At 38.7% G+C, this 144,179-nt stretch overlaps 2 protein-coding genes across 2 annotated transcripts; one reads left to right on the top strand and one right to left on the bottom strand.

The window, feature by feature from the left end:
- Nucleotides 1-47,722: 47,722 nt before the first annotated feature.
- Nucleotides 47,723-64,531, bottom strand: LOC140232664 (mRNA cap guanine-N(7) methyltransferase-like). The gene is made up of 11 exons (XM_072312770.1): nt 64,423-64,531; nt 57,757-57,914; nt 56,482-56,592; nt 55,022-55,154; nt 54,251-54,369; nt 53,250-53,431; nt 52,701-52,865; nt 51,379-51,496; nt 50,331-50,456; nt 48,986-49,276; nt 47,723-48,625 (listed from the first exon to the last, which is right to left on the bottom strand). The coding sequence occupies exons 1-10, from the start codon at nt 64,427-64,429 to the stop codon at nt 49,028-49,030; spliced, it is 1,368 nt and encodes a 455-aa protein (XP_072168871.1). The 5' UTR covers nt 64,430-64,531; the 3' UTR covers nt 47,723-48,625; nt 48,986-49,027.
- A 17,012-nt stretch (nt 64,532-81,543) lies between these two features.
- Nucleotides 81,544-143,956, top strand: LOC140233035 (coiled-coil domain-containing protein 102A-like). Its single transcript, XM_072313143.1, has 8 exons — nt 81,544-81,616; nt 111,669-113,173; nt 117,039-117,147; nt 123,558-123,674; nt 125,682-125,891; nt 136,566-136,736; nt 140,636-140,739; nt 143,191-143,956. Exons 2-8 carry the CDS (start codon nt 111,966-111,968, stop codon nt 143,294-143,296), a joined length of 2,025 nt encoding a protein of 674 aa, XP_072169244.1. The 5' UTR covers nt 81,544-81,616; nt 111,669-111,965; the 3' UTR covers nt 143,297-143,956.
- Nucleotides 143,957-144,179: the final 223 nt, after the last annotated feature.

Below are 144,179 nucleotides of genomic sequence, written 5' to 3'. Positions count from 1 at the left end.
TCCGAGAATTCCGTCTTCGCGCGTCCCTCTCGCAAGTAAAACGCAGCGAATTTGGTGCAAAATATGTCGGAGGCTCATGAACCGCGCGGAATGATGGCGGAGAGAGGAGAATTCGCGGCCGAGGGCGATGAGAAAGCGCTGGCGGGCATCACGCACTACGCGGGTCTCGCGAGAACCGGCATAATTACAAATCTTGCCCGCGGCCATGCCTTGGCTTGCAGTGTTCTCTTTCTTACGGCAAACAACAATACACAGGGCTGCCGTCGATGCTTATATTAAAAGTGTATAGGCTTACAGAGCGGGGTTACAGGGGATTTGTAACCCCAGGATCTTTCTTCTCTCTTTTCAGTATTCTGGCCTGACTTAAGAGGAGGGAAAAAGTTTTTTTTTTTTTTTTAGTCGATTCTAAGTGGGCGATATATGTTTGAAACAGGTATGAGGCAAGTGAATTAGTTCTCCACCACAAAGGTGGTGTTACGTACAGGGGGCGCAAGTTTGTTAAGAGTTGGCTTTAGTCAACAACAGGTCACCAGGGCATATCAATTACTTTGGTTGGGCAGCGGGAAAAAAACACCAACAACACAAATCAGAACTTGGAACACCTTCGATGCATACATTTTGGAAACATCATGATGAGTCAATTATTGTCATAACTTCCTCCGTGTTTCATTCTTTCTTTCTTCTTTCCTTCCATCAACGGGATGTCCTACTCTGAACCTACCCGCGCCTTTCTCCTTCTATCCCCCTTCCCTCCCTTTTCGCCAGTCCGATGCTGATTGCTGCCGCCTGCGGGCCAATGCGGGTCAGTCGAAATGAAAAAAAAAGGAAGAAGAAAAAGAAGAAAGAAGAAGAAGATGACGAAGAAAAAGAAGAGAGGAAGAGAAAAAAATAGCCGCGACAGGAAAAAGAAGTAAAGGGTTGAATTTTTCAGAACGGATTAATCCTTGAGGCGAGAGTCGGTGAATGGGGGGAAAAAAGCGAGCCGAACAAACTGTGATCTAAAGTTTAGAAAGGACTTCTGCGCAGAACATTGCCGTTAGGCGCCACCATCTTCCCAGCTGTCTTTCTAGTCTTGCCATTTTCTTATTCTTCCTGATTTTTTCCCCTCCCTCTCTCCCTCTCTCTTTCTTTCGCCTCCTCCTCCTCCCTCTTCTTGCTTTCTTGCCATGTAAATTTAGTTTCAGGCTGATTTCCTAATGTCGATACAAGTGCCCTATTCTGTTTTTCCCTTTCTTTTGATTTCGCCATTAATGTAAGTTTGTCCTTCCCCATCCACCCGCCATTACCGCCTTGTTATCGATAGCCTTACCAGCGTCCTCACGGCCTCCTTCAGGGGAACTGTATCATGTGACGGGGCTCGCCGAGTCGCCATGTGACTTTCATGCCAAGAAAAGACACCAACAAGAACGAAAGAGAAAGTGAAAAAATATATACATAAAAGGAAAGATAGATAAAAGGGAAGAAAGACACTAGGGTTAGCTCGATAATGAACCCGAAGGATTGATGCAAAAACGATGAGAGAGGGAGAGAAAAACATAGACTTATTACAGTTTTATATGCAAGAAACAGAGTCTGCTGAAAAGGTGTTTATTTCGTTTCATGCGTTGTGATAGCAGTAGGGCGCCACCGCTTGACAATCTTGTGTATAACCGCGACGTAAAGCTCCAGCAATTTAAACAGGGCCATCTTCAAACATGTTGCATTATTCTTTTTCCATCTTTACGCCCTCCTCCCCCCCCCCCCACTTTCCCTGCGTTATCTTATTGAAGATAGTATTATAGGAATAATAACCTCCTCAGATTATGAAGAGTGTGAAATGTTCATGAGTCAAATGAGTGTTGTGTTGTAAGAAAAAAATGAAGAACCATAACTTTTTCAACGGACCCCTTACATATTATTACGTAGACCTACCATGCGTGCTCTAAAGAAAGCAATACGATTACAGATATCAACTACCGTTCACAATATCTAAAGCTTAGTATCATATTCTAAACAATGCGCTTCGCTTAGTCTTATTTAGCCAAATCAAACAGAATTAAAGATGTTTACATACCAAGGCGGGTTTTTTTTTTTTCTGTTTCTTCTTCTTCGACACAAACTTCTTCAGTCGGTTATCATATCTATTTTGATTTGTTTCTGCAGTTCGTCTTTTGCTGTTGATGTTAAATCAGCATTGTTGTATATCCATCGACATTCTTCACACCTGAACATTGACAAGTTTTTGTGTTTGTTTGTGTGTTGACGATCATCACATACCTGCATAGACAAACAATATTTAGTTTCTTATCATTTTTTATCATCGGAATGAACCCCTTCAGTTTTTAACGATAACAAAAATCATATAAAACAGGTCTGAATTCATCTGTAGAGCGATCAGTTCTATGAGTGAAAGATGAATATCATATGAAATGTAATCAAACCGCAAAATGACACACAATATTGTTATGGAGTTCTTTTGCCTTAAAAAAAATAAAAGCGACAATACGCTATACCATAAATAGAATACACAGCGCGGGAAAAAAATACGTGCATGATATCATGATTCATACTCGCTCCTTCGACATCTTACGAAGCTTGCTCATTTTACAATTTGCGTATCACACTCCAACTGACGCATTCAAGAGCGAAATGAATATCCAGCGAGGAAAAAAAATATATATATATGTCGCGAAAATTGAAACATAAATCCCTTTCCCAGTTTTTTTTTTTTCTCTTTCTTTTTCACTCTTCCCCCGCTCACGCCTTTTGCTTTTTCCCCCCTACTTCAGCCCCGCGTCGGGTAAAATTTCGCTACCACGGAAAAGAAAAAAGACGCGCTCCTTCTCGAGCGGAAGAAATAGAATAAGAGTAACGAGTGAAGCTAAGTAAAATTCATGTAAATTTATTCATTAACTTACTCGCGTGGCTATTAACGTCAGTGATGGTTATTTAGTGAGTTCTCCGCTTAGCACTTCGCAGAGCTCCTTGAAAAATCACCGACTTCACCTCGCCTGTCTATTCCCTTCTCTCTTTAGTCACTCTCCCTAAGTCAATTCCTTTAAAGTCAAGGTATCCCATGTCTTCTCTACTCCCGTCTATATACAGTGTACTAGATGTATTCTAAAATCCTTGTGAACTTTGTTATAATCTAGGCCCTACCTATTGAATGTAGCAAAAAAAAACCAAAAAAAAAAAACAAAACCCGCCTTTACTGATCTCTTCATTTCACATTTTTCTCTCTATATAAATCTTTCTTCCTGCAAAAAAAAGAAATAAAGAGAAAACAAAACTCACAATAGCATCAATGAAAACGTATGCATTTCTACACTCATGAAACAACATTGTACGAGCGTCAAATCTGTATTATCATCTTTATGATTATATGTGCACTTGCTGGGGAATAATCCATTGTCTTTACGCCCTTGAACAGTAATAAGTAATAATGTATTGATACTGTGGGTGATTTGAAGATTCCATAATCTCTCACTGTGTAATATTCTTTTAGGGATCCCCTCTAAGTATAGTATTTCATATTTTATAGAACAATTCATATATTTCACTTTGTCTCGTCATGAATATTTATGGGTAGAATGATTTTTGGAGCTATTTCGATTTTTTTTAATTATTCATTTGATATAAAACTGTCAAAATTCGGCCCTTGGCTGCTACGACGTATTATCAATAAACCGTTTCAATCAATAACGATGGAGATGTGTCTGGGAAATTGTATTTCCATAACGGTATATTGCTGTATATGTCATTATGCCACACTGAACTTTTACAAAAGGCTCTGAAAAAAGAAGAAAAAGAAAGATGGAATGACCGGTACAGAGCCCATAACTAGACAAAAAAAAAAACAACAACAACAAACAAACAAACAAGGAACAAAGAAAAAATAGGAGGAGAGGAAGAGGAAGAGGAGAAGCAAAAGAAGTCAGAGAAGGAGTGGTAGAAGAAGGGACAGATATGAATTTGGCCCTAAATGTTAATGCGATAAAGATAAGGAGAGAGATATCTAATAAACAAGACGAAAAAGTAGAAAAGTGTGATGATGAAAGAGACATGAAGATGCTATGATGAATCGATAATAGAAATGAAGAGAATAACGGCAAAAGAAGATTACGACAAAGGAGAACAGAAGACAGAAAAGAAGAGTGGATGTGAAAGAAGTTCAGACAAAAGGAAATGAGAGAGAAACAAGCGAAACGAGAAAGAGAGGATAAGAAACAAAGGGATTAAATGGAAAGGGTTGAAAGAGTGAAAAAAGGGCAAACGGAAAGAAAAGGGAAAGACGGTAAAGACGAAAAATTGGGGAGAAAAAAGGAAACAAACATAAGAAGATAAGAGGAAGAAAAAAATAGAAATGGGAAGATAGATGTAAGAGAAGAAACAGGCGAAGATGATGAAAGAGAATCAGAAGGAGAGATAGTGACAAAGACTGAACAACATTGATAAGGAGGGAAAGGGGGCTAAGAGAGCAAATTAAAGGACAAGTCCACCTTCATATACATGTGGATTAAGTGAATGCAGCAATATTAGTAGAACACATCAATGAAAGTTTGGGGAAAATCGGACAATCCGTTCAAAAGTTATGAATTTTTAAAGTATCTGCGTAGTCACTGCTGGATGAGAAGACAACTAAAGTGTATGATGTCATATGCGTACAACCATATAAAGAAAATAAAAAGAGAATTTCACAAAACTTTACTTTTTGAATAAAGTGCACATTTCTTCGACTTGTTACTGGCATAAATGTTAAGGGTAATATTATTCCCCCTGCCTTCTGAAAGAGAGAAGTCATGTGTTCTTTTGTTATGCGAGAAAAGTGAAAATATGTTGAATTTTCTTTATTCTTTCTTTATATCGTTGTATTCATGTGACATCACAAGTTATAGTAGTCTTCTCATCCAGCCTTGAGTGAGCAGAAACTTCAAAAATTCATAACTTTTGAACAGATTGTCGGATTTTCCTCAAACTCTCAATGATGTGTTCTACTAATATTGCTGCATTCACTCAACCCACATGTCTATGAGGGTGAACTTGTCCTTTAAACTATACTTTGTTGCATTGTTTTCAAGGAGATAAATAAGAGAGTCTCTGACATTATTATTCTATATACATGTACGTACATTGCTCCCTACGACCATATTGAAGAATCCTTCATGGAATGAGTTGGAAGAGGGTGTATCTAAGTTGTGCTCAAATATCATACAACAGCTTAACTTTATCCCGCTTTCTCACGTCGTAAGTAGTAAGGCTAGTTTTGGTTCCAAGAGTACATCATGAGAAAGCGCTTTAACTTGACTGGATGATTCTAGATGCACACAATGAAAGTGCATTAATGCCATCATCACGGTCTATATCTTGACTGCTTTTCTTCTTTTTTGGCATCTTCAGCATCTTTATGCCTATTGCATTTTACTCTGTGTGCCCCTCCATCTTTTATCGATTTTATTATCGATTTTATTTCTTTATCGTGGTCTTCTCTTTTCTTCTTCATAATCGGTTCCTTATCATCTATATATATTTCATTTCTTTTTCTATTCTTTCACCTTTTCACATTATTGATTACATGTCGCATCCACAGAACATAAGTTCTGTGTTCGCATCTCTGCTCTTCTTTGTTGGTGAATGTTGGTATCCCCTAATCTTCCCATCACTCACATTTTGAGACAGGGAATCTATCTATATATCTATCAATCAATCAATCAATCAATCAATCAATCAATCAATCAATCAATCAATCTATCTGTCTATCTATCTATCTATCTGTCTGTCTATCTATCTATCTATCTATCTATCTATCTATCTATCTATCTGTCCATCTGTCTCTATCTATCTATCAATCATTCAGTCTGTCAAATTCTCCCTTTCGCTGTGCACTTCAAATTCACGCCTCTGTGTTTGTCAACGTCAAAGAGAAGTCAACTCTCAAAGTGGCCTCGCCGTACACATTTCATCTTTTCCTCCGCATTGGGCATCTCGATTCCCTCCTCTTCTCGGGGTCTGGAACAGCATTTTGAATGAATATTGAGTTTCGGTCGATCCCGAGCTGTGAATGTCGTTTAGTCAATAATTCATCCCGAGTGGAGTGGGTGTTTTGTGTAGGAGCGGTGTAAATCACATCCGAAAAGTGTTCCCTTTCGAGCTGCAGCAGAACCGACTCCATTGTGAGAGGAAGGGATAGCTGACAACCTACCACGTCCATAAGAAAGGGTCATTGACACTTTTCCCCCGTTTAGTCGCATTTCTCAAAAGGATTATAAAAGTGTAACAGGAACAATCAACTCACGCTTTCTATCGTTTTAGACTTTCTTAAACTCAATTTTGCTGTTCTATCTTCTCTCATTAAAGTCCGCGTCTCTAGTGATGACTTCGATGTTTCCTTGATTCTTCTGTTTTTGCTTACCTTTATTATCGTTGTAAAATCAAATTAATCATAGAGCGATGTAATTGCAATCGACATTAGATAGTTTGAAAACAAAAAACACCACTCAAATTAACATCTCGAAAAGAAAGGGGTTGAGATGCTTTAGAAACGTGAACCTATAGATGTAGGCCTATATACACTGTTGGGAAGGCTAGATCTACCTTCATGACGGACATGCATCGTGAAAAGAGAAAAAAAAAATGACTGACAGAAATATTATTGACTGACCTCTCTCTCCGACCGACGTGGATGACGCCTGCGTGAGTTAATTACTTTTCTTCATTACATGAATCATGGCTTCCATGCTATTCTATACCTTACTCACTATATACATGCTTACTTACTTAATATATGTATTTATCTATTGTTTCTGCAATGTGAAATCAATTAATTTCAATATACATGTATCATCAACCACTGTTACACACATGACTACACGTCATCACCTGGTAAAGAGTGATAAACATTGTTACAGGGAAAACAGTCTTTTAAAGACAAAGTATAGCATGTCATAGGGTGATTTCCAGTATGCTAATTTGATATAATAATGATGGGTCTTGCTAGTGAAGTAATTTTAAAAGGTAAAATTTACTTGATTATGTAAAGAAAAATGTAAATGTCCATGATATGCTGAAGAAGGAAAGGAAAAGATAAATCAGACAATTGGGAGAAGATGGAAAAGACCAGAAGAAGACAACAAGAGAGAATAAGAGAGAAGATAAAGGTAAGTGGTCACGTGATGAGCAATTAACCAACCATAGAGCTCGAATCTTTTTAACTATAGTACAATAGAAAATGCCAAACAATGTAGATAGGGATAAAAAAAAAAATGTAGAAGAGGGATGAGATACATTTATGCCTTTAGTCAATGTTCTGTTGTTAGTATGATTATGTTTCATAGTTAAAACGTTAACGATCGAGAGGACTAATCTATAAAACACTTTGAAGACTTACCTGTTCAATTCATATTGTAACCTGTTGTTCTATGTTTCTTTTCCGTTTTCTTTTCCTTTTTGATTATTTGGTCTTGTCAAAACTATAATCGATGAAGTATACAGACAGTTGTATGGTCGTTTATTGATAACGACAAAGTTTGTAAGCATGTACGTTTACGTTTACTTTCAATCAAGATACAGAATTGCTCTCAGAAGAATGGTTTGGAAAATGAGCAGACGCATCTTCTCATTTGAACTTGACAGATGTGACATAACTGAATAACATTTCAGCATCATTCGTCATGTTCATGTAATGAGTAAGTGACAAAGACCACAAGCATCTAGAAAAAAAAATAATGTTATATATATATATATATATATATATATATATATATGTATATTTATATATATATAGATAATGTATATTTATATATCATGTAACATAAAATCGCGTTCACTCTAATGGAAAAAAAAAAAACATGGGCAGGAACAACAGTTTCAATTAAGGGATATGCCAACAATTTAAGATTGTTTCAGTTTAAAATAATAATATTTAAAATTAGAATAACAGCATTACTTGAACATTTTTAAAATATAAACATTAACACGACTATGATTTATCAAAAGTTGTTTTTTATGTATAAACAGATTTGAAATAATGTTTCCAGCTGCCAGAGGTTTGAATATGCTAATTGAGATATGTAAACATTTAAAAACGCTCTTACAAGAATATGGACTTTTTGACAGTAAACTTCAAAAAGTGGTACCACATTTCAATCTCTTTGAGGATACCCAACAAACAACATCGAAATACATTCATCAATTCATTGCAAGAAATGGCATGTTGCACGAAAGCATTGGACAAATTTACCAGGGAGTTAATCAGTTTCTTAAACTTTATTTGTAGCGGACAAACAGTCGTAGTATATAGTTTGACAATGTACCTAGGAAGTGCAGTTCAACTACATAATGTAGGTTGACTGTGATAGGTAGACTCAAACCAAACAATTGGAATGATAGATTCATTATATATGTATATGCATATGCATATGTATATATATATATATATATATATATATATATATATATATATATATATATATATATATATATATATATATATATATACATATATATATATACGAATATTACAGTTGTATAATATATACGAATATTACAGTTGTATATATTATAGACACAGACCCATAACGGCTAAGTGATTTATCTATTCCGAATTGCATCACCTAATCGAGCGATTAATCAAAGGGAAATTAGATAAACTTGCAAACAAGCAATACCTTGAAGATGCTGACATCCAGGGGAAAAACAAACAAAGTAAGAAAAAATGTCCGTCCACGAATTATGTCAGTTAAGAGAACCCCTCAATGACGACATCGAAAGTGCGCATGCTCAAATGCTTCTATCGAGGCCACGTCAACCTTGGCATACTTCCCCCATCCGTCGCTGGGTTCCTGACTTGCAAATGTTAATTGCTCCTTGATTGCAACGAGCAGTGCGCTATAATAAGCGTGATATGAATCGGCAAACTATGTAACGGCTTGATGATGACACACGGCTAGAAGCTCTGCTCGGGGAGTCGCGAAGGTCTTCTATACTACTCCCACGGAATTTCCGTACTCCGGTTACTTTGCTATGAGATGCATCGTGCTTCCAAAGTGTGTGTTACTTGCTTTATGTGCTCCGAAGGAAGGAAGAGGCTTGCTAGAGTCAGTGCTTTTTGGCCGCATTAGACATGAAATGAGACGAAGGAAAAGATGGAAAGTTTCATCGCGGCCTGCATGATATAATGTTCCTGTCTGACTTCAGGCCAGCGATGCGGCCACGCCAGGGGAGGTCACGAAAAATATGCTTTTAAGGTTTAGAATTTCACTGTCAGCTCCGTCAGTAATTTTCTTGACGCAATTACGAAGGCAGAGGAAAGAAGACTGCCATGGAGCCTTCGGGGCAGCCCGTGAGACGGAAGCATGGGAGCCGGCCTGGTCTCCTACCGCGCCTGGCCCGCCGGCGTAGCGCTAGGCGAGGTCCCGGACGCTGATTAGATGTGTAGCCTCCCGTTGCATTGAGAGGGACTGAACAGAAGTTGAGATGAAACTTGTGTGAAAGTCGTGCAATCCACCGTGTTCCCAAGTTCCATATCACTATAGAGGAGGACTTCATTACCTTAAAAACATAGAAAGGAGAGAAAGAGAGAGAGAGAGAGGGAGAGAGGGAGAAGGGGGGGGGGGAGGTAATATGTGTGATTTTTTTTTCTTTTCACAAAGATGAAAAGTCGTAAACACATGTAGGCCTATAGCATAGTGTGCCTATGTATTGTTGATGAGACAATAACATTCTACGCATTAGATGAAGAAGTGAATGATCGATGAATTGATCTGATGATCTGAATAAACGAATTACAGTACTTTTAATACTATGTAATATTAATGCTTGTAATGGGCCATCACCATAACAATAGTCTTTCCAGGGATTGTGAGAATACCTGATGTTTTGTATAGGCCTATATATCTGTCTGGTTTCCATTGACATTAGAAAATGAAGCTATTCAGGCCAGGAAGAGAAAGAAGAGAAACCGATCTAAAACAAACACAAATATGCACACACACACACACACACACACACACACACACACACACACATTGTTACATTTCCAAATATGATATTTAAATAGTGGGTCTACAACGTCCTGGAATCTCAACGGTTTTATTGTTTTACAGCTTAACCATTACCAGTCAATTATTCTGTTTAATAACAGGTCTATAAAACAATGAGTTGTGGACTATGGACTAATTATTGTTTGACCGCGTAAAAAGGTACTAAGTATGTAAGCTTTAAGACAAAGAGTGAAGGGAATATGACAATAAAAGAATGGCACTCATTGGCGAAACGTCGTATGTATCTCAGATATTATAGGGAGTTTCAGATTTCTGCCACAAGGACGTTCGGAGAAAAAAACAAAAACAACAAACCTCTTCTGAGCATGCGCAAAATCGCTTATCAAAATTGATCTACTAGTATTTTTATAGCTCGATTCGTCTATGTTGTCACTACGCGTTCTGGGCTACTTTTACGTCCGCTCCATTCAAGAGTCAGAGAGCTACTATTTTATGACGCACAGATAATTTGGGGGCGCCATTTTTTTTTTTTTTTTTATAGGTTGTGTCCTCGCGTCGTCTGAAGCTACTTTGCGACAGGACGCAGGAAGAGGAGAACGTCCAACCCAATCGTCGTCTCAAACTTCCACGTCGCAAATCTAAAGCTCCCTTTCAATGGTGGCGGCATGCACAATGACCACTATGGGTAGCTGCTTTTGAAGATATGCTCAGGACAGTTTAACCCATGGAGTCCAGTTTAAACCACGTTTCGCCTTGGAGCTATACCATTTCTACATAGTTGGTGTTTTGTAAGGTACGGTTAACAAAATAAAATCATATCTCTTTCATTTGTTGTTTGTTTGAAGTTTAAGAAACTTTAAAAGCTATTTGATTGCTAAAAGTTAACACATGATTCGTAAATTGGCCAAACAGTCATGTCAGAACACTACAGCTTCTGCGTTTCTCTGTAGCATTCTTATGATAAACTTTTGTTCGGCAAATGTCCTTAGTTGTAGCTGAATGACAACAACAACAACAACAGCAACAATGACCATGACCACGACCACGACCACGACCACGACCACGACCACGACGACAACAACGACAATAAATCAGTGACTGACCTGTGATGGAGGAAATTTTGCTTTCGATAGGTGAATGATTAGGGGAAAAATCACTTGTGTAAATACACTAGAGGAAGCCTTTGACAGGGTCGAGGAATATTTCCTTTTGAAGTGAATAACAAATAATATATTTCAAAGAATCCACATGGGGATGGGATCGTGAGTGGCGTCCGTTGTGGAGTAACACGCATTAATGTTGCAGTATCCAATCTAAGCTGTCTCTATATCTTAACGTAACTATGAAACGAAAACTATTCTATTATTCATAAAGAAGTAACAATAGTGAAAGAGAAATTGTACAAATTTGGAATATTAGGTATTTCGTTATCATTAAGGTGAGGGGAAAATCCCTTATTAGCTTCATTAATTTGTCATCAGATGGTATGTTCAGATTTTTTTTGTCGTTAAAGAGGGAGCTACGACGCATTTTGAATTTCAATTGGTCAACCTGACGAAGAAAAAGGAGGAGGAGGAGAAGAAGAAGACGAAGAAGAAGAAGAAGAAGAGAAAAAGAGAAAAAGATAAAGAAGAAGAAGAGATCGTCACCAATATCATAATCTCAGTTTATATTATTGCTGACTAATATTATGCTAAGGAAAGCTACAGTATATATGAGGGGGTAGATGGAGGACTGGGGCAAAAAAAAAAAAAAAAATGGTGGGGAGCCAAGGAATGAAATATAGAGTACTATAGGATTTGAAGATAGAGGACTGAAGTTAAAGAAGTGGGGGACTGGGAAAAGAAATACAGAACACTTAGGGGAAGAGGTGGAAATCTGGGATAAAACAAAAGTTGGAGGACTGGGTAAAGAAGTTTGAGAACTGAGGTAAACTCCAGCAAAGGGGGAAAAGAGGGAATGGGGAAGGAGAGCTAGAGTATTGGGGGAAAAACATGGAAGACTGGGGTAAAAAAAAAGGGGGGCTGTGGAAATGGGGAAAGAAAGGTACTAGTGGAATAGTTGGAAGACTGGAGTAAAAACATAATGGGGGCTAGAGAAAGGTACAGAGTACAGGTGAAGAACTGGGGGTTAAAAAAAGGTGCCGGTGACGGGGGGGGGGGGGGGGGGAGGTAGAGTAGTATGTAAGGAAATATTAGGATTACTTGGGTAAAAAGAATGTGAGGAAGCAGAGGAAGAAAGGTATAGTGTACTAGGGGGAAATATGTAGGACTATAAGAGAGTAAAATAAAAAAAATGGGGTGGGGAACTGGGAAAAGAAAGGTAAAGTACCAGGAAAGAAATTGAAAGGTCGCAGCATAAAAAGTTAGGATACTTTGGGAAGATGGAAGACAGGGATATAAAAGAGGGGGGGGGGGGGCTTGGAAAAGAATCCAGGGAGAAAGGTGTGGGACTGATGGTAGAAAAGTAAAGGACTGGGGGAAGGATGCTTCGGAACTATTAATATAGGCAAAAGATGGGAACGGGGCAAAAAGATGGGGTACTCAGGGAAGAAATGGCGAATTGGCAAAGGCAGGTCACGTGTGAGGTCGAAAAAAGAAATACACACCCTCATCATGATGTACAACTCTCCTTATATTATACAGAGAGCCCTTGCGGGTTCTCCGTATAAAACAATGAAGAAGAAAATTTGGACAATGCCCCTTGTGTCATAACCAAGGGACTGCTATACACCCCGAAGGAAGTGAAAATCACAGTATTAGAAATTGAAATGAAGCACTTGACCATGAAAACGGCGATCTCCAACATGAAATCCAGTCCTGCGACATGAGAGGAATTGGCCCGAGAATCAGTCATGGGAGTTTTGCCTTTGACTTTTAAAGATGGTATCGCTCGTTTGCCGAGGTATTTGGATGTGTTAAGGAGCGCCTCGAGCGCAAAATTTGCACACTTGAATCACGGACCTGGTCGTACCAATGGAATATACCAAGTACCGAATTGAAAGAAAAAAGAAATCAAAGGGATTGATTTCAAAAAGTTTTGAATTTCCCCCGAAGAGTCAGAATTTTGCTTAAATTCTCCTAAACACTCATTTTTTTCAGATCTCCTGCTTGATTAACTGAAAGGACGATTAATTTAGAGCCCTTATGGGACTCCCCCAATCTTCACCCCCTTTTCCCTCTCCACCCCCCCCCCCCCCCCCCCCTCCTCTCCTCTCTTCCCTTAGTCCTCTGTTCTTCACGGGAAAAGAAAATTGTTTAGAATTATTGTTAAATTATCATCAGTTGTCAGTTAAAATGAACAATTCGGGTTATTCATCCCCCCTGTGGAATGAGAAACTTATTGGATGATGAAAATGGCATTCAACATGAAAACAATAAAACAAGGTGGATGACGTACAGTCACGTGACCGAGATTATAAACGTTAAACGTCACACCGGACGACTTCGCAATAATACTTTTCCATTAAATAAATATTCAAAGACTTTCAATAGTAATATTAAAGATTTAGAATATGCATAGTGGCTGTGGGCATAAGAAATAAGAGAAAATTAAATAGCATAAGAGCAAGGATCATAATTTTCAAGTCAACCTAAGTAGTATTGTGGCAATCTTTAAATAGTTTAATCTAAGAGATTGTTCACTGTGATGCTGTAGCGAGTGTTGGTCAGATTGGTTACGTATGCTTCGTAAGGTATCTATTAATCGTTTTGTGTTCCAAATATGTATTAATGGTACTCATGAAAAATAATGAATAGTTTGATATCTGAGTGAAACAAAGACTTACGATTATCATCATTACAACGATTTTTTTTTCTTCGTTGTAATGATGATAACCAAGGGAAGATGTGCGACGGAGGTTTATTTAGAATGTCAGAAGAAAAGAAATCAGAAATAGAAACTAAAATCACCCTTCAAAATAGGTTTAAACTTTTACAAATTTGACAATGGGAATGAGTGTGTGATATAATGAATAGCAAACAAGAGTGAATACATTTTGGATATCATCTCAACCTGCAAACTGAACACAAAATTATTAATTGGTTATAGCGTATAAGGTTATTTGAGTTTACACAGATGGTTGTACCTGGAGGCATTGTCAGCTGTTTATATAGTTATCTTCGATTCCGAAAGAAATAATTTATCCCTTGCCGTTAACCTTTATTTTTAGAGATCAAAGTTGTCTTACTCAATTTAATAATGTAAATAAAAAGAATACAAACATTTTTATTTTGTTTCTTGCAGAAAGTTGCCTTGTTTTGGAATAAACATTGGCAAAAGTTGGCTCGCTGAGACAGCCATCGGGTGTTGAATACTTCTGCAATTAATGAAGATGTTCTTTGTCTTTTGGTTGTTTTTTTGGTATTGTGTAAATTTCTCATTTTGATTGCTTTTGTTTTGTTTGTAGTCGGTTTTAGGGCAGGGATAAGGGGGTTGTATTTATGATGGGTCATCTCTTTACCAAAAATAAAATATCGGGGTTCGTATTGTATTTTGCGGCGATTATTCATAGCGTGAAAATGTGACACATGATGTGTAAAGTGAAGGAGTTGAGGAAACATTTCTAAAAAGGGATTTCATGATTTTGAATATTGCTAGTCATATTTGATTTGTATAGCTGCCTCATTCAGTTGATGTAGTCTAAGCGTATGTCAGTCACAAACAGCTATGTGCAAGATTAACTCGGTTATTGACTACTGTGATAGTCGCACCATTATGATGTTTATCATACTCTTGTTATTTTTGTTATCATTATTGCTATTTTGTTATCATGAGTATCACTCTTGTTGTTATATTATTGTTACAGTTATTTTTCATCTCATTTGAATCTTAAATAAAATACAAAGTATTAAAATGACTTGTAAGGGCATTTTGACAGAGAGATAGAGAGAGGGGGAGGAAGAGAGTAACCTAAATTGATCAACTTTCAAGCAACTAGTATAGAATATCGTGTGTTTCTTTTTTATCTTGTTTGTACACAGTGCCTCCTGACTCGAGTCTGATTCCAGCAGCTGATGTGGTTGGCGGTTGGTGAAACGCATTTCCTGTTCGGTTTTGGCAGAGAAACGCCAACGTCTTGTCCTTCAGGCTCCTTTTTTTTTTCTTTCTTTTTTCTTCTTTTTTTGAATTAACAGAAATGACATGACGGCTTGAGGCAAGACAAACAGGGATAGTCACTCCCGTAAATATTCCTCGAGGAATGATAAACGCCAAATAAATTCAAATAACAACAAGAACAACAACATCCCATGTAGGGGAAACCACGCGGGAGACGTGATAAAGATGGCATGGCTGCGGAAGACAAGAACATAGGCGTGTCTTCTTTCCACACACATGTCAACTCTAGTCAGATTCGCCCTTTTCCGAATGTAGCGCCCTTTTGGAAGAAGTACACATCCCCCCCCCCCCTTCGTTTCAGTCGACAATACAAACTCAAGCGTCTAATCTGATGGAAGGAAAAGTGCTATCGCTTCGAGCAAAACATTTTAAAAGTATTATCTCGGTGACTAGGAGCAGAGGACGCCCCCAAACAAATCTATCCTTTCCTCTTCAAACTGCTTGTATCTGTTTTATGATAAGCACGAGGCGACAAAGCAGGGGCTTATCGCATTATTCTGTCAGGTGCAGAATCTAGAATCGCCTCTATCATCCGACCTTAAACTCATCATATTCAATGCGCCGGTAACTCTTCGTGGTAATTCTTGGTAACATAGGGCCTATAATTTGCAATTTTACTTTTTCGAACCTTCCCCACGTGCTCGTCACACTGTTTTTAAGCCGATATTATTGGTGTTTTGTTGTCTATTACATTGCATTATTGCCACCTTGCTATTCATTTTCCCCATTCTTCGTTGTAAAATCAAGCTTAGCATCCTTCATGACTAGTAGAATGTTAGGAATATAAGTGTCTTCATGCTCTTGCCTTTGTGTGTGTGTATGGGGGTGGGGGTGTTTGGAGTTTCAAGACATATACTGCTTGTCATATCGTTGATGATGAATATCGTTCGAGCAATTCTCATCATAACTTTAACGTCGTCTTTCTGTTTTCTCCACCTTTTTCAATTGCGTCATAATCCTTTATTCTATATATCTTAAAAATACCTCTTGATACAAGGGTGATATTCCAATGGTTCGTTGATCCGAAAATGACACAATGTTTGTTATTCCGAATGTTCGTTATTCCGAAACAAATAAAATCCCTATACCTAGAAGTTCGTTAATCCGAGGATGAAAAGCTGAGGTGCGTTCTAGCGAACCTTCGGAATTATACGAATCTCATTTACAAATTTATTGTGTGTATGGGACGTATGATTTTGAACGATTATGTGTCACCATGCACTATACACATGTATTTTCCAACAATCTTCTTGCAAGTAAAATGCAAGCCCAAGATCAATCTACGTATAGTTCAATGCAGCTAAACCAATTCAGTTGGGTCACTACATCGAACCAGCTTATTCTATGTGTGTTCTATGTTAAACCTGAATGATGGCGTACAGCGCTTATGTCTTAATCCAAGCATATTTTGGTAATTTAGCTTACGTTCCTAATAAAGGAACAATTCCGAGTCAAATTAACTAATAATGGGGTACATAACATTAATCAAAAAATTCGTTAAACTTATACAAAATCATCTTAAACTGACAGAACCTTTGATGCCTTTGCGAGGAATTCTATTATTTAGGACTACTAGGAATAAACGTGTTTTTTTTTTTTCAGTGAAGAGAGTTAGTGTAAGGAGCAAAAGGTACTCCTTTGTTTGACGAGTTGAGTATTTGTAAATACTTTTATTTTTGGTAACTTTCAAAAACTAAATGAAGTGATACATAAATTGACCCAAATAAAAATAATGCAAACCCTAACTTTCAAAATACAAAATAACTCACCAGTACGAGTATATTTGAAAATATTACATACCAAACTAAGTGCCTTCTTTGAAGGAGAAATGTTTTATTCAAGTAAGTTAAATGTGCATAATCCTATAATATAACTCGATAAGTTTAGTAAGGTAAAAAAAAGTAAGGTAAAAAAAGTTGAATATAACTTTAATAAGGTTTTAACTCAGGGAAACAAATCTTTATTGATTACGTCTATATTCTAGAAATTATACGGCATATACAAGCTATCTGTGGTTTTTCAATAGAGCTTGTTATCTACTGTTGAACCAAGAAATTTAGCAGAATAAATCTATTTCTTAATTTCATATTCAAGAATAATCATTATATCATCATAAAATCACATTTGTTTACTGTAGTACTACTTCTTTGCGACATCCAAATTTGATTCTTTGAGAGAAAAAAAAAATCATTGTTATTCAAATATTCTACAACTCTGGCGGATATATCCTTTTTTTCTAATACTTTAGATATAGTAGGCAAAAGTAAAATGGTTTGTAACTATTTAGATCTTTCTTATTGTCTTTCTTAAATGTGAATTATTTTTGAAATTTTTATAGTTTCTGGTACCATGCCCTTATGTGATTGACAGGTTGAAAAGATGAAATAGGTGTTCAACTATGCAAAATATTATATTCTTTAGAAGTATATCATCGATATAATCATAACCAGAACTTCTTTTAGAAGAAGTATGAACAATATCAAGGATCTCATGTATTGATACAGGGGAGAAAAAAAATGAGTGCTGATTACGTTCATCTAAGTATTCATAGAATTTATGAGACCAGGAATGCTTTAGAATGGTTCTGACCAGTAGTAATTATATTATATATATTGCTTCCATAAGTATTTATTTTATTTCAGATCCGTTATACTTAATTTCAGAAATAAAATGTCATTAATTATACTTATATATAGTAATTAATCTATCTCCAGGCATTACGCATATTACCTTTAAACAAAATCATTTTCTAATATAATTCATTCATTCATGTTTGTTTTTATTTTCATTTCCAATCAATATACATTGGTAATACAAACGTCAAGTGATTACATATATTGTTTCACAAAGGACTTAGTGGAAATGAAAATTGAGGGGCTGCTGATTCTATTTCTCCTCAAGCAATATTTTTAGTGAGGGTATTTTACATGTTGTTAATCAATTCATCTGTCATACATGCTGTATGCTTATTATGTGATTGTTGTTATCTGTTTACCCTCATGAACATAGTTTAATTATTTTTGCGATTAAAAATTGAACGCAACAACGACTTGGAAACACACTCAACTCTTTATGCGACTTTACTCTGACTAATGGAATATGAATATCTTTAAAAATACGATTTTATTTATAAAGATATAATGAGGCACATTTATATCTTGCAAAATGTATATTTCAGATCAGTCAGTTTCCATCAAAGACTCAAAGACTCTTGAACCAGACTATGTCTTCAGATGTGAACTTACGCCTTTTTTTTTCATAATTTCTTGTATTTTTCTGGTCTTCAATTAAAAGATGATTACATACAAATTGCATGATGGTCATATATAATTTAAGTACATGCCAGGATCAGGAAGAGGGTTTACATTACAATATATATATATATATAAATATGCATATACTATATACTCTGGTGGCAGAGTTGGTTTTGAAATTAATGGTGATAATGAGTAGAGAGCACCATGTTTTATAAAGAAATTCGCGGGGATTATGTAATTCATCTCATTTACTTAAATCAATATCACAATCTCCTAATTTGAAGCATTCCTTTTGTTTAAAATTGAAGGTTCTTGTAATCCATCATTAAGATGCTAATATATATATATATATATATATATATATATATATATATATTATAATCATTTATATAGATTAGCGTTACTTTGAGGACCTGCATATAACATCTTAATATAACATATTTTCCGATTAGGCTTGCTGATTACTACGAATAAAGCTTCTACAAAATTTTCAATTCGTCTACATCATTTAGAATGTCAAAAGTTCGAAATATTGATTTATTGTAAAAAGTAACGACTCCACCTCATATCTCAATTTATCATAACCATAGCTTGCCCTTGGGAAATTCTTCCATTTTATAGGTTCTCTTAGGTAAAGCTTTTGTACTTGATTGTAATATAGCTCCAAATTAATAAACACTGTTACTATTCCCTCTTTTTTCTCAACTTATTCCTATTCAGATATCCTCTTCTATGTCCTCTTGTATTCGTCTCTTATCATTCCCGTTGTATTATCCTCCTCGACTTAATGCTTTTGAATATATTCTAGGTTTACGCTATCTAGTCTGTGTATGTGTGTGTTTGTTTTGTGTGTGTGTGTGTGTGTGTGTGTGTGTGTGTGTGTCTGTGTCTGTGTGTCTGTGTGTCTGTCTTCTTCCTTCGGTTAAAAAAAAGAGAGAATCACAAGATACCACACCCCGAGAGCCCGTTACCCAAGTCAGGCAAAACTGCCTATTGATGATTGTCTCCGTCACCTGCACATTAAAAGGATAGTATAGTATTGGTTGAGGTGGGGATTTAGCTTTTAACAATTTGCGAGATACTTAGAAACCACCTTATGAAATGTTAAAGAGCATACAAAAATTCTAAAAGGAATTCAAAGTTTATTTGATCAAAGTCGGTTTTGAAATGGCTGAGATATCTAAAAACAAACTAAAGCAAAGCGATCCTAATAAAAGGCAGTGGGTCCAACCTTTTATTAGGATCGCTTTGTTTTGGATATTTCAGCCATTTCAAACCCAATTTTCATCAGATAAACTTTGAATTCCTCTCAGAATTATGTTCTTTTTTGTGTGTTTTATAAGAGGCTTCTCATTATCTCAAAAACATATCATAAAGAAAGTTGGAACCGAAACTGTACTACCCATTTAACATACAATGTATTTCATTTGCATCTATTTGTTTATCAATTCATTTCATTTATTCATTTATTCATTCTAATTTTCAACAAGAAATGTAAGTGTACAAAACATGCCATGCTAGAAAAACCAATTTACATATTCTGAACATATCAAATAATATAGTATATTCATCGACACAATAAGTTGTGAAGTCAGGATACTTAATAACTACATAATGTTGAAAACGGAAATGCAGCTAAGAAGCAGGTTTGTAATAAAAGCGCATTCCTTTACAGAAGTACTCTGGAAGTGCTGTTATTTGTAAATATTTGTAATACACTTTATCTAGCTAATAGACATTCAAATGTTATTTTTCTTTCCGCCAAGTTACCACGCCATATTGAACGTCTTGTATACCTTCATATTGTATCTACATGCTTATTGTAAATGGTATACCTATGTATAGGTCCGAGTTGTGTACAGGTTGGTGTTTTTTCATTACCCGCATTATTTAATTTTATTTCGTTTTTCTCTTTTTTTTTTCGTTTTTTTCTTTTCATTCATGATTGTACTCTCATACACTATTGATTATCTTTTATACATTTAAGTCATTATGTACAATATCCAAGAATTGTAGTCACAAGTCTGTTATACTGTTATTCATATTTCTTGTTTGTTTGTACTCTTATACCCGGAGAAGGGGTACAAAGAGTCAATAAAGTTATACAAATTCTACAAAATAAAGGTTGCTTATTTACTTACTTTGAAACTGGTAATTTCGATTTGAATTGCCTTGTTTGCGTTTTATAATATTCGGTGCTATTCATTAAAGGTTATGTTCCAAACCTCAATGTGTTTCAGTTGGTGTCATGTTTAAACCAGAAAGTAGAAATCGATGTGAACATACGAACGTACTGTATCCATCTATCAAGTTATCTCTGTATCCATCCATATGCATTAATCTGTCTGTTCATCTACCTTGTGAATTATCTTTCTTCCAGTATCTATTCATCTAGTAATCTGCCTCTTCATCTATCTATGTGTGGCTACCCTGCATTCTATACATCTCTATATACTTCAGTCCATCTTCTGATTATCTGTCTACCCATCCGTCTGTCTATAATAGTTTGCTATCTATCTATCATCCATCTACTAAGCTCTATCTGTCTAGCTGTCCATCCATCTATCTCTCTCTCTCTCTCCCTCTCTTTCTGGCTGGACTGATCGATGACTGATGATGTCATATTACACAGGTTATTATCTCGTCCTGTTAACCAAAATATCGTCATCTAAATCTCTCTGAACACTGAACGTGGAATATTGTCATGTCCGTTGAGAAATGATCTCACGTGTGAGGGAGTATAGCATGAACATTGTGGTGAAGACTCGTCAGCGCTGTACGCCTGAAAAAGCCAAATGAACGTGATTTCGCCCCGCACCCCAAACAATCACTTAGCCATTCTCACCACATTAGACGGTACACAAAATACATGATGGGGTAACATGATGGCAAAACTGGTGTAGAGGGGAGTGTGTTTTTTTCCTCCTCCTCTTTCCTTTTTCGTTTCTTTTCTTCTCTCGTTCAGTCTCCGCAAGTTTATTAGCTAATGATATGAAAATTTGCGAGCCATCTGTTGCCAGCGAGATGCTACACCGCACTTCGCCCGCATCCAGCCCAGCGGTATCATCACCGTCTGAAACGCCGATATTTCCCGGGACTGTGGGTGTCCCGTTTCAGCTGCGATAACACGGACGAGCGGTGAGAGGCGCACCGAAATGAAATTAAAAGAGTTTAAAAAGAGAAGAGTGGGGTGGGTGGTTTCCGGGCAAGTAGATCAACTGACATCACTTAAGGGCTATTTGGGGGGAGGTGTGTTTTTTTCGGCTCGGCAACGTGGCGAGGGGTTTAAGAGCCGGGAAAGTGAGCTTTTAAACAGATCTGGTTGATTGGTCCGAGGTGCGATGGTTTGGGCGTGAGTAGGCATGTAGGTCGGGGAGATGCGGGGATCTATTGACTGACTTTCCTCCGACTGAAGACATTCCCTTTTATCAGTCCACCGTGCCTCCCTTTTATCTTGCCAGACGACGACATCACACGGTCTCCATGGTGATGAGACTACATAGTCATTGTTGCACGAGCATCAACAGCGTACTCACGCACACACGCTCAAAATAAAACACACACATGAACACACACACGCACACATACACACACACACACGCGCGCACACACACACACACACACACACAACAATAATGATGATGATGATCCCAGTGTTCCTTTCATTCATGACTGAGCACTACAAGATGAAGACGGGGGTAAACCTTGACCTAATTTGCGATCCTCTTGGGGGAAAGGGAACGCAGAAATCCACGTCCTTAATAAACAAACAAACAAACAGACAGACAGACAAACAAAAAGAGGTAGAGAAGCTCCACCGCACTGAGATTCCTATAAGACTAAACCATCTACTCCTGATTAATCCCATTAGGGTTAAAGGCCAAACTATCATGCATATTAGCAAGGACATTTTGGGACAGCGGTTCTGAAAGGGATAGTGACGAACGTCAAGAGGTCACAGAGCAAGAACGAGAACAACAACAGCAGCAGTAGCAACATAACCAGACACAAACAGGCAAACAAAAGAAACAATAAAGACAAACAACAACATCTTTCTCAGGTGTAAGAACGGCAAGCTAGTTTACAGCCAATTTGGAATCTAAGACTATTGTAGACGATGGATTCCATTTTTTGTTCTAGTCCGGATGTGAGTGTACAAGCTCTTTGTCAACATCACAAGTATTTTTTTTTCTAATTCAAATGGTTTTTGAAACCATTTTCTTTTTAATGTTGATTTTTTCTCCTTTGACTTACAAACACACAATGCAAGCAAATTCTTGAGCATATTTACATAATTAATGAACACACATACACAGACAAACGGAGACCGACATTTTGGTTCAGTTTTGTGTTTTACCTTATCGTTTCATGAGGTCAAACAAACAGCATTGCTTTCTTTGCATATCTATCCATGTGGAAATTATCTTTATTATTTCTACAATTTCTAATGTGATGTCCATATTATTTGTAGATATACTACCGTCCAAATATGCCATTTCGTGTAAACATGTAACACAAAAGTAGTAAGCGAGCATTATTGATACCTGGTCAAAAGAGTGATATTTGCAAACTGACGTCACTGCATTGACAACTCATCTGCATATCTTGTTAATTTATGTTCTATTTTATAAATGAAATATAAAATAAAAATACAAATTTCATATTTGTGTGTATTCGTGTATACGAGTATAAGTTTCTTTTCTACTTTTTTTAAAGAGAATTTGGATAAAAGCATGAAATACGTTTCAGTGCAAAGTGAAAGCCGTTGCTATACCAAAAAAAAAAAAATGTATAGAAGTATACGACGGTAGCATATAAAGTATATGAGTTAGCATACCAATTACAAGACGCGAATTCTTAAAATTCGCCTATTTTTGTCTGTTTGATGAGTTTGTTTACTGTTTTACAAATTTATTACAGTATGTCCGCTTCGCACTTATTAACACGCAAATTAAATGCACTCCGGATAGATTGCTAAAATTTTAGAGTACGTTATCTTTAATCTATAACCAAGTGTATTAAGTATCAAAGGTGAATTTGCTATCATCTTGAAATTATTTTCATAACTTGTCATATTTATCTCTTTTTTTATCTTATGCGTAATACATATCATCATGTGTAGTCCTACCTATGTTCATATTGTGTATGTGTGTGTGTGTGTGTGTGTGTGTGTGTGTGTGTGTGTGTATGTTTGTTTTGTGGTAACATCATCTCGAAAAGCCGATGAAAAAATATGTATACGCAATGAATATATATATATTCCCTCGTCGTTGGCCAGAATTTGAACCTGAATCTGAAGTTGAATGAATGTTGGAGGAGGCTCATCATTCGCAACTGTCTTCATTTCGAAGGAGAGTTCAAAAGACCTATGAACGTAAAAAAAAAAAAAAAAAAAAAAAAAAAAAAAAAAAAAGTTTCGAAAACAGTTTATCCCGTTTTGTTTGTGTATTTTTTATTGAGGGGTTTTAAGCGAAAACAACAACTCACCATACACTTTAAAACTAATGGCGTCAACATCATTGTCAGTTATGTTTAACACGTGAAATGAGAACGCACTTTCGCATTTTCGAAATATGAAAATATTACAAAAAGCGTATATGTTAAAATAGATTTGCTTATCTTCAAATACACTATTACGGGGAACATCACAGTTTGAAAGTTTGCTGGAAGTTAAACACACACGCACATACACACACACACACACACACACACACACACACACACACATATATATAATCAGATTCAGATCGCAATCAGTTATGACACACACATGCGCCCAAAGTCATGTGTGTAGACACGAGCTTGCACACACACTTACACACACATGATATAGTGTCACCGTTTAAGGACGTTCCTCAGTTAAAGTGAAGTCGATGTCATTTTCTTCAAACTTTCCATACAGTACCTTTGACCCATCCGAAGCCCAAATATGTAAATAAAACCATAGGTTCATGTGCTTGTTTTTCTTCTACGGGACTTTGAAGAATATGAGTAATCTGCCGTCCTCCAAAATGATAGCGTTACAGGATCAAGACCATGATTGGCAACAAAATCAAAGAAATAAAGTATAAGATCTCACAAAAATAGTGTGTGTTTGCGTGTGCATGTTTGTGTTTGTGCATGAGATGCATTATGGTACAATGAAGGAGAGATCCCTTAAATTGTCCAACTTGAATGTTTGTTGTTTTTTCTTTTGAAAATGAAAAATCTATCGTACTAGCCATGTGAATCAAAATATCGTGCTGATCGTTTTATTAATACTGTGGTCGGTGGAAAAGAACATTCCTTATTTTACTCTCATGTCCAGCCCAAGCTCAAGGTTGCCTCGAAACTTGCACAATGCACAACTTTGCAGTGCACAAACTCAAAGGATTTGCTTTCATAACAAAGTTATTATCATTTCCAAAGTAATTGAAACTGGAGTCTTCATGACTGTTGAATTCTCACACTGAAGTATACGATGTTCGTCTTTGGATAACACAGAGTTTGTCAACGCGATCAATCTTGCAGATTGATACTTTTTAAATGTGTGGTTTGTTTGTTTATTTGTTTGTTAGTTTGTATATATGCATGTTGAACTGAAGATATCAATTTTGTTGTCTTTTTTTTTTCATTCAGGTACTTTTTACCTTTGCAGCAATATAATTTTGTTTACTTCCGTTCATTCCCTTATTATTCATTTCCAAACAATATACAATCAATAACCATTACAAACGTCAAAATGATATCCCAGTGATATAGTCAAATATATGATATCGAACCAACTGTTCAATTTTGTCTAAAAGCACCCAATATTTAACACATACAGACCGATATATTCTAAGTACATTTAGATTTTGAGCCCTTCAGAAATCTGGCATCTTCTCCCGGTGCCATGACAACGAGTTACTTTTTTGGAAAAAATGATCATATTCTAGATCGTACTAATATGTAATAAACGGGACCAAATTCATAAATTCATTTGAATGCAATTAAAGTCCTAGTCATTCTCTAAAAATCTTTTCCCGTTGTAATGGTAACGAATTATTCTTTGAAAAATACACATATTTTCAATTATACAATACGAAAATGAAATAAAAGTGATTTCATTTTTGGACTTAGAATTACTTGTTCGATTGCTCGTTCAATTAACATCCTAATCATTCTCTGACGTCATCTCCGTTGTCATGGTAAGAAATTACTTTTTGGAAAAATATACACAATATTTCCATTATACAATACTAAAATGTAATAAAAGTGACTAGCCTATAGATTTAAAGTCACTCGTTCAATTCTAATCAAAGTCGTAGTCATTCTCTGATGTTTTCTCCCGTTGTCATTGTTGAAAAATACATATATTTCCAATTACACCATAATGAAATGTAATAAGAATGACTAAATCTATAGATTTCGAAATTACTCATTCAATTACAATCAAAGCCCAAGTCATTCTTTCAATTACTTTCCTCTACTGCCATGGTAACGACTTACTTTTAGAAATATACGGGTATTCAGAATAATACCATTTATACAATATTCTATATTATTGACAGATATATTTAGAATCACCCGCTCAATTTCATTTAAAGTCATGGAAATGTTCAAAAATGGTTCTTGCTATATGGTAACAATTGAATTTCCAGAAACTATGTTTACAACAAAACCGTGTAAAAACACAATGTCGGAGAAAGTCTACTTCAAGTCAAAACTTTGTTTGTCATCAAAATCTTGTTTTCTCTAAAACATGGCAGTTGATATGGCAACGACTTTGTAGAAATTGCTGTATGAAGAAATAAGAGCATCTCTATATATCAAACATAGCACAAATTGCTAGGTACACATTAACGACTATGTACACAAAGTTCTGGAATACTGACTCTTTACAATCTATAGATGTGTGTTTTTAAGGTTGAGGTTTTGCCTGATGGACAGTTGCTGTGACACAATAATGGTGGAAAAAGATTTAGTAGTTATGCTTAGCTGGTAAATCAATAGAAGTTGCCCGTGTTAATGTTTGTTGTTGTTGTTTTTGTTGTTGTTGTTGTTGTTGTTATCGTATTTAATACAACCCCTTCTCTCCGACGCATCATCCTATTATATTCTTTTACATTCACATTGTTGACTTGATATCCGAATCTGTCTGTTTGCTGGTAAACTGGTGGTAGGAAAATATATATGTGCGTGTGTGTGTGTGTGTGTGTGTGTGTGTGTGTGTGTGTGTGTGTGTCTGTCTGTCTGTCTGTCTGTCTGTCTGTCTGTCTGTCTATGTCATGTGGTGTAAGAAGGCATAATGTGCTTTTTTACATTCTGTACAGAGGCAGGGCGCACATGGACACGCGGACAAACAGTATGTCAAAGAGGAGCGTTCAAATTATCTATATACTTTTTTATTCAGATTTTTTACGCGATCACAATTGAGGACTATATTGATAACATCTAGGAATTCGAAAAAGGCAATCAACAACATGTCATTAGCCTAGTATTTAAAGTCCTCCACTCTCTGATTGAGTTCGAAGTGGTGACGATAGTATAAAGATTCGAAACTTTTGAGGGAATGTATGGCGTGTATCAGGACGACAAACGTATATTCACAAGGAAAATTGATGGTTTATGCATATCTAGCCCGAGGTCATTGCCAGTCCAGCCCTCGACATTAAGTCAGTGGCAGCTATAAAGCTGAGTGGAGTCATCTCGCTCGGGATGCCGTGTCACGTTACACTTCGCGTCTGCAGACGTAGACTAGATGGAGGCTGTGAGGCGGCTGCGCGAGATTCGTCACCTGACAGATGCGGGAGAAAGCAAATCGATACTAACGCGATCATATCGGGCGCATGATCGTTTCCTGCGCGCATCTTTTTTCGTCTGGCTATATGGATGAAGATGTGTGTTCGTAGATGGCAGGAATGCTGTCTTTGACGACCTCGACTTGCAGAGCTTTAGTATAAGCCTCAAACAGATTTCGTCATGCCTCGGTAGTATGGAACTTTGACAGAACCATTTTGGTCACATGACCACGACGTCACAAGAGTATAGATATTCCCCCCCCCCCTTTTTTTCTCTCTCTCTACTCAAAAAGAGCGCCCGTACTTTTTTTTCCTTTTGTTAATGATATTAGTAACATGGAAACATGCAAATTATGCTCAGTCTAGGGCAACGTGCATCCCAATGCATTTTGTTAATTAATTAGCACTTTAACAAAATTGACAGATGATGTCACTGGCGGAATATTGGTTTGGAAGTTGCTTTTTTGTGGGCGTATTTAAATACTCAGAAGAAAAACAGTAGAAACTATTATAAAATATATGACAAGTATTTAGATATTCATTTGGCCACACAAGGGATGTTGAAGGTATCTTGAATCAAAACAAGTCAAGGTGCTTTCGTATTATATATATTACTGAAAGCAACGAGTGTGTCTAACATCATTCTGATACAAGGAAGCACCGATTCTAAGCATTTTCACATGATTATAGTTCTGGTTGCATTCCATTCCGTTAATCAAACTCTCAGGTGAGAAGATATCAAAGGATTGCCCAGTTTAGAGGAACTCCCGGCTGTACGATATTGACCCTGTTGTGTTACCGCTGAGAGTTTGATGCGTTTACCCCCTCCCCCTCTCTAACCTGGTTACAGCTACAAGTACACCTCAACAAGATCTCAAGTAGATCTAAAGTAGATACTAAACAGTTTCACAACCTTAATGAATAGACTAATGAAATTTTTGATAATGAAACAGATGAATAAATAAACGATTGTATGTATAAATTTATACATACATGGGCTACATACATACACGCCCTACACACATACTTACGTTTCTACACACATACATACACATTACGAATAAATAAATGATTAAATATTTCTGATGTATTATTGATAGATAACTAAACAACAAATGGAAAGATGCGATAATTGTTTTTGTGAGGGAGATTATAGTATGACGTAAAGTTGAGGGAAAAACGCCAAATATCACAGTCTATGACTACCAAAGACAGACGATCAAGGGACCTTACACTCTCACGGAACTCTGTCGAGAGTGAACGGCTAGCCAAGGTTGTGAACTGGTCCCCTGAAAAGAAAGAAAGAAAGATAAGAAAGAAAAAGAACTCTCGACGGGAGTGGCTCTGTTTTAGTCGTGTTCAAGTCTCTAATGAGAGGTTTTTCCAAGTGAAATGTATCGCTGAACAGCCAGGAGAGGTGTAGCAGCGTTGTGTTACGAAACCGCCTCGTCGAATGAGAGACTGTAAAATCATGTGACTGTTATCGCTGAGAGAAGAGAGAGAGACAGACCGACCGACAGACAGACAGACAGACAGAAAGAGAGAGAGAGAGAGAGAGAGAGAGAGGGGGGAGGGAGATGTGAAAACAGAGAAAAAAGAGAAAAACAATGACAATCAGAAATGGACGGTTCTTCTTCTGACTTTGAGGGTATACTTCTCTCACAACGGATGGTATAGACTTCAAGGCGCAGTGCGCGAATACCTGATTGATTGCATTCTTTTAAAGTTGGCGGAGTCTTTGTCTCGCCGCCTAATTGTTAATTCCCCTTGCAGCCACACTAACTGTCGTAGCCACCGAGGTGGCAGTGAAATACAATGGGGCCCCGTCTATCCTTGGAGGGGCTAAACTTATACGGATCCTCCCCAATGAATTAGCATCTGATAATCCCCCATATGGCTTGATATCACGGCCCTAAAAAGTTCCTGCAGACGGATACAGAGGTAGGACTAAGAGGGCAGAGTAATTATTCCTCGCTTCGACAAAATTATATATCCGATATACCCGCTCGAGCAAGAAGATGGAACGGCCCAAAATCGCAATGACTGGATTATCGCCCAGAGGGCGCCCTGGGTGCACGAAACTCGAGCAGTTTCCTGGTGCTGCAAAAAATCTTCGCGCTGCTTTGTGCAAAATGTCGCCTGCTTGCCTAGCCGCCTCGCGGAAACGGCTCCAATTTTTCTACCCCCGCTGCTCTTCCCTCGCTCCTCTCCCTTGATACCCTAATCCCCGTGGGTTCTGAGGGGCGTAGCTTAGGTCCGCATACAGCCCTGAGCCAAACTCATTTTTTCGGTCAAATTAGAGTTGCCCGAAAACTGGAGAAACGGAGGGGGGGGGGGGGGTGGTTGAAAGGAGGGAGAATGGATAGAAATGAACTAAAGAAAGAAATAGAGAAGATAATGCATAATAGAAAATGCTTGAGGTCGTTTTTCAAGAAAGCATAGTCAGAATTGTGTGCGTCTACCCACGTTGTCTGCAAGTGTCGGTTTTTCAGCGTCCAATGGCCTTGAGCACAGAGAGTGTTATTACAGGATACAACTCCTGAAAAACAAAAACCCAAACTAATACAACTAAGAATTATCCTAGAAAGAGGGATTTGGTTTCGTGCATCTCGCAATAAACAGCAGCAGCTGTCGATGTGATGTGTAAAATATGAATATAATTGTAAGTGATGTGTGAGTGGAGGGTGGGGTTGTGTGTGTGTGTGTCTTTTGACATTATGACTATGCTTTCGTGAGTGTGCGTGTTAGCTTGGGTGTCGTCCGCTTAGCTCATTGTGTAATATGACTGGCCGTGGTTACATTTGCGAACTTAATGAACTCAGCCAACTCGAGCTGTGATTGTAACAAGTCGTCTGTGCGAGCTGAATAAACGCCAAGAAATGGCAACGTCTGACCCTCTCTTTTAAGGGGCCTCAGAGCGCTTGCACGAATCAATATTTTCACTATGAAAAACGGGAGTGACCAGATCAGAGGTTAATCATTTTGATGAACACACTTAACGATCTACTGACTATTCACGCAGTCAAGCCTGAAGAGGTCGGAATGACAGTACGAGAGATCTTTCCCTTCCTTCACGATTTCGCTCAACATTGCAGCAAATTTCAAATGCATTCATTGACATAAATAGATTATGTTGTGTGACGAAGAAAATACTTCAACGTATCAAAATTATGTACTCAAACTAGGACGGGATTCGTCCCGAATAAGAAAGCAATCTATAGTTACTGAAGCGACACCAAAAGCATTAATCTAAAGAAAGAGAGAGATGGAAAAAATGGAGATAAACAGATACGAAGAAATTTGTAATCACTTTTAGCGACAGACGGATTAAACAATAATGACGTTTCAGGTGTTTCGGGCAATATTCGGCTCCTTGGTGTAACCATTCTGACGTCGCTCTCAAGAATATTCGTTCATAATATGTGTCATACAGGATGTGTTACTAATATACTTTCATTCTTTCTCAAACATTCTCAAATGCTATTCAGTGTATAGATATTCTTTATACTGCCCAACACAGTCATGATTACAAGATTTCCTAAGCTTTGTTGAAATGCGACCCCTATTCAGTGTTAAGGTACTTCTGATATTATATTTTTCAACATGATTACACGATTTCTCGAGTAATGCTGCAATGTGAACGCTACTCAGTGTCTATAGATATTATTTCTTATGCATTTCCCAACTTCTAATTACCCCATGAAACCCCTCGATGGGAATCTTTCACAATGGGAATGAGTTATAATATATCAAAATCAATTTGATACAAAAAAACAGCAACAAACAAACCATGATTTGATAGGGTAACCTCGAACAAACCGAGTGGCACCAAGAATCACCAATATCGGACATTTAGGTTATGAGCCCAACCAATTTCATACTTTAGGAAAACAAACCTGCGATACTATTTCCATTATGGTTATGCAAATTAGATGAGATGATGTAATCTCCTCGCAGGACACCCTTTGACCTGCACACTAATTGGTATTCACCAAACTTCATGTTCTATCGAAATGAAATGCATGTGCTCTTTGCATGCATCAAATCATTGGTTTGGTGCGATAGCCTGGTAATTTCGGAACGAACGAAGGGTTGTCTTTACTGAATCACAACCAATTTTTTATTTATTTATTTATTTATTTATTTATTATTATTATTTTTTTTTTTTTGGGGGGGGGGGGAAGTATTATTTTTGCGTACCAACAAACTGAAGAGTTGTTAGGTGGTGACATCATCATCTGTAATTTGCATGTATATGAGTGCGGCCCTATAAAGTTTTTCAGTGCAAACAAGTGAAACCTTAACATTCCATCACTGTGTAACGTAATAGATGATTGATTTTAATAAAGCATCTATATTTCTGCTTATCGTCTTGCATTACGTACCATTCAATTCAATTCAATTCAATTCAATTCAATTCATCATCTGAGGAAATGCACTTTCAAGTCCTTACAGGGCGTAGTCGGCATGGGCGTAGTCGGTATGATGGAAGACTGACAAATATAATATTTTGTGAGAGAACTCAAAGTGGCGGATGTAATGGTGAAAAGCTGTCTTGAGGATAGAAACTGCCTACACACAGTACTATTGAAGGATACGAGTAAAGTGAAGTCAAACCGTCGCACAGTTTACAGGGTGATACAGCGCTGTGGATCGATTCACAGGCGGCCGGTGTTTAATGCCACAGTTATCAAGAGTTTTGACCAAACAGGTGCTCCATTGGCGCCAATTCGCCCCAGGCTTGTGTGCCGTGCGTGCGGACGTTTTTGGAGAAAAACGGGCGTCCACGCTGCGGGTGCGGGCGGCGACGGGAGCACCCCCGTTCCAAAAATCAGCGGATTTAACTAACCAAATATTGTCTCAAAAGCAGAGCTGAGCAATCGCATACTGTTCTACTTATAAAGATTACAAACAGCGTGTCAGTGAGTTTGAAAATTCCTTCATATATTTACAGAGAAAAAATGGGCATGAATGCATTAATCAAACTGGACGAACCGCAAGATTGAAAATAATAATGGATTACTATACATGACATCGCTATACATTGCCGTTAATACACAAAGGACCAATTTCGTCTACAATTTCAAGGACGCACTGAAAAGCCGATCAGAGCTCAGTATCACATTTCAAGCATGTGTTGTAAAAGTCGTGGTCCAGAGACGCTTACCACATCTCAGACAACAATCCGTATAAGCTTGCTGTTTGCGGATTTAGCATCACACGACGTTAGTCTAGTTTATAATATAAGTCGCTCTTATTGGGGTGTGATTAACTCTGTTAACTGTGTTGATTTCATGCGCATAATGACGTGCAGCTCAGCAATGGCATTTTGAAGCAATGAAACACTAAAAACAATGAAAAAATGCAATAAACAAAAACAATGAAGATTATTCCTACATTTCCTCTACCAGAGAGTAATGTGTTGGTCTCTGGATGCCATGATTAAGGGCGGAGATTTATGTCAGCAAAATAAGAGAATATTACACAGCAAGAAAGTCGAAGAGAATGATATGTAGGTTAGTGACTCTAAAATCTGTTTAAGGACTTTAGAGTGTGTTCACGACAACTGGAACAAAACACAAGAATGGTGGTGTTCAGCAGTGGAGAATGAGATATATGATCAACCAAAATATGTGAGAAACAAACCATTATGAATGATAACTAAGCAATACGAAGCATACTAAACAGCATCACTGTAATTCGTGCTACGTGATTGTGGTGATAGTACTTTCCTCCGAAAGTGTGCGAAACACTGCAAAGTTTGTCGGGATATTCCAGACTTAACACAAGCCTGTTTAATGACAAATACAGTCAGAATGGTTTTTGATAGCGACTGAGTGATGGCACGGACTAAAGAGATCCAGAACAAAAAGCCACAAGAAATTCATGCGCGTCTTTTTTCGATAAGAGTTCTGAAAAAGGTTTTTCACGAAGTTTCACTAAAATTCGCTGATTTTAAGTAAACATTTCTCAGTGCTTTCAAAAAAAATATGTATATGAGCATATAGTGCATGGGAGACTATTGTGAAGGAATGGCATCTTCGCCTCATCTTCTTTGTATATTCAACTGAAACTAATGCAGATGACTCACTGAAACACACCTGAACTACTGAAATTCTTCTGCTTTCTAACTCATGTCTGGTGTTAATAAATGTTCTATCATTGCCGTTTGAACAAAAAGGAGTGACATAATTTTGCTTTTATCAGGTAGTGTGTGGTAAATGGTAAGATGTAGTAATCAATATTGGAAGAAAGTAAGAAGGAAGAAAGATTAAAAGCTGTTGTGTCGCGATGGACAATCAATTATGAAGTTTGTGGTTCGAGTCTCAACGTTGTGCCCCTTTTATGGAAGGCACTTTATCTTCATTCCCTGAATATGTCCTTCGCAGAAGTCGCGAAGCTGTTGGTCCCATGCATAGTAATAGCTGCTGCTTACAGGCATTTATTGCCACGCAAAGGAACAAAAAAAAAAAAAGATGCTGTGAGGAGGAATATGATCTATATGGGCAGAAAAAGAAATAGACAGGAGAGGATGACGAGAAGAAAAAAATCGTAGAAACAGAAGAAAAGAGTTATTTTAAAAATGCATATAATGACGATTCTGATACTAGTTTAAGATTGATGACATATGAAAATCATACATGTATAAGTTTGTTAGGAACTTTTGTTTGTCCCGTTTCACTGCCCGTGGATATCAGAATTTTCCTCTCACTTAGAATTCTATGTCCCCTTAGCTTATTTCTGTAACACGGTCGACATGGACATTTGGCCTAATTCTCGGCCTGCTGATATATTTATCGTTCAATCAAAGCTCAGCCAACCTAATACCGATTATGTTTTGTGAGTCCGATATACCCCCGACGACCCGTCCTGTTTGTTTGGACATCAATATACTTCAGAACCATATTTATACCCGGCAAGGAATATTTACGCGAATTTCTTCCCACGCGTTTTCCCTGCCTCGACCACAGAAAATCGGGGGAAAAACCACTGAAATGCATCATTTGGTAGGCAGATCGAATTCTTAATTCACCTCTAACTCCCCAGAGCGCAGAAGGGGTACGGCTGGTAATAGGGGAGAGAGGATTCGACGAGGCGCGCTACTCTCATCGGCGCTATAATTCCCCCTCAGTCCGTATGTGACTTCACAATACTGTTTGTGGCGCGAAAACTTGGTCTGTGTTTGTTTCTTTGTAACATGTTTGCAACGAGTAGTCTGGAAACATTCAGGTGGGACACTTACACATCATACAGTTTGTAATGAGAAAGAGACAGATACACACACACTTTGAGAAAGAGAGGGAAAAGGAGTAGCTGATAATCCTTTAATTCACCACGGAATTAGATGTAAAACTCAAACCCGGTCTCCACAGTCAACACCTTGGCATTGCTAATGAGAAGGCAAAAGCTTTTACTGCGGCAGTCCGCTGCTATGGGGGAATAGAACAGAGAGGAGCGGACAAAGAAGTTAAAAACACAAGAAACAACAGGAGACACGAAATTGCAAACAAAAACTGACGGCAGATGTTGAGGCCAACTTGGGTATAAAGCGCCCCCAGGGTTGACTCGCGGACATGGCTATAGTGCTGTCTAAACAAGACAAAAGCATTTCGCCGTCTACTTGCTGTATTACAGCGCACCCGGCATGATGATGGAGTGCACAGGAGGAACGAAGGAACGCCACTAGCAAAACTCTAAAAAGCTTGGCAATCGCTTGAAGTGCCGACGGCCTAGCTTTATGGTGTTTACCAGAACCTGGCTCAGCCTACCCATATTTCTTCTTTTCTCCTTTACTCTAGTCAGTGCATCTTTTCTCTTATTTCTCTTGCCCCTGTTAGGCATTAATTTTGCAGAGGAAAACCGAATAGTGATGTAAATAACTTTTCATTGCCCTCTGGCTAAGGCAGCAGCGAAAAATGACACCGTATTCTTTCTCTCAGGCTTTTCTTTGCTGATGTTCGATGGCAAAGCGGTGACGGAGGTGCAATATGAATAAACACTATTGAAAAATCATGAAGCGGGCCAGGCAGGCATCGCCCACGCGTTCTTCGCGTCGAAAAACCAGCCGCAGATTCAATTTATTCGCATTCCTGCCTATTAACGAACATTTATTTTCTTTTCTTTCTCATTTGGTGGAAACAAACACAATGTGAGACAGAAGCAAATGTCTCATACGTCTGCCCCCCCCCCCCCCATCTTTCCATTACCCCTTAATCCCTAACACCCACAACGAATCTGTATAACGTATCATAGTTGCTAAGGAACCAATCTTTGCATTTTTGCAACAGTTCATACACAAAATGAGTAACTGTACAAGAATTGACGATCATGAATTACTTTCTTCAGTCAACTCGTAGTAAACCAAGCCTGCCATTTTACAGTTGATAGAGCGCACAATGCGGCTAGAGACACCTCTAAATACACTAATATTGAAAAAAAAATACAAATCGATGCAAAAGCTATTTGAAACGGGTTTGTCCTCACCACCGAAGATCATTATAAGCGTACGGAATAGCGCTTTTATGATCTTTGTTACCACAGAGATTTAATGTGCACATTAGTAATAGTGTTTCTATGACTGTGACGAACAGGTTTCCTATCGGAAACGTTAGTGAGGGACAGGGTATATACCAGTTATGTCTAACATCGACACATTGCATTCGCACAGAAAGATGGTCCACACACAATAAATGCAACAGTTTTCCTTCTAACGGAGTGATTATAGGCTTGCGTCAGTCTGGGAATGGTGGCGAGAAAATGGCTAGTCGATAGATGGCGCGCTATTTTTACTGGGTGATCTATCTATCTATGAAGTGGAAACAGTTTTTTGAATATGTATTTAAGAAAGTAGGAGGGAGATTAATTTTTCATTGCAATTATGATCCCCGGTTATTAAATATTATAGCGCCGAATTTGTATTTTGAATTTTTAGATATTTGGAATTATTTGAAAGGAAAGAATGTTATTGTTAAAGAAACGCACAATGAAAATCAAATAATTTTTGATAACACTTTTATTCCAGGTAGGAATTTTTCTTTTAATGAAAAATTATTTAACGCTAATGTTTTTCAAGTTAAACAGGTTATTGACGCTGGTGGAAAAATTAGATCAGGGGCGCATTTTATAAGAAAGGGTTTAAATGTAGACGATTTAATTTCTCTTTATGAATTGTATAATAAATTTCCAGCAGAGTGGAAGGTGGCGAGAATAGGTAATATGAGGGATTATATTTTGAATGATAACCCTGCTGATGTTTTTTAAATTAGTTTTAATATTAACAAAAAAGTGTACCCCTTTAGTGTCAGTATCTTCAAAAATGATTTACAATATTTCTATTGGTACAATTGAAGATTCTTTCCTTTCTAAACACCCAGAAGTATTAGCTTTAAACATGGATAGATCGGCAACTGCAGTTTGTTTCTCTATTCCTAGAATTTCAACACTAGACTGGAAGCTGAGAGAATTCCAGTATAAGCTTCTGCATAATGTTATTTTTTGTAATGATAAACTTGTACCAGTTTGGAATAATACATTCAAATCTGTGCTCCTTTTGTAGGGAAGAGGTCGAAACATGTTATCATATATTTCATGACTGTCCTCTAGTTTATCGAATATGGAACGAGGTAGGAAATAAACTAAAATTTCCTCAGTTTATTAATATAAATTGGCTGGATGTTTTTCTTGGATTCAGGGAAAATATCAAACTTAATGCCTTGTTGAATCATGTATTAATTTTGATTAAGCATATTATGATTTATACTAATCGTAAAATTGGAAGAGCTCCAACTTGTGAAGAAATATGTAGGGCAATTGCCACCTCAAAATAGTTTGAATACGAAAAAGCAACATCAAAGGATAACGAAATGGAAAAACTATACTTCATGAAATACCGGGTTTAACTATTGCATCTTGTTAAGATATATCTTTTGTATTTACCTCAGCGAATCTATCTAGAATGATTCGAATCTCCTGTGTTTTCAGCTTTGCCCGCTCCACTTGTTTATTTTCTCTGATCCTCATATCATTAAAACTTAATCAAATATTATTTGGTTATGAATCTCCACTTGCATAAGACCCTGCGAGATATTAGTCATTATGATGTTCATAACTGGTGAATAGGATACATCTTAAAGATTTTGAAAGTCCATCACCTCTCACGTTTTTTGCATTTGTTTTAGATAAAATCTTTATTCAGACTGGTGACTCCTTTCCTCGAGTAGGAAGGCTGAGTGTCTTAGAGTTATGTATATTCCATTTCTGTATGAGGTGTTTACTGTACATTCATGAATCATGTCAAATGTGTACAATTTAAGTATGTTTTATCTATACCACTTTGCACACAACCCTTTGTTTTCCGTTAAACATTGTATTATAGTTATATTTTGTGTCATTACAATGTAACAATTTCATTTGATTTGTCTGAATAAAGGCTATAAAAAGCGTTAAAAAAATCTAGCAGAGGCTTTACAAAATCATTTTGTTTATTGTTTTTTACTGAATTTTCAGTTATTTGATTCGTTTGTCTCTCAATTTTTGCATAGAGTTTGTCTCATAAGATGTGAAGTAATAATTTTGGGGCATACTGTTGTGGAAACAGGTCGGCATAACAAACAAACAAGCCAAAACAAAGCAAAACAACAGCAACATAACTCTCGGGTCAGAGTAAAAATTTCCTCATCCCAGCGAGATGATGGCGGCCCAGGTTTTTGGAAGGAAACATTTCCCACTCTCCAGTACGCAAGATGGCTAAATGACTGTGAATTTGACAAATTCGTCTCACATGCATGCGCACGCCAGTAATCTATGAAACTCTTCGATGGGCGCGACTACCATGCCGCCCCTTGAGGTGAAAAATCTACCGCACCTAAGTAAACCTACATGTACTTGGTTTTCGTCAAACTTGAAGATTTGCAGGGGGATGTTTCTGCTAACACTACGCTCAGACTATGCTTTTACAGCTCAAAATGGTAATTGGCCATCATATTTTGTGGATTTATGCACACAAAAAAATCCTGAAAAGTCAAATTAACAGATAGCATGAAAGGAATTCGAAAAGAGTAAATGTCACCAGCATCAACAACAGCCGAAATATACTTATCAAGCTGGCAGTAAATTCCTCAAATTTGTTGCATTTTGTACGGTGAAACATCGTTAGAATAAGCAGCTTGGGACGATGAAAATCACCTTGCAATATGAGGGTAAAAAGAACCTTACGGAAATTAGATATGAACGGCTGCCAGCAAAGTGACTTTGTTACAACAGGGTTTCAATGTATCCCTAACCTCTTCCAAAAGGGTTCCATTGTATTTATAATTAGATTTTCTTTTACAGAGGACTCTTGTTATAACGAGGTCCTAAAAATCATGACAATCACTTTGTTTTATTATGTTTCTCACTATATTATAAGCTTACAAGAACAAAGATACTATTCATATTACATATGCATTATATGACACTGTGTTGTTTACAGTAATATCATACTATATTACATTATATTATACTATACTATATTATATTTTATTACATTATATTATATTATATTATATTATATTATATTATATTATATTATATTATATCATATTATATTATATTATATTATATTATATTATATTATATTATATTATATTATATTATATTATATCATATCATATTATATTATATATTACATAATGTAATATGACATAATATAACATAATATAATCTCAAATCATATTACATTATACAAGTGTATTGTGATAAAAATATAAAGTATTATATGCATTGTGATTGGTTAGATTGCATCACATAATCGTGAGAAAATTTTGGTGTAGGGCACGGCCGTGGCCTATACCATTGAATTTGGCAAGGGGAACAAAATCAGTGGTAGATCTAGTACAGTAGTTGGACCTAGACATACGGAAAATGCATGAAGATCAAGGGGTCGATTTACTGCAACAATGTTATTACTGCATGTTCTATTGATGTACCTGTACTGGACCAGACAACTCCAAATACTAAATTATCCCGTATGCAGTTCTATTTCACCTCGGCCAGCATCCTCGAAGAAACAAAATGGAACTCGGGATAATTTAGTATTTGTCATTCTGTAATTCAGCACAGTGCATGATAGAGCCATGGGCGTAAATCCCGGGGGGGGGGGGGGGGATGGGGGGGGGGGGATATATCCCCCCCTGAAATGGAGGAGGGGGGGATGGCCTGTACAATCACCCCCCCCCCCCCCTGAATTTTGAGGGGAAAAAATGGAGGAAGCAGAAATGTGATTGTATCAATTTTGGCATATTGCATGACGTTTGTACGCCGGCCTTCAGACAGGTAACAGAGCTGAACAGTATTCCATCTTGTAGGAAAAATGTATAATTTTCTCAAGCGCTCGCTCGCTTCGCTCGCTCGCGAAGAAAGTAACATCGACATACACTGTAAGGTATGGCTCAGGCGTTGACAACGTCAAATAGGTCTATATGTAAACATGCTATGACGCGAGTAACTGGGGACCATCTGCAAAATATGTACCAAAACATACAAACAAACAATAACAACAACTTTATCGCCATAATTGAATCCCCTCCATTTCCAGAATCATTCCTGAAAAACGACAGTGACTGATGACTCAGTCAGGATACATCTATGGGCATATCAAGGGAAGATCAGGGACGTCGAATCTATGGGGGGGGGGGGGGGGCAAAGGGGCATTTGCCCCGCCCCAAAGGAAGTGTTTAGACAGACAAATCATTTATCCCCCAAGCAATTCCCGAGATGAGGACAAATCTCGAACTTTCTTAATGGAAAATTGTCCAAATATCGCCAGAACTATGCACCAGATCGTTGTATTGCAATCATGAACATGCAAAAGGTCCGCTATACAGGATAAGGGATAAACTTTGTACAATATTTTGACATAGACGTATATTCCCTAATTTATCAAAGAGTGTGCAGCAGATCTTTCACTTAACAAAAGCAACCTAACATTTATAGAGGCGTCGATGGGGGGGGGGGGGGGATGGTTCTCAAATAAAAGTGGGACAAACAAAAGCGAAAAATATAGCTACAAACGGCAGTTTTTGGAGTGTAAAATGTTAAAATTTTAAAGCTCGCTCGCTCCGCTCGCTCGCATTTAACCGCTATGCCATTCTCCTGATGTTGCTGCCAGTAGTGATTGACAGCAGGTGCACCCGGTGCGCCCCCCTTAATTTCCAAAGCGAAAATATAGCTACAAACGACAGTTTTAGGACTGGAAAATGTCAAAATTTTCAAGCTCACTCGCTTCGCTCGCTAGCATTTAATCAGTATGCCATTCTCCTGATGTTGCTGCCAGTAATTGCCGGCAGTTGCGCCCGGTGTGCTCCCTTAATTTCCAAAGCGCAAAAATACAGCCACAAACGGCAGTCAAAATGTAAAAATAATGTCAAAATTTTCAAGCTCGCTAGCTCCGCTCGCTCGCATTTAACCGCTATGTCATTCTCCTGATGTTGCTGCCAGTAATTGCCGGCAGTTGCACTCGGTGTGCCCCTAAATTTCCAAAGCGAAAAAGTATAGCTACAAACGGCAGTTTTTAGACTGTAAAATGTCAAAATTTTCAAGCTCGTCGCTCCGCTCGCTCGCATTTAATCGCTATGCCATTCTCCTGATGTTGCTGCCAGTGATTGTGACAGGTGCGCCCCCTTAATTTCCAAAGCGAAAAATATAGCTACAAACGGCAGTTTGGGGACTGTAAAATGTCAAATTTTTGAAGCGCGCTCGCTTCACTCGCTCGCATTTAATTATAATTCCATTCTCCTGATGTTGCTGCCAGTAATTGCCAGCAGTTTTTTGCCCGGTGCGCCCCCTTAATTTCCAATGCGAAAAATATAGCTACAAACGGCAGTTTTTAGACTGTAAAATGTCAAAATTTTCAAGCTCGCTCGCTCCGCTCGCTCGCATTTAATCGCTATGCCATTCTCCTGATGTTGCTGCCAGTGATTGTGAGCAGGTGCGCCCCCTTAATTTCCAAAGCGCAAAATATAGCTACAAACGGCAGTTTGGGGACTGTAAAATGTCAAATTTTGAAGCTCGCTCGCTTCACTCGCTCGCATTTAATTATTATTCCATTCCCCTGATGTTGCTGCCAGTAATTGCCAGCAGGTTTCGCCCGGTGCACCCCCTTAATTTCCAAAGCGAAAAATATAGCTACAAACGGCAGTTTTTAGACTGTAAAATGTCAAAAATTTCAAGCTCGCTCGCTCCGCTTGCTCGCATTTAACCACTATGCCATTCTGCTGATGTTGCTGCCAGTGATTGTGAGCAGGTGCGCCCCCTTAATTTCCAAAGCGAAAAATATTGCTACAAACAGCAGTTTGGGGACTGTAAAATGTCAAATTTTTGAAAGCTCGCTCGCTTCACTCGCTCGCATTTAATTATTATTCCATTCTCCTGATGTTGCTGCCAGTAATTGCCAGCAGTTTTCGCCGTGCGCCCCCCCCCCCCTTAATTTCCAAAGCGAAAAAAAAAATACTAGTACAGCCACAAAGGACATGTGGGGCTGTAAAATATCAAAATTTTCAAGCTCACTCGCTTCGCTCGCTCTCATTTAATCGTATACCATTCTGATGTTGCTGCCCGATTGCCGGCAGTTGCTCCCAGTGTGCCCCCATAATTACCAAAGCGAAAAATACAGCCACAAACGGCAGTCTTTGGACTGTAAAATGTCAAAATTTTCAAGCTCGCTCGCCCCGCTCGCTCGCATTTAACTGCTATGCCATTCTCCTGATGTTGCTGCCAGTAATTGCCAGCAGTTGCGCCTGATGCGGCCCCCTTAATTTCCAAAGCGAAAAAGTATAGCTACAAACGGCAGTTTTAGACTGTAAAATGTTAAAATTTTCATGCTCGCTCGCTCCGCTCCCTCGCATTTAATCGCTATGCCATTCTCCTGATGTTGCTGCCAGTGATTGACAGTAGTTGCGCCTGGTGTGCCCCCTTAATTTCCAAAGCGAAGAATACAGCTACAAACGGCAGTTTTTGGACTGAAAAATGTCAAAATTTTCAACGCAAAGAGATTTCACCGTAGGAGGGGGGAAACCCCCCTACCATACCCTCCCCCCTCGCTTGATTCGTTCCCTCACATAACCGCTCCTCCTAAGATCAAATCCTGTCTACGCCCATGATAGGCCCCATTATTTAGTAGGCCTTCACAGTGATGTCGCACAGCAAGAGCTGAAATACCACGATTTTGTCATTCAATAATATATTGTGAATATTTCATTTTCTTATTGTTTTTTTTAAAGAAAAGAAAACAAATTTTTCACCACAAGTGAGCACCAAAGCGGCAAAACAAAGCTTCTCCCCCACCCCCTCCCCCCCCCCCAAAAAAAAAAAAAGGCTGCGCCGGTCCGGTTATGGGCTTGTAATCGTGGTGATGGTGACCATCCCCCCCCCCCCCCCCCCCACTCCTCAGTATGGATTTACGCCGTTGGATAGAGCATGCGCTAATTGTGTAACACTATAATTACAAGATTATGTTTTACTTCTTCCGTCAGGTGCTACATGGCTTCATGTTTTAAGTGCACTGTTTTTGTGTGGGTAGGTATGATGGTGTCCACTTCAGTGGGTACGCCACCCTGCTTTTTGCGATGAATGATATGTCGCGGGATCTTTTTACATGCACGAGTTATGACTCTCACAGTTGGGACCTCCATTTTATGTCCTATCCGAGGGACAGAGTGTTTTTGTCTCTCACAAGAGGGGACAGCACAATTACAAACAACATTGCTAAGTGAGACTCCGGAATCGAACCAGGGTACTTTGAGTCTGAAGGCAGACATGCTAAAAACTTAGCCAAATCTTTTTATATTACATTATAATGATAGGATATGATGTGATATGATATGATATGATATGATATGAGTATGATATGATATGATATGATATGGTATGGTATGATATGATATGATATATGATATATGATATATGATATATGATATATGATATGATATGATACATATGATATAATATAATATAATATAATATAATATAATATAATATAAAGTAATATAATATATTACATCATATATATATCATTATATATATATACATTATATTATACTATATTATATTATATTATATTATATCATATTATATTATATTATATCATATTATATTATATTATATTATATTATATTATATTATATTGTTTATATTTGGGTGCTGCAAAATTACCTTGTTAAAAGAGGGTTTTGTTATATATGACCTCTTAATGAGGTTCCACTGTACTGTAAAGTGACAATGCTCAGGGAGGTGCATAGCAGCACATGCACAGAAAAAAACAAAAAAAAACAAAAAACTGATATCATCACTTCAGACAGGGGTGCGGCAGTATGCCATGGATCACAATTTTACACACACACACACACACACACACACACACACACACACACACACACACACACACACACTCATAGCACAAACGCTTCAGACTGACACGTTGGTGATACACATGCTACCCATGTCACCTGGTTCCAACTCTGTTCATGTGTGTGGTAGGTTGCTGTTACAGTGAAATTGTGTCTCAATGAGCCACCAGTAGTCATAATGCATTTGTAAACAAATAAACACACAGAAATATGCACACGAGCACACACATTTGTGGGGCCCTGCATTGTTTGCTGTTTGAAATGCTACTTCAGGCAAGCCCCGTCACAATGGACACTGATACAAGATTTTGCTAGTACAGACATATGAGGGGATTTTAGGGGTAAGACTGTCATTATTTCCCTTTTTCATCTGTTTTAATGAGATTTCGTCACAATGAAAAAACTCTTGCTGCCCTTCCCATATCATTATAACGGGTTCCCCTGTAATTCATATGTACTTGTACACAGCACACAAAACAGGACACATATGAAACATCATCGGTAGAATACAATCCATTTTACTTTTTTTTTTTAAATGAGCTATTGTTACAATCCTACAACATTCAGTATTTTTGTTTGTTTTTTGTCTTTTTCTTCTCGATACAGATTCAATTTTTACTTCCTCATTACTTCAAAAGAGAGGGATGAAAAGCAACAAAGTAAAGAAATGATTGTGACAAAGAAATAATAAAAAAAAGCACTATGGGCTTACCTGTTGTTATCATGATCACATATTTCACAACTATTGTACAAAAATACCAAAAATATCCCCCCTAAAGTTGCTGCAACTCCAAGGAAACGTAATTCCACATCAAAATGCGCGGGTACTCAGCCCCCTGTACAAGACCTACCAGGTAATTCTTACGACTGAAGCCCATGGCCCTTACCCCCACTAGAAACTCCATATCTCTCCTCCGCAGAACCACCAGATGAAAATAATTGTATTACATGCAAAACACAACAGTACAGCGTTACATTTCATACACACGTAAAAATAGATGTGAAAGTTGCAGGAACACAAAACTTTCAATCATTTCTTTCAACAAAAAAAAAGGAAAATAAGTGTTTCCCTGATTTACATGACAGTGTATTTTATATTTTCATTAGTGATAGTGGAGGAATGCATTTTTTTTCTAACATTTTTTTTTCATTTCTTTCTAGTAACAAAAGCATCCAAGTATGTTTCACACACATTTCTATGCTAACATGTTTCATTTTTTTTTTTTTGTCTTTTATAAAGTCATAAACGTACAACCAGAGCTCCTAACTTACAATTCTACTCTGAACACTTACAACTCCTGATCCACTCTCCTATCCCAGCCCCCATAAATTTACAGATACGCAATTGATGTTTTCTTCTTTTCTTTTTTCATCTTTTTTTTTTTTTTTTTTGGGGGGGGGGGGGGGGTGAGAAAGGGGGAGGGGGTCCAGAATCCAAGCCTAGCACATTCAAATCGGAACCACAGAAGCAACACACACACTTGCCTGGTACATGAGCGTGTATGTCGATTCACAATTAGCAAAGCCTAAGCTGGGTTTTCTGAGGAAGCAATCGTTCCGTTTGCAAGGCCTCATGGGATACATCTAGCGTTAATCCCATTCATAATATCACATCGGCACACTCACCATTGTGTCACAGTTACACGGTGACCTTTAACACACGTTCCTGCTTGATCTGTCTGGAAGACGCCCTCTATGCATTTCACCTTACCATTTTAGTGTAATTCTTTTTTTTTTGGGGGGGGGGGATAGGGATGGGGGATCATTAACTTTGTCAATTTTCACCACAAATATTTCTTTTAGCGACACTTGCCAAGTTTCAGGCTCCATGCATCGTGCCTGAGTGCACCAAATCCCACGCAAACTGGAGACACACGCAAACGGCGGCCACTGCCTCAGAATCCCCAAGACGTCTGGAGCAAAAAACTAGTTTTCCTTCCCTTTCACTCCGTAATGGCATACTGACCTTTATACTTGGGTCAGCAGCAGACTACAAACTTAAAACATCTTGCATTACTTTCATTCAACACATAAGCTCTCAGACTAACAGTCCTCCTAGTTACCATGGTAATTGAGACAGCAAGAGGAGGAAAAGATTAGGGATCGACAACTTGGACAAGTACAACGAACATTCACAACAACATAAACACACCTCCAGAGGAGTCTGAAGGTGACGTATCTACAAATCATTGCAATTCAAAATTGGATTTGGCACAAATAGACGCCAAAGTTTGCCTAAGTAAATAGCCATAGCACTAGAGATTAACACATTTGAGTGAAGTTCATACAACCATCACACTGTATTTATACCTAAAACAACTATGCGGACATCTTTAATGGACACAACTCTAACTTCTAGGCTAAACTTATATCTACATGACTCGCTCCCAGATGCTGGAATCGATCAACTTTTTCTTTAGCTGAATCCTCTTGACAAGGAATTTGTTCGGTTTCACACAATCTTTGCAAGATACATTCTAATGTGATTCATCAGGTTTGCGACAACTGTTCACATCATCTTCGCAGCTAGTGAGTAGTAATTATCAGTAGTTTTTTTTTTTCCTATCATACATCATTCCATGAAATGCATGTATTACCTGCTCAATATTTCTTACAGCTATACACACACTCAAGTCCATGAATATTCTAAACTATGGTCTGCTACGCCTACACCGACCTCATTGCATTCCTCTTCAAGTAACACATCTTGTTGTAGTATATGTCAGAGGGTGTCAACTCTAAGGGGTATCATAAAATGATTCATTTCACTTACAGCTACAGACATAAGGGGAGAATGAAAAATAACAGCAATATTTCAATTTTGGCTAAACAATGATGCAAAAACCATGGATATCCTCAAATTCTCATATGAAGTAATGACAATCATGCTTAAATTTTCCAGCTCCAGGTAGAGCGAGACAAGGTGCTTGTTTCATGATTGATTTGTTTCCTTCTTTTTGAGCTGGAAACATTGTGGAGAATTCAAATCATTGTCTTACTCAGTGGTTGACAGGTTGAAAATCTACACATGGCACCTGTTCTGTGTAATTACCACTGATTAAGCAGACTACTATGTGCACACAGCTTACATAAAATTTTCTTATGCATAAATATACCTATATCAGCAAAAAAAAAACCAAAAAAAAAAAAACTGTTTTAATGCAACATTTCAGTGGCATTTCCACATCTCTACATGCCTACATTCTTTGTGTGTTCTTATCGAGTTTTTAGCAGAAAAAAAGATGAAATATGGTAAAGATGGAAAGCCACAACCCTGAGGAATTATGTTAACATACCAATGATAGCAGGAAAAAAAAAAAGCTGAAGCTGAAAATTTGCATAAACATGTATATATTTTGTGTACTAAGCTCCTACGCAAAAACAACAAACAAAATCTTCATCATACTCACTGATGTCAAAGCATGCCTGCCGATCATGCTTTATTTTACACCCTATCCACAGACACACTCACACAATGTAAATAGAATGTTACACACATCGGCAAACTCAAGACTCATTTATGAGAAGATGATTTACAATTCAACATAGAGAAGAGCACTTTCTAACTATTCAGAGAGTTTATGGTTCAATCACTACATACGCTCACCATTACTGTCTATGTATCCAATGGGCGGCGAGCTCAAAAAAAAAAAGAAAAAAAGAGAGACTTCATTAACATTTGCGACTTTTCAAATGGTTTTGTTTTGTCTGGTTGCGGGAAAGGTACTATGACACAAAGATGTCACAATAATGTACATGTGCACGTATGAATTCACAGAAAATGAAGTGAGAGTTTTGAGCATTCTTACAAATAGAAATAAGAACAAACAATGTCTCCGGCATCCTTTGGGCGGAGGCATAAAAAGAGAGAAGAAATAAGGTAAAGCGATGCAAAGTATTGCATATATTTTTTCACATTATTTGGTGCACATGGGTTACTTGCATGACTATGTAAGGAGTATACATCCCCCTCCTACTTCCTTTTACTTTCAAAGAATTCACAAGTTATAGAGAATAGATGATCAAATTCACCCCCATCAATGCAAATACAAGCACTTGCTTCATACTCTCTTTTCAAGACACAAAAACATTAGAATCAACTCAGAAGCCTAAAACACACACACACACACACACACAAATATTGACCGAACAAATGTACACACTAAGAATGCTTTGGTTTGCTTGTTTGTTTGTTTGTTTGTTTTTAAACTGAAGTTAAATGAAGGAATAAAAAAAGTTAGCAATGATGAACAATACTAAAACACTTATTCAGGGCAGGCACTGTAGGGAAAAAGATGTAGAATAAAACAAAATAGAACAAAACACATGGTCAGGTATTATCAATCACAGTAAATGACTTGTGTGGTGAAGCTTAGCAAAAACCAGAAATCCAAAGCCAACGTTGTTTGACTTCACTGAACACAATGCAATGGGCAGACAAGGATTCAAAGTTATCTATCAGGGTTAATGAATAAATGCTGACTGGGCCACGCCCAGATTAAAATCACTTTGGGGATACACAGTTGCTAACTGAACTGGTTTCTTACTTATTTGTGTGGGAAATTGCTCTGGATATCGAAGAGTCCTTCATAGCCTTGAAATAAAAATAGAAAAAGTAATGAACACAGAACAATGAACCCCCTATAAAAAAAAAACAAAACAAAACAAAACAAAACACAACGACACACAAACATGAAACAAATAAAGTATAAGGGTAGGTCACAGAGTTACACATACATTTGCATTATCAAAATGATGACTGTTTCATATATAATCACAACCGCTGGAAACGAAAGAGAAAGGAACCTACAGGATGTCTCGCCAGTTACTTATTGTCTGCCTCTGTGTAATTCATATCACGTTGGATGACAAATCTCTGTAAGTGACAACTAGTATCCCCCTTTAATGTCCACACAAATTGAAGACGTCCGGCTATTTGGGTATACAGATTTCTAAAATACTTGCAGAGGAGTAACACGTTCCGTCAGCATGTCTGCATGTGTGTGTTTGCTTGCGTTGTTCCGTTGCCTGAACTTGTCGTATCCCCCCTTTGAGTCGACAGTCAGTCAATTGGAGATCACTTCCGTGCAGGGTTGCGCGGAAATGATAGGTCTTATCAAAATTGGATTCTGTGGTTGAAAAAGTAGAAGGTTGTTTGAGAGAGGGTTATCTTTTGGTATACCAAGTGACATTAAAAGTTGGCAAGAGTAAAGCATCTTATCTCTTGCCACTGGCAAGGGAGAAGTTTAAGAAACAGATTAGAGTAATGAATACCAAAATGAAGATTTTTTTGAATCATTTTTAAATAAAATTTTAACCCGCATCTAAAAGAGAAGTATTGAAGATGACAAGTATCAGTTCAATGAAGACTTGCATCAACATATAATGGTTGTAATATCTTTGTGGAGTACTGCACTAAGTGTATCTGTTTCTCATTGATGAGAATAAGGATATGTAACAAAGAGACACCATCTGTTCTCCCTTCTCACCTTTGAGAATGGTCAGTCCGTCGGTCTCTCGCTCACTTGACCTCACGCCTCCTCCTCCTCCTGCCCCTCAGCATCCCCTTCTTCCTCAGCCTCCTCCCCCTCCTGGGGGGTCTCAGTGCTGTCCGCCGCGGCCGCATCCGCCTCCGCTGCTGCCTCCGCTCCATCGCCGTTGGCAACCTCCTTCTCCTCCTCTTTGGTCTCCTCCTCCGGCTCCTCGAACTCTCCGGCCTTCTTGAAGGCGAAGGCGCAGTAGAGGCTGGACGCCTCCCACTCGGACTTGGACAGGGTTCCCTGGTGATCGCAACAGGTGGGAAGATGTGAAAATACACAAGCACAAAGTTTCCCCCTTAAAACCAATAACATTCAGCATCGCCATTCATTTTCTCACAAAATATTTCCTCAGTAACTGGGGTGGCTGGATTTACCTCATTCTCAAAGCAATCACTATTATGGTGATCACAATGGGTGGAAAGACATGAAAATACACAAGCACAAAGTTTCTCCCTTTCATCCAGAAGTATGACATTCAACATCACCATCCATTTTCCATTTGTCCCCAATAACTGGCAGGTGGCTGGATTTACCTCATTCTCAAAGCAATCGCTATTACACCAGCTCATCACCACGCCCAATTTGGGGCATCCTCCTTCCACCATACAACATTCCTCAGCTCCTCCTCCATCTGTCCTTTCCATGTCTTCTTCAGTCGTTTTTGCTTTTGTTCACTTTAAATTCCAGCACTTTCCTCAGAATATCATCATCATCCGTCCTTAACACATGCCTATACCACTGCACCCCACCGCATTACAAAACAAAACAAAACACAACACTCATACTGTTGACAAGACACAATATCTCAAAGTTTTCACAAACAGTGCAAACTTAAGTCTGCAACCACCTTGGTTCTGCGTAGAATCTTCCTTCAAAGTTATCCATTCAAGAAACATGTTGTCATGATTTGGTGAAAATGGCTATGCAAATTGTCGCATTAACATTGTTGTCTGTACTATTCTCAATCAGGGCAATTCAAAAGTCACTTGAAAAATAACTGAGTCATTTGATACAGTACACAGCTACATCAATAATCCTCCTCTTCTCATCAAATTGCCAACTCTAAATTTCATTGCATCCAATATGTAGGAGAGAGATTAAAGTGGAACTAGTAAAATTCAATAAAATCTGCAATAAATCAGGGCAAAAATTTGCAAATGAGACAGAAATATGGTGTTACAAAATCTTAAATGTTTTGCCAATATAGGGAACACTTGAAGAGAAAGTGATTTGAAGGCTTTTAGCAATTTATTCGATTCATTCATCATTTCTGGGACACGTAGGGCGAACTCACAATTGTCATGGGCTTCTTGTCAGTGTCAGAGGCCAGTCCTGTCAGCTCCATATGCCTGGCCTCGGCGTGGACGTAATCATCGCTCTTTGAGCTGGCCAGCTTGGTGAACTTGTCGGGCGGGTATTGCTGTGAAAATGAGGGGGGTGGGAAGGAGGAGGTGGTACAGATATAAAGTGACCTTTTAAATGACACCTTTTTATCTTATGGACATGTGGGGGGAAATCATTAGCTTTTTTTTATAGAGGATCCTATGTCTATACTCTACTGAGAGTGTGAAAGTGGACATTGCAATTTGTGCTGGAACACTTGAGAAGGAGGATGAAGAAGAAGCAGAACAAGTAGTAATAGTAGTAGTAGTAGTAGTGGTGGTGGTGGTGGTGGTGGTGGTGGTAGTAGTAGTAGTAGTAGTGGTGGTGGTGGTGGTGGTGGTGGTGGTAGTGGTAGTAGTAGTAGTAGTAGTAGTAGTAGTAGTAGTAGTAGTAGTAGTAGTAGTAGTAGTAGTAGTAGTAGTAGTAGTAGTAGTAGTAGTAGTAGTAGTATTATGGTGGTGGTGGTGGTAGTAGTAGTAGTAGTAGTAGTAGTACTAAGCAGCAGCAGCAGTAACAGCAGTAGTAGTTGTGGTAATAGTAATAATAGTAGCAGTACTACTAATACTGAGAGTACTAGTAGTACTTGTAGGTGTTGTAGAAGAACTTGTAATTGTTGTAGTAGTACTAAGTAGTAGCAGTAGTAGTAGTAGTTGTTGTAGTAGTAGTAGTGGTAGTAGCAGTAGTAGTAGAAGTAGTAGTAGCAGTAGCAGTGGTACTATTTCAAAATGTAAGAACTAAAAGATTATCATTAATTCCTGACTGATTCTACAGACCTTGCAGTTTAGAGAGAGAGAGAGGGGGAGAGAGAGCAACAAGGATCAAGAGAGAGAGAGAAAAAAAAAGCGAGAGATCGAGGTACAAATATTTGTATAGAGAGACAGACAAAGAGAATGAGAAAGAGATGACAACATAGCTAAAACAAAAGACTTGAGCATATCTATAAAATCACGTCTTCCTACCTCAAGGGCCTGCATCTTGGCAATGAGAGCCTGGTTGTCTGTGTTTTCACTGTTCTCCTTGTAAATCTCCATGAAGTTCTTGAAGTACACCAGCTCCATGTCAAACTCTTTGGCCATTCTGCATGAAAGCAACATTGTCAAAACAGAACAAACTGCTGAAACAGGGGACAGCATACAATTCAACCATCACTCTATCCACACACTCTATTCCAAAATGCTTGTGAAAAAAATGCTTTCAGTTCAATCATCATACATGGACATGAAGTTTCTGGTACCTTTTGTTTCAAACAAATCATAGAAAACAAAGAGAAGGTTGTGCCACATTGTTGAAATTAATGTGATAATTACCACTGTACAGTATAGTCACATCAGTTTGCAGTGTGATATTAAAAATGTTACTGAAGAGCACGATCTCAATCGGAAGCATACAGCAGAGATTTTTCTATTTGTACAAATAATTCAGGTAGTGTAGCACTGCACAATGAAAAAAGAGTGATAGTTTGTGCATGTGTTGATGTGGCTATGTAGTAGACATACACATTTAGTGCCAAATATGCAGCAGCTATGCATGTACATTCTGTCTGAATGTAGGTATATGCTGTAGAGTAGGTGAAGATGCAAAAACTGATACAATTATTAACTCTCTTTGTGCCACTTTCCCATGCCAAAATCAGTCCAAGGTGTGCCAACTTCGCATATTCTGCTCAAACGCACAACCACACACAAAACAAATTAATAAATCACAATATGCCACAGTATACTGCATATATGCATTCTGCATGCATGCCAGATTTGGCAAATTTGACCACTCTATTTCAAGAAGAGGATGAAAATGCATTAAAAAAAAAAAAAAAAAACGGTTCTAATTTGATTCCTCCCAGGTTCAAAGGGGTGCACTCCAGGATCAGTCATGAACAAACTTGAAACTACAATTACTGATATACTTACTCACAGCACTCACTATGCCCTATCACTTCCAGTTCTAGAGAAGATCTTAAAATATTCCTTAACTTGGGGACATGGTACCCATTTGAACAAATTAAGATTCTATCACCCTAGGGCTGCTACCTGCCAAATCATAAAGTTTTTCATGAAGAAGCAAAAAATGTAAATAGTTTACTCATGACAAATGATGGCCTCAGGTGAACTAATAAGTTACATGGCTTCGTAAAACAGACTGTTTTTCAAAAGCACTCCTGCATTGCAGTCTCAGAATGATGTGGCAGACACAGGGTTTACACTGTGGCACATGAAGAGTTCATACAATCTACACAGAAGAGAAGAAGAGATGGGAAGAAGGAGAGAAAAATCCTCAGACTTACTCTTCCAGCAGAGGGAAGTAGATGAGGAACTCTGGGCAGTCCACGACACCCTCAAGGTGGAAATCATACTTGCATCCAAAGAGAGGGAATTCCTCCTTCTTCTCAAAGGTCACCTTGTAGACCTCGTTGCCAAAGGTGAGACCTTCGGCGCCTTTTAATCTCGACCTGTGACAGTGGCAGTGAAGAGGAACAAAACATAATTTGTTGGATATTTTGAGAGTGTATGTGTCATCTTTGTCTACCCACATGCTTGAAAATACGCAATACATTTAACCAGGGCATGGGTTTGTCTAACTTGCATCACATTTCTCCAAGCATCAGGGGAAAAAAATGAGTATAATTCAAACAAAAAACTCTCCTAATGTTGGGGGGGGGGGGGGGAGGGTGGAGCAGTAAGCAGTTTTTCAAATAATTTTTCATAACTTTTAGCAATGGTTTTTGTGTATTGAACACATTCTACTGATGACATATAAGAAAAACAGAACCTTGAATCACCAACAATGATTACTATACGTCACCAAAATAATGATATAAGTGAGAATGGATTACACTAGCTCGTATCCATTGGGAATGGTTCCTACGAAGTATCCGCCTGGCCGCAGCCTCTCGCAAGCGTTCCTGATCATGGTCCGTGCCCGCTCCGGTTTCTCGAAGGAGTAGTGAAGAGAAAACTGGCAACTACACAGGTCAAACAGGATGTCAGTCTCCTTGTACCGCTGCGTTAACAGCACCTGACAAAGGACAAGAAACCAAATGCAACGCATTCGCAGTGACATTACAGCTGACAGGAATGCGATGATTTTGATAGCACAGCTCAGTGGAAAAAGAGTGGGTGGGGGATTTGGGCCTGTTTGTATGGTTTACTTGGTTGATGTTTAAGGTAACAGCATCATGGTGATTCACAACCTCACATACTAGTACATCCTGAAAAAGACCAAACCAGAACTCAAGTAAAAATTTCCTCCCCTATACTTCATTCGATCCAGCTTTATTAAGTGTATATGTGCATGTCAATTATTTCATCTACATATTCATCTATCTATCTAGGTAGCAATTAACCTATGTCAATATGTATCAATCTACCTACCTGTAGATCTGTCAAACTATCAAATTATCTCAGGGGGTCAACCTGTCTATAGCCACCACTGTTTATAGCGTCCACCTGCTGTATGTGACAACTAAGCACAACTCCCCCTAAGAGAAAAGCCATGTTAACGACCCTGTCTATAGCGGCCACGTGTGTACACTGGTCATTTATTTCATCTCCCTTGGGTGGCCGCTATAGAAAGATTTGACTACATTTATTCTTTCACATGTTTCTTGAAACTATATAGTATTAGTAGTCAGTTTCTACTATTGCATGCTTCAAATTCTTACTAGAAGGCATGAGCATGAAATATGTTGATTACATGAAGAATCTGGAAAGTGCTAACAACATCAAAGGCAAAAAAAGTATGAAAAGCTACTGATTGAGCACCAACACACAATACCTGTGTCTACTACGCTTTCATTATCTAAGTCACATTGTCTATCTAGAACAGCATACTCACATCTGCGCAGTCTGCTGCGATGAACTCGGCGGCAAACACAGGATTGTTTTGGCGCCTATTTCGCTGCACCAGATCGTTGTACCTCTTCTGGCACTGCTGCACCGAAACCTCAGCAATATCTGCATCGGGAAAACACAAAATTCATCAAACTCATAAAGATCCATGTTTGTGCTGGAGTCTATTTAGCAAGTCTTCGCCAAGAATAAGGCCAGTAAGGAGACCTTTTCTGCCTTTCAAACACCACTTACCTCATATAATTCCGCTTTGAGCCAGCCAAAAAATCTTCATGAGGCAATCCTTAACCCAAATCCTTTGAACAATGCTTTTAGCACATGGGCAGTACATAATCTAGGCACATGTTCAATATCATATTGACTGAAGAAACATCCCAACATTTGGGTAATGATACATTACGAAGGTTATTCAAAGACCATAATAATTCAATGGAGGGGATGCATCTTATTCTTACTGATTTCATGTCAAAACAAGGGAACTTGGTGAAGATTTGTGCAGAGTTCAATGACAGACTTCTGAAATGATGATAATATCACCACTGTTGCCAATTTGAGTAATATCAGTGGTTTGTGAAATAATAATCATAAGTTTTATATTGCTGAAACTCTCTAACTAAAGTTCGAAGATGAAATTTCTACCACTTTCGTCTGAATTTACTCCATTCATTATCAGCCAACTGAATATGGCATGGAATCACACCTTGGGTAAACATGACAGAAACTGCTTGAGCTCAGAATAATTTGGGTAGGTGCTCACCTGCACAGACAAGTTTCTTGATGTTGCCTTTGGTCCACTTGAGCAGGTCGCCTCCCTTGCCGCAGCACAGATCCAGGACTGTGCACCCTTTCTTCCTGTGCACTGCCTTCAGTGAATTGGCTATCACCATACTCTGTGGAAAGAACACAATGCAATGGGTGATGGGTGGAGCAATGTCTACAGTCTATCGAATTGTTGAGATCCGAAAGGAACAAATCTCTAAATCAGTTGTCTGAGTGAAAGTCTCTGCAAATCTTGCAGCAATACTTCAATAATACCAATGCATTCCCCTTTTACACACAGTAATGATTTCAATCCATATCAGCCGAAAGATTCTGGCAGGAGTTTCTTCAGTTCTTTCCTATCTGGAGAAGGTTGGTGTTCAGAGTGAAGCTATCTACAGAGTTGCCTACATGTAACTACAGGAAAAAAAAAAAAAAAAATTTAAAAAGCACCCGCAGAGCGCAGACCTCCGTCAGGCAGCTCATCTCCACCCATACATTCATGCTGAAAGTCGCCCAATTTCCCAATAATAAAAATAATAATAAAATAAGCTAAGAAGTGTTTACCTTCCTGCTACGCGGCTCCTCGAGCAGAGCACATGCTTTGGTATGCGCACGCAAGCCTCAAATACGCACAGCTTGAACTCCCCAGTTCATCGACCCTATTTGCCAAAATATTAAAAAAGCCTTTTAGAAATCCATAAAAATTCCTGGATTACTACTAAAGTTGGATAATCCGTTCCTTGTGTCATTATGGACTTTTCCTGTAAGTTTCATAAAATCTGTTCACATTGTTTTGAGTTATTTTGCAAACAGTCAAACCAATGCTGACAAAAACATAACCGCCTTCCTTGGCGGAGGTAATAATTGACATCAACTAGGCCTGCATTCTGCGTCATTACAATGTGGTGTTTATGGTGTGCCAAACACTTTAGTTTATGTTAGGGGCAAAACAGCAGAGCATGGAACTCTGTATGAGTGTGTGCTAAGCTTCCATGATATCAATGAAAGTGAATTTAGTAAATAAATGTGAATACACAGTACTCAACGTGGCCTTGAGCTGCCAATACAAAACTGAAAGCTTGGCTGGATCACTACTCAAATTTTATGCTTTTACGCCATCTCACTATGTTAGTCATACAAGGGATTCGAAAGTCATCATGTTGACAATTTTCTTTTTCTTCTACCTGAACTGCAAATTTAAGCACAGGAATCCACTTGTCCATTAAATCTTGGTACTCAAAAGAATATAGCCTTGTTACAATAACCCAGATGAAAATTGTGTTAGCTGGGGGCTGTATTGGGCTCTTCAAATTCCCTTGGAGTAGTTATAGGACATATTATCCAACCCAAATGACATATTGACAACTTCAATGCATCTCTGAGGGTCTTCCTCACTGTCATACTTGGCACCTTCTGTATTCAAGCGTCACGCCATCCACGATTCATTTTGCTCACCTTGATCCAGTTGTTGAAGTTGCGCTGATAGTAGATTCTGCTCCTGGTCCTGTCGAACACGGTGCCCTCCCTCAGGTCATTGTAGTGCTTGGCGACAGTGCCGGACATGCCCTAGGGGACAAACACGGTGTGAGAAGAAATTGCGAGTCAAATTTTGATTCTTCATTGAGTCATTTTGAAGATCAAATCTTCAATGAAGCCTTCAAAATTCTTTTGCAGTACGCATGTCTACAACTGTCTCCAAGAATTGTTCCCTCCTAATGTTTTGTAATGAGTTCGTAATCTCAGCAGCATCATGTTTGTACATCATTTACTGCAACTAGAACTAAAAACTATCTTGCATATTGAAACAAATGAATTACAATGCATGTTCAAGCTTTTCCATCCAATGTAATGGTATTTAACACCTGCAAAACACATTGACCTCCTACTACATCGTAATCACTCTTGTGCATTTTCAATTTTCTCCTTTCTAAGTTGGCTATAGAAGATAATGCTTTGTTCGTGATATGTTCGAGTCAATGGGCAACTGGATACATGTACATTCACATGGGGGGCGAATGCTCATGTTTGTATGTGTATGCTGTGTGTTGGTATGTGTTTGGGATTGTATTTGTTTGTGTGAGCGCAAGTAAACTTCAGAATATACATTTGGGTGGAAGGAACAAAGGTCAAGAGGAAGGTGTATTTCCACTCATACAAACACATTTTTTTTTTTTCCATTTCACGTCCACATTATTTGAATTATGAAACATGCAAACATCATGTAAAATCATTGCAGTGAATTGTACATTAACAATTCCCTATGTAAACCCTGACACAACTTGCTTCAAAGTGCCGTGCTCAAGTACATCTCACTCTCCTAGCAATATCAGTTATCCAGATGGGCTCCAGTCATGACATGGCTGGACTGTTTTGGGCCCCACTTACATATGCTAGTTGGTTCACATTGGTCCCAAGTGTAAGTTGTTTTCACATGAGCATGTACGTACATGAATACAAATTGTTGTTGTTGTTTTAATATGTATGTACATGATGTATCTTTTGATTTCTAGCGCCAAATAAACTGAACTTAATTGAATTGAACAACTAAAGCAGCACTGCACACTGGCACTGGTCTGACAAACCCTGACCAGTAAAAATCATTGTCAGCCCAGTAACTTCTTCAGGAATGGACCAGCAAAATATGGAAAAATTGATTACCTACTGGTCAGACCAGCAGAAAAAAATGGGTTAGCGTTCAGCCCTGACTAAAGCTGGACTGAATGCACTCACTGGTTTCTTCTCCGTCGAGGTCTCCCCAGCTGTCTGGGGCTTGTCTTCTCCTCCGGCCTCAGAGGTCTCTGCCTTGGTCTCCTCCTCGGCGGCGGCGGCAGCAGGCGTCTCCTCCATCTTCTCCTCCACTGCTACCTCGGCTGCTGCTGTGGTACTGTCTGCAAAGGTCGTGTGTGAGAGGTACAGTGCAAGGGAGGCATTAGAACACATCACATACATGTATTTTTCTTTCATCCTTAAATGGATATCTAATTTGACAAAAGTTCCTTAGGAGAATATGTAGGTAACAGGGTGGTCCATGAGGGGTTTCAGCATGTCGCTGCAACATGCTCAAAGAGAGAATCTCTCATTTAAAGGGATGGTATACTTTTAGTTGAGATGGAGCTTCAGGTTTCCAACGTTCTTCGATGATGACTTTTTGAGATAATGAGAAACCTCTTATGAAACCTGAAAGAGCATATCATTCTAAGAGGAATTCAATGTTTATTTGATGAAAATTACTTTTGAAATGGCCACGATATCCAAAACAAAGCGATCCTAGTAAAAGGTAGGACCAACTTTTATTAGGATTGCTTTGTTTTACTCTGTTTTTGGATATCTCAGCTATTTCAAAACTGACTTTCATCAAATACACTTTGAATTCCTCTTAGAATTGTATGCTCTTTATTACACATTTGATAAAGTGGTTCCTCCATGTAAATACATTTGTATCTTGCAAAAAGGTAAAAGCTGAATCCTCATCTCAACCAAGAAATGTCCCACAGTAACCCATCAAGAGTGAGATTGTATGAACATGTTTTTCACACAGAATGGAGGTAAAGATGTACAATTACTTTGTTACATGTAAAATTTTGTATAAAATTCTTACCAGTATATTCATGGTGGCTGCTGTTATGAAAAAGACTGGCCATAAAAAGTACATGTACAACATGTATACACTACTGTACATGTAACTGTTTGCACATTATTGCTGTGCATGTTACGTGTACATGTTCAAGAAGCTGTACAGTTTTACATGATGAATTGAATAAAAAAATGAAATCAAATCACAGCATATCACTGCTAAAGCAATGGACTGTGGGGTACATGTGTACATATAAACCCAGACATGTAGAGAGATAGCTTTGCACCATTGTACAAAATAAATTATGTAGTTCACATTGCACAGCACTGCATGCCATAGAATCAAATGCATGTTAGTAATGCATGGACATTGCAGAATCAATAGGCTGTAATGTGTAAGAAGTCTATATGAACCAAAGGATCTAGAACAGGCAAAACATAAACTGCACCATACAATGTAGGTCATTTCAACACACACAAGCACAATCCTCAGAATTTGGTATGCTTTATTTCTTTTAATCTACATGTAATGCTGGTAAAGAAACCCCCTGTAAAAATAAGTGACTTCTAATATACATGCAATGTTTTAGAAAAACATCACAGTACATTGTACGTCCAAACCACTTACATTTGTTCATACAATGTATGCACGGTTTGACATACAACAACACACTGTACATAGGTACAATGCACATGTACTGAAATCTTACTCAGTACAATACTTAAACATGCCCTGTACCACATGTGCAAACATGTACAACGAAAGATGTACACATGTACAATGTGTACACACATGTATACCGACATACTGTACTAAACATACATGTGAAAAGACACTTCTGCACAGACATCTGATCCTTATAGTACAATGGATGATTTCAAGTTTGAACATGCCCTGTACCACATGTACAGTGTATGTGGTACAGGGCATGTTCTCACTGGTGCTAGTGTTGAGCTCTAACACTAGCACCAGTGAGAATCCTGAACTTGATGTCAATCTGTGTTGGCAAGTTCACCACAAAATTGATGTACAGTGTACATAGTTCCATCAAGCTCATGATGGGCCATAGTTGAATGGTGTCTGGTAAATCAAGCTCCACTATTCTTGTTGCCAATTTACACTGTACATTGTACATCATACATGATGGGTTTTTCCCATTAGCTATAAATACCATCCCCTACAAGGGTACACATTGTAGCAACACCCTAGGGATTATTAAACTTGTAATTTCAGATTTGGTGTCGGTGCTACACGTGTAGCAGTGCCATACAAAAGTGTGATACCAACATTCTCATCCATGGATGCATGTTGTCCTAACTCACATCAAGGATGTTGTACATGCATAGCCTAAATGCTAATGCAATATATTATGCCTGTGGAAAGTATGCTAACACTTTAGACATGGCTACATAAATCTATGCCTGATAGCAAAATTAAAATCAATGTATTTTGGACATGTTATAGAAGTGTGTGGCATTAAATTCTTTTTCTACATGATTTGCGTGGTACAAAGCATTCATGGCTGCCTCTTTTTATACTCGACTTCAACCAAATGCAATCACTTTTTTTTCTTTTTTTCCCCCATGCAATTCCAGTGCTATCATGCGGACTTTGCAAAGGTGTAAAGATAACACTGGTATACTGGTAGTTATGATCAGCATTCTGTCAGTGGAACTTTATCTGACAACCGTGTTGGGGCTCTATTTCATGCTGCTACATTCTGAGACAACATACTGTAAGCACCAGCTACAGTTCCAACCAAATTTGAAATTACCCAATGTACAAAAGTGTACATACACTGGTGTACAGTATCATGTCAAATCATACAACTTGTACACCGGTACAGTTGTATGTACCAAGACATGACCCTACTATTGATTTGGGATATTCTTTCCATAGACATTTGCGCCAGCATACAATGTATACATGTACAACAATGGGAGATTTGAGGAGAATAAGATATTAATGCCCCACAACCATGCCCCTCTCTTGGATAACCGTGGATATGCATAATATTAAAGGGGCTGTACAGTACTGGTTGAGGTGGGGATTCATGTTTTTTTATCTTTCCTAAGTGAGATAATGAGAATCCTCTCATGAAATATGAAAGAGCATGTAATTTCAAGAAGGATTCAGTGCTTATTTGATGAAAATCGGTTTTCAAATGGCTGAGATATCAAAAAAAGTGATAATAATCAAAGACTACACTGTACATGCCACAACTTTATTAGGATCTCTTTGTCTGTACCTTGTTTTTGGATATCTCGGCCACTTCAAAACCAATTTTCATCAAATAAACTTTTGACACCCCTTAGAATTGCATGCTCTTTGACATCTCATAGAGTGGTTTCTGAATATCTCGCAATATGTTAAAAGCTAAATCCTCACCTCAACCAGAACTGTACACACCCTTTAATGCACTCAATGTGCAAAAATCAATGACATGAACATGAGTGGACTAAAATGTCCAAATTATCATGCATGAGATAATGGCATAAAAAAGAATTCAGACTTCAAAGAAGTACAAGTGTGTACATGAGCACATTTTACAAATACAACTGCAGTGCAGATAATGTTAATTTTCATTAAAATTGCACACATGTGCACACATCAAGCTATACCAACTATGCACTAGACTAATGTTTGTAATTGAGTGAGAGTGTGTGTGTGTAATGTTAATTTTTTTTATTTAATATTTATGTTGATATTTCTTCACTTTCGTGTACATTGAAATGCATGGAGAAAAAAAAAAAAACTTGAATTATTCAATCTGTGCTTTCACTTTTAATGGACTTTACAAAAATGAGTATGGTTGTATTTTATATGTGTACAGCACTGTACATTATATGTATAAAAATGACTTAAGCACCAAAAATATCTCAGAATGGTAAAACTATCTGCCAAAATGAGAACATGACCAAAATTAATGGTTCAAAAACAGCTGTAAATCCTGGAACTCATAAATCTACGTTCAGTTCATTCAAACTTTCACTAGTCTGTACAACTTTTCTTCCTTAAATCAAATTCAACTTGGGGAGGACATGAAATGCCAAGTTTTCCTTCACAGTAATTGAGGAAAAGACTTCTTTTCTTGTACAATAGGGTGTATGTGATTTTCCCCCAACCACTCATTTTGTCATATCATTCCATTGTACACTACCCTACCCTTGCTAGCTTACACATGGATGCAAGCACTCACACATATTTGGCAAGTGCTGCATGCTGGGGTATAGTGGCGGGGGGAGGGGGGGGGGGGGGGGGGATAAGGAAGTCTTGCCAGAATTGAGACTTCTGGTAGAAATCTATGACTCCTCTTTTGTATGGCTCTAAATATCTTAACACTGCATTAGGGTCCTAAAAGATTTTTACATTGTAGTTTTAACTAATCAGCACAAAACCACTAGGCACTAACGCCATTACTATTACTGGTTTTGTGCTGATTAGAATCTAGTCAAAACTACGATGTAATGGGCAAATGGCTAGTACCAAACAGCCCATGATTCAACCATAACACCGTCCAAGGTTCGACCTCCGGCTACACTTTTGCGTGCATCAAATTTTGGCATGGGACTGTCGGAAGATCAAACTTTGGTGCAGGTTTTTTATTTGACTTTTCCAAGAACATATGCACATAGATCTATCCATGATCCGTGGTTTGCCCCCTCCATCACTACAACCAATTCTAATGCATAGAGTAAAATATCCCGTTTGCGGCAGTTTAAGCATTGTTGAGGGTTTTTCCAACTTGTAAACAAATCAGGCAAATTATTTTCAACCATTTCATATATCATAGACAAGATTATTCATTAACGCAATTGTTTTCATGAAAGAAATTTACCATTGACCAACGCAGTTTTCATGATTTACCAGGGCAAAACCCGGCACAATTTTCGCCGATAAGGGCGATATGCGACGTAGTATTTCTGCTTGCGGCACGATGTACAATCCCTATGCAATACGCGCGTGCTCCGCGATCTTTAGCTGAACGCCTGCACATGTCTCGCAAACATTGCGTAAGCGCCAATTCCCATTGCAAAAGCATGTGAAAATAGCGTGCGCACATGCATTGGCCGCAAACAAGATCGCAATTCTGGCGGTGTTGTTGATGTCTTTCTCGTGTTTTTCTCATTTTTTTCGATGGTAACATCCACTTTCCGAAAAAAATGGGGGCCCACATCGGCTCGCGAAAGTTCTATTTTACGTGAGGATATGTTTTCAAAATCCATGAACATCGAGAAAACAACAAAAAATCCAGTTTCTTGGACCATTGTTTCTCAACTGTTATGTTAAAAAGTACCGAAAATTTCATTTTGGATGCGATATGATGTCATTTAGGTGAAAAAATTTCACTTTCGTCAGAGATCGTGCCCATTTTATCTGTTGGTTTTTGTTGATTGCTAGTGTAACGTATATGTGTAGTGTGCATGTGACAGTGCAATGCTGTGTTTAGCTGTATATTACCTAACTATACACAGCCCAGTCGCTGTACATGGTACGTCGCGACAGGGCTGTACGCGCGCGACCACCAACCACTAGGAGAGCGACGTAATCGTATCACGATAGCTTTGAATTTTGATACTTAACATCATTTTTGTCACCTCAAACTCATCGAGTATACTTTTCAATATTTACTCTACATCTGATGCTATTAGTATTCAAATGTACGCAATGAAACTTACCGAAATTGATCATCATATCCAGCATGTCCACACGGTACACAATCTTTCACGCCAGGCCAAACTATACACTTGAACACAGCACAGTCGCTGTACATGGTACGTCGACGTACCATGGAATTGCGCCAGAAAGTGTCATTTTATTTGTTCCACGGACTTATCGCAAGTGGTCTCCATGGACCCAGTGTGGCGAACTATTCTTCTGTAATAGAAACATGCATTTAACGTGAGTAAAGTATTCTGTTTAAAGGAGAAAAGTATACATTTTCCTAAGTTTTGTAGTTGTGTTGAGTTTCCTCACTTTGAGGCTGCATGCCGCGCTCGTCAGACGCTGTTTTCGCATAGCGTAACAGCGTCTGGTCGGGCTATATATTACCGTGTATGTTGTACCTGCCGCGAACGGCTGCACGGCCGCTTACTGACGCAGTTACTCTATGTGTAAAACAGGTGTAGACTGTCGACTACAGCTCTCGTTACTCGAGTCGCTATCCTGAAGTTAATGCAAATGTCTGTGTGCGTGTCTGCGCTGCCTGCGTCTGAAATGCCATGCTCAATTCATAATCAAATCATAATTGAGTTTTGACTGTTGTGTAGATCTCCTCAACAATAAACAGATCTAGAATCTCATACTCTCAGACACTGCACTCTGTTCTGTGTCACTGCACTTTGTGTGTGTGACTGGACACGATAACAAGCATGACAAGAGTGAGACGCCTCGTCTTCTACTCAGTTGATGCGCGATGCGGCGGCTGCATGGCAGAGGCTAATTCATGCATCACGGTTCAAGCAAATTGATGTCTCACTCTCACTCTAGAAGCGATCTTGAGAACAGGAAACACTGAACAAAATTTCTATATATGGAGGTGATTTGAATAAAGGAGAATATGCATGTTACATTCCTACGAGGAAAATATTGAAAACAAGAAACTAATGCACCAATATCTTCACAGGACCAGATTCTACACACGATCACCAACAGTTCGAAGATAGAGCTTACACTGAATATCACAAATGGGACTACGCCATTCTAACACGGTAGTCGTTTGTCAAATTCGCAAGATGGCTCTTTGATCAAAGCTGCAAAGAAACATTTTTATACAATCGCCACAATTACATAATATAAATACATCATTCTAAATGACGTACCTGTCATTTTTGCTTTGGCCTCTGTTGTTTTCTTGCAATTTGGAATTTTACACGGACTTTCCTCGCTGAAATTGACCCCAAGACGGATACACACGTGTTGTACAATACACGCGTGATAAAACGGTGCGGTATTGCGGACGCGCAACAGCCGCGGACGGACGCCGGTTTACCGGTAGGCTGCGTGTGCACAGCACACGCATAGTGCACTGACTAAATACAAAGGGTTCCGTCCGTTCCGCTCTGGGTCGCGCGTTGCGTATAGCTAGCACATTGTGTCCACGGCGTTGTGAAAAAGAGAAGAGCGCTCTCTAAACTTGCATCGAAACAACAATCAAAGGATGTTGCTTTACAAAGCTTACCGCTCAAAAACTTTCACCACATGTCATAGCATGCAGGCATCATCTTGATGAGGGGAAAACTTCATGATGCAGATGGGAAAACCGCAACCTGAAAAGTTAGAGATAACTTATGAAGTCCTCGCAGCAGCTGTGTATGGCGAGATTAATTTTAGAGGATTTAAAGCAAATATAACTAATAATTTATATCTATACGCAAGGTTAATTCACGCAACGATAAAACACCGTCAGATAAGTTTGACGTCAGTCAGAATGCCGATGTTTAACTTTCGAAAGTCTAAAATCAATGAAGAAGAAAGAGTAACATAGGACCTATACCCCCCCCCCCCCAAAAAAAGGAACATTTTGCGAAATAGACTTTGCCCAGGATCAGCGTATAAATCATACAGAAATAAAGAATGATTAGGCGTTGGACTTGACAATCAAATGCCCTCTTTCATCACAGCCTTATCATTATAGAGCTAGTGGATCAACTTTTTGGTTACATAAGAGTGGACACGGAAAAAAAAAGGAGGAGAAATATCCAAACACAATATTCTTAGGACCTACTTTTGATTTGTTCAATCACTGTCATGTATTATATACATAGGCCTACTCTTAGAATGTGTTTTAAAAACAATGCTCACGGGTGAGCCAAAAGATCATGATGCATGGCCTGTCTATACCCAAAGAGCTTCGTTTGAAGCTTCTTGCTGTACTATCCATATGAGTTTCAGCTTTCAAGCATGGTTGAAAAGCAAAAGCTTTAAAGGTAAAGTTTCTGTTGAGGCTTCATGATTATTGTAATATAGCCTGGAATAGATTCTTACTTGTTGCATCAGTGGAAAAATAAAGGGAGAAAAAGAAAGAAAAGCTGAGGGGTGGATACAAGGAAACAACAGTCACTGTGTGATCTTTGTTCCTATAAATGAGCATTTAGATCCAACGGATAGATTAAAAAAAAGCTATTGCTAACTCAAGATGAGGCATATCATGTATACATTATTGCTTCCTCCGTCACCAAGGGCCTGTTTTATAAAGAGTTATACGATTGGTCAAGAGTATACAACTATGAGATCAATACTAATCGTGTTTCATGTACTTGCGCCTGATTTAAAGCACATCAGGTTTAATAGCAGATCAAGCGCAACTTTTTTTGAATTGCATTAATCGTATAAAATCCACATACGATCAATCTTTACGAAACGGGCCCCAGGAACGATATAGGCCCTATAACCATAGTAGTGTTTCGTTCACTCCTTTCTATCATACATATACGTAACTACATTATCTCAACACTGAATGTTCAAATTATAGTATGTAGGGAGGTGTCTTCCCTCAAGTTGGCATTGACCGAGTTCCAGAATTTGAGTCCCTGTAGTCCATGCAATGAAAAATGACTTGATTCGTATAATGATTAATAATACGCTGTAAAAATACGCTCTAAAATATTGTGATGAATAGTGAAATTCGTATACTGTAATTTGTATTGTAAGAAGGACTGGCCCTATAGCCTTCTTGCTATATTGCTGGCTCGTTGTTTGTTTGTTTGTTTGTTTATTTTTTACAAACTAAAATGTCCTATTACTTTTTATTATTATTTTTATGAGTTTGCATAATGCGAGTCGATAAGAAGATAAGCATTTCCGTTATGGCTATTATTCTTCAAAGCCATCAATAGGATTTATATCAAGAAAAATCACGCCAGGTTGTTTATACAACAGAGATGACTCTCAGGACAAGGCATTCAACGTTATAGACAAAATGATGATAGAATATTTTCTTGATTATTCATAATGTTGGTGGTTTGCGATGTTAGTCTATGAACAATGTGAGGAACTAATCAAGCCTCCCCAAAGTCATGAGTATCTTTTATTTTGTATCTTTTATATCAATTATTATACTTGGCCTCATCATAACAGTCTATATACCGACAAAAAAGAAAGAAAAAAAAGAATCATCTATCATTATAATCTTCTATACAAAAAGAGACCGGGTACTGAATTAAACTTTTTAAGTCGGTGGCGATATGTCATGTAATTACGAAAAACGACTCCAATCGCTCCTATTATAATTCTGATTAATAATAATTATGAAGAGATTCATCGCAGAACAGGTAACTCCATTCTTGTCAATTGCTATTAAATGTGCTTGAAAAAAGAAACAATGAGAAATAAGAAGAAAGTATGGACTCCTGTAAATCCTAACTTCAAGAATAATGCAGTGAGGCATACTTGGACAGGTTTAATTTTGCTCTATCTGATATAATGGATATACTCTTAACTGTTTTAAAATGGTTCTCAACTCTTTTTGTGATCAATATCTGAATGTATATTCTATTCAATATATCATATTCAATGGCAGGGGCTTTTGGATAATAACAATTGTAAATTTTGCGTAAGCCCAAACAGTAACTCAAGAACTTTACATTCCAATTCAAGTTCTTTCGTTATGACAAGAAAAGCTGTTAACGACTATGCATGTAGGGAAAATGCGAATTCGATTGCAACTCTTTTTGTAAAGTGTTTACAAATACTGACTATCCTATAAACCTAAAATTTGCTAAAATTCGCTACCCATACACCCGGCGCAAACATTTTGTTGCTCAGTGAGATTATAGTACCTCCTTTTACAGACAATATTCTGTATTGCAAACAGTATATATTGTCATGATTCACTACTCCCTATATCAAAGAGATGACTTTCCTCTCCATCCATTTTATCCAATTGACATTCCCCAGGAAAGACTCTCAGATGTCGACGATGCATTATTATTATGGACAACTCTGCGTAGCTGATGCAAGGACGGGAACTGTACTTTGTTTAGTGTCACTTACCTTTCAGTTATGTATATATTTCCTTTACTTTATGTGGAATTTTGAAATGGAGACTGTTGAGAAGATTTTCATGCCTTAGTGCATGATAATAAATGACTTGAATCTTGAACTGTTGATAAATTTGGCAAGATTTGCCATAACCCCTCCCCTTCACTTCTCTGCATGACATTGTGTATATATGCCGCACACCGCTCTCTGCCTGGTTCTTTTTCTGCTATTACAGTGAAGTTGCTATTAGTATTGAGCTAAAATATATTATGAGCGATAAACAAATATAAAGCGTTTGTCTTTATTTTTTTTTCGGGGGGGGGGGATGAGTATATATAATAGAACTTTTCAATTACACTGAATGAGGCATCGATTATATAGGGTAATCTTCATCAATGAAGGACAGCAATAAGAACTTGCACGAATCCAATACGAAACTGCAATTTACGTGACTAAAGCTTGACAGAAATCATCTTGAGCGTGAAATATACCAAATCAATTATGTTGTTACTTTTATTAGTATAGGATCTAGGTTCTACACTGAAGCAAACAAGCAGGGCCCTGTTTCATAAAGCTGTTCGTAAAGTTACGAACAACTTACGAGCTACTGGTGATCATGCAGTTCTGATGTCCTATACCTATCAGAATTTCAATAATTCAGCACAAGAACTGATCACCAGTCGCTCGTAAGTTGTTCGTAACTTTACGAACAAAGTTTATGAAACAGGGCCAAGGGGGTCGGGGAAGCAAAAGGAAAAAAGAGAGATAAGTTGGAAATCGAAAAACAAAATGAAACTCGGACGATGCGACCATTGTATTTACGGGATTCACTAAATGAGTCAACACGAATAAAACAGTGCAATGACGACTTAATGTGTATTGAGTTGTTGTTGTTGTTGTTGTTGTCGTCTCATATTTCTTTATTATCTTTTTTCTGTTGTACAGTCGCCTGTGCTGAGAGTGAGACTCTTTGGGATCACTCTCATCCACATGCAGATGTATGATATAAGATGTTATCCATGAGACATGTGACCCGCGACAACGGTTTCAGGCAAAAGTCGGGAATTTTGAAAACTTATTTTTTCATCGAACACTCTTAAAACATCCGAGTCAGAACTGACCCGGAACTGGGTCCATTGGGGTCATACACCGTTCCGGGTCAGAAATGACAAGGAATGTGGTCAAATATGACCCATTCAGAGTCATGAATCGGGTCAGGATGACCCCATTCGGGGTCTTCATGACCAAATTCCAAGTCATTTCTGACCCGGAATGGTGTATGACCCCAACGGACCCAGTTCCGGGTCAGTTCTGACTCGGGTCTTTTTAGAGTGAATCACATTGCCAATATTTCCTAAGCTTTACAAAATGATGTATAACACTTGTATTTTCCGGCACCGCAAGTTTACATATGAAGCAAAATATAACGCACTTTTTAATGTCTTAGGCTGGCAAAGTTTAGTGAGGCTGGTTAAGTTTGTCAATAAGTAGACTTACCTATAATAACGGGGCAAAAACCGCATTGGCTTCTTGTGCGCTGGATGCCGATTGTGTCGTATATAGGGCCTATAAATAGCTAAAGACTGCTTACAAAAAATCAAGATGGCACTGGGCACGAGGATTTTATGATTGTTTTTTTTTTTTTCAGCTAGATTTGAAGTTGTTTCAGGCCTCAATGAGGAAATTCAGTAGAGTGTCAGCAATTAAAATAAATACTGTAATGCTCCGCGCGGGACTTTTTCAATCTTTCTTTAGAAGCTGCTATGCTGAGCGCTAAGTTTAGGCCCTAGCAAGAAATGATACATTGGAAACCATGAGATAAAGCTGGATTGTGATCATACTAGTGTCTCCATTATGTACAATTAAACCATAAACAGAGGTATTCACCCAGAATATGGGCGCTCGTGGACATTATCATTTCTTGTTAATGTATTACAAACGTGTTGTAAATGCTAGTACGCTGGGCCGAGTTGTTTACCGTTGCGTGTGATTGTTTGCCACAGAACCGTCAGCTTGTTTTGCTGCCGAGTTGGCTCTCCTACTCCACCACCGTACACACTACAACCCCAAACTGTACCACGCACATACAATACTAGTACTCGGTACTCGTACGGCAAGAACGTACACTACCGGTACCTCATTTACATAGAAACAACCGGCGACGCCGCTGTCATATCGCCTACTTCTCGGGGCTGCCCATTTGTTTTCGTGCGTTCGTGTAGCTGCTTTCAGTTGTAAACGATCGTCTGGTTGGGCCGTGTCTGGCCGCCTAGCTAGCTGTGACTGTATGCGCTGGTGCCTCTGTGGTCAGTTTGCGACTACTGTATGCGGCGAAGAGCAGCGGCTGGTTCAACTTGTGGAAAAGGATTTCAAGTCACAACCCTAAGTTCACGTATGTATGAGACAATTCTCAATAGTCAGTCAGTGTACTACTATTAATTTTTGTAGAAAGGAATTCCGGAATTTCAATCCATGTCATTTTGGCCATACTTCTATCAAGCACAACATGTCATCGACGTTGGGCAATTCATCAAGACCCGTTCGCTCGGCTCGCCGGGCCGTGGCATATGGCTATGCCATGCATGGCATGGGCATTCTGCTTCAAGAATTGAACCTAAAATATTAATGATCAAATATTAAATCTAAACTTACATGAGTAGTCTCCTGAAGATCTACATTGTAGGATCTACATTGTAGCTTTGCTTTGTCCCGATATGATAGGGTTTCTACACTGAGTGTTACAGTGTCAAATAATTATCAATTGAAACAGATTCGTGGACTGTTTTATCAACAATATTGACACCTGTTGACTAGATGATTGTTGGTGATGGTGTTGCTGTTGGCAACAGAACAGTAATTTTACACTAACTATGGATGGTGTTAATTGGTTCTTTACAGTGTTGACTGTTGTACCTAGTATTATTATAGGGCTAGACTACAGTACTCTGAATCTAACATGTGGGAATAGCCCCAAGGAAAGGCTTTCATGTATTAAAAAGCCACAAAATAAAACTGATGGTCTCAATGTGATGATGGTTGGTTCCAGTATTCAAAACAACGTGCATCCCTTTTCTTTTACCAGTAATTTATTAAAGTAATGGGAGGACATAGTCTACTAGTCTTCTCTCATGTACCCAGTGGAGAAACATACTAAATTTTAAGGTTATCATTGCAATAAAATGAGAGGATACAAATGTAATATGGTGGGCTGTGGAATTGGGGGGTTGGTGCCCTGATGTTAGCACATTTTGATTTGCCTTCTGTATTCCTTTCCTGCCATTGGTGTGCAAACAAGTTGATAACTTTATTGTAACAAGTATTTCCAAATTTAGAAGTACATGTAGGACCTTCAATTTGCTGTACGTAGATCAGATATTGAGTTTCCAAATACTTACATGTATACCATGCTTGTGTTCAAGTGCAGATATCAAACATACATGTACCAGGGTTCTTCCCCCAATAGTTTCTACTCATCCTATCGACCATATACAGGTTATATGTATTCTTTTACCATTTTAGTTTACAATTGTAGATAAAGTCAGAATGGAACAGCTCCTTCCACCAATTAATTTGAAAGATTCATTGTCTTAAAACAAAGTTGTAATTTGTAAATAGCACTTACCAAATATTGACTAATGCATATTCTGTGATATTTAGAGATAATTATGCACAAAATAGTGATTTACACTGTAATTAACATTTCTCTTTAGTTTTTTTCTATTGCCATTCTGTTGAACTCCTGTTATGGCATATTACTTTTCGTTTACTTTGTTATGTTGTATTACCATAGGATGTTATCTGAATGTGTTCTGTAAGTACAATTGTATATTTTGCTGTTTGATGCATGATTTACTGTATACGCGGCATATTTCACGAGGTTTTTATTTTTGCGAATTTCGCGAGTCGGGTGCTATTCGCGAAATTAAAGACACGCGAAAATATTAACTCTGATCCCGATGTGGATGATACGTAGGTGTGTACACTTCTCCGTTCAGTACACGACTCCGCAATTGCGAATTTAACCACTCGAGAAATCGTCGGGAATTCTCGATTCGCGAAAATTTAGACTCGCAAAATATATGACGTATACAGTAATATTATTCAGGCCACTGTGGCTGTGGAAGACCACTGCTTATTGCTGAATGGGCTACCTATCCTGACTTAAGATCAGATATCAATCAAATCAATCAATCAATAAATCAATCAATCAATCAATCAATCAATCAATTAGTTGTTAGAGAAAATACAAGCTATCAGTTTCTCTGTGACATACACTCTATAACCCTCATTAACAGAACTTATTATTAGCATTTTGAACTGTCCTGCATTACTTCATTTTAAATTGCCCTGCACTCACAAGTGCATAGTCCCGGTAGTGTAGAGGGTGCTGTTGATGATACTGCCAATCACCGTTAGCATTGATACGAAGATTGCCGAAGTTGAGCTGTCATCAAGAGTAAAGCGCGTAGGTGTTTCTAAGTAACGTTGCCTTCGTTGTCTTCTCTGCACATCACGCAGTCTGTAGTAATGCCAGGGTGCGAGCATATGTGCTTCTTATTATGACATCACAAAAGAAGTTTGCTAAAGCTGTCATCCCCCTTGGCCGAATCATGAGCCAAACTGTGATTGGACCACTGACTACAGTGGATCGGACTTCTTCGGACTCTGGGAAGTGGACCACAGCGTAAGCCCCAAAGAGGAGTCGATAGCATAGGTCTCTATAGGAAACTTGTGCCATGCGCCCGCGTACACATTTGACTAAAACACCGGGACCATGCACCTTTTAAAGGGTGTGTACAGTTCTGGTCGAGGTGTGGATTTAGCTTTTAACATTTTGCGAGATATCCAGAAACCACTCTATGAGATGTAAGGGGAAATGCAGTTCTAAGGGTTATCAACAGTTTATTTGATGAAAATCGGTTTTGAAATGGCTGAGATATCCAAAAACAAGGTGAAACAAAGAGATCCTAATAAAGTTGTGGCATGTTGCCTTTTATTATTAGCACTTTTTGGGATATCTCAGCCATTTGAAAACCAATTTTCATCAAATAAACGTTAAATCCTTCTTAAAATTACATGCTCTTTCATATTTCATAAGAGGCTTTTCATTATCTCACTTAGGAATGTTCAAAACATGAATCCCTACAACTGTACCTCAACCAGTACTGTACAGTCCCTTTAACAGAAAAATGGAGTAAGTAAGCCATCCAAAATTTAACTGCCGATGTTTGACTACTTGTTAGTATCCATTTTGCATGCTGTGGGGTTTTGGCATGGGCAGTCAAATTTTGGAATGGGAACCAATAATGGCAATATGCAATGGCCTAGAATTATTCTAGAAAAAACAAACAAACAAACAAACAGGCAGAAATTACAGTATTATTCTATATGGGTATTTCATATTATACACTTTTTACATTCTATGAACATTGTCCTGTATACATGTGCAGGTGATCTCAACTTGAAAAAAGAAAGAAAGAAAAGAAAATGGGAACATTGGACGGCACATTAGAATGTTCCTTACGAAGCACATTCCAGTGTTATGAATAATTGTTGTGCCAATAACTAAAATGTGAAGAAGAATATCAAGATTAATGGAAAATACTGGCATGATGCTAAAACTTGAAAATTTTGTACCCTGGTACATTGCATACTGTAGAACGTGAGTATGTACATGTAATTCGTCCCTGATGCTCTAGAGACATACGAACATTGTTGTACATATACTAGTTGTACAATTTGTATATTATGACAGTTTCAAGCCAAAGCTGATTTGATCAATATTTTTGATAATCTTTGTCTGTGTAAGCAACAATTTGATTTAGCTATTTGAGCCGCACACAGTCTGAATATCCTGTGTACATCCAGATCATAGCCATGCTATTATATTCACGAATACACCAGGCCTGCTCCAATTATATAAATGCCAGAGACAGAGGCACAGAAGAGAGAGAGAATAATCATGTCATGTCATGTTTCATTTGTATGCAAAGTGTGCACACAGTAGAGGCAGTCTTGTGCTGTAAGACACAGTTCGGATGAAGACTCTTAATAATGCATCAGTGTGGCACAGCGGAGTGGGCAAGAATCAGAGGAGAGCTGCACTTTCATTATGTATTTGGCCTGCCATTCAGTACTAAACTCATGCTTTGTCTCGTAGTATACATTTCAATTTCTTGCACAACATGCGCACTGAATTGGCTGCCTGGGTGCTGAACAGGACATTAAATTTCTGTCGCATACAAGTACATCAAGTACTACATGTAGTATCTCAATTTCATATCTTATGCTGTTTAGGTCTCCATGGTAACCAGTCTGCAGAAAAAGAGGTTCTTTTCCCACACTCAAAAGTTGCATTAATACATACAATTGTACATGTCCATGTGGCCTTCTGGCCTGCCATACTCTATGTAGTTGCAATGTCTTTTTATATCAGTATGCCCCATAAGGAAGAAACCTCTTCTCTGCCATTATTACCTCTGCTAAGGAAGGAGGAGGTTATGTTAAGTGATCATCGGTGTTGGTTTGTCTGTTTGCAAAATAACTCAAAAAGTTGTGAACGGATTTAAATGGAACGTGCAGGAAAAATCGATAATGACACAAGGAGAACCTGGAAAAGATTATTAAAGTTTGGTAGTGATCTGGGAATGTTTATGGATTTTTAAAGGATTTTGCATCTTTTGGCATATAATGTCAATGAACTTGGGAGTTCTAGCTGCGCATTCTGAATGTTTACATATGCACACTAAAGCGCGTGCTCTGCTGATGATGTAGACAAAAGGCATTGAACCATATTGGGAAATTAATTGCATGCGTGTTTTGTGGAAATGAGTCGCTGGCTTGGCTCTCAGAGTGCTTTTTAGTTAGTGATGATTAGATAAGGACTTTCAGATTGTCATTTCCACTTTTGTGGAATGCCCCCCCCCCCCAAGACAATAAAGAAATTTGCTTGTACAATAATATGCAGATAATCTACTAACTTTTGATAGCCAGTATCATACAAACAGTTGGCTTTTGGGCTTACAGCTGTACATGCCATTTTGGTCTATAAAGAATGCATGGTTGATTAAAAAACACACACACAAACAAAAAAACACGTACCAAAAAAACTTTTCCTGCCTCAATAAAATGTTACAGCATATGAAATGTGTTATAATAAAATATTATATCAGCATTGGAATTCATGCAATCATAAAGTCCATTTTTTCTCTTTGTGGAGAGACTCTGAACAGCATTATTGTATGAAAAAGAATTTTGCAAATAAACGACAAGCAATTATAAAACATATGTATGAATACAGACGACCAACCACATCAGACTGTACATTGTATGCATGTTATTATGATTATGACCACAAGTTCAATTCATAAACTGTCTGTGTGTCTGTGTGCATTAAACAAATTTTACATTGTTAAAACAATACAATCAGTACATTTAAAATGCCGTCCCCCTCCCCCATCAAACACATTATAGTATGCAAACTTTACATAGTGTAACAGTGCAGGAAGCTTTTGCTGCCATACCATCTACCCATATGCCATTTTGTTGTTACATAATAGAAAACAAAGTGCTTTCTAAATTGATAGACCTAAGAAGACTGTAACCAACTGCAAATGCACTGAATTGGCTATGGTTGGTAGAAATTGTTGCTTGATCATCCAGTGCATCCCCCCCCCCCCTCCCAAGATGGAACAAGTATAACATAGACCCCGTTTACAGTGCGGGGCTGGGCCGAGCCGCGGCCGAGCCACGGCCGAGCCCAACCTCAATTGCGGGGCCGAGCCCCGCAATTTTGTCCATTTACACTGCCGGGCTTGGCCGCGTTTTTAATTCAAACCTTTCAATATTTTGTCGTAGTGGCACTCTGCTTGTAAACAAACGCAATTTGGTATAGCCTGGTTTTCAGACCCTTTGCCAACTGGATGCTGTGGCGACGAAGTCGCCGTTCGGGCAATGGCCTTTGCGGAAGGAAAAATCCTTTGCAGGACAAAACCACCTTAAACTATACTAGTTTTCGACGTTGAGGGGGTTAATATCGTAAATAGCGAAATAGTACGGGCAGAGGGTCTGGAAGCCAGATTAAAATTGGCTGCGCATTTGGCCCAGTTTGCGTTTACACCAAGAAGAGGCCGGGCTCGGCAACGGCCGAGAAATAGTACGGGCAGAGGGTCTGGAAGCCAGATTAAAATTGGCTGCGCATTTGGCCCAGTTTGCGTTTACACCAAGAAGAGGCCGGGCTCGGCAACGGCCGAGACCACCTCCAGAGCCTGGCCAAATGAGCAGCCATGCGGCCGAGCCTCGCACTGTAAACGGGGTCTTTCAAGTCAAATTCAGCCCTCATATGTCTAAATATAACCTGGTCAAGGTCACTGACCAGCATTGCAGTCATTGCCACCTGCAAACCCCAGAAAAGAGAAAGAAAAAATGCAATTTTCAATATTTGGTGAGGTGTGAAGTTATAGAACATACGTAGGTTCAACCCCACCCCCACCCCACCCCCAAAAAAGAATAATATCCAAGTGTTTAAAGAGATGAGCAGGAAGTACAGGTCAGATTAGAGTGACGTGTGATGACAGGCCCATCATAGACAAGGCTTATGAAGGGTATGTGTGGTGACAGTGTGACGTTTACCACCTTGTGCCTCATGTTTGGGTCATCCGCGTGATCTGTCTGCCATGACCACAGATCACAGTCCTCTTGCATCCATCCTACACTGCCAACTGCTGAAGACTTTGTCAGTCACAGACTGCAGTATTGCCCTGATCATCTTCAGTCCCTCATCATTTTCAATCATTCAGTATTACTCTTCCAGTTCTGCATCACAGGAGCACTGGAATTGTATCACAACACACCTTTTATAATTTCTCTGATTTCTTGGCATTGTTTTTGTTTCCTTCCTTGCTCTTGTTTTTGTTTTGTTTTGTAGATTTATTGGTCCGTACTGTACATGACGTCTTGTGTATCCCCTTCTACAAACCTAGTTCCAATTTCTTTCAGTCATCTGTACCAGCTTGGACATTGCATTTGCTTGTACATGTAATGTCACTCTTGGACAGCTAATCCCAAGTAATTTCATGTAGTTCAATTTAATTTCTTTATTTCTATTGAACAAAAATACAATTTTACTAAAACAAGTTCACCGTGTGTGGTCTGTCCATACCTGTCACTCCGAAATTTGAATGCTGCATGCGTAACAGGTAGGCTTTACAAATACACAAATAGAAAAGGAAGCAGCATGCCTCTAATGAATGAAAGGGACAGAACTTGCTCTGCGAGGGCAATGCACTCAACTCATGTCGGGTGTATCTCATGCTCTTACATATTGTAATAAGTCAACCGTGTGCACATTGTCATTGGTAAACAAGACTCGAAGGGTAATGGCTGCAGGTTTGCTAGTGAATTTGTGATACAGGCTACAGTATACATTGTAATCAACTTTGATGAGCGTTGTGAGAAGTGCCTTTGTGCTTGTTCCTTGTTGCAGTATTAATCCCAATCACATCTGCTTGGAAGCTACAGGATGCAGATCATGTCATGTGCCAGTGGAGATGCCAAAATAGCAAAATTGTGCAGTCTCTCTCATGTACAATGAAAGCTATATAGTGTTTATGCAAGTAAAGAACATACAGTGGAACCTAGCAAGAGGTTGCATCTAGAGCCCAACAATGGGGCAACTTGAATACAGCTTATAATGAATCCTGGAAATTAGATGTGCTGACCTGCTGAATATATTATAGAAGTTGACAGTACCTGTAAATGCATTTTTATTTTAAATAAAAGTTTGTAAAAACAAATATTTCTCTGTTTCTATTTTAGCATATTTTAATAGCCTTGCGTGTCTACACATGAACTATATTTAAATAAGGAGAAATGTCTTCTTCAGCCGGAAAATGTACATGGTACAACCAACTACACACTACAGTGGGAGTGCTTTGATGTAATGTATGAAATCTAAAGAGTTATAGTTGGGCTACCCTCTTAAACTGCCAGTTCCTCCCATGATGTGGAAGTAGCTTGTGCATCAGCTTGACTTATTAGCCTGATAGAAGAATTCATTAAATATCAATCCAGAAAACTTCCCTCATACATGTGCAAATAAAAGCAAGAGGCATGGCATTGACAAATTCTGTCCAGAGACGATCGAAGACTTATTTCCGATCGATACTGCCGTCCCCGCGCTGTTTATCTTGGTGTCAAGTGAAATCCATCTCGCCGGATTAGATTGGGATGCCTGAGAATTTTGGGTAAAACTCCCCACCACCTCTCTCCGGTACTCTGACCTTGAGAGATGCGGATGTCCCTCACCGCATGTCTGTCTGTTGTACTCCTCTCCAGCTGAGTGATGCTGAAGGGAGGCTGAAGAAAGGAAAAGATGTACATGTATTGGATGTGAATCCAGTGATGATCCCGTGAAGCTCATTATCTTGTGAGTCATAGCTTCTCATCAAATCATATACATGTCCCATCTCCTTCCTCTCATTCCCCATATCACCAACCCCCCCCCCCCATCCATAAAATGAAATGACAGTTTTGTGAATTGGGGTGTGAAACTTTCTTCTTGGTTTTGATGAAAAATCATAGTGCAGATTTCTCTCATACCAAAGCAGTGGCAGCCTACACCTCGATGAAAATGGAATTACATGTAATTAGCACCAGTATCCACTAGAAAAATGTGTTTTGTTGCAGTCGAGATGGATTTGTCAGGATTAAATGCACTTGCTGAATGGATTTAAAGAGTTGCTTGTTTGGTGGGAATAAAATGCACCCCCCCCCCTTCCACTTCCATCCACATCCAACAAATAGAGTTAACAAATCATGAGAAACTGAATGATAACAGTGTTACTGGAATTGCTCATTCTACAGATGAGACTACAGCTGTATGACATTTTTGGCTCTTAGCTGTGCATACTCGTGGACATATTTGTATGATAAGAAACATGATTAATTCATATGTGTGGCTGGTGATTAAGCTACTTTTGATGCAATGGGTGTGACTCATTCTTTGTGAAATTGATTTCAGAAAAGGATATTTAGTGAAGATTTGTACAATGTATGTAAGGTCAGTGGACATGGTGACATCTTTCAAAATATCCTGCAATGTGAATGCAGCCAATACAGCAGTACAGTCTATTAATCACTATCAAATCAAAGGAAGACTGAAATGTACATATAATTTATAATATATAGCAAAGTATAATTCAGTCTACCAGAGTGGGTTGGTTTTCTGTGCATGATGTGTCTTGTGAGTATAATATTTTGCAAATTAAGACTTGCAAGATAATTTGGCATGTTGTTGAATTTGTGATGAAGCAGAACATTAATGAAATGAAAAAGGAAGTATCATCACTTTTGAAGAGGAAAATTTGCAAAATATTCATTGTTAGTTACGAAATTAATACAATATATGAAGGCAATATTTTCCAAATTAGGTACTTTTGCAAGAATAGGCTATCTCGCAGAGACAAAAACGCAGTGAAATATTCTATGTCTATAGTAGTGTCATTGACTGGGACTACCAGTCACCATGATAGGGACTTCTAAAAGATAGTCATTGCTAATTTAGATGATTGCTTATGGATTCATGCATTTTATATTTGATTTTCGTTATTTTTTGTTTGTCTGATTCAACACATTATGTATAGGAGGAGTTAATCCCTCAGTTCTATGGCCACGAATGCTTTGATGCTGAAACAGAACTGTCGGCTTCCCTTTCAGCAGAGGTGTTTATGAGGACGTGGCATTTCTCCGTAAATGGAGATCAGACAGTTGTCACGTTTCTGGTCGGGAGGTCATTATGGGTAAAGCCTGTGTGATATCCTATTAAAGACTTTCCCCCTCTTTTTGTTTTTTGTTTAATCTTACGCTTTCCCCTTCCCCTCCACAACTCATAGCTTAGTCATGCTGAATTTGTGACGATGGAAAATATGGGGAGGTGGATGGAGGGAGGCTTCGGTTGCAATAATTTACCACTTGACTGATTATTTCATTAGACGGGGTCCCTCAGTTTTGATATTCCGGGACATTGGACATGTAAACAGTCGAGGGGGAATAGAGCAGTGTGATGTGTGTGTGTGTGTCTGTGTGTGTGTCTGTGTGTGTGTGTGGGTATGTGTGTATGTAAGTCCTAGGGAGGGAGAGAGTTAAAGAAAGACAGGGAGAAGTGATATGTGACAGGCTTATTTAATACTCATTGAAATAGTGGATAGACATTGTGGAGATAATTTTGCACTCCACACAGTCAGTTCATGCGCGATATTGATAAAATCTGTGATAGCAAGAGGAACCCCTTATTTGGGTCGCTGTTCTGTATCAAGCAGAACTTAATGTAAATATAATGTTTTATGTGATTGATGCATGGGCACACTTCACTGATAACAATGTTGAGAAAACGTAAATATTGCTGCACGGAATGAATCAGAACATCAAGGCTTTAGAGTGTGATTGATGGTTTACCAAGAGCTCTGTATACCGGGATTCACTTCTCTCAAGCTACAACAGTTACTGTAGTAAAAGGATGTACTGGGTGCTTTTTTGACATTTGGATGTTCATACACAGTATCATATTTTGATCATACATTGAAATGAGTATAAGCTCTAAGAAATAATTTCTGTGTGTGTTACTGTCTGTATGCATTTTGTTTACAAATGTAACTCTAATACAGCTATTCCTACATTGTACATGTGTACCTTGAAAATGAGTGTCTCTTTATATGATGGGTTTCCTATCTGTATCCTCAAAGAATTGACATTGATATGTTTCTCCTTGCGATTCTTCATAAAGTACATTTGACGAGCAGAGTTCATTTTTCATTTAGCATTTCTAACAACAAATGACACTAATTACAATGTAGGTATGTGTTACTCTCTCTTTTGCAGTATTTGTTAACAGTATTCCATGCTTAAATTGTTATATGCTATTCATGATATTTGTAGTAATGCAGATGATATGTTTCTCCTTGCAATTTTTCATAAAGTACATTTGACGAGGTGAGAAGCGCGACTAGTGTTAGGTTTTGTTCCTTTAGATATTTCACAGGAAAGTTTCTTTTCTTCCTTTTTTATTAAGCAGTTCTAACAACACCTAACACTACTAGTTACAATGTAGGTATGCTTCACTCTCTCTTTTGCAGTATTCATTTACAGAATTCCAATGCTCAGATTGTTATATATTATGCTATTCATGATTCTTATGGGAACACAGAGGGAGAGAAAGGAACATCTGAGAAAATGCAATTATTCCTGAGTGGTTAGGGAGTCCGATGACTCAAAAGCAATAGAGGGGGCTGTCCGTGGATTTATGGGATTACGACCAGGATTAACTGCTCGCCATTACAAGAGCGTGGCGCTGGGACAGCTTGTGCTTAGGGGACGGATGAGTGTTACTGGGTTATTAAATGCTTCTCCACTCAGGGTTTCATGGAGTGCATATTATGTGCATGCATAGGGTCCTACTGATTGCAGGGAGACTGCATGGTAGGCTCAATCAACAGAATAACATTGGCAGTGAAAGCGAAGATTTGTTCCATGCTCATATGCTTCCTCTCCACATAAAAGTGCAAGTTTTTGGCGATGACTCGTGAGCGGCGTGCAGCCTTTAGGTACGTCAACGGCTGATTGCGGAGTAGATGATCCAATTCATTTAGCTGTAATTTGAGCCTAACCCCACTTGCATCTCTCTGGCTCTGTCATCAAACACTCTACACGCACCCCCCGATGCAAGTTTTGGAGCTCCCACCTCTGAGATACTAGTACCCCTTCTACTCTGTGCTTGGTCTCTTCTGGACTGATTTCAGAAGCTCAAAGGCTTTTTTGCTGACTACCTTTTCCCTGGTACTAGTATGTAGGTTGATCTTGTCGTCCATGTAATTGCTGCCCCCAATTAAAAATGAAAAACACTATATATTTGTAATATCTGAAGTTGTGCATTCTGTTTCTATTATATCTGTCAACAGAGAACTGATGCCCAAACTTCTGCAGTGACTGGCAAGCCTACCACATGGAGTGAACCCGCTACAGTGGAGTGCAGTGAACCTGGTAAGTGTTGTTGCATCGTCCTCGTCCTCGTCCTTGTCGTTTTCCTCCTCATTCTTCTCCATCTTCATTTTGTTTTTCTTCTCCTTTATCATCACCATCATCGTTCTTATTCATCTCTTGCTATTTTCATGTTTATTTCTTCTTCCTCTACTCCTTGTTATTATCCTTTTCCATTTTCTTTCTGTTTCTCCTTTCCTCTTATATTTCATCCTCAATTTAATTCTTGTCCAGTGAACTAAACCTTTGTCATAAAGTGTTGAATCTATGATACCTTTGAGTTCTTTTCCTCGGTCTCTCATTCTGTTTTGATTTCAGCAACAGGGTTTTTCACTCTGCAAATATGAGACTGGGAAGGGGGAGGGGTCTTAAAAAAAGTAATTAGGTCCATTGTTACCTCAAAGTAATGGGAATGTCTTAAGTATAGGCTCATGTCCCAAGTATAGGCTCATGTCCCGAGCATAGGCTCGTGTCTCAAGCATAGGCTCATGTCCCAGGCATATTTTTAAAAGTGTAATGCTCTTTAATAGTCACAATCAAATTGGTTGTCGAGTGTTTCAGTGTAGTGAGTGTTCGGTGACTGGGAGATTACAAAAATGGGGAGTCTTGTCAGTTGTGGCTACCACAATATAAATCAGTAACAAGATTGATTTTAAATAACTAAATGGCTCGGGTTCTTATGCAGTGCAATTGCAATCACCTGTATTCTAGAGTTCAGGGTCATACACTGTAATTGTAGGCAGGGTTTTGAAGTGTGTAAAGTAATTACATCAACATGAGTGTATGAGACTGTGTCTTAAGTTAGTCAAGACAACATTTCAATGGAGGATCTCTCCATAGAAATTTGTGTAGTTCAGAATCTGTCCTGAGCGGGTAAAAGGAGTCTCTTCCATCCCTTGTTGAAGACCTCACTCCTCTGTAGTATGTAGGGGCGACTATTTACCTGCTACACAAAAGTGGTGGTAACCTTGGCAACACAGAGAATATCATCATGACAAAATTTGTCCGTGACCTGTTTACATGACGTCCTTCTCCTGATGTTGACAATGCTTGTTTTCAAAATCCAAAAATAAGAATGAAAAATTTGCCCTTGTAACAAAGAGGAAGTATTAAATTGAGAACATTCGAAATCTTTGGCAAGTGTTGTGTCGAGAGGGAGAAATATGTGCCGTGCAAGGTGCACTCCTGTTAGATTGTGACCGGAGGCCATGTATCACTGGACAAAATTTTGCTTCTCTTTCTCACCCTTCTGTATTTCCTGAAAGGCCTCAGGTTTCAATTATATGCAGCTTCAGATGTAGTCTATAACTGTTTGGAAATCCCTATTTTCCTCTCAAAAACCTCCCATTATTCTTCCTTCCCAAGCAGACCTCCCCCTGTTAAAATCGCTTTAAAAAGGCTCCTTTTGCCCGAAAGTAGGTTATTATTCACGGGTAAAGGAGCGAGTGTTGTATCCTTAGAGGTAGAGTCGGTTGAATGAAAGGGCAAATACTCGACTGCATTGTCTCGGCCAGAAATCTGTGTACACATTGCTTTTGGCCACCCTTTTTTTGCATTAAAATAAACCAGAAAGATCTGAAAAAACAGTTCTCATCAATAATCCTCTAAGAGGATTTGCTCTCATCATTTCAGTTATTTAGAGAGCCTGTCAATTTCACAATGATATAAGTGGTGACAAGTATTTGAAGGGCAAAGTGTTGCTGATTTGCAGTGAGGCTCAAGGTGGTTCTCAATAGAAGAGGATATGGTGTCCATCCTGAAAAGTCTTCATGGCTCCTAATAGAATGCTGCAAACGCCAAGACTCAGTACCTGTACCATGGTGTATGCAGGGCCCTTGTTCAGCTGAGATCTTTCCAAATGCAAAATAAACATGATTAAAAACACAAGCTGCTGTAAGTTATTCTAATTTCCAAACTTGTTGACTTCAGATGCATGAGCAATTAACATCTTTCTTACAGTTTTGCAGACCTTGAACTGACCATTTTTGCTTTGTAGCATTATATCTCAATGTTTCATTATTATGAAACAATAAGGTACCACATGCCCATTGTATGGAACTAATCAGGACATAAATCACACTCTGATTAAGAACTTTGAACTAGAATAGAATGATTGAACATTGCCTTGATTTAGCACCTGCAAAGAAAATTGCATAAACTTTTTTTTTTTTGTATTTTTTTAAAAGATAGAACAAAAAAAGGGGGGGGGGGGAGAAGGAAAAAATACAATAATGAAAGATTATTCATTTGTGTGTTAATTTGATCGAATCAGGTTTCAGGGGGATTCTAGCTTGCATGAGGAATCCACATTCTCTCCACAGATTAGACACTATGAAATGCGAGCCTCTGTCATTGATCCGTGAAGCGATTGATGCTGGCTGAATCCGTCTGTCTCTCAATTACGGTTCCTCAATTTGCTGATGAAGTATGACGTCACATCCTTTTGTCACAACATGGAACCTTGTTCATGGTGAGGCGAGAGATGGGGCCAATTTGTGTGCCAGCTTTAGATGAAAACAAATACAACTTAGCAAAACAGGATATTGTGAAAATAATGGCTGGAACAGACATTTACACTCTCTGCAAAATTTCCATCAAGGAGAGCACACAATGTGTACTTGAATATATTTATCCATTAAACCATGTGTGATGTGAGGTACATTGTAAATGTAGAAATGAAATGACATTGAAGATTGTTTCTTGAGAGACAAGCAATCCATGAATGTAAATTTGAAGAACCTGCCATTTTTTTTTATTCCACTCAATACCAGGTCATCTTAATGTGTCCTGATATCACTCACAAGTATTCTCATCTTCAAAAGTTATGTAGCTGCTATCACTATCAAAATTTTCTTCTACGGATGCAAGACTAAATAAATATGCCACAGGCTGTCCAGTGGCATATCTTTAAACCATACGATGAGAAACAAGCAGTTTCTGAATCAAATTATCATCTGCAAATCTGCATTTGTCATATGAATGGAGCCATGACTGTTTATGTCCTCTCTTAACAGACATGAATTTATATATGATGGAGCATTCCCTAGAAAGAACCCTTGATTACCCTGCCGCCAACCATGCAAATGCCATATTCCATAGCCAAACCCAATACCCTACTGTCTCCAGCCGAAAATTGTTTTCCCTCCAATCTTCTGCTCGAGTATTCTATATTTCCCCTGCAGGCCTGTGTGTATTTGTGTGGCATACCCTTCACAAGTCTGTGCAAAATGTATGCCCATCTTTTTTTTTTTTTTCTTTTTCTTTTTCGTTTTCCTTTCCGAGCTCTGCTGGAATTTCTGCATGAAGATCATGTCGAATTTGGCTCCACAGTAACTTGAGATTTTTGACCATAGCCATAAATCCTTTCACCCAAAGCCCTTGTCTGAAAGAGCTTCACATTTTATGCTTCACTGTACTCATTTTAGTGTCTGTGCGATGTCCTATCATCCAGTTGTGGTTGATGTTGTGGTTGTTTTTTTTTTTATCTATAGGAAAGATGAGATTTTCATGTAATCTGTCATCTTTTTACCCTTGTAAGGTTGCAGAAAGGTCAAGAAAACGGCAAACTGAGGCATACCTGCATTGGCTGTAAAATATGAATGACTGAAAACGATGATGTCTTTAATAACTCTGTATACCTTCTTGTGGCAAATTCAAAGTCCAAGAGTATTTCAAAATTTGGTAAAAACAAAAGGGAAGTTACAAGTTTTTTTTTTTTTTTTTTTTTTTTTTTTCAAGCATGCTGTTATGGTATTATGAATGAACATACTGCTATATTTCCTTCACAATGTCCTGAATCTGAAACTCAAAAGCTGATTTCAATACTTGTGTGTCTTTCTGTCGGCCAATACTCACCCTTTCCATGATATCAAATGTCATTCTCGGGAATAAAATTGCACAGAGTATTCATTATTGGAAAGTCAGGATGTTATAACACCCAAACCAAGCAAAAAAAAAAATGTTACTCAGCAACTTCTTATCACACTTTTTGTAGTGACGAATCAGAAATTTCAGGTATTATTATATTACAAGAATGGACAGAAATGTGACACAGTACACAACCGCAAGTCTCCAGGAAGGCAGCAGACATCATGTTCGGGCAAGCACCATCACAGCAGTCAAATAAACATTAAATCAAACACTGCAGTTCATTCAAATCTCGTGCCACCTATAATGATAAATAAAAAAGTTCAAAAATGAAAGAAAAAATGATTTGTAGTCTAGCTCTGCTCGATTCCAACCTGTAGAAGGAGAGAAGAATGAAGACATGACTGTTTAACTCACACTGCTATTACGGCACAGACATAGTGTACTAAATATTGATCGATATATTTCATATTGTGCAGCATCATCATGCATAATCCTCTTCTTCAAAACCTGCGGGTATGTATAGGGTGAGCCAGGGAAGGATTTATGAAGGACGTAGTGGAGATTTTCCACTGAAATCATGGTCAGGTCACAGTTTTGCTTGCTCAGTGTCTGGGGTTAAAAACAGTGCGGGGTTTCACACCTGCAAAGAACTCATCTGCTATCGCGTTTCTTTAATGCATTTCTGAATGTGTGTTGAACGGTCTCCTATGCTGAACACTAAAGTGCAAAGAACATTCCATACAAAAGCTGAAATATGTGCAGGAATATATAATGCATGCTCATTATAGCACAAATGAATGCACAGTCAAATTGAGCTATTGTACATCCCTTCAGCAGTATGATTGTATTGTGGTGGTTATACATTGTAGACTACTACAGCGTGTATGCACACCCAGAATCGATCAAAATTGATTCAAGAATATGTCTGGACCATACTTGGCCAAACAGGATTTGATGACATTGTTTGGGAGAAGCACACATTTACATTTGCTTTCAGACTTTGCAGAAACTTCTGATTTTAATGGCACAAGACATGTTCTGAAACACGTTCATAAACCAAGTTCTGTCAACAACCTGAAAAGCTCTATGTTTCCTCTTTTTTTTTCTAGTTTTTTTTTTCTTTTTTTGGGTAAGTTTTCCCACTGAATCATAGCTTTAGTTATGCTTGCATAGTGTCTGGGATTCAACCTCAGCTCCTCTTAACCCCTCCCCCCTCCCCTCTCCCAAGAGATCCTGAGGGGTTGCTAACCTTCCTTTCTCTTTCTCTCCTATCTCTCTTTCAATTGACAAGATGCTAACTTGACCATCACCTCTCCCTGCAGCCAGGAAGAGATGTTGGGAAAGGTTTTGAATAATATGGCACGGTATAAGCTTAACTTCTCAAGTCGATCAGTACCCTCTACATCAGTATAATTAACTTGCCGGTTTTTCCGGGATGAAAAATGTCCTACAGTGATATGGGATTAGTGCAATGAGGTGCGATCATTGGATAAGGCAGAGATCTTGGCTCGCTTATTGGGTGCAGAAGCTAAATCGTCAATGATATCTGATCATTGTTGATAAGAGCTTACCCCTTGAACTACGACGATTGATTGTCCATCTGAGATCTAATCTTTCAGGATTAACTTTGAGGAAAAGTACCACTCAATGATTAAACAACAGAGTTGGAAGAAATAAGGTATACATGTACATACAGTGTATAGTTGCACTATTTGCAAACTTGATCATGTGCGACGATACAGTTCAGCGTAGTGCACGTATGACCCGGAAGCTAATTGGAACGGGGTACATGGAGAGGTCACAATAGATTCTTTTTAATTAAATCGTGCCCACACAACTCGAAACTACAAACAGGGACTCCTACCACTTGTGGATGGAGCATACAGATGTAAACCAAAAGAAATCTTGTACTTTTAATCTACGACTGGACGTAAAGATTGTTGCACACAACTTTCCCGACCATCTATACAGGGCTAAACTACAAGCTAATTTGAAACATCAAATTACCAGTAATCTTTGAGATTAACAATGTCATGTAAACTAAAGTATTCTTAGCGTGAAGTATGTGGTGCGTTCACCCTTCATCTGAATGTTCCCATAATGCCAATGATATGACATTCTCTCTTTGTTATCTGCTGCCATGATGGGCAATGATGCAAAATGAAAGAAGGTGTATTTTTTCTTGGGGGGGGGGGGGGTCATACTTTTACTTGCTGGCATTCAAATAAAAACTCATGTAAAGTTTAAAAGAAAAATAAAAAAACAATATTGCGATGTCACATTGAATCATTTTGAAACATACTGCTATAAAAACCTGCATGGACACTACACACCATGTCTGTGCTGACATTGAAAATGATCAGCTCTATTTGTGAATAGCCATATTTGATTCTGGATCTACGAATCTCTGAATAACCAATCACTTCCAATAATTGCATGGTATGAATGTTTTTGTTGTTTTTTTAATGTTGCTCAATTGATGATGTTTTACTTGTTTGTTTCACTTTTAAAGCTGTGTATTACACTCTGTTAGGAACTCTCTTTTGTCCTTGTTGAAACTGTGGTTCCTGCCCTCCAGATATTCACAGCCCCAATGGTACTGGCACGAATTCTTGAGTCACCTCTCTGTCGCAGTCACGCTAGAGTTTGTTAAAACACGAACATGGTCTCATGAGGGGACTGATAGTTGCCCCATATATCCCCGATAGAAGCAGTCATTGTTGCTGACAAACTCTGTGATGTAGGCTAATCTGCATTGCCTTTATCTCAAAGGGTGTGTGGTGTGGTGCAAAGTGGCTGTGAAGTACTGTATATGTTGCACTATTATTGCCTTTATCCCTGTTGTTCTCTGGGAGAAAATTTTGAGAAGTTTTTTACAATCTTGAGAGCAAGACAGAGCAAAGTGGTTCAAAACTATAAAAGTTAATTTCAATTCATTTTCAATTCATTATCCAACAGAAAATGCATTCTATACCAAGTCTTACACATGAAAAATTAAACAGTTATATATAACAAATCACTTGACAGTGTTAAAGGGGCATTCCGGACGATTTTCATAATTTGACATCATGTAGTACATAAATCAACAGCTCCATGTATAGATTCGTGGAATTTATTGTGGTCCTTGAGCAGAGAAACCAATAAATTGAAAATCTTAAACAAATTACACTGAACAGTGTTGATGACATCAGAGCCTCATATATTTCAGAAATGTAGCAGTGTAATTCCATTACAATACCGCTTGCTCAACAAGTTCACCTGTGAAAAATCTATGCATGCCTTCTTCTTTTGTTCTGCTTCCTCGAGCCCGAAATCATGCATTCTTATGGTGAGGCTGTCATGTCATCATCCTTGTTCATTGCAATTTGTTGTAAATTTTGAAAACATTCTCATTCCTTATCCCAATCACTATAAATTCTGAAACTCTGTACTCAGTTTGACTAATTTATAGTTGTTCAAATGTAAAAGTCTGAAAATCATCCAGAGGTCCCCTTTAATATACATGTACGTATGTCATTCAACATATTTTGTGTTAAAAGTTCAAACATCTTGCCAAAAGTCTGACACTTCATCAAACTCTTAGATAATATCACACATCTCAGAACTTACAAACACAATCTAACATCATTATAAGAAAATATTCTGAATGGAAACATGCTTTATATCCCATGAGTGTCTACAATACTGTATTGTAACAGGAATATGACAGTTGATACCAGAGTACCATGTCACAGATTTTAATACCTATTTGTTTGAACAACAAGAACTTGTTGAATTTCCTGGTTTTTTCTCCATCTTTGCAAGACATCATCAACTTGCTTTTTTTTAAAAAGATGTTAATGAGTGATATAACATGAAGGAAAAACAGATTAAAGGACAAGTTCACCTTCATAAACATAAGGATTGAGAAAATGTAGCAATATTAGTAGAACACATCATTGAAAGTGTGAGGAAAATCGGACAATCCGTTCAAAAGTTATGTATTTTTGAAGTTTTTGTGCAGTAACCGCTGGATGAGAAGACTACTGCAGTGTACGATGTCACATGCGTACAACAAATAAAGGAAAATATAAAGAGAATTTCACAAAGTTTCATCTTTTGAAAAAAGCACATATTCCCTTGACTCGTTACCGGTATATGTTATGGGTACATGTAATATTATTCCCTCTGCCTTTAGAAAGAGGCAAGTCAAATGCTCTTTTATTATGCGAAATAAATGAAAATATGTTGAATTTTCTTTATATTTTCTTTGTATACTGTTGTACTCATATGACATCACAAGCTGTAGTAGTCTCCTCGTCCAGCAGTTCCAACACAAAAATTTTAAAAATTCATAACTTTTGCATCGATTGTCCAATTTTCCTCAAACTTTCACTGATGTGTTCTACTAATATTGCTGCATTCTCTCAATCCTTATGTTTATGAAGGTGAACATGTCCTTTAAATTCAAATAGTCACTTGTAAATGACCATCACTGCCCAATCCACAAGCTACAGCTGCAATGTTGATACTGCTGGAGAGTTATTGGTTGTCTTTCAGAGATATAGCAAAGTGAATTCCACTGCCAATGCACATTCCAGCATGTTTTCGGTGACACTCATTGCACGTCAAATACCAAAGGCATGCACCACAAGAGAGCAATGTATGCCCCAAACGATGCCCATTTGGGGTGTAATGAGCCACTTCGCTTTCTAAATTATGAGCAAGAATATGATGTAGCACAAGCAGTCATATGACTTGGGGAAAGATAATAGTGATACAGTTGAACCTCTCGTAACCGGACAAGTCGGGACCGGGGCTCATCCGGATAAGGGATTTGGCCGGATACGGGAGACTCAATGCTTTATACATGTACATACATACACATGTACTGATGTAGCCCATTGTAGTACCACATGTAGTAATGTGTATACTGCAACCTTTTCATTGTTACATTTGGGGATGTTTGGGGATGTTAAAATGTCTGAGGGTAAGCAATTTGGAAGGAAATTTGATGTAATGTATGTTAATCATGTTGGAAGTAATATGTAATTCATGTGTGTTTGTGTAGGAGTTCTCAAGGAGTTGGGCAAAATCACGGCGAGATTGCGTCCGGATAATAGAGAGATCCGGATAAAGGGAGGCCGGATAATAGAGGTTCAACTGTAGTTAGCGTGAAATGTAGATGGCTTGATAGTACTCTGTATAGATACATACATGGTATAGGGGTGGATCTAGGATGTAGATTCATACTGAAATGGGTCAGCTGAGAGAGACGGAGAGAGCAAGGTGAGAAAATGAAAGCCATGGTCTCCTCATTGTCACTGATTTTTATTCATGGCCAGGTCACAAGAGGAATGGTTTGCGGCTAATTTCTAGTGCTTTTTTCTTTTCATTACTGAAGAAAATGCCAGGAGTAATTTATGAACGCCGTTCACAAGGCACCATCCCCTGTGGTGGTTTGGGTCGTGATGAGATTTTTGTTGGAAAATGCCACGAGTGTTAGTCTCACCTACCAGGATTTAATTGCATATATTTATGATGACTTCCATTTACTAAACTCGATGAAATTTTGTTTGTACATATGCAAGTAGAGCTATAAAAGCAATAAATGATCTCTCTGGTGTTGTGAAGCATTGTACTCACTCGTGCAAGAATAAAAACTTCATACCCCAAAGTAAAGCTGTACCAAAAATAATCAGTGAACAGTGTGTCCTTTGGAGTCAAGGCTTTTCACATCCTGGGAACTACCACTATCAATAATTCTGTATTTGTCAAACTACATGTATTTTCTCACCCTCTTTCACTTGCAGGATTAGAAATACTACACCCCCATCCGCGAGGGCATTTTCTATTAGCAGCAAAAAAAAAAAAAAAAAAAAAAAAAGGGGGGGGGGGGACTTCTCATTGGACTTTTGGTGGATGTTGCTGCTAGCTATGGTGGATGTTGCTGCCAGCTAGCCATATATGTACATCCCACAAAAAAAAAAATAAAACAATGAAACTGTGATTCTCTCTAGTCTTTTGAACTGTTCTTTTTCTTTCTTTCTTATTCAGTATTGTAAATTATGTTTGCCAGCAAAATTTTCTGTTTTGATTATATGACACTTGTTATCCAGTGGTACAGGAGCACTAGGCAATGGTCTCGTGCTTGGGGATTCCAACATCCCCCTCCCCCCCCCCCCCCCCCCCCAATAGAGTTCATATGGTGAGAAGACCAGTTTACAATTATAGTATTAAAACATGTAAATGTTTGTTTAATCAATCCAATCTTTGCTATGCTAGTATACTTGATTCATCGAAGTAATTATCTTCAGGCTGATGTCTTGAAGCCTTCCCCTTTAAAGCTCTTGTTTATGACGATTAAGTGAATATGTGTGTTTATCTTGTGACTTCATGAAAGTAGCTCTTAATCACTCTATACCAAAGTGGAAGTGTGAGAAAACATTGTGAATATGGATAGGATAGTTAACTGAGTTTCAGTCCAATAGATGACTGCCAAGGGTATCATGAAGTATTTTCAGGTCAAAAGATGAAATGCTTTATATTATGCATCTACGGGATGTATAATGAACTGCATGGAACATACATTATCCCCTATGATCTACTGTAGCTGTGTGAAGTCTGTACATACATGTGTGGTGTTGTGACTAGCTAACGGTGCCCTTTTGTAGAGTGCACAATATACCCAGGAGATCTGAGCAAACAGACAATGTGCCTCCTGGGTCTACCCACTGATTGTTTGACACAGAAGTCATGGCCCAACTACACACTTTGAGTGAGCCCTCTGAGAAATTAAGATCACAGAAAGGACTATTCATAAGTCTGCCATCAAGTGTAACCTCACCATGCTGTCTGCAAACATAAGAACACGGGCAGGCCGCATGAAATTACACCAGTTGAACTCTCCAAAAACCCAATGCCAGCACTTCTGTCATCGTCAGCCTGTATTATTTCAATAAGTATCACATATCTCCCATACTTATGGCTTTACGTGCATGCTGGAACCAGAGTCGAACTAATGGTGCCAGTGAATAGAGAATCCTATGCGGAGCTGATGAAAGAAATCCATTCCTCTTCCCTTTTTTTTTTCTTTTTTTTTTTTAAATTACAGTGTATTCCAAAATAGTCTGCAGGTCTGCAAACACATTCATTGCTATAATCACTGCACTTCAAGGTCAAGGAAGCTAGGCTGCTGAGGTTTCTGCTGGGTTTTGGTTACGTAGGTGGAATGAAACATTAAAAATATATATACGCCACACATGGCATGTGTAAGGTGCAGACTAGAGAATACGACCATGCTAAACAAGTCACAGAACCATCCAGACATGTCGGGTTCCATCCTAGAGTGCTTTCATACGTACTGAGAGTGCGTAATTTGAAACATGATCGTGATGAGGCATCACTAGATTCATGATTCAAATTACGCATTTTTGCTGTGTGAGTGCAAACTGGAATCTCGGCAGGTGATTTAAATTGTAATACCAATTTTTTTTTTTTTTTTTTCGAATGACAGTCCAGAGACCTGTGTTTCTCAGTCATGATTTGCCAGAATTACGGAACGAAACAGTCATGTGAACAGATTGACTTTCATATCGTGTTTTGGGGGTGGAGTTTACAGTGGCTATTCGACCATTCCTGAAAAAACAACAACAACAACAAATAAAAGCATGTTCCTCAAATGCTCACACTGCAATCAAAGCATGCCCTCCTTAATTACCACTCAAGAGTGTTTGATGGGAACTCGGAAAGAAGCCACACTTCCCCTCCTCACTCTACTGCAGAATCTGTGAAGCCTTCCTGGCAGTCATGTGAGCAGAAAATAATTTGAATCATAATTTCAATGGTAATTGTAACTCAGCATTGCAAACTACGTTTTTTGACCAGTGTGAAAACAGTCGTAATTGATCTAGAAAATGTCTTGTTTTTTGTTCCCCTTTTCTCATTTATGCTTCTAAGAGATGAAGATCAATGCTACAAGGAGAAAAGTCTGTGACTGAAAATGCAGTGAGCCAATTAACATTTATTTGGGATGCTGAATATCATGGCTGTTACACCGAGGGTTGTATTTGTTTGTGTCATTTTGTTTGGCTTATTTTTGTTTTTGTTTTAAATCAAGAGTTTGGAACTTTGTATAGTACAATTGTATGTATTTCCGCTGTGTGATCAACTCAGTGAAGTATGTGGCTTTATATTGTCCAGAGACAAACATTTCCAGAACATGAACAATGTACAATTTTATGTGTCTTGTGTACAGTATGTTTATCTCTTGAGCTTGCTCATGGATGCTGGTTGAGACCACTGTCCTTCATACATGTACGTCCTTGTGGTGTTTTCCAATTTGTGTACCAGTGGTGTTGTTTGTAACATTGTACAGTCTTGCCTTATCAGTTTGGATGAGATGGGAATCCAGAGGATGTCCTCCTTTAATCCCTTCTCTTCGTCTCCGTGCCAACCGACAGAGCAAACATCTCCATCATCTCTTGCCTCTCTCATCAGGAGGAGCCGGTCTTAGCCTACTCTCCCTTTTTCTCTTTCTGGCTGGTGGATTACTTATTAATCGATGTCTGGTGTGCTCAGGTCTTCCCACAGTATACCTGGAGTCTGGTGAAGAATTAGTGAGGAGGCATTGTTAATTCCTCCAAAGCCCATCTTCAATATTTTCTTTAATCTTAAAGTAAAACTTCACACCATGTTCAATTTGTCTTTAATGTACAATGGTACATGTATCTATAGCATCAAATAAACAAAGTATTTAGTTAAAATATCCTTGAAATAAACAATTACAAGAAAGCTAATATCATTCTAACAAGAAAGCTAATATCATTCTAAAATTTCATTTGTTTTATGCCAGTTATATCAGTCACTAATTGCATATCAAGTAAAATGGTAACTTAATGCTTTACACATCGATGATGTTTTTGTTTCTTATCAATTCACACAAAAGAAATTGTATTTTGGAAGTTATTGTACATGAGGAGTGATTTTTAAAGTGATTTAGATGACTTGTATAAAGGGGATGAGCTATTAAATAAATTACTGCGATTGAGAGTGATTTCAGTGATTGTGACTTTTATTCTAAGTGGGATGAGTGTCATGAGACAATTGACTGAAAATGGAGCACAGCGGACAAAGTAACAGGAGGCTTGCAAGGCAATACCATTTCCTCATCCCATTTACATACACTATATATAAACCAATCATGTTTCTTTAAAGTGAACAACCTTGATACCTTGATACCTTCAAATCTGAACAAAACACCTGTACTTTCCAGCCACTTTGTGCATTATGTGTGACATATTGTAAAATGGTGTGCTTTTTAATGTTCTTTATAGACAAATGGTGCCATGTAAATGCTGTTCATCATCATCATCATCAACAACAACAAGTTAAACTTTTAAATGGCTTAATTTTCTTTTCTTGTTTTTTAACTTTTTGCCAAATTAGAATGAAACTTTATTTAATTTGTGTGAGCATTCTAGCTACAAGGAAAATAACTATGTACAACATTAAGTGAAAATTTTCATTGAGTTAAACTTTCTCCTTCTTTGTGGTCTTCTTACTTTTAAAATTATGGATCCAATGTGAAAAATGTGGATGAAAACTCACTTTTTTTTTCTTTTTTTTTTACCAGGGTTCATAGAAATTGATGGTGAGTTCTATAAAAGGTGCTTCTCGTGATCACATATCAAATTTGGTGCCTGGATCTTTCTTTCATTGATGGATTAAGCCTCAGTCAGGGACAGAACTGTAGGCCTACCAAATTCCTATAAGAGGATCATATTTAGCATTAAGATTATGTTGACATTTGACAGGGAAGATTTGGTTGAATATATTATTTTATGGAGATAAAAATAGGGATGATGATGAAATAAAAGGAGATCATTTTTTTTTCTCTCTCTCTTTTGAAGATAAGCTGTAACTTTCAATACCACTGAAGTTTAGGAGTGATACGTCATAAGCTCACTTGTGTGTTTATTCCTCATATATCCTCTTTGTCATACAGTATGTAAGAGTAAACACAGTGTGAATGCCAAGGCTAATCAAAGAATACATGGTAGGTGAACAAATTTTCCAGGAAAAAAAGTATATATTCCCCTTAAGTGAAATGCTATGAATTAGCAGCAGTCTGAGAGGAAACAGGAAACAAAAAGAAAATAGAATCACATCTTCAATCAGCACTACTACTGCAGTCAGCTAATCACAGAGTAGTTTGCCATTAACCTGAACAGATAGTACTCTGTGAACTCAGAAAATGTTCAGGCACTGCAGGCATCACATGGTCATTTCATTCTATGGAAACATTTTTTTTTTTTTTCATAGAATGACACCGCAGCTACTCCAGACTAAATGTTTACGTAGTGACTCATTCTGTGTTTACCGTGACTCTTTGCTTCCAATCATTTTTTCCTCTCCCTCCCCACCCCTCCTCCCCCACTGTGTGTCAATTTCCCCCTTTTTTGGTACAATGGGAAAAGCAAATGATGCTTTCTAATAATGAGTGAGAGGATTGTTTGCGCTTCTCTCCATTTCCAGGGGTAATGACACTCTGACAGCCGCCCACTATGCATCATTGCCGTCCCCGGTCCTCCTGGGGATCGGCCGGAGAACGTGATATCGTTGATCCGATGCGTAACAATTGGGTCCAGTGAGGTGTTGTGTATTGTCCAGAGAGTTGACGTATTACGGGATAGCTAGCCGTGGATAAGTGAGCCTATCGGAAGTCATTATCTTAAAGCTTCAAGCCCTCCTTTTTAGCAAGCCCAATGTCCAGTGTGTCAAACCTGGCTGCACTGTGACCAAGTTTACTTTTGAGAATTTCCTTGATTTTAGCTACTGCCGTTTGAGGACTCTACTGTACTCCCATATTTAATGAAATTGAAAAAGGTGATAGTGATAATCAATTGCCAAACAGAACAGTGAAGGTTTTAATGAAAATGGGCGGACAAAAGGTGTGGAATCTCATGTTTTTATGTGTATTGTGTAACAGTAACATCAGTCACAATACATGCAAATTTGCTGTGGTAATGGTGTCATGGCCTGACAACCTTCCAGTTTATTTCTGCATGGAAATGTTAGAATTATTTTTGGTCAAGAGCTCATTTACTATTTTATCCTGTGAAAGTCTCCAATCCCTAGTCATTCAACTCGAGAATGATTTGATGCAAAAGATATATATTTCTCTCTAAATACTTGTATGAAAGTAGGGAAGATTGGTGAGTCAGTTACACCTGTAGTTTCCTAATCTAACCTGCATGTGGCCTGTATCACCATTGTGTGAAAACATGAGCAACTGAAAAACTTTAAAAATCTATCATGTTTGAATTTCAAAAGAAGGCTTGGCGCCTTTAGTCTATTATGTACCCAATTATGAGCTGATATCATTCGTCTTTCTTTTGATTTCTTCTGAAGATGATATTGCGTAAGCTGGTCTTCAGTAGCTTGTAATCTGTCAAACCTTTGGCAAGCTTTTGATGGCCTTTGCGTATTTTGCAATAAGATTACAGTGTATTGATAAAGCAACATTATGAGGCTGGTCCATTGTGATTTATACATTCATGTTGCATGAATTTATATGGCATGCACTATATGCTGCCAGGTCAGGCAAGCCTTTGGTATTCTGTAAACCAGGGCTGCACACTAACCCATTTTTTCTGCCGGTCCAACCTGTCTCTGTCGGACCGGTAAATGCCCCGTTTTAACATTTTTTACCGGTCTGAACAGAAAATTTACCGGTCAACAACGACAACCTAAAAATAAACTTATTTTCTTGTTTTCTATGGACGTACCCCCCCCCCCCACCCATGTACATTTTACAGATTGATATTTTTTTTTTTTAACTTGCATTATCTATTGCACAAGAAATTAAAAAAAAAAGATAGGAAAAACTAGAATGTTTGTTTGTGAATTACAGTGTAAAATGATAATGAACAAAATTAGATTGTATCAAATACGTTTGTGACTCTTTCTAAACATCGGCGCACGAACTTGCTGCGTAACCTGCTCTTGGTGGTCAGTTGGATTGCGATGATTTAATGAATTATTTTAGCTGTGAAATTTTCTGATGTACGCGCGCCAAGGAGTTCTTTATTTTTCTCCCGATAATCTATTCGCATTTGTGCATGCGTCCTTTTTGCGCCCATTTCCACCTCAAATATTAGCGGGATTGTGACGATTTCATAAATTACTTCGGCTGTAATCTTTTATGATAACGCGCCAAAATGGGTTGAAAATGTGTCCTTCATTTTTTCCCGATAAACTCTTCGAATTTCGTAAGTGCGTTCTTAAAAAGATGCACCACATGGCCGAATTCATGATACTTTTTGCACCTATTTCCACCTCAAATATTAGCGGGATTGTGACGATTTCATAAATTACTTCGGCTGTAATATTTTCTGATGCAAGCGCCAAAAGAGGTTGAAAATGTGTCTTTTATTTTTTCCCGATAAACTCTTCGAATTTCGTAAGTGTGTTCTTAAAAAGATGCACCACATGGCCGAATTCATGATACTTTTTGTGCCTATTTCTACCTCATATAATCAGCGAGATTGTGACGATTTCATAAATAACTTTGGCTGTAATCTTTTATGATAACGGGCCAAAATGGGTTGAAGATGTGTCCTTTATTTTTTCTCGATAAACTCTTCGAATTTCGTAAGTGCGTTCTTAAAAAGATGCACCACATGGCCGAATTCATGATACTTTTTGCGCCTATTTCCACCTCAAATATTAGCGGGATTGTGACGATTTCATAAATTACTTCGGCTGTAATATTTTCTGATGCAAGCGCCAAAAGAGGTTGAAAATGTGTCCTTTATTTTTTCCCGATAAACTCTTCGAATTTCGTAAGTGCGTTCTTTGATGCACCACATGGCCGAATTCATGATACTTTTTGCGCCTATTTCTACATCAAATAATCAGCGGGATTGTGACGATTTCATAAATTACTTCGGCTGTAATCTTTTATGATGCACGCGCCAAAATGGGTTGAAAATGTGTCCTTTACTTTTTCCCGATAAACTCTTCGAATTTCGTAAGTGCGTTCTTAAAGATGTTCCACACAGCCGAATTCATGATACTTTTTGCGCCTATTTCTACCTCAAATATCAGCGGAATTGTGGCGATTTCATGAATTACTTCGGATGTAACTTTTTGTGATGCACGCACCGGCTAGAATGGTTGAAAATGCGATCTTTATTTTTCTCCCCATAATCTCTTCGCATTCCGTACATGCGTTCTTGAAAGGTATACGACACGGCGGAATTCACGATCCTTTTTGCGCCTATTTCTACCTCAAATATCAGCAGGATTGCGATGATTTTATGAATAACTTCGGCTGTAATCTTTTATGATAACGCGCCAAAATGGGTTGAAAATGTGTCCTTTATTTTTCCCGGATAAACTCTTCGCATTTCGTAAATGCGTTCTTAAAAGATATACGACACGGCCAAAAATCATGATTCTTTTTGCGCCTATTGTTTCCTCAAACTTCAACGGGATTGCGATGATTTCATGAATTATTATTCGGCTGTAATCTTTATGATGCACGGGCCAAAAGGGGTTGAAAATGTGTCCTTATTTTTCACCCAATAATCACTTCGCATTGCGTACATGCCTATACGTCACGTCCAAATTCACGATCCTTTTAGCACCTATTTCTGCATCAAATATCAGCGGGATTGCGATATGTCATTAATTATTTCGGCTGTTATCTTTTGTGATACATTCACCAGAAGGGTTGAAAATACGTTCTTTATTTTTCTCCCGATAATTTCTTCGCATTTGTGCATGCGTTTTCAAAATTATACATTGCATGCAGGGCCGAATTTGATATTCTTTTTGCGGCTATTATTGTTTACTCAAATTCCAACGGGATTGCCAAATTTTCATGAATTACTATTCGGCTGTAATCTATATGATTCAATCGCCAAAAGGGGTGAAAATGTGTCCTTTATTTTTCTCCCGCTAATCTTTTCCCATTTCGTACATGCGTTCTTAAAAGGTATACGACACGGCCGAATTCACAATCCTTTTTGCGCCTATTTCTACCTGCAAATATCAGCGGGATTGTGGCGATTTCATGAATTACTTCGGATGTAATCTTTTGTAATGCACGCACCAGAAGGGTAAAAATGTGTTTTTTATTTTTCTCCCGACAATCTCGTCGCATTTGTGCATGCGTTTTTGATGAACAACACGGCATGCAGGACTGAATTCAAGATCCTTTTTGCGCCTATTATTTCCTCAAATTTCAACGGGATTGCGTTGATTTCATGAATTGTTATTCGGCTGTAATCTTTTATGATGCACTCACCAAACTGTTTCCTTTATTTTTTTTTCTCCTCTATAATCTCTTCGCATTTCGTACATCATAAGCTTTTGAAAGATACGACGCGGCCGGTCGAATTCATGATCCTTTTTGGGACGATTTCTACCTCAAATATGTAAGCGGGACTGCCATGATTTCATGATTTTTTTTTCTCCCTAGTATTATCTCTTCACATTTTGTGCATGCGTTCTTAAAAAGTTCACGGAAGGGCCGATTTCGTGATCCTTTTTTGCGCCTATCTTCATTATGAGACCATTCTGAGCGAATGAAAATATTCATTTGTGAAATGACTGTGTAAAATGAAAATAAACGCAATCAGATCCATTTACTGTATCGCTGAATATCGAATGTGTTTTTACTTTTTCTAAAAATCGACACTAGTATATTAGTTCTAACATAACTGCCACGCTGCAGCGAAGCCGGGATCGGATCGATCTTGCGTTAAAAATCATGAGTAAAATGACCCAGAAATGCGTGCGCTTCTATCAATGCTTCTTGTCTGGCATGACCGCCGATCGCAAGCAATCGAAAAGCAGTTACACTGTACATGCTTTGCATGTATTGCATTGCATGCAGTACGTGAGCAGCGCCAAATGCGCAAGCTAGCGCGACTCCGATAACTGGTCGACTGCTAGTGCTCAAAACTAATCCCGTTTACTGTACAAATTGCACCGGTAGACATAAACGAAAACTTGCGTAAAACTTGTTGAACAGTGCGATATCTTGCATTCTGTTTCTCCCTGATCGATGCTGCTCTTTTTCTTTCTACTGACCCCACCATGTTTTTTTTTTTTTTTTTTTTTTTTTACTGGTCATGTCGGACCGGTAACTTGTGGATTTCCTGAAAAGTTACCGGTCCGACAGTGACTTTTACTGGTCTTTGACCGTCGGACCGGCGCCAGTGTGCAGCCCTGTGTATACCATCTTCAGGGTTCCTATGGATGAAATCATCAACAGATACAAGTAGATGCTAATTCTTCTTTCTTCCTTTCTTCCTTTCTTTCTTTCTTTTTGTGCACTAAAACAGGGAAGAAGTAAACTGTATTTTTGTAGTCACATTTCACTCACCAAAACAATGTGTGCAATCAATCAGTCATCATTGAGACTGATATCACAGGTAGTCTAGGTTCTTATCAACAGCTGTGACACAAAAGGCACTAAGATGTGGGTGACTGTAAAACAGGTGGTGGCTCCTGGTTTTGTGCCAGTGAAGAATTTTAGGCATAGACATGGCACAAATGTAGACCATCAGGAATAGTTTGCATATTATGGCTATTATACCTTTCATTTTGTTCCTGAATAGTTGAGGTCACTGAAAGACTTAAAAGCAAACTATGGCAGTTTGTATGTTACAGTAAGTTGATATTTTGGCTTGAGAGAGTTGAGTCATTTGCCTTACTTGTTTCCCAATATGAACAAGTTCACACTGTTGTCATAGTCCCACATACTCTAAATTGTGTGTCTATTTTGTAACTGAAATGATGCAATTTGTAGTAAGATTGTGACATTTTCTCTTGTCCCCGTGAACCACAGTCTGTGGGGATTGCATTTTCAATGAATGATTTAGAGCAACATATTAACTACAACTCTTGATCACAGTCTGTTACCAGAAAGGAGCATGGCTTAATGGCATTACTGGTACAGTAGTTGCCCTGGACAGCCTCTTCAAAGTTCACACTTTTCTTCAAAATGGCCTTCCATTATCATCTCCATCGTATTGCCAGATACACATTGAAACACTCAGATGAAGAGGGACATTGTGGGTGAAACATTTTGTCTTCAAGGCTGTGTTGAGCATTTTGTGGGATTTAGATTCAGGACCTTCAGCTGACAAGTCAAGAACATGATTGCATCACAGTGCTTGTTACTCAGTAAATTGATAGATAATAGGTTAATTATCTCAAGTATGGAAACAAAACACTCATGGCCCATTCTAGCCACATCTACCTCTAACTTGATAAGTAAACATTGGGAGTAACATACCCTCAACAAGATGGCACTCAGAATAGTTTTAGTAAGCAATTAATCATTATAATATAGAATAGCAGTAGGAAGTGTGCAAGGACATCAGGGCCCTGTTTCATGAAGAGTTATAATTAATTGATGTCTATCATAAGTCTATGGCAGCCTGTGTGGTAAGGGAATTTAAAATCGCTTATCTTTTGATAAAACGGGGCCCGGGATGACTACAGTGCTTGTGATTTTTACCATTGTTCCCGTGAACTTATACATGTAGTTGGCGATCTCTAAATGTGCCTGTTCTTTTTGGTGTTTGCAGCAAATTTCCACTTAATTTTACTACATTACAGTCCAAGTGTATCACACAACAATATGAATTTTACCTGCACAGACATATGACACATGACTTGCCCTCTTCTGTAAAATGTTTCCATATGTCTCCTCGCCATGACGATACATTCTGCATTCATTGTTCTCTTGAGCATATTTATGCTATTTGTGTGCCATGACAATGTATGAGCCAACCCCTGAGATTGTGATCAACGTGTCTACTTAAATGTAAAGCTTGAGTTTGTCGAAACTGCTACAAGAAATCATAGTTTGCATGTCACTGTGAGGAGACACCATCGACAAGAAAAAAGAATATATCATGGATATATTTATCTTTTATGAGCCATTGTGGCATCCTCAGAGACACAGTAAGACATGGAGGCACATTTGAAGAGATGTAGAATGACTCATGTTTCCTTTTTAATTTTCTCTGTAAACTCTGCTCATGTGGGGATGATTTACATCAGGAAATGTGGTGACACTACTAACCATCATGCTGTGTTTGTACTTTACAATTTTTCTTTCTTGTGGGATATCTTTCCTGATATCACAGGAAGGAAAAGTCAGCAATTGTGAATTTTCCTCAGCAATGTGTTTAAACAAATAAATGCTTGTGAAGCTTACTTATCTTTATTCATAATTACATATTTTTATTCATAATTCTACCTCACCGCACAACTTTTCAGACTTTGTAATGGGATGGTTGGTTTGTAAAAATAATATATACCACTGAATTCTCAAGTCGATTGACCTGTAAGAGTCCACATCTGTAGCTGAATTATATAATGCATCTTGTTTCAGCATAAGGCATGCTTTGATGGAAGATTCTTTTGCCGCCAGATATATACTATGAATTTAATGAGAAATTGCTGGCTTGCAGTCAAGTCATAATGTTTTAAAATGGTGACTGCATGTTTCTTAAAAGAAAGAAAATTTCAGGATTATCTATGTTAATGAACATGTATTAGCCGTATTTGCCATTCTTTTAAAACATTTCCACTGAGCAAGTGCACTACATGATAGGCCTCCCTTCATTGAAAGGTTGGTAAATTACACTGCATGACAGCATGTTTCAGTTTCTGTGGGCAGCAGGCAGCAGGATTCTGGCAGCTTAACTTGTGAGGTACCATAGTCTTCTCAAAATCTTCATCATAAATGCATTTCATGAAAGCCAATTTTAGAGTTGTTCGAATGATAATCAATTTGTTAATCCTATGTTAGACCATACTCAAGTTCTTCCTCCCCCCCCCCCTTGCTTATTTTCCAGAAATGAGATCTAAAACCTATATATGTGTAGGTTGTAGATTATTGAGCGCATAGGGCTCTACTGCTATGTTTCAAATGTGTGCTAATTTTTTCTCTGAATTTCAATCTGTCGGAGCTAAAGTGGTAAATTGCCTGACAGTTAGCCTGATTTGATAAGACAGATGTTTTGTTTTGCTTTGCCTTCTCTGCTGACATAGCCATGCAGATACAATTATTTTCCCAGCTTGATTGACAGGATACTGTTGATGACTAATACAATTTGCCAGTGAAGGGAGCAAGGGGAGACTCCTGAGTACCTCTTATGCGTAGATGATTTATATTCTTGCTGGTCTATTGGTTAGAAACCACTGGACTTTACTTTTATGGTCATGGGGTCTGGAGACCACTTCGTCATGAGCATTAGTTCAGTCCAGCTGCTTTGTCTGTATGTGTGCATACCTGTGTGTGAGAGAGAGAGTGAGTATGTGAGCCTTTTTTTTTGGGGGGGGGGGGGACAGAGATAAAGGGGTAGGAGGAAGGGGGATTAGGAGATGGGGAAGAGAGCTTTAAGTCTATAGATGTAGGGTAGATGCTTAATTTTAGCATTATGCTGATTAAAGTATTAAGTAGCACCTGTCTCGATTAAAATGATGGCTGTGTAAAGACCCAAAACAAATAAACTTACTAACACTGCATCACAACAATGAAAACAATGTCAACAACAGAAGCATCCTAGCAGCATACAGTACATACACTTCATGGAGCATACGCTGGGCACTGCTGACACTTGACACGACAGGCTCTTCCCTGGTGATTCAGCCATATCATCTAAGTACACAGATGCACTCCCTGTGGCTTCACATCTTAGGTAGAAAGTAACTTTCTATTTTTTTTTCCTCGCTCCTTTTTTTTCTCTCTCTCCCCCTCCTCTCATCTTTCTCTCTCTCCTTCTGTTTGTCTGTCTCTCTCTCTCTCTCACTGTTTTTCTTCCAAAATTTTCTTTCCTATTTTTTGCCTCATACTGGCCTCTTTTCTGAGATGAATACCGTAAAAATCAGTGCTAGTATTTCCCAGCGGTCCTAACATACATGATGGTTTCATCTTGATGAAGTTGTGTAGTGTTCTTATTGGGACTAGCAGAAAGTGCAACATATTGCTACTGGTAACACACTGACTAATCTGACAAAATGTGAAATACTTCTTTTGTTCCTTTCTGAGTAAATTGGCTTTTTTTGTTTTTGTTTTTGGTATAAATGTGTATGTGTGCATTTGTGTAGGCTTGTAATTGCAATTACAAATAATTAAGCAAGTTTGAGGATAGTGCAGCTGTAGTGTATCTGATAATATGTGTGTAATTTTCACGTTTGAATGCAATATCAATGTATACATGTGTGTGCTTCCTGCATCTTAGTTTTTCACGTTTAGAGAAATGACATTCACGTGCTGACTGGTTCAATGAAGCGCAGCATCCAATCTTCGAAATGCTGCCTCCGTGAAAGGATCCATTGCAGAAGTGAATCATATTTTTCTTGTGAATTCGTGAACGCAGCCACTTCCCCTGCGAGAGACATTAACCCCTTGCCCTCTACCGCCGTTATTCATGCTCCTAATTGATCCTGGATGCTGACGCCGGGCAACACATGATCGCCATGGCGATGTACGGGTGGTGGTGATGAGAGCATAGCACATCTGGTATTAATTACACGATCGTGGCGGGAATCGCCCGGTTCACCGTCACCACTGTAAATCGTCTCGCTGCGACTGAAGAAGTGAGATGCGTCACCCTTTTTCTTGGTGGAAATTAATGACTGCCTTCTCATGGATGACATCGTGGGGCTCGTGTCGTGAATCGGAAAGAGAAAGGAACAAATTAAATGTGGCATTCCTTGGTGTCTGGGAAAGAGATGAGAAGAAATACTGTCAACAATTCATTGCCTTTTTGTTCTCCTTTCTTTTTTATTCTTTTAGGTGATGTGAATTATGAGGACTTATTAGCATCCTGTGGCTGTCATCACAAAATTCATCGAGTCATATTCTTTATCAGAGACACAGGTTGCGCAGTGTTTATACGACCAACAGCAATAAGTTATGCCTTAGTGATGAGGAGTTGCATGTGGGCAGGGGAAAACGTGCGGGCAACGGGGGAAGATTTCATTGGTCTGCTTGGCACATGACCCAAACACTATTTGAGAAATAGCCTGCATTGATGAACAGTCTCTCTTCCATCGTCATCTTCTTTGCACATTACCCCACGTCATAGTCCTCTGTTTTGCAAGAATACCCCCTTCTTAACCCATAACACCCCACATTCACCTTTACTCTCCTCCAACAGGCAGCAGCTTTCACACTTCCTGCCACACAGCATAGTGCCATGTGCTTGAATGACCTATCATTACACTAGTTCACATAGTTACCTACTGGTATATCAAATGGTCTACAGGCTAACATAATCATGTACTGGGAGATGATTGGTTATTATGCAGTCATGTGAATGATGATCTATAAAGGTTTAATGAGAGAGAAGTTTTCATTATGCCTCATGAAATACAGTCAATGAATCTAAAAATGAAAGTAAAAAGACGCAGCATCACATCATAAAAACGTGATTCTTTGTTAACCCGTTGAGGATGGACTGATCTTGTACAACACACATTTCCCATAGACACCTGCCCGAGTATACTCAGGACTTGTCCTCAACGGGTTGAGACAGATGAATCCACAGAAGTTTAAATGCCTCGATGATATACTGTACACGCCACACATTTTACGATCTTATTTATCATGAATCAGGACTTTCCAACAATTTCATGAGTGGTCAAATTTTCGATCATGGAGTACAACAGTGGACAGAGAAATGTAAACATGCAAGTTGCATTCATGTCAGGATCAGAGTTAGTATTTCTCTGTTTTAAAATTGCGCATAGCTCGTAAAATTTATGGAAATAAACCCCCCCCCCCCACGAAATATATGGCGTAAACAGAAGATAACTATTAGTTGAAATTAGTGTAGAGATAGAAATGAAAAGAGATTTGGAGAGAGAAACAGCAGTGGAGGAATATTTGACCAAATTGACTGCTCCAGCTCTGACGACTGTCTGTCATGGGCTAGATGAGAAATTGTAGATATTTCGCTTTAGAAATGGGCTTGAATACACTACTGTGTGTCAGAGGCATGCATAGTAAATTGAATCAGATTTTTAATGCTTTGTATGAGTCACGAGCTTACATGCATCGCACGGCAAAATATGTAGTGTTGTCTGGTTCATTTTTTTTTTCTTCAGGGATGGGGAAAGTAGAACAAGTGACATGAAAAGCTGCAACAATGGGTGGCTGTCATGATGCTTTTGAGGGAATCTGTGCATATATATGATGACTATGATAGGAAACTCAGTGTAATGTTAAAGGCTCAAAAAGCGTCTAGTATGTGCATTGTTTGCAGTCATCGATAGACATCCCAAATGCATGCTGAGATGTCAGTGATGCTGAACAGTATCATCAAAACATTCATGAGGAGAAATTACAGATCTATCATTTCCAAGGTTGTTGATTCTGATTTAATGGTTGTACATACAATCATTACTATACACCTGTTTATCTAACAGAAAGATCACATAGAAATTTTCCATGTATTACGTGCAACAGGCAACGCTCCATTTAGCCAGGGAGGTGAGAGGAAACCTCCCTGATTCAGTTTACTTCAATGTCCAGGACTTGAAATGAGTGCTGTATAACTTCAACCATGCATAGCCTACTTCAACTGGCACCACCTGTCTTAATTTCCAATTTAAGTGGTCTTAAAGGAGCACTTTACATGTCATTTGTTAGGTGGTATTAAATTACCATTCTATTTCTTTCTCGGTGATTACTCAAACATGCTTTGATTGTAGTGCACCATCTTGTGAAGTTTGGTTTTATTTCATTCTTTGATATGGGGAACGTTTCCTTTTCTAATATAGGGTGAGATTGTTTAAAGGCTTTGAATTTATATCTCCTGTGCATAGCATTTCCTGAATAGAGATTTGATATTGGTTGAAGCCCCAGTCTGGTACTGAAATAAGAAATTAGTAAATATTATCCTTTTTCAAGACAAATTTGGCATTTTTACACCGAGAAGACTGTGTACATTGTGTTTTTGTTAAGGGAGACACTATTCTGGAGAATCGTTAATATCACAAACATCATTGGACTCATGGCGCTGGGGTTGAGGTAATCGTTTGTCTGGAAGAAATCATATATTTGACGTACAACGTTTCACTCGCTGCTGCTGAGAGTTTGTCAGGTACAATGAGACACATCAGTGCATGCACGAAATGCAAAGTTATAAGGTGTTGCGGGCCTAGTTGCCAGCTCTTTACTTCCTGGGGCAGTTCAGGTAGTGCGCCATTCTGTGCCCACTGGTTGACAGTCTGGTTATGCAACTCCGTCACAGATGTTTGAGGTGGGATCTCAGCAGTGATGTCTGCTGCGATGTTGGTGGCGATGGATGATTGTTTCTTGCGTCAAAGGGCTAATACAGTGCATTCACGATTCAGTGAACTCATTGACTACACCTTTGTTGATGTTGCCTTCATTGAGTTGAATCTGGATGGCTTCCTTCACTTTTCTGGTGTACCAATGCCACACGAGATCTGGGGCTCCACAAATCGAGATCCCGGCCAGGAGGATATTGGTATCAGCTGTTCCCTTTGACATGCGAGAAATGTCCAATCATGGTTTCTCTGGGATTCCCTCTAGTATCCTTTACATAATCTTCTGGATTGATTGCGGCTAAGAGATTCACTTCCTTGCCTGCCAGACCACAAAGCCCCTCAGATTAGCAGACATCCTTCGATGATATGAGTGCAAATGAATGCTCTTTATAGCCTGCAGGTAACACATCTCACAATTCATCTTCAGTTTTATTGTTTGACTGTGTGATGGAAATACTTCACTGGAATCAATCCATTGGCTAGTGATTTCTTTTGCATAATTGAGGGGCAGTACATGTAGGTGATAAGAGGGGTGACCGTCCGTACATCTCAAAACTGATTTTTGGTAATGCTACAGGGAAATAACTTAGATGCTTGTCATCTCATAATCAAAGTCATCTAATACAATCCACAACATATATCTTGTGAAGTATTTCACCAAGATGAATAAAAGGAGATATTTGTGTTATAGTTAGATTTTAAGTAGTGATCATTTAGAAATGAAAATGTTGGACTAACATTGAAAAAGATAATTAAGATGATAATGATAATAATAATGATTCTTATTATTGTTATCATTATCATTATACTTACAATTATCATAATTACTGTTATAATATTATTATCATTATCATTATTGCCTAGAAATTATTTTGTGGGATTTTCTAATTTGTTAAGCTGATGTCCAAGAACAAACTGTCGTTTATGCAATGCATCGTGGTGCTGAAACATGGATTGAATGGTGTCAAGTGAAAAAAACTGTGAGATCATTGGCTTTTCTTTTTGAAATGTATGAGGAATCAAATGCCACAGGTCATGTGTTCAAGACTGCTGCTCTGCATTTCCTTTTATAGGGCATGATGTTGAATTACTCACTGGCTCATATTGGGCTGATAGTTTATGTACGAAGTCATGCATGTTTTCCATGAGTTTGTGGCTTATGATGTACTTTAACGTCCGTTATGTTGTACGTCTTTGTTTTATAAGGTACCTTTTCCTTGAACAGTGCGTAAAGCAGGATTACAGAAGAGGTGGAATTTGCAATCATGTTTTTCAGTTTGGGGAGCTGTTGCAGTTTAGCGGATAAATCAAAGACCACAATATTGAATCTTCCATTAATCAAGTCTGTTAGCAGTAGTTGGCTTTATCCTCTTTGCATAGCCCTTCAGAGGGGTCTTATACAACTGTAAGTCCCCCAGACTTTTGCTCATTTGATTAAAAGCAGATAATCACTTCCTCAGTGGCCATTTTCAGTGTAAAATTAATCCAAATAACAATTAACAGAGAACTATTGTAGGACTCCATTCACTGTAGCTGTTACAAATGCATACATGCATTTTGAGTAGGTTTATGATGTCACAATCATGTACTCGCTTGTCCTTGTAAGTACCAACTGACAAACTTATTTCATGTCGAGCTGCCACCTGTTGTATTCATTGCTTGATGGAAATACTCTATTTATTCACCTAGCTCTTGGAAAATGTGAACGGAAATAAAACATAATAGAAGGCCTTTGCAAAGGATATGTGCGGAAAAAGAAGAAAATTGCTTCTTTGTCTATTAACAGTGAGAAGATGACTTAATATTCACTTGGCACATCGAAGAGAGATATTTCAGCGCAGGTAAAGAATAGCAAGGATAGAGTAAAGCTATCTCATGGTCATAATTGATTGGCCATTTTGCAAAGCTATTCAAATTCTCTGCTCACCTCCTTCACAACAATTATCCCCATCAACCTAACAGAAAGAAAGAAAAAGAACATAAAATAAACAAAGCTCTCCTATGTTTTTCTCTGGGTGTGACAAACGTGTAGTCAGGAATTCTGACTCCCGCAATAGAATCTAAAGTTGGAGGCATGTGTTCCGTAAATAGCCCATCATTAGACATCCGAGTCAGAATCACCTGTGAATCTTAAGACATTAGCAAACCAGTCTATTTCTGAAATAACTATCTCCCACAACTCAAACCTCTCCAATCCTCGCACTCCCTCCCTCCCCCACCTGCTGCGCAATGTCACCTCACGAGCATAGCACCTGTAGCGAGGAGAGCTTAGGCGGTCAGCAATTGTTCGCTGACTAAACGGCCTAGTGACTCCCCCACACCTGCGTGTTCCCTATCCAGGGAAGGTCAGCCTTAATGGAGAGTGACCCGCTAGTGAAAAATCTGGTCTCGTTATAGAAACATGCCTCTTGAGGTTAGAGCAGCCTGTTCCCATGTTACGTATTTCACACTTATTTTCGTTGAGATTTGCGGTGGTAGAGCATAATCCCTTTGCAGTGGTAGAGCCTAATCTCTTTGCAGGACAGATCTTCCCAAGCAAGCCTGCTGGACAAAACTTGCTGATATCATAATCATGTGTTAGCTTTTTAAAATGGGAACTTGCCCTGTCTTGCCTAAAATCCTCTCCTCAGTATTGCTTCCAAATAAAGATCAACACTTTGCTGATATTTTTGAGGTAAACTAATGAGAAGATGATTACATAAAGAAGAATAGTAACTATGACTATGAAAATTGTAATGATGATAGTGATAAATATGAATATGATCATAATTGTTTCAGTACCGGTAATTCTGAAGGGATAAAAAAGAAGCAAGACAATAAAACTAATCTTGAAGAATCACAGCCAAAATGTAAAGAAGCACTCTGCGATTGTAGTGCATTTTGTTGATTTTTTTTTTAATGACTCAAGAATGTTTATTTTGTCCCAAATCCTGGCAAGGACAGTTTGAATAATTCAAGTCAGTCGTCTAATATGGTACAGGATTGAGGAGGCCTCGAAATAGCAGGATGGTCATGTGATTTTTACACCATCACAGTAGTAGTCTGTATCTGCCCAGCACACCAGACTTTATAGACAATGAGTATTTCTGTGCTTTGCAAAATGATATGATCGTCACTGATTGAAATCTTGGTAAAACTAACCTTTATAGTCTGCTTTGATTGGAGAAATGAAGATATATAGTGTACATTTCTTTTCATGCAAAATCCTCTACTATCAACATGTCATATTTTTGAAATATACAATCCTGTCATAATTGGAGCTGCAGAAGTAGAGTGTCAGAGACTCATGCTATGTGTTGATGTCCACACTGTATGTTCCACAATTATTTTTAGCTCTTGGATAATTAATCATTTTTCACTCCTCATTTGAGCTTTCAGAAATTTGTATTGTGCAAAATTTGAAGTCATAGGTCAGTGTTTGAGTTATGTAACCATTTTTGTGTTGCATGCTTCATACTTTTCATTTCTAGCCATCATAAACTTTTGGATAAAGTGTTTGAAAGAAAGCGAGATAGGTCCAAAAGATAAGAACCCCCCTCCCCCCCAAAAAAGAAAGATATGTTAAGAAATGGAGTCTATTAAAATCGTTGCTGGATTTTCGTCACCATCTTGAGATATTTCCAGTATCATCTTGTGATACTTTCAGGACAAGACACACAGATACACATAGCATGACAGAAAAAGCATATTGAGGAACATGGGTCAGGGAGTTTGATAAAGAGCTGTAACCCCACCCCCATCCCTTCCCCCAGTGCTCAGCTTTTTTTTTTTCCCATGAGGTAAAACGAAGGTTTGAGTCAGAGCCAAGCAAGATTTATTCATGGTTTCCTGTCTCTATTTTCCCTCTGTCTTTTTTTTCCTCTCCCTGGTCCAGGCTGGATCTTAATCACTCTGCAGCAACTGTCGGCAGGTGCAACGTGTCAAGGAGCTCCACTCTCTCGCCTTCCACCAACGAGGGGATGATGTCGCAGCTCGCTGTTTGGGGTTACTGCCACATGTGACGTTGACTCTTAAGCAAGTAAAACCATCCTTGTGTCCCTGCGTTGTAGGGCAGCAAGCAGCGTGAATGTAGGTGAGATCCTGCGCCGACAATGTGGAATCTTTAGTAACTTTTGAAGACTTGAGTTGGCATTTCTGAGTGATTCAGTGAATTTGGTTAAGACGTACGATCATGAGCCGAATGAATGGATCCCCCAAGATGGGGACCAAGGTTCACGCTCCGGGTAGCCCCAAGATGGGACGGGAGAGGAGCAGGACTCCTCCCAATCCCTTGAGAGGACAACCGATGAGCAGCCCCAAGCTTGGGCGTTCTGTGAAGGCACACAGCCTGGGAAACATCCACGCCAACAATGAACTCAGCATTGCCGAGCCACCGCCCCCGATTCAGCATGCATCTTCGGGGCCCATCCACAGTAGTTCACACATCCATGCCCCAAGGCCGCTCAAAGCGCCGATGGTGATGGACTCCAGCGAAACAGTGCCTCATCCCTTGGACATTAAACTCATGTCTGGAGGTCCTCCCCGGGCAGGGGATGTCACCCATGTTGGTGCCACCAGGATTCACAGCCTAGGGTATGGCACAGGGAGTGACAGCAGCAGGAGTGCCACGCCCACTCATGCATTCGACAATCACCTTGAGGACAAAGAAGAGATGCGATTGAGGGAATTGGAGGAGGCGCGGGCGCGGGCAGCGCAGATGGAAAAAACAATGCGATGGTGGTCGGACTGCACGGCCAACTGGCGAGAGAAGTGGGGCAAGGTGCGCGCAGAGCGCAACAAAGCACGGGAGGAAGTGAGGCAACTGAGGCTCAAACTGGAAGCAACCATGAAGGAATGCATCTCTCTAAAGCGGGAGAAACACGGACTACTCTCGGATAACGATCAGCTGCGAACGACAGTCAAGGAGCTCAAGGGTGATGTGGATGGTCCTCACCTGGAGATCAACAACACCAACGAGCAGCCGGAACGGGATGTGGGTGTGATGCAATTGCCACGTGACCTGACTGCCGCCCGGCCAAACGTGGACTTTGTGTCACAGATCATGCAATCACAGAACATTGTCCAAGAGCCCCCACCGGAGGTGACCCTGTGTGACACCATGAGCCAGACTGACCTCCCGATGTGTAGACCCATGGAGATCCAGACCTCACCAATGTGGGAAGGGGAACTGCCCAATGGAGGTCTCCTGGGAGGCCTGGACCTGTCCAGCCGGAGGGGGAGCCAGAGTGGGTCATCCCACAGCTCGAGGGACAGGGACAGCCCGAGCAGGAGGAGCAAGAAGGACATGCCTTCACCCTCGGAGGAGAAAGCTGAACAGAGGGCTTTCATGCTGCAAATGAAACTGGATGAGGCCTCCAAGACAGTCCAAGTTGAACGTCAGTAAGTACATGTTTACCAATCTAGCTAGCAGAGTTCTTTATGTGTGTGTGTGTGTGTGCAATGGCAACATTGAACTAGACTTGGAATTTGTCATCAAGTTGACAAATTATAGGTGATCCGATGTATTCGAAAATCAATGATTTGAGTCCTGATCCCATTAGGCATGACCATACAGGTTTCATCTGTGTTCATTGACATTGGCCGTGTGATGTTTGGATTCTCATTTAGAAAATGGAGTCAGGTCTGCCATCTTTGGTACCAAATTCCGTATACACTAACGAAGATACAGAATGAAGTATGTTTTTTCAATTTTTCAAAAAATGCTCCAAATGGCCTGAAACGTGTGCAAAAAAATTTGAGCTCTATTTGAGCATACAAATATTTCAACGCGCGCATACGCGCACGTTTTAAGAGAAAATATGAATTCTAAGAATATGAGTAGAATGCGCATAACTTGAAATATATGTGACGTAAATTTCACTGAAAAATCTATTCCATTGATGAGATATGATTGAGAATGTGTTTTCATATAATGACGTCATAGTGACGTCACGGTCGACTAATCACTATGATTTTATTAGACCCGTCGTCTTTGGGACATGATACATATATGGTATAAGTTTGAAATTGATAGGAAGAACACTTTCTGAGCTAATCAATACACAACTTTTGTCCAGAAATAAAGAAAGAAGAAGAAGAAGAAGAAGAACCAAGAACAAAGAATCCATACAGATACAGAAGGTGATCCGAGAGGATACTCGAATCACCTAATTACTAAGGAACACTGTTTCCTTCTAAAGGAAGCAGTGGCAACTCACATTTGAATCACAGAGCAGGGTGACGTAAAGAGGACAGTAACTAGGCTTAGAGATCATGCTATCATACCCCCACCCAACATAAGCAAAAACACACGTGGACCATCCTGTGCTATGATGGTTCTCTAGTTAGAGACATGTTACATGAAAGCAGCATTAAAAATTGTTGCAAAGGAGCAATAATTGGTACATTCTCTTCTTAGGGCATAGCTATCCGTTATTTCTTTCTGTCAAGGTTGGTGCTTCTTGCCAGCATAGGCATTCATTGCCTGACTGATACACACTCACACACAATAGTGTGTACCTCACGTCTGAGTATCAAATAAACTTACTCCCCCTCATCCACCCCTACTGCAACTGAATAAGATGACATATTGATTTGATGAGCAGCACACATGAAAAAAAAATTGATGTGTATATTTATGCTTCCTTGAGGAAGTGAAAGGTATTTCAATTATTATTGTAGGCGTGATTCATTCACATCAAACTGCATTGTAGAAAAACAACATCTTTCCTTTGTTGTTATCGCTCTTTCATTGATGATGGTTTTAGGAGATACAGTTGTAGCTCTAGGTACCTCAAATTGAAACCTTCCCCCATATGTGAAGGACTACAATAGTGGCTACGTATTTAGACACATACATATTAGCATTTGAAGGGCCCCATCTATTCTTTTTACAAAATTGGGCTCTCACCATCTGCCACGTCACAAAATAGAGTGTATACAGAAGTTGTTGGTCGTGAAGAACACTATGTTGTACTGTATGTGCTTTTGTGTATCTCTGTGTGTATTTGAGTGCATATGTATGTATGTCTGGGTGCAACAGTTTGTGTGTTTCTGTGAGAATAAGACATGCAAGCTAAAATGTCTGTGCAATGTTTATTAACTCTATTAACTCTGTTTGTAGATCTCTGAAAGTGTCTCCCTACAACAAGGTTGACATGTGTGTATTGACACTTGATGAACTAAAACAACATCAATTTCATGACATATTACAAGAGGCAACCTAGTATTGTCCATTTCTGGTAGAATATAGTCATTTCTGTTTTGTTTTTTGTTTTGTTTTTGTTTTGTTTGTTTGTTTGTTTGTTTGTTTGTTGTTGTTGTTGTCTTTGTTTTGTTTTGTTTTGTTTTGTTTTTTTGTTTTTTTTTTTTTTTTTTGGGGGGGGGGGAGGGGGTATGGTACAGGCTCTACAAAACCAAAATCTGTTATTTACTATTAGATTCCCACCAGACAGACCAAGTATCTCAGCCCATCCGAAGGTGGAATAGTCCTTTATTGCCTATCTGCACCTAGGCAAGACATATATTCAATCACAGCAAGTTTTGTCCAGCTCTGCAAATTATCACACATTACCATGGTAACAGGGATATCAACTTGAATACAGATCCATCACACAATACTGACTGTAAAGCAGCCACACTAACATGTACAATTGGCAATTCACGAAAATGTCAGTATGCCATTCATGAATATAGCCACGTTGTGATACATGTCTTATCTTAAGTACAGAAAGTGTCCAAATGATTAGCATCAGTGCTAGAGGATTCGCTACTGTTATGTTTGGTATGCAATTGAAAAGACGGAAGTACATTGTTCCAGCACATTCATGAGTGATGCTGAGATACAACCCCTCCCCCCCCCCCCATCCTGTAACTGCCCTTGCAAGACCTCAAATCTTGGCACAGATTTCTTTTCCTTCGTCTAAAAATACACCCATATGACCAAGGGGTAGAGGACTGTCAGAAGAGTGTGCCACTTGCTCACTACAATCACTCAAAGGCAACATTTGTCTTCTGAAAGAAGTATTGTCTTAAAAACAACACTAACAACAAGTCTAAGGCATTCAAGTACTGCCAAGCCACATTCCCATATGTGTAAAGATGCCTGTGGCAAATTATCAGGAAGGATTAACAGGTAGTGAAGAGGTTACTTTGTCAGTTGTGGGTTAAAAATGGAGTTTTTCAATGTAGAGTCTTTTTTTAATGTATTTCTTAGAATTGACACTTCTGTGATGAAATGAAAATTTAGAGAAAAAAAAAAGAATTGGCTCTTGGAATGTGATCTTCATTGTTCATTTGAACTCTGCTATACAGGCAGGAATGTTTTATAGATAATGATCCATTCTGAAAGCTTGCTTGTTGGCTATTGTCATTTATTGTTGAGCCTTTCATGAAAGATGGATTATTCATCTAGTGATGAATTATGTCTTTTGTTCCCCTTCTCTCTTTCTCTTCCTTATGCTCTCTGTGAGTAATGTGTATGTGCATGCGTGCTCCTGTATGTATGTTTTGTGTGTGTGTGTGTGTGTGTGTGTGTACAGGATAAGTATTGTATATATCATTTGAATGTAAATAACTCAATCTCACCACTTGGCTGAGTTTGCACCTGCTTTATTGCGCTAATTGTGCTCTGCCTCAGTTTTTCAGTGTTGTTGTTTTATGGGGAGGATTCAGTGACATTGATGGCTGTTAAATCTACTTGTTTTTCTTCCTTTTTGCCAAGTAATCTGAATGTGTGTGTGTGTGCATACTTGCCAACTCTACCGCATTTGGTGGTAGACTACCGCTTTTGAGAGATTTCAAGCTATAGCTGTAATACGGCTGCTTGCATAGGCAGCATGGATTCTACCACTTTCTCAAATGAAAACATTGGCAAGTATGGTGTGTGTATGTCACAAGCTTGAATTGAGAAGGTGAAAAAATCCCAGCAACATTTTATTTTTCTGTTAGTTTTCCTCTCAGATAGTATTGTTCTGGATGCTCTGATATAAGTAGTATACAATGTGTAGATGGAAAAGGTGACAAGATGTATCAATTTGCCCTGTAACTTAAAGAATATTGCCACTTTTATGACACTGTCAGAATCTTTTGATTCTGTACATGTGGACACGCACATATTAGCTTATGTTATGCAGTTCATCAATAATGAGGTACAAACATAAATTACTCCCGAGTTTTCATGTTATTGAAGCGGTCGGCATGGCAATGCCATTCTGATGTGAGTCATTTTGATTGCAGTTCACTTCAATTACTTCTGATTTCCCAGAGAGAAGGACACCCTCCACCAGACAATCAACAAGTTGGAGCAGGAGGTCACTGCCCTCAAAATCAGGAACGCAGACTTGCAGGAGGCTAAGGACGCAGCACTCAGAGAGGTATTATGAAAAGTTTCATTATTCGCCATATGAGGGGGTCTTCTTCAGACCCATGTATTTCTTTTGAGGTCAGCATTCTGCTTTATCACTTCCCTCAGAATGGCAAGTTCTCCCATTATTATTTCATACTTGTACCAAGGTAGGAGGAGCAAGGGCTCATTGAGATCAGTCTTTTAGTAATCCTACAGGGAAATTATTAACCTGACCTCAGCAGCAGAAATACACTCTGATGAAAATCACACATACACACACACAAAAAAAAAAAAAACAACAACAACAAAAATTTTAAAAAACGTATCAGTGAAATGTAAGAACAGGAAGAAAATGTAGGTATTAGGGTAAAGATGTTGATATGGCATATCACAATTTAAAAAAAGGTTAAAATTCTCACATTCCCACCTCAATTTCTATTATTTGGTGGTAATTTGGGTATCAATAATGGTGGTGATTTCCTTTGTTCCCAATACTGCAGCAATTAAATCTTGTTTTGTTACTGAGCAGCTGGAATGTTGTACCAATTTGAAGAATGTTCATTTGCTTGAAACATACTAGACGGTCGCTCTAGAAGTGCATGACAGGCATTAATTCATTCATCCCCATTCAATTTGTGATAAGCCGGCATGGTATGGCATCAATAATTGCAGCGATGCGAGCGACTGAATACTGGCAGCTGCAGACCCACAGACAGTACCATTGCAGAGCTCACATGAATGAGTTAGATGAATGTGGTTGAGCATTGTTGGCATAGGTAACTTTGGATGTCTCCACATGTACAAATGGTGCACAGTGCAGTGCACTTGATAGTAGATAAGATAACACCCGAAACTCCTTCTAGCTTTGAGTTCGTTGCTCTGTAACGCCGCTGATGTCATGCACACAAGCCGGCATAATGACGATTAGTCAGCGCTAAAAATGGCCTCTTCTTCAAACTGTTCGGAGCAATCGAATATTCATGATGTAATATAACTGTATAAGGAAGAACTTTAGCAAGTCCTCATGGTATTGTGAGCAGACCATAGTGTGCTATGCAAAGCCATGCTCTTACTTCCAGAAATCACTTACTGCAGAAGAAAAATGGTAAAGTGAGATGGATAACGGATAAACTTGAAAGTTGTCACCAACATGCTTTTAATTATTCAAAATTCAACTTTACACTGGCTTATATTCTTGGTGTAAACTGAGCCTGCATAACATATCAGAATCATACATAGTCAGACAACAAAAACTATAGAGGAAGCATTATCATCATAAACATAAGTACTTCTGTCATCACCGAAACCACAATTATAATCATAACTACCATTAACTTCACCATCATTGACTCTATGACAATAATTGTCATTATCTTCAAAAACATAATTACCTTTGTATTTGTTATCATCAATACCTATGCTGTCATCCTTATCATTGTCATATTTTGTCAACATCATCATAGATATAAGCATCATCACATTCGGTAATGCCTTCATTATCATTGTCATTCTTCTTGCCATTGTAAACATCTGATTGTGATTAGCATCATTATCACCATCACCATCACCACTATCATCTTTATGTCATCATTACCATCAGCATCAGCATCATCGCCATCATCACCATCATCACCATCATCATCATCATCATTCTCATTGTCGTCATCATCATCACAACAGCCACTCTGTACAGCAATACCTGTCCTTTTCTCTCTTTGGGTTCATCCCTGTCAAATATTTTCATCAACCAACATCTCTTTCCCATGATTGATACAAGGGCTGTCACCACACATTCCCCACACACCAATCTGCTGCATTTGTAGCCATTTCCTAACCTTTGCTGTGTCCTTTACAGCAGAAATAAAATGTCTCTTTTACCTTCCCGTTTCTTTCCCTTGTCACTGCATGTCAGTCAGGTTATTATCCTTGCCCGCGTCTGCTCTGGTAAACCCGATTAGAGCTTTGCACAGATGCCACCTACAAAATTACAAATGTAGTTTTCCAGTTTCTGTCATCTGCTATACCGACCTCAGGGACAAAAATAACCTAATTGATATAAGGAGAAGAAAAAAAAAAAAAGAAACCTGGAAATTTCAAGCTCAGTAGAAAACATGGCTACATCATGTACGATGGTAAGATGATATTGAAATGTTCAGTGTTTTGCTAGGATCATTTCCAGGATGTCCCCAGAAGCCCACAATTTAGAGATAAAGAAGACAACAACAAACATATTCCTGTTTGGTTGATGTGACTGTTTCAGGGATGCAGTTTTCAGGATGATGCGTATCATTTTCAGTAATTATCACCTGACATTTTTTTAATTTTTTTATTAGCATGTGAGACAGAAAGATCGCTTCTATTAAAAGCTACAACAGCTGTATCTGCTACTGATTTATGTTAGTCTCAAAAAGAAATGAATACTGATAAAAGCTGATTGACAGCTGCAAAAGCAAGTAGCAATCTCCCTGAATATTACTACAATTTTTAGCCTAATTTGCTGTGACCATTCCTGTCAATTGTCATGAAACGCTCATTACATCTTATCAATCTGGCCTTACTTGAGTGAATTATAGAAAGGCAAAGAGTTGGGGGTATATAAAATGTAGTTGAACAGTAGTATTGAATGGAATGAGTCTACTTTTAGTCAAACTCTTGACTCCTATCAAAAATTCAAGTATAAAACTTAATTTTCAACTTCATTATCTTATTGGTCAAGGAGCCTGTGTGGAAGTATAATTCGGACAGATTATATGGCCTCAAATCCTGGACCTCAATTGTCAAATATCTGATGAATATTTTTATTTCCTCAAATATGTAATTTGATTGTGCCAATTCAAAATGTCATGTTTCTGTAGACACTTTTTTGTACATGGTCTCAGTTTAGGTTTTATCATGTGGTGTTCATTTCAGCTCCTCACCATGCAAATATAGGGGAAGTTGCATAATGCAGCATTTTTTTTTCTTTTTTAAACTCGAGATTCATGCCACTACCAACACTACATTGATGCTTTTACATCCATTTGCCATGCGCATTCAATTCCTGATTGTGCACTTGAATGCCAGCCACTTAAAGAAAATATTAGTGTCTTATGTTTTTGTTTTTTTATACCGGTACATGAAACATCCATGTTTCGCTGAACAGTATGAAATGCTCAAGGGGAAATATTGATGGTCCCTGTCGGAGTTGGAGAGTGCTGTATCTCATTAGGTTCCCGTATCAAATTACTTGTCATGCGGCCATGTCTCATGGTAAGATTTATTTAGCAACACTTAAGTATAAAAGCAAGAAGAGGGGGGGGGAAAACTCTAAAAGGTAGTGGGGTAGAGATGGAGGGGGGGGGGGGACTGAAGTCAGCATAACAGGTGGAAGGAGTAGGCTGGTCACTGTCATGTTCTCGTGTTACACTATTACTCATCCTCTACCTCACCACAGGTTCACGTGACCCAGAACCCATTCACACCTGAAAAAATATTGGTGCTTCTCTGATGTGAAAGTACTTAACCCATTGAAGATGTTTTGATTTTTGCTACAACACGCATTTCCCATAGACCCTTGCACGAGTATACTCAGGACTCATTCTCAACGGGTTAATTATACACACACACACATACACACACACACACACACACACACACAAAGAATAATCTGGGTTATGTGCTTCTTCAGGAAATATTTCATATCTTCATCATTCTGTGCTGCTTTTCAGCTTCCAAAACACAACAGCTCCAAATTGTTGCTGATAGATTTATTCTCACGTCCAACATCGTCGTGACAGTTGGTACCGTGATTGCCGGTGATGTTGATATTGTTTGAAATGGTAGGTTCCGAAAGGGAAGAGGAAAAGACTAGTTTTGAATAATGGTGTCAGCGCACACGCGAGATATGCGAGCAATTGACACATACTAGCTACTATATCTAGCTCTGATTTTCCAAGTGAGTCCTCGAAGAAATGGATACATCAACCTGCTGGCCTTTTGACCCTGCTGAAATCCTCTGCTTCGAGCTCACCTGAGTCAGTTATATGCCGAGGAGCCATGTTTGTTTTTTATTTACTCCTCTTTTTTTCAGTTCCTTCCATCCATCCATCCATCCATCAATAATCATTTGGTGTAACCTTTCAAGAGTGATATGAGGTATTGTGTAACATATCATGACAAAATGTTCTAGGAGTATCAAGTTTACAGTTCAAAGGCCAAGGTCAGAGGCTAAACTCTCACCTTTCAGGCAGTAATTCACTCAAGCAGTCAGCGTAATTCATATGCCCATGGTGTATGGATGAGCCATATGGTGAAGCAGTTTTCCAGTTTGATCTGAAATCAAACAAATTCTCGAGACACATACCATGAAGCAGGACAGTAACTCTGAGCCACAAGGAAATGTGGCTCAAAGTTAAATGTTTGAAGTTTTATTATGGAGCAATGACAGTCTTAGATACTCTGTTGTTGCATAATATTGATGCAACTTTTACAGTCATAGAGAGTGCAAAAAAAAAAAAATGTATGTGTCCATCAGTGTCTTAGCACAAAATTTAGAGCATGCAAAGTAAACCAAACATGTACAAAGTGTATGAATATAGTGATACATAGATAGCATGAATGTTCACTCACACGCCTGCTACAATTAAATATGAATAAAGGTGGTTCAGTTATGCTATTCAGAAAGCGATGTCCATTTCATTAATACTGTCACGGACTTTGTATCTTTTTCTTCATCTGTAAGGTTCAGAATTAGCTCCATCATAACAAAACTTTTGGTACAACTGTCTTCATTGTAAGCAATTTCAACCATAGACTTCATTCATAATGATTTTGCTACCTGAACTGGTGCCACATCTTTTTTTTTTTAAGTAATTTTGATTTTACCTTGATGATTGTTATATGCAGCTAGAGTGCTCTGTATTAGGACAGTAATGTTTTGACCAGTGACTTTTAGCATAAATATCTTTTAGCATAAAGATACCGCAGAACTTAACATTAGTATAACTGCATACTATCCCGACTGCCAAACTTTGGTATAGAAAGGCACTCCAGTCTACTACTTCCCCACATGTGTTTATTTGTATGTATGTGTTCATGCAGGGCCTCCAAGAACAACAGTGTTTAACCCACTGACGGAGCCACCATGTGAAAATAAAACATATAAATAAATAAAAAATAAATAAAATGATTTTTTTTAATTGTACTCACAAGAAAGCACTCCAACAACAGATGTTAATTTTCATGTGTGAATGGTGTTTGGAGGGTTTGTCACATTTTCCTTTCCTCATTGCTCTTTCTGTGTCACTAAATCATTGTTTTGTTATGTTATTCTTGGGGGTTCTTTTTTTTTCTTCCTCCCAGGCTTCCAATTACTTTATGTCAGGTGTCTTCATTGCAGTCATGATAACATGTATTCTTCTTCTATCGAGGGGTGTCTGCGATGAAGATTTTCTCAGATAGGTCTCAGATGCTATTTTAATTTTCAGGGATGAGTTCATGAGTCACCCATGAGAGGAGGAAAAAAAAAAAAAAAACAGAGAGAGAAAGAGGAAATAAGAAAAAAAGAAAGAGAGAATATCACACCCCATTACAGTCTTGGTGAACATGCATCATGTTGCGTGCACATCAAAGTCAGGCCTGGGATCCAAGTGGCAGGGCATGAGGCTTAGTTTGGATGAGTTTGAAGCATCGTTCTGCTCATCATTCTGTCAGTCTTCCATTTGTTTCTCTTTGTCTGTCTGTCTGTTTGTCTGTTTATATGTCTGTTCATTCCGTCATGAGTCAGGCTGCAAAATTTCGACCCACATTTAGTAGCTGTAATTTGGAAAGCAGTAAAAATGCAGATTAATTTTTGTGAAACTCTGAGAGGGGAGGGGGGTGTCATTTGTGGCAAAGAGAGAAAAAATATGAGGGAGAAAGAAAGAGAGGAATTGTTCTTATCCACCTAAAAGTTTCATTTTGTGTCTGGAATATGATGAGTTTAAAATCTTCACTTTTTGATGGAAGAGGGGGTAAAGCTAGGCAGACCTACTTATTCATGCAGTTGGTCACCGCACCGATGAAATCTGATCACACCTTGGTCCTGACTGAGATGTGATCTGACTTTAAGAGAGCAGAGATTGTGAGTTTGATAGTGATTGCGGCTGACGTCACATCACATTTTTTGGAAGCCATCGTGGACCTGCAGCCTGATATGCCAGAGAGGGCACGGAATCTGACAGTTCTAATGATGGTTTAATATTTGATTTCCTTCCTCTTTCCCTATTTTTGTTGATGGCTTTAATTGCTCTCATGCATTGAGAAAGTTAGTTGTATATTTTCACCATAATGGAGAAACAGATTGACAAGATTTGAATGAAAATGAAATGACAGAGAACAAATGATTTATGCTTCAGAGGAATGATATGTTTCTGTCTTATCCTTTGTGTCTCTCCTTTCCCACTTTCTGCTAAAATTCAGCTGCAACTGTTGAAGGCGTCCCACCAGCACGAACTGGGGAGGATCACCAACGATCTGGAGGATGAAGCCAGCACAAGGAATCACATGGACAAGAGACTGGGGGCTCTGCGAAAGGAGGTACTGGTAGTGACCTATCTACTACAAAGACCCCAGAGGAGGAAGGAGGCCCATGCATCCCCAGAAATGTGTAGCACAGATGCAATTATTCCCCGCATGATTATGGTTCACACACTTGCTACTACCTCGAGACACTCTTACCCGCCCCCACCACCTACCACTCTTCTCCTCTCTCATCCCTTCCCACCATCCCTTTAAACTCCCACCTTACTCCCCCTTCACCAATCTCATCTATTCACTTTATTTCTCCCCCCCCCCTCTTTTCCCCACTCTCTTCAGTTGTTTTTTCACCCCTACCAACCCATTTTCCTCCCCTTTCTCTTACCCCGTACAATTTTCAGTTATCTAACTCATGAAAATTGACTTGATGCCGTTAGACTACCTGTTGGTAGAACAAGCATATGTGTAGTCTGAATCAAAGTATGCAAATTCGCAACTTCTTGGCAGAAAAGGCATTTACGACACAACACACTACCTGCTTATATTTGAGAAGGTCATGGCCATGGGTTCACCCATATAAACGAGTTGAAAACAGAAGCTCATATTGAGAGCTGTTGATATGAAACCCTGTCGAAAGATTCAGACTTCAAGTCTGATGTATGCAACATGTTCCATTTCGCTCGCGCCGCTTCAAGGCAGAACAGAGAGCCAGGGCAAGTGAAACATATCGGGCACCTGGGAGTGATAATTGAATGAAAACATTCTCACATTCTTCTCTCAGCCCCCCTCCTCGTTCCCCCTCCCACATCCCCCTCCTCCCCCCCTTCCCTCCCCCTCTAGCAGCAAATCCAGCATTCTAATTTCTCTGGCATTGCCAGAGAAGGGGAATCTCGGCTAGCCTGGGCCACCGAATTCAATTCATCAAAAACGTGATGACCCCGGGCTAATAACATTCATCTCGATCTGCAAAAGCTTCTGGAAGCCGCAAATAAAGATGGTGGATCGAACTCTATCGTTACATTGCTGGAGAGGTTCCATCGGAGCTCAATATCATGGGGGGGGGGGGTGTACGAAGGGATCCCAAAGGGCAAGGGTATTGGTGTACTCAGCCTTGTGCTTTGTGGATTATTCTTGTGTAATGCCATGAAACTCTCAATTTCAGTGTCTATAGCCATGAGATGCAACTGCACTTTTCCTTTAGATGTATAATTGAGGGGAGACTGGATGTTGGGGGAAAATTTGAAGCAATTAGAATTCTACTGGCTTTATTAAGAATAAAGTAGACATTACTGTCCATCTAGGTTCAGCCAGCATGTAATTGCACATGAGAAACGTTTGATCTCGTTAATATATTTGTGCTGTTGATTGTTATTTGTTTTGTGTATCTAAAAAGTAATGAATTTTTATCTTCATTTTTTAGGTCTGGGTAAGCCAACACAGCAATTATGAAAGATTGTGTTGTTGTTGTTGTTGTTGTTGTTGTTTTTTGTTTTGTTTTGCAATCTAATATTACAGTCACTAGCTAAAGTATGACAGTCAGTTGTGTAAGTGAGTGTGTGTGTGTGTGTGTGTGTGTGTGTGTGTCTGTTTGTTTGTGTGTATGTGTGTATCATTTTGTTAAAGACTGAGAGGTCATAAAAAAGAATAGGCTCAAAGCGGCTTGTAATGAAAATAAAATTCATTTGAAAGTACTCTGTTTCGTGTACCATATATACCATATTTGATATTCTTTATTTTTGATACACAGTTTAATGTTTAAGTATTTTGATATGAAAACTTTGACAGAAAACTTTTTTTCACAGGGTTACTAGAAGATATCATTGGCCCTCAAAAGAATATAAATGGATACTTAGAGAGCACCTTACTTTTAATTTACCAAACTCTGAAATATATTGTGAGCAATAAAAAAAAAAAGGAATGATAATGAATTTGCAACCTCTAGCTGAAGTTTCCTGAAAATCATTACAGGGCGACAGTATATCGGAATTAGCATGCTGAGCAACAGTAAGTGAAATTGAAATGAGACGTAATCCTGTTTGTTTTTGTTTTTTTCCTTTTTCTGGCCAGCTGGAGCGGCTACAGGCGGAGAACGCGGCGGAGTGGGGCAAGAGAGAACGTCTGGAGACAGAGAAACTGAACCTTGAGCGGGAGAACAAGAAGCAGAAGGCGGAGATCGACGACCTCCAGGAGACCATCTCCACCCGCAGCAAGCAGACCACCATCGAGCTGGAGAACACCATCAAGAACCTGCAGGAGGACCTCAAGGTCAAGACCATGGTAAGCTGATGGGCTAGCTGGTGATAGTAGTGATCACGACGGCATGCCGACAAGTCGGGCGGGTACACCAAAATGTCCCCCGTCTGAATGCGAGAAACTTTGGATTGGTTTCTGCTTCCCGATCACTATACATATACCTTCTCGTAGTTTGACAGGGGCTGTAAGAGAGACAGACAAACAAACCCTCTGACCAACAAATTAGTAGATAAAACAAAATGAAAATAAGCTGATGAAACACAATACATACATTATATACATACATATGCACATACATACATACAAATATACAAACACACATACATGCATACATACATACAAATGTACATACACTTATACAATGCATGTATACAACCCCACATGTGTACATACACATAACATGCACATACTAAAAGAAAAAAAAAAAGAAAAGAAGAAGAGAAATTCATATGTCTGCATAATCAAAGCTCAATTTGACATTATAGCTAAGACCAGACATCTATGTGCACGACAGGCAGCATCCTTTGTCATGATTACCGAGATGGAAAATACGAGTAAAATAGTCTGTTTCAATAAAAAGCCTTCATGAGTTAAACATTAAATTGCATGGCGGCACATTATGTTTGAGTGATGAATACACTATACTGTGCTGGGAGCTTTGCTGCCCATACCCCTCTCTACAAATGAGCCACTTCCCATGTTACTGGGCTTGGCGTGCCTCCAATTAATGGCAGCACATGAAATGAATGTAGAACTACATAATCGCAATGTCAGTGATGTGTCATTTTAGTGTTTAAGCCATTAACCCTCAGCTTCTTGGAACCAGGTGTAGCATATATCCAATCTAATTGGCATTGCCATGTTACAGAAGCAAAAGCCTTAAAGGGAAATTCCCTTATGTTACATTTGTATGTTGCTTTGTATGAAAACAGAAAAATCAGAGGAGAAAATCTTCGGGAGAAAATGGGATGTATAAAAAAGAAAAAAAAATCATTGTTAAAGGGCAAGTCCACCTTCATATACATAAGGATTGAGAGAATGCAGCAATATTAGTAGAACAAATCAGTGAAAGTATGAGGAAAATCGAACAATCCATTCAAAAGTTATGAATTTTTCAAGTATTTGCGCAGTCACTGCTGGATGAGAAAACTACTGCAGATGACTACTGTCACATGCGTACAACGATATAAGAAAAATAAAAAAAGAATTTCACAAAACTTTACTTTTTGAATAAAGTGCACATTTCTTCGACTTGCTACTGATGTATGTTAAGGTTAATATTATTCCCCCAGCCTTCTGAAAGAGAGAAGTCGAGTGTTCTTTTGTTACGCGAGAAAAATGGGAATACGTTGAATTTTGTTTATTCTTTCTTTATATCGTTGTACTCATGTGACATCACAAGCTATAGTAGTCTTTTCATCCAGCCGTGACGTAGCAGAAACTTCAAAAATTCATAATTTGAACAGATTGTCCAATTTTACTCAAACTCTCACTGATGTGTTCACTCAACCCGCATGTCTATGAAGGTGAACTTGTCCTTTAAGTTTGAAGAGTAAGGCTACATGGCAGTTCTGCTTGATGCTGTAGATGTTGAGCAGCCCTACAATGTTTTTGTTTTTTTTACAAGAATTTCTCATATTTCGCTTATTTCTCAAATATTTTGGCACAGATGGAACTTATCTGCTGAGGAGGACATGCAAAAACATATTGCTCTTATTGTTTATCAAGAGCACGTCTTAAGAAAAAAAAATCAGGAGAAAAATAAAAATTGATGAATTTTTGTGAACAAACCAAATAGAGAGATGTCCACTGCCTACATCACACAGACTTGCCAATTTGCCTTACTTTCTAAACTTTGCAGTTGATAACTTTCCCCCAGATTATCACTTATATAAGTCTCCAATTTTTATGTTTTCATACAAAGCAACACAATTTCAGATACCCCTATATTATGTATTATAGACACAAGTGAGGTATAGACTACATTTTATACTAAATTTTTTAATGAAATGATTTTGACCAGTCAGCGAATTGAGGTACCTACTATTGAAACTCTTATTACAATGAAGCAGGTTTATCAACCTGATAATACACATGTGGTGGATCACTCGGGTTGAGTCTGTTGCGTGGGATGATTTCCCTTGAGCAGTCACCATACCATCAAACTTGAAGTGTGGCAGGGTGTATTGATGATCTTGGAATGACTCAGTGGGGTTTTGAACCCATTACTGCTAGATATATCGGTAGGGGTACAGAGAATCGGAAGAGGGTAACTGCCACCAAGAGTTAAAGCCAAAACATAGTGCTCAGGAGGGCTCAAAATTCATCTTCCACCATTTGAAACTTGCTTGTAATACATCGCAAGGGTCTACCGAGAAACTTGTCTGGGCGATATGATTTGCCAGGATATCAAGTTGTTTTGGAGTATTTTGAGATCACGGGTGTAAAATAATTTAGATAGTAGTACACAACTTTTATTCCTGAAGAGCCCTCCCCATTCAGTAGTAGGTAAGTAGAATATTATGTGATGATCAATCATGGCCTAGCAATGTTTTTTTTTCCTTCAAGCTACATGCGATTCACTCTAGGGCAGAAGATCGGTGGAACTGCTTTGGCACAAATTGTAGATAATTAATAATTGATTTTTTTTAATTTTTTTTTTTATTATTTAAATCAACCATGATTGGGAATGTTCTAAGATTGTCGTACTTCCGGGAAGATTTTTCGGCTATTTGATATTTCCCATTTTTGTGGTTACCCAACTGAAATTGTGTTATTACAGCATTATTTTGCACATTTCTTTTGTAATAATATGCAAATGTGTACATGTACGTTTTAGTTCAAAAATTGACAGTTCTGCAGGCGTATGAGAACTATGTTTTCCCAAAACCCTAGTCTGTCACTGCTGTCAACAACTGTACCACGTAAGATGAAGAGTTTAAAAGAGTTAGGGTCAGAGGAGTTAACCGTTTGTGTACCCAGGCACATTACTTAAAGGCATAATTTACCATTTGCAGATGAAACAAAAACCCAGCATTAGTGCTTTAAAATAGTTCTAAAATGTGAGTTAGGGATAGAAACGACCACTGTCAAAATTTGAATCCGTATAATCGATGTTAAGTGTTATTTAATACACAAAATGTGAACAATAGTTATAATAAAGATGTTTCCAGACTAAACCGTATACAGTTACGGTTTATGAAGAAAAACCCTGATATCTCCTTATATTTTAGGTTTCATTGCAAATATTTCATATGGTAGGATGTTTTATGATACAGCAGACCTACACATATGCATCAAATGTGATATCTTGAACATTTTTGAAATCACTGCTCCCAAAGGTAAACTGGACCTTTAACCTGCCAAGCTCTTTCATCACCATTCAGTAATCCCTTCAAACTTGACCTAGTTGTAATACTAGCAAGCCCACTCATCAGGTGCAGCAATAGTATCTCAGTCCTACAGGAAGGTCATGGTGACATAATAAGGATTATGGGATTATGTAATCTCTTTTCATTGGCAATTAGATTCCAGAAATCTGTGCTAATATGCAGAGAAAGAGCACTTCAGTGTTCGTGCCAAACAGCAGACAAGGGACACGACAGTAAGGGTTAATTACTGGCTGCATTTATCAACTCACTTCTCTGGCGCAGAATTAAGGTTTCCAAAGAACTTTCAGGCAGTTTTGGGCAGTTTATAAATTCAAAGCTGTTTTGATTATGGGGATGGAAACATGTCTCTTAAAGGCCAAAAAAGGTGCGATCGCAAATGTATTTGAGCCAGAATGCATTTCTGTAGAGTTGATAAATGTGAAGTCGTTTTGAAATGCATTTATAGCTCGGACCTGTCCATGACGACCACTGTCAACTACACATCTCTGCTCCTTTGGTCTAACTGCGCAATGGAGCTGCTCGGTGACAAGACCTCCAAATTAACTCACAACAGAGTTGATAAACACAACAACTCAAGAAATGGGATCCGAAAGATGTTTGCAAACACGTTTTGATAGTGGGTATCAAAACACATTGAAAACATGGGAAATTTGAAAAACCCAGCATCTGACCTGCAACAAAGTTTGCTTTAGTGGGAATGGTTATCAAGACATTTTGTTTGCAATTCAACTTCATGTTGCCTCCAAATTAGACAAAGAGATACTACTACTTGTATGCATTTCAATCTTTAAATTTCCCTTCCATGTTGGATACATTCTGACAAATTCTATCTGAGTAATTAGCAGTAAATCTTCAATGTGTCTGCAATACTTGACAGACATTGCTTCTCCTCAAAACAACTTTCTACTCAGATTGAGTGCTCCTTACAATCGAAGCTATCCACAGCCTGCTGTACATGACTGTACAGCAAAGCTAAATATTAGTGCAGAAAAAACTGAGGAGAATTTTGATGCGTCATCGGAGCAGATTACAGCTGCCCCAATGCTCCGGGCAGACTTATCTGTTTATTCCACTTTCAGGCAGCGTGTAGATCCCGTACGGTGCGGATTTAGGGAAATGGGTAAATTTGGTGACCTCCCAGCCACAAGTCGTGGAGCACCTCGGGGAGCATGTGTGTGCCAGTGTCCAGGCAAGCCCAAACATCTGTGAGGGACACGCACCACTCCAAGGGGCCTTAGTCAAATTAAGTGACATGGGCATGCTTCTCTGAGGAAACGCGAATGTCTTATCACTCCAGCAAGACTCAATTCCTGGAGAAGCCAGGAATTCCAAAAACTAACTTGAGGAAGAGCTCTGACTCATGAGAAAATCGGGAAGTCCTTTATGTCAGCTGAAAGTTCTTCTCCGTTAATGCAATACTCGCATACCATAGTCGTAGAATGATTTTTACTATGGGATTAAGTATGCTATTGACACATTTCGGCCTTTTAAAAATGTAACCAGGTCTGAGTTTGTATCCACAATATTTGGCAGACATGTTGAAGCAGTGTTACATAAGTTTTTATTCCATTGTCGTCCCTGTACAAAGTGACATGGAAACTTGCAGACATTTCATAGAGTTGTACTAGAAGATTGTAAAAAGATAGAATAGAGAATCAATTTAAAAAGAGAGAATATAAATTGTATCATGAACTGTTTTTCTATTGGCATTAGTATGCTGTGTGGTCTCCTGTGCTTGACAGCCCTACCTTATGTCACAACTGTAGTATTACTCAAAATCCTAATGAGATACTGGTTAGCTGAACTTTGCAGGTATAGTAACCCTACATAGGCTTTAATCATTCACATAGAGCTTTTAAAGAAATTGCATTTCATCACTCAAATCACCAATGAGAAAAATTTTCCTCTGTTAGCGCACCTCAAGTTTTGGAGCTCATAGGGGAAAAAAAAAAAATGATGTCACATATAATTCCAAAACATGACTTGTCCTTATTGCAGGCTGTGTATAAATACTTTCTTAGTGTATTTTGGATTATGTTTTGCTCTTTCCAATGATGCAACTGTTAGACCATCAAAATTTAGCAGTACTCTGTAGAGAGTTTCTGCAGTCACAAGTGTTATGCAGTAGAAACATTCACGTAGCTGAGAATTCTGCCCCCCCCCCTTCTCCCCAGACTTCAGGAAACATTTCTCAGACGTGATCGCGTGTGGTCCCAGAGTTCTATCGGTTGCCCATTTAATGCTCCTCTCAGAACGTGACCGTGCGTCATTTGCTCTATTCGTGACTGCCGTAGCAAACTTTTTGCACCCTTGATGCTTTTAGCTCTCGTAGATTGGTTTGTACTACTGTGAGAGAGGTAAGGGGGAGGGGGATATTCTGCATTTATGATGGAAGTGAGACAGTAGAGTTTCCTCTGCTGATGAGTTACATGCAGATAGGTTAGATTGTGTTAGATTAAAGGGAAGGATGTCATAAGTCACTGTGTTATGAAATAGATTGTAGATGTTGATTGCTGGGGGGGGGGGGGTAGGGTAAAGGGAGAGATGGTTATCTTAAGTTGTGTTCAATATTTGTTATATAACTAGGGAAAGAAATAAGAGATTGCCACTCAGAACAATGTGACAAAGTGCAATCCAAACAAGATAGGTGTGTTGAGGGTGTTTAAAGCACAACTTTATTAACTGTTAACTTTGCTGTCTCAGAGGATAATTATATTCCAAACAGGTGGATATAAGGCAAGCATTATGATTATGTGTCCTTCCAAATCAAAGTATTGAAAAGAAAGCCCACAATTAAAGAAGTGCTATATAGTATTTGAAGGAGCAGTAGTCCATCTGTATCATGCCTCTACATCTCCTTAAGTATATTTTTGCGATATTATACTGCAGATAAATTGTATGAACCATATCATCCATCATTGGATGAATAGACAAATCAATAAAATGCATCAGTGATGGGAAGCTCAATTTTTCTGCTGGGATTGCTGTCTCCAAGCAGTCACAGCTCCAGTCGTTACAACTAGGAGCTTGAAATCCGAAAAGTGACAGGGCATTCTGGCGCATGACTTGTTTCGTAAAATGGCCAGCTCAATTCAACAAGGAAACTAGCAGGTGTTTCAGTCTCAGCATGGAGTGTAAACATGGGACGGAGGGACGTTGGGTGCTGCAGGACCGTGGTAATTGAACTTGTCCAGTTGGCACAGATACTCCAGGCTGCGAGGACATTGTAGTCCAGGAAACGTTGAAATTGGGATCATTAATGACTTTTCCTCCATCAATTCAAGGACTTCCGTTTCACCTTTTTTTTTTCTCCCCCTCGAGAAGGGTTTTCTCGTCTCCCATGGAAGGCAATGATTGGATTGTCATGTGTGAGGTGGGCAGGGGATGGAAATGCCAGTGACAGGGTTTGAGCAAACCGTGGATGATTGAATTGTTTCATGGCCCGATATGACTCCTGAATGATGAGATGTAGGGGGAAGGAGTTAGGGGTCGATGAGAATAGATGAGGAGGTCAGAGTATGGGTTCGTAGGGGAGACAGGAATAGCAAGAGAGTATAGTAAACACACACGTGTATGTCGCCTAACTGCAACTTCTTTTTATTATCATTATCATTGCTGTAACAGTTGTTGTAATTATTATTATTATTGTTATTATTATTATTAGTAGTAGTAGTAGTATCATCATCATCATTTTCATTATTATCATCATCATTATTATTATTCATTATCTTTATCATCATTTTTTTTAATTCTAATTGTCATGTTGGTACTACTCTAACTACTACTGCAACTATTGCTATTACTACTTTCGTAACAATTTCTGTTTTTGCCAGGGACTTGGCTGTTGTTGTTGTTTGTTTGTTTTTTACCATGTATATACAGCCAGGTTGAGAGAGGTGGGTCATTCCCAAGTGGCAGGTGCGGAGAAAGATTTGTGGAGAGGGGCTAAATGGGTGTGACACAGGGACTTGGGTGTCACCCCTCCAAGCTCAGGATAAGGCCAATGCAAAGTGCATAGTCATGTTAGCTGTTGGTTTTGTCCCCCCCCCCCCTTCAATTAAAGATCATGACGTACTGTACTGTTAGCAAAAAGGAGAAATTTTGTGGATAATTGAACATGTTTGTATACATTGCTTGTATTGGATGTGTATGGAAGGATTTGCCTAGTATCATCAACAAGAGATTTAATTTTCCCCCTAAAAATCTTGTGTCTCATATGCTTTGATCTTGCCCCACAACCAATGGCAACAGCGGATACTCGATTCAACGTATTCATTGACTCGTAGTGTGCCACAGATTAATTTCATACTCAAAACTTTACCTCTAAAAGATAACAAGTGTATAAGTTTCACAAAGCAATGTGGGAATGTGTGAAGGGTACAAAGGAAATTCCCTTAGGAAAAAAAAATGATAGAAAGATGACTTCCATGTGCATTGATAGTGTGTCATGGGAATTATGCATCTATGCTAATTTGATATTTAATATCGGTCTTTCAGATAGAATCTATTAAAGTTGTTTCAAAGTGGGCACTTTGCCGCCTTGTACCAAATTTTCTGGCCTGGATCTCTCCTTCAGATGTTGTGTGGAAGTTAATATCCCACGTTCAGCGAATTGGCAGATACAAACACTTTGGAGCCAGTGGTTTTTATGTGTACCAGTCATCGATGGTGCCCCCAAACTGTCTAACATGGCCTTGAGTGTCATGAATGTTTCATCACCAGACACCAGACTGTTCTGAAAGGGGGAGGATTTGAGCTCCTCAACCACCCGTGCTCCATCGCCCGGAATGGAGTTTGACAGCGGGGTAGGGTTGTCATGGGCCACCGAAGGAAACGAGATTAGAAACGTTGGATTATCTCTCCACTACCTTGACAATAAATATCAAAAGGGGGGAAAAAAGTTATCTCTTGGCAGAAAAGGTTGGAAGAGGCACAAGATATATCTGGACCATGCCAGCTCAAACAGTGTAATCAGTTCATGCCTATTGCAGAGGGCACAGAGTGAGGCCTGCCAATGCAATAATAACACATCACTCAGCATATTGCCCAACCGGCAACCCTCCAGTACCACCCCTGAGCATCTTTTTGCATTCCACAGGGTGAAAGACGACAGGATATGATGAGAGTAGTATGTCTGTCGACATTATTTGAGTCTAGACATGGCCTATTCTCAACTAGTATGGCAGAATTTGCCTATTTTAAGTTAAAGTAGTGTTTGAAATAAAGGAGAAACCCCAGAACAGATGTAAAGGAAAAACTGAAAAAAAAAAACAACCACCAAAAACAAACCTTTTAGAGGATTTAGTTGGCATATAAAATGTACATATGCCTGTGAATGGGCTCAAAATTATGAATACAACAGACAAATCAAAATTATCACATTTTTTTTTTTTTTTTTTTTGAGGGGGCATACAAATTAATGAAAGATTTGTCAGGTAATGGCATCATCGCCTCTTCCAACTTGCATACATGTGATCACAACATTTCTTATTTCATGTCAGAGTTGGCTAAATCTCCAGTCATTTTGTCTTTCTTATTTACTCTAAAAGTAAACTGCCTGTGAAATTTTGAATGCTCCAAGATGTTGCCTTCCCAGTATATAGCATAACAGCAGTTATATGATGGTCTGCAGAGTGGCAAATTCCGATGGTTGCTCAATACGCAGGAATCATACTCATTTCTCATTCTTTCTTGGTGGTTCTTGATTACAAATTCATGTATTTTTTTACGGTCGCAAAGTTATCTTACAAGTCTTGACTCGCAATAATATGTGCCATATATCATAACTCCACATAGCACTGTATAGAATAGTAGCAAAAAAGTGGTATGCAAAAATGCTGCAATGAATGCAGTGTGATTACAATGTACATTAATGAATTTATACAGGAAGTCAGCATCAGATCCAGTAATTTAATTTAGGTAAATTTGATGCCGACGTTTAGCATTGCTCTCTCTCTCTCTCTCTCAAAAAAAAAAAAAAAAAAAAAAAAGGAAGAAGAAGGGGAAAAAAAGAAGAAAATCCCTTTCTCATATTCTAAATACTGAGATCTGTCAAAAGGTAATAAAAATGCTGCAATGAATGCAGTGTGATTACAATGTACATTAGCAGTGAATCTATACAGGAAGTCAGCATCAGATCCAGTAATTTGATTTAGGTGAATTTGATGGTGACATTTCACATTGCTCTCACTCTCAAAGAAAGAAGAAAACTCTCTGTCTCATATTTAGCGAGATCTGTCAAAACTGATCACATTGAGACCCGCTGTAATCAGCGCCGAAGTGTTTGCAGTTGAATCGAAGGGCAGCAGCTTATTGGATTGGCCATTTTGTTGAGATTCGTAAATACGCTAGAGGTGGGGAAGGTATACCCTTTAATGCGTCTCATCCTCAAGTGACGATTACTAGATTAATGCGACAGTCGTCAGACAAGACCCCAAATAGGCGGTAGGCAGAGCTGGTTTGCAGAAGTTGCGTCATTCCTGGGACAATGATAGACTAGAAATAGAACAATTCAGCCCCCTGGATACTGTGGTGAAAACCACAGGAAAACCAAAATATTGTAAAACTGTGTTGTTATTGTTGTTGTTTTTTTTCCTATACAAATGTAAAGGGAAATTATCATGCCTTTGAATGAGATTAACTCCAGAATATGATATTAGAGACCAAAGTGCTGAACTGAACATGTGGAACCCATATTGAATCCAGAAAAAAAAACACAAAACAACAACATAAAAACGGACATTCTACTGTCTATTTCAAGTTGTGACATACCAGGTAGGGCATTTACAAAATTGTCCTTGTGCATTACAAGTAAGCTCAGCAAGTAATTCTACTTATTCATCCTGATGAAAAGATGTATGCTTATTTCTCTTCATTTAAGAAAATGTTCTCAAACAGTAAACATGTGTGGCCATCACAAAACTGTCAATGAGTCATGGCAAATTCTGTCACACTTGTCCACTCAATTACACAAACACACAGACAATCATGGGATAAATTTGAAGTAGACCAAAGGGTCAGGGTAATATACAGTATACAATGATTGATGCAACCAGCTGTATGCACCTAGAATCACCTCAATCTTTGTGTCATGTAATATGATTTTCGGTTTGTATTTTGTGTTGAAATGCCAAATAAATGATAATGATAATGATGATGATGATTAATCCATCGAAATAGGAAAAAAGCCCAGTAGAAGGTCCACTCCATGTCTAGTCAGTGATCAAGAAATTCAAGTCAAAACTCATGCATCAATCCCTTCTTTCCTTACCTTGTTGAGAAACCTTTCCTTGTTTGTTGACCGCAGGAGCTGACCGACCTCAAGCACGCCCACAGCAAGATGAAGAAGCAGCTGGCGGACAAGCTGGCCGAGCTTGACCACACCAGCACCAAGTGTGTCCAGCATGAGGAGGATGTGAAGAAGCTGAGGGGCAGGGTGGAGGACCTCAAGAGGGACCTGGCCAAGTGTGAGGATGAGGTGAGGAACTCCTCATAGAGGTCATCATGCCTTTCTTTTCTTTTTTGAACTCTTTGAGGACGAGTCGTGAGTATGCCCGGGCAAGTGTCTATGGGAAATGCGTGTTGTAGCATAATCAGTCCATCCTCAGCATGTTAAAAGCAATTATCAGACCAGGAAGGTGTCATTTTGCAGCCTCTAACATGGAGGTATTGATATTAGATGCAAATGGATCATTGGCTGAAAGGAGAGTGCATTTCTGTTGGTTATGAGGAAGGCCTCAGACATGATTGTTTATGATAGGAGGATGCATTTCTGTTGGATATGAGGAAAACCTCAGACATAAAGATGTTGGCATTCAGTACATGCTGGTAACAAGGAAAACCTCAAATATGCAATTTGCTAACTTTGCAATGTATAATAATAATGAGCAAGAACTCAACTATAGATGTGTCAACTTTCAGGGCATGTTGATGAGGAGATCCTCAATCAGTGTGGATATCTTTCTTTCAAAAAAATTGTCATTTTTTTTTTTTTATTGTTCCAAGGTTGCTGGAAGGGAAATATATTTTCTATCTCTCTGATGTGAAGCTTGTAACAAAAAGATTAATATGAAACTGAAAAAGAGAATATAAAAACCTGTATGCCTCTCCGGGAATACAATATTTAACAAAGAAGAAATGTGGAGTATTTATGGAAACTGTGCAATATGTTATCTCTTCTGTCTATTGTGCAGACGTTATATCACAACATTTTTGTGACCTACATACTGAATGCCGGAACAATTAATATGTAGGTGTATGCTTGTAGGTTTTGACAAGCTGAGGATTGAGTTTAGAAGGTCGGAAGAGCTGCATTACCTTTCAGCCTTTTAATGAGACCAGACTTGATGATGTAATGGAAGTAGTCAACATAGCAATACAATCAAATTATTACGTTTCAAGGGAACCTACTCGCAGTGGAAAGCACCTTGGTGGAAGTAACCATATCCCAGTGATGTCTTGTCTTGATGAGCTGTCAGCTGGTGCCGTAAAATTGATTTCATTTTATGGTCGTTTTTTCGATGAGTCAGAGTAGTCATGATGCCGTAAGCTGACATTCGTTTCCCCCATAACGTTCCTTGTTGTCTCCCCCCTGACATCCGCTGGAGTGAGGGAGTTCCAGAAGGTTCATTTCTTTTAGCTCATTCTTCCCTTTTCTCATGTTTGTGATGGATAAACCCCAGCAAAGCTGAATTAAAGACACCATTGACTGAATTTATCCTGACCTTTAACCAAGACAGGATGGGAAAGGATTGTGCTGTGTGAGTGAGTCACAATTTGGTTCACAAAATGGGCAAGTTTACATTAAGTCTGTGTAAACTCCTTTCCTCCGAGAAACGGCAATCCTCATAGGGATAATACATCAAACATCCTGTTCCAGTAATTAATGGGTTAAGAGTGAATCAGAGTGTCTCATGATAGTGTTGCAATCGTACAGTAAAAACTGTGAGAGATAACTGTAAAAGCTGAATTTTTTTGTGCGAGTAATTTTTCATGCTCGCTGGGTTTGACATGAATGTTTTGTGTTTTTATTTCATAAACAGTCACAGCAATTGCTCAAGCACTTCAAGCAGTTCCCTGCTGCCAGGGCTGTTATTGGGCTTTGGCAGCACATACTACAGTCAAGGGAAATTGGTACACATTATAACAGCAAATTCACTTATGCTACAGGTTTTGTGAATATGAAAAAAAAAAAGAACTACAAATAACATCATAGATATACCCCTGCAATACCCCTACAAGTACCTTCAGATCCAAGATTTGAAATAATATTGCATATAGCAAGCAAAAATTTGAGTGTCTTTATTTTCATGTTGCACTAAATGAATGAAAATGCCCACATTTACCACACACCATTAGGGCGACAAAATTATTGCCTTTTCACAGCAGTAAACTACATTGTGGCATCATTGATCTGTCACACACACGAGGTTTTAAACCTTTTAATAACACTGCCACTTTGAACCCCCTATTAGATCCTCCCATTCAAGATCAAACTGAAATATATGATTTCCTTCTTGCCTGTATGCAAAGATTTGTATGAATCATGTACATACACTCTGTAAATCTGTAAATCCTTGAAGCTAATACGGTTCCGGAATAATGATCTCAAGTAATCTCCTTCACCATTTAACCCCCTCCGGATTCATATTAGCGTAAGAGGAGATGATCATTGCTAATGCGGTGTTTGCACCTGTTGTAATGAGGTACCAGTGTTTTGGCATCTTACCCCCCCAAGTGTATGTTCCCTTGTCTTGTCAGATATTGATACATCAAACATGATATATGTATGATACAGACATGTGGGAAACGGAGGGTAGTGTGTATGGGGATTAAGACGTCTGACAAGCTCCACCACTGTTTGGCACATCTTGGAAGATTGTGGCCAGCTTTTAATCTATGAAAAGTAGGAGCAGAGACTTTGTGTGTCCCACCAAGAACACTCCTCAATACTTCTGCTATGCATTGGTGACATCACGGAGAGCGCAACCGTCAAGGAAGGCAGCTCATTAATCCTTTCTCTGTTACAAACTTTGGACAGTGTTTACAATGCTGTGCCAATCAGCACTCAAAGCACACACAGAGGGTAAAAGGTTCTCTCTCTGTGATGCGAGTAGTACAAGTCATGGTGTCATAATATCTGAGTTCTCGGTCAATACACAAAAATATGTTCCAGTTGCATTGCAAAAGAACCTTAAATGGTTAAGTTACCTATATTTAGCGCTATGTAGAGATGAGAAAAACAAAACATGAATGCAGGATAGAGCATTATGTAGATCGCTCTGAGCTAAATTCGATTTAAATTTCAATGTTATTTTCATATTTCTCGGAAAAATACATCAAATATAACAAACTTAAATAATACATGATATCCAACTAGGAGACATACATAAAATATTGCAAACATATAAAACATAGTGGTTGATCTATGAAAGTTGGAATCTGGGAATGAATGCTAAAGAAATATGAAGGAACCTACTTAAAAGCAAGCTTGTTGAACGTAGGTCCCAGTTAAAATCGAGCTACAGATTGAGATGAGGAGCACGGGTACAACAAATGACCGAAACATGAGACTGGGTTAGAGCATGCAGAACATTCAGAGTCTAACTGAAATCTATGTCACCATTCATCACATCGCACGTCTTTGTGGATAAGAGGTCACAACCAATGATTCACTCACCACACACACAAATACATGTACACGTACACACAACATGTGCAGCATAGAACATGCACAGTACAGCTCTTTGCAAAGGTTTCAAAGCAGCCTCTGTATGCTGCTTGGTTGTTTGTTTATTTGTTGTTGTTTTTTTTTTTTCCTTTTTCTCTCACAAATTGTTAACTGGGAGGAATTCCCTTACTGAAATCTGCGAGTGTATCTAATGTCCTATTGTCTACTGATTGCACATAATATGTAAATCCAAAACCTAGCTCAGCTTTCAAACCAGACAATTCATGTCACAAACACTGCTGAAATGTATGGATGGAGGCTGTTTATGCTGACCTTATGTTGCCAGTGCAACAGACTACAGTATATTGAGGTTGTGTATTAGTGTGTTGACATCTCATGATATGGGGGCAAATGGAACTTGATTATAGAAATCACTTTATTATTCTTATAGCATTTCTGTTCTTATGTCATTGATTGGTGTATATACATATGAGTGCCAATGATGTTTTGACTTCATAATTCCTCTACAAGCTCCTAAGCCAGCAAAGTACCAGGATTCTATTGATTCAGCACAGCTGACTAAGGTGCATGTGATTTCTATTAGAAGTGAAACTTGCAAAATCTGCCATGCTGAGAGAATCAAATTTTTGAGTCGATGAACCCTTTGTACCACTTTAATTGTGTAAGTATTGACTATTTTTTTCCAGGTTGATGAGAGATCAAACTTTATCAAGAAGATTCAGCGTAACCTTGACGAGACCCTGCAGCAGAACGAGAACCTGACGCTACAAGTGGAACACCTCCAGTCACGGTAAGCCTGCATGCCTGGGATGGGCTGTTTGATAGGGCTCCCTCTTGTGGGTTGTGAGGACATGCAGTTGCATACAGTGTACATGATGAGTGTATGTTGCAGACCTGCCTCGTTTCACTTGAGTGTAGGCATCTTGCTTTTAAGCAATTCAATTCAAATCAATTATGTTCATATTTCTTCCACAAAACATATTATAACAGAATTATGTATAAATTATCTTGACTATGCATTGGTTGACTGCAAAGTAACAATTATGAATAATTAATGAATTATTAATTAATTCACAAGTAGTGAATGGAGTAGTTTGATTTTCTTTGACTTTCTGGACGTGATGAAAAGCAATTGCCTCCTAGCCCAGCTATTTGGGGGGGGGGGGGGAACAATTGTAGCTGTTGCTGTGGAGTTGATATAGCTGTGGTAACAAAAGTTAATTAGGAATGGCACTGGAAAAGAAGAACCCCCTCTAGTGGGCAAAAACTGAAATTCGCAAAAGATGTTTATCACAGGATATTCAAGAATACTACTGCCGAGAAAGGGGACTTGAAAGTTGGTGCATTTTGACAGGAGAGGTCATTGGACTTGTAATAAGGCGAAATACTCATTGTGTGGTCTTTAAAAATTACTATTTGAACCCTCATGACCATTTTAGAATTTTTTTAGAAGATTGGGTTACAAAGACATAAGCAGCGGCCAAAGGAGCAACATGCTTTGAACGAATGTAAAAAGCAAATCTCTTTGTGTCCGAGGGATGCACTCAACTCAAGATGAGCATACTTGCAGGTTAATGCAATGACTCGTTTGTGTACTGCAAGCTTCACAGATCAGTCATAGAAAATGTAGAGTGATATGCAGCGTTTGTGCATATCAAAGGGCTGAAGAGTACAAGTCAAATGTCAAAAGAACTTTGGACTTACCTTTTAAAAGATTCAAGAGAACTTCCTTCTCCCAACTCTAAAGCTGCCATAGGTTAATTTTCTTGACCCAATAATTTGCCACATGCGAGTGTGCTAACACTTATCTGGCAAGATTATGCAGATCAGCTAGACTCGATAATAATTCAATTTTCCAAATTATCATTAGTGGAGAGAAATCCATGCTAGGCCACCCTACATTTTTTTTTTTTTTTTTTTTTTTTTTTTGGATAAAGCATTTGATTTTCAGGGCTCTTTTCTTCATTTCAGTAAAATTTGTTACGTCTTCCCTGACTCTTCAAGAATTCATAAAGGAAGGAAATGGAATGAGTTTAGATAGCATTTGCGCCACGTTCCTAGCGATCCTCATGAGTTTGTAAGGTCACAGTATGCATTGCCTCTATTAAAGCTGATTCGTTGTGAAAGTAGAAGTTCCCACTTTCGGTCCTATCAAGGGAACATGTGTCATGCAGGAAAACAAAAATAAAAAAAGTAAGAAATCAGCAGACCATCCTGTTCTCTGTACTTTACACCTTGAGTATCTCCATTTGAGGTTTGGTAACGGCGGCTAAACTTGTTCCTTCCTTTTATCTCCCTCCTTTTTTCCCTCTCTAGCCTAGGGGGGTTTATGGAGTTATAATAAAGCAGAGTTATTTGTTTTGTGTTTTTTTTTCAGTATGAGTCGGGAATTTGATGCTTTCAACAAGAGAAAGAAACATTTGAATTCCTCATACTTAGCCTCTCAATTCAGACTCTGAAGTTACTGAATAGGTTTGATTGAACAATGACCCAAGATGGTAGTTTGCTTCAGATTTGCTTATATATATTTTTTTGCATTTTTTTAGAAGGGTAAATGCTTCTTATCAGTATTAATAGCTCTGAATTAGTTCTAAATATTACCATTTGATCCAAAATACTGGGGAATAGAGGGTAGTCATGTTAATGTGTGGTAATAGATGCTAGTATATGTAGTTAAAGAAACTAAAAGGCTCCCTGTTCCCAATAGTATATACCACAGGATTAAACACATATTTGATGGCATTCCCTGTACTTGGGGAGTTTTCAGGCAACCCAGATTAAGCCCATTCTGCGATGTTACCAAGGGAAATCAAGAGTGGTGAAGTTCTGTTTGGCAAGTCATGTCCATAGCATGGCCACAGTCTCCCTTTATTAGGAGACCCACAGACTCTGGAGGAAAAAAAAAATAAAACGGGAGCAAAAATGTTCCACACGGTGGGTGTGTTTCGCAGCCTGCTGAATGTGGTGTTCCTCTCAGAGATTAATCAGTAGAGGACAGAGTTTGGGATGCAATGGGAGGAAATCAATCTGCAGCGAATATGGGATAAAGTGGCGAGGCGACACTCTCTGAGAAAGTGTGACACGTTTCCATTGTCGAGATGAAGCGATGCTCAGCCATCAGGAATACTCGCCTTGACCCCTGCTGCCCCCTTTTCTATCGCCCCAAAATGATGGTTTGAGTGATGCAAGACTTTTTGCCACCAGCTGATGTTTTGTCTCTCTCTGTTTTCTGCTCTAACAGGTTGCGCACACAGACGTCGACAGCAGGCATGGGCGTCGCCAAGAGGCGCATCTCAACCCTGAAGGTGACCACCTCCAGCGACAACGACGACACCGCCTCTGACTGAGAAAATGGCAGGGCCTTTTTCTCTTCTTTTTTTTTTTTCCACACCACCACGAAAGGGAGGCACATGATGAAAAGAGAAATGGAACTTTCAGCAACGAAACGATCGCCAACATGATACATCGGTAGAGCGATCTAAGAGAGAGAGACATGTTCCTGAAATGGGCTGATACATTAAACCCATATCATTTATTGATGACCTTTCCACTTAAAATAGAAATAAAGTGCTATGTATAGCGTCCCACAGTCTAGCAGAATATCCCATCGCCCGGCATCTGTCGTGAGACCAGCGACTGATAGGTGATACCAGTATTCACAACTATCTGCCTGCGCATGTGGCTCACGTTAAGTTGCAGCAAGGATGCGTAGTCATGGCAACCATTCTTCCTGCTCTCGGCAGATTTTGTCCAGGTCATTTCTCGTCTTCCATTTATGGCATTCCAATTTTTCTTTGGTCGTCAGTTCCTGAAAACAATACTGTGATAGTGGCTGTTGTGTTGATTAGATGTGAAACATAGTGGTAACATCAGTTATCATGTCAAGTTCAAATTAATGTTTCCCGTAAACACGGTCCAAAAAGAAAGAAAGGAAAGAAAACCCGAAGATCTGCAAACACATTCATCTTGTAATCTAATGTTTTACCACAGGGATGGCATATGGAGGTTTGACAGAAATAAGACAGAGAATGAATGTTGAAAGCAAACGGGGGTGCTATTTATAAAGCTGTGTGTTAATGAGACAGGATGTTGACCGAGCAGAATTGGAACAATTTGCTGGTGATTTTCATCTGATGAAAATATTAATCCGTACTGTCACAAATCTTTGTTTTCTTCCCTTTCTCACCAGTAACGCTAAAAAGGCCTAGACTTAGACTTAATCTTGAGGTG

This window comes from Diadema setosum, chromosome 9 (assembly GCF_964275005.1).
Source record: "Diadema setosum chromosome 9, eeDiaSeto1, whole genome shotgun sequence".
NCBI classification, from domain to species: Eukaryota; Metazoa; Echinodermata; class Echinoidea; order Diadematoida; family Diadematidae; genus Diadema; species Diadema setosum.
The sequence above is the reverse complement of the archived record's forward strand: the minus strand, read 5'-3'. Positions and strand labels throughout refer to the sequence as shown.

What these genes read in the sequence shown, in the direction of transcription:
- LOC140233035 (XM_072313143.1), top strand. Translation starts at nt 111,966, where the DNA reads ATGAGCCGAATGAATGGATCCCCCAAGATGGGGACCAAGGTTCACGCT. An exon ending in AGGACGCAGCACTCAGAGAG is followed by an intron (nt 117,148 to 123,557) that starts GTATTATGAAAA and finishes GCTAAAATTCAG; the next exon opens with CTGCAACTGTTGAAGGCGTC. An exon ending in GTGGAACACCTCCAGTCACG is followed by an intron (nt 140,740 to 143,190) that starts GTAAGCCTGCAT and finishes CTGCTCTAACAG; the next exon opens with GTTGCGCACACAGACGTCGA.
- LOC140232664 (XM_072312770.1), bottom strand. An exon ending in CCCAATGGATACGAGCTAGT is followed by an intron (nt 52,866 to 53,249) that starts GTAATCCATTCT and finishes CCACTGTCACAG; the next exon opens with GTCGAGATTAAAAGGCGCCG. An exon ending in ACAAGAAGCCCATGACAATT is followed by an intron (nt 49,277 to 50,330) that starts GTGAGTTCGCCC and finishes TGCGATCACCAG; the next exon opens with GGAACCCTGTCCAAGTCCGA.